A 144,179-nucleotide genomic window follows, 5' to 3' on the forward strand; every position below is an offset into this window, starting at 1 on the left:
TTACCAAGGACTAATTTAAAAGATGGAAGTATTTTGGAGATCAGAAAATGTATTTTAAGAACTGGACCCTCTAGGACTTCATTGCTTCATTTAAATCTATACCAGGCAAAAGTATTGATCACCATGTGCATTTTTGTATTATTTGTTTAATTTACCACGTGACAACAAAAAATTTGGATGCCTAAATTATATAAGCGTTAAATTAAGAGGAATCTGTATTTTCTAAAAAAGAAATTATGGTTGATCTAGAATTTTTTACAGAAAAAAAACATCTTGAATGTAAGTAAATATTTACTCTAGAAATGCAGTTTGAATATTTGCATATATCCGCTCTTATTATAGTGGAGATGTCATTTCTTTGAAAGTTCACGTTTTCTGTCTTGTCAACTGTTGAACCACTTTTTTTTTACACCAATTCATCAAAGCATTTTTGACAGAAATTTTTTTGTGCAACTCAAAGTTGTCGTTTTCATGCCAGTTTTACGCAGCTCTACCAAAATAGATAAAGGTGAAGTGAAATTGGAGGGGCAACCGGGGCAACAGTTTGTCATATACACTACGAACTGTGGCATACCTAACGCCAGAAATCCGACTCCAGTCCTTGACTGGAGTAAGATTTGTAACACGGCGCATGATGTGGTACGCCACTTGTCAGACATTGCTAATTCATTACGAGGCAAATGCTTCTTATCAAATCAAGAGCGGCTGACTCCATCATGACCATTCATCAAGACCAACGTGAACACGTTCAGTGTTGCGGAATCTGATCCTGAGTATTATTTCATGAGATCAGCAGCTAATGACCAAGTCTTCTATTTTTGATGATATACATATTAAACCGCATGATTTTTCTCAAGCGCAAAAAAAGGTCAGATTTTCTTCAGTGGTCTGGATCTGATTTTCATCAGTATTTAGTCAGTGTTTCAGTTGTGGCCATCAGTGATTTTCTTGCTTGAAAAAAAAAAAAAAATTGCAAAGCTTCTCTAATCCTTTACAATATTAAAAATGGACAGCACACGGATTTCACACTGATGACAATGTGTGCTGTCAGTGATTTTTCACTGATCCATAGTCTTGTATGGGTCATTTTTTCAATGTTCAGTGAAAAACTACAGTCTCTTCTGCAGTGAGAGAAGTAGGAAGAGAAATTAGTCAGCACGTGACCCTATTTTCATGGTATGACCGCTGAAACTGGAAAGCAGAGACAAATCCTAACAGTGAGTGCATTGACATGTCACAGTATTTAGATTTGGCATGCTCCAGTACTTAACCTTATAATTAATGCGTTAAACATAATTACAAATGTAGCAACCCTTAAGTTGACAGGCAGCAAAATACTTTATTAACATGACTATTTATCACGTTCTGACAAGCTACGGATTGTTAAATGAGTACAGGATCAGAACTAATAACAGTACAGGAATATATCACCAGAACTGCCAACAGTACAGAAATACATAACCAGAATCACCATCAGTACAGAAATAAATCACCAGAGCCATTTCATAAATATATCATCAGAACCACTATTAGTATTAGAGATGAGCGGTGTTCGACTAGAACTGTTCGAAAATCTCAAATTCGAGCTGTTTTTGGCGGTGTTTGAGTCGTTCGACGAACGCGAACGATTTGCAAAAAATTCGGCTGTTCGAGGTTATGTTCGATAACTGTTCATGCACCAAAAGCATAACTGGATTTTTTCACATCATGCAGGGATTGTCTGCCACTCACTGTAATGGCACAGCCATGGTGGTTGTGGCATTACAGTGGTTGCCCAAATCGATGGGAACAGTGCTCACAGTGAAACATGGAAAGCTGGCAAATCAGCAGCGGCATACACCGGTACCCGACAATTTAGAACAGAAAGAATAGAGCATCACGCATAGATTAGATAGATAGAAATATGTCAGTCACATATATAAGAAGTACAGTGACAGTGTTGGCTACTGTACTTGTCATTTAGTGTTAAAGGATTTATTAAAAAAAAAATAATAGTGTTTTCATGCACTGTCTCTTTAAAAAAGCCGGCCGGCAATTCAGCATCGGTACTCGACAATTTAGAATAGAAAGAATAGAGCATCACACATAGATTAGATACAAAGAAACATGTCAGTCACATATATAAGAAGAACAGTGATAGTGTTGATTACTGTACTTGTCATTTAGTGTTAAAATAAAGGATTTATTAAAAAAAAATTGGCGTGGGGTTCCCCGTAATTTTAGTCTCTAGCGGAGGTTAAGCAGACGGCTGGGGCAGATGTTTGAAGCCTGGGAAGGTAGTAGCCTTTACTAGCTATTAAAATGGGGGACCCCCCAAAAAATGACTTGGGGTTCCCCCTATTTTAATAGCTAGCAAAGGCTAGGCAGACAGCTGAGGGCTGATAATAATAGCCCAGGAAGGGTGCCATGAATATTGGCACCCTCCCAGGCTAGAAACACCAGCCGTCAGCCGCCCCAGAAATGGCGCATCTATAGGATGCGCCAATTCTGGCACTTAGCCTCGCTCTTCCCACTGCCCTGTAGCAGTGGCAGTGGGGTAATAGGGCTGGGGTTGATGTCAGCTTATAATGCCAGCTGACATCAAGCCCCGGTTAGTAATGGAGAGGCGTCTATAAGACACCCCCATTACTAACCCCATAGTCAAAGTTAAAAAAAAACACAAACACCCAGAATAAAGTCCTTTAATTGAAATAAACACACAATTCTGTATTGTTCTAAATTAAACCATACTTACCATCACGCCCATTCCAGCTGAAGCCAATGTCTTCTGCAATAAAATAAAATAATAAACCATCATCATCCTTACCTTTCCATGGTTCACACGATGGCTCCAGCTCTGCTACATTCACATGACAGGCTGGATCGCAGCTGAAAGCTGTAATCCAGCTTGCCATGCCGCAGACTCTGAGAAGCGCAGGCATGCTTGCGCTCCTCAGTGTCTGGCTGTGATGACAAAAAGATGAGCCGAGGTAAAGTCCAATGAACTCAGCTCACCTCATGCACTTCACTGACAGCGTGGGAAAATTCTCCTGCGCTTGCAGTGAGCGTGAAACAATTCTCCTGCTGATGCGCTGAGCGCTGAGAATTTTACCACGGGGTCAGTGACGTGCATGAGGTGAGCTCATGTTCAATGAACTCAGCTCACCTCATGCACGTCACTGACAGCGTGGGAGAATTCTCCTGCGCTCAGAGCTTGAGCAGGAGAATTCTCCCACGCTGGGATGGCATTGAGATGACAGGCTGGATCGCAGCTTAACGCTGCCATCCAGCTTGTCATCCTTCAGAGACACTGCCGAGCGCAAGCATGCCTGCGCTCTGCATTGTCTATGAAGGATGGTATGCTGGATTGCAGCGCTCAGCTGCTGTCCAGCTTGTCATCTCAATGCCATCCCAAAATGGGAGAATTCTCCTGCTGAAGCACTGAGCGCAGGAGAATTTTCCCACGCTGTCAGTGACGTGCATGAGGTGAGCTGAGTTCATCGGACATGACCTCAGCTCATCTGGATGCCGTCACAGCCAGACACTGCAGAGCAGAGTCACAACATATTTATGGGCTGCATCATTATTAACCCCTCCACGTGAGGGGTTAATAAAGATGCAGTCCCTAAATTATTATTTTTATTTTTATTGTTTTTTATTAATTTTTCCCCAAAATTTTGACGTGCCCCCAACCACCAGCTGCCTATTTATACCTGGCCGGACACAACAATATAGGGAAGCCCTTTTTTTTTAATTATTTCATGAATTTCATGAAATAATTAAAAAAAAAAATATGTGGGGCTTCGCCCTATTTTTGTGTCCAGCCAGGTACATCTAGGCAGTTGGGGGCTGGAATCTGCAGCGCAGGGAGGCCCAAGCTTTCTGGGCCCCCCCCCATGCAAATTGCAGTCCGCAGCCACCCAAGAAAATGGCGTGTTCATAGAAGCGCCATCTTCTGGCGCTGTACCCAACTCATCCAGGGCCCTCGTGCGGTGGCTAACTGGGTAATAAAGGGGTTAGGGCCAGCTTGGCATTATCAGCTGGCCCTAAGCCCGAAACTCATGGGGTCCCGCCAATATTAGACATGACCGCCATGGATTTCTAGTAAAGTATTTAAAAAAACACAACACCCAGAATAAAGTCCTTTAATTGAAATAAACACACAATTTTTTAATGTTCTAAATTAAACCATACTTACTATCACGCCCATTTCAGCTGAAGCCAATGTCTTCTGCAATAAAAGTAAAATAATAAAGCAACCTCATCCTTACCTTTCCATGGTTCCCAGGACGGCTCAAGCTCTTCTACATTCACATGACAGGCTGGATCGCAGCAGAAAGGTGCCATCCAGCTTGCCTTGCCGCAGACACTGAGAAGCGCAGGCATGCTTTCGCTAATCAGTGTCGGGCTGTGACGGCATCCAGATGAGCTGAGATCATGTCCAATGAACTCTGCTCACCTCATGCACGTCATTGACAGCCTTGGAGAATTCTCCTGCGCTTGCAGTGTGTTTATTTCAATTAAAGGACTTTATTCTGGGTGTTTTTTTTTTTTTTTTTAACTTTGACTATGGGGTTAGTAATGGGGGTGTCTTATAGACGCCTCTCCATTACTAACCTGGGCTTGATGTCAGCTGGCATTATAAGCTGACATCAACCCCAGCCCTATTACCCCACTGCCACCTCTACATGGCAGTGGGAAGAGCGAGGCTAAGTGCCAGAATTGGCGCATCCTATGGATGCGCCTTTTCTGGGGCGGCTGACGGCTCGTGTTTCTAGCCTTGGAGGGGGGCCAATATTCATGGCACCCTTCCTGGGCTATTAATATCAGCCCCCAGCTGTCTGCCTAGCCTTTGCTAGCTATTAAAATAGGGGGACCCCACGTCATTTTTTTCGGGGTCCCCCATTTTAATAGCTAGTAAAGGCTAGGTATTCAGCTGGGGGCTGATATTAGTAGCCTGGGAAGCTCCGTGGGTATTACCCCCTTCCGAGACTTCAAACATCTGCCCCAGCCGTCTGCTTAACCTCCGCTAGAGACTAAAATTACGGGGAACCCCACGCCAATTTTTTTTTTAATAAATCCTTTATGTTAATGCTAAATGACAAGTACAGTAATAAACACTGTCACTGTACTTATTATATATGTGACTGACATGTTTCTATGTATCTAATCTATGTGTGATGCTCTATTCTTTCTATTCTAAATTGTCGGGTACAGATGCTGAATTGCCGGCTGGCTTTTTTTAAAGAGACGGTGCATGAAAACACTATTTTTTTTTAATAAATCCTTTAACACTAAATGACAAGTACAGTAAGCATCCTGTCACTGTACTTCTTATATATGTGACTAAATTGTCGGTACGGGTGTAGCCGCTGCTGAATTGCCGGCCGGCTTTTTTTAAAGAGAGTGTCTTCTGAGCAGTTTGTAAGCTTTTGGACACCTTTGAAGGTCTTTTCTATGTGTTTTCTATGTGTTTCTATGTGTTTTTGTTTGCCTGCCATTGGTTTTAACGGTGTTCGACGGTGTTCGAAGGTGTTCGACGAACAGTTCCACGAACATCCCGGTGTTCGATGAACCGAACCGGACCTGAACACTGCGGGGGTGGCTTAACACTAATTAGTATATGAATACATCATCACAACCACCATTAGTACATAAATATAGCACCAAGCTTAGTACAGCAATCAATTTTAATGTCAATCTACAATTATATCGCATGAACCTACAACTCCCGGTATGTTCTTAACAATGGTATGGAGATACTGGGAGTTGCTAACAGCCATCATCAGACTGTGGACCATGCAAGAATTACAGCACTGATGAGACAGTTATTTTTACAAATAAACATTTACATCCAGGTACCGTATAGATAACTTCTCTCATTGGAGCCGTCTTCTTCATCTTGTCCAGATGGCATGATTACTTTTCACATCAACAGTTTGTCTCTGCAGATATCCATCTTCTTCTGTCTTCTGTATCACTTCCTGACACAGTTCACTTAAAAATAACAGAGTCATTGCAATGCTTCCGAATAAAAATATCTGATCTATACTGTGATCCTGATTAGTAATTGCTTCTCGCTTTGCTCCCTGCACAAAATATAACCTTTACACTGTCCCTCTCATGGTTAATGGCCTACACACCATCCTCTCCTTCACACTGTCCCCTTACACTGTGTCCCCCCTATACTGCCCAGTCCCTATACTGTGCCCCCTCCTCACACTTCCAACTCTGCATACTGTTCCCCATTCTGGACCATCCCCATCCTGCCCCCCAGTCCCTATATTGTGCCCACACACACTTTTCTACTCCCATACTGTTTCCTCACACATCCCCCCCACTGACCCCTCACACATTCCCCCTACCTATACTGTTTCCTTACACATCCTCCCTCCCCATACTGTCTCCTCGCACATTCTTTCCCCTGCTCATACTATCTCCTTTCACATTCTCCCAGACTACCCATAGTGTCTCCTCACACATTCTCCCCTTGCCCATACTGTTTCTCACACATATCTACTGCCCATACTGTCTCTTCACACATTCTCCCCTGCCCATACTGTCTCCTTGCACATCCTCACTTCCCCCATACATATTTACCGTTTTTACCATAATGCCACAACATTTCAGAGATAAACATATATGGTTAAAATTATGCAGCCATGGTCTGATGTGTGTTGCCCATGGATCAGGCAGAATGTATCAGCTGTCAGGTTCTCTCTAAATACTTTTTTTTACAGTAATGTACATGTATAATAGTCACTTTTGTGACATATGAATTCATAACTAAAGAAAAGAACAGTTTTTCCAAATGTTTGCATTATTTTTATCTTCTATATGATTGATATCTTCCAGCAGAGGCTCTTATCATTTTTTATTACATAGTTTAAGCATTTTCTTTTTTTCTTTGTGTTTAATCTTCATCAATTTCTTTTGTATTCAGTTAAACCTATATATAAAATAGCCCATTTTATTTCAGACAAAACTACTATAATAAGTAAAATAATAAATAAAATATGATTACTTCCATTAACCAATAATAGCTCATTGGCAGTACCCTCCTGAGACTAAGCGTCTATTCTATGATAAATAGTTTTACCTACTGAACACAAAGTACACTCTCTTGAAAACCTAAGCTGTAATTTGTGACACAAATCTCCAATATTTAAGAGGAAATCTCTCTTTCCATTTATGTTTGAGAAGCTGAAATATCATACCAATCAATAACAGTCTATGTGATGCCCTGCAGTTTGCTATTTTTCAGCATTTTGTGCCACATAGACATTGGAGAAAGCTAATTCAAGGCTGTATAGTTCAAATAGGGAAATTGTTTTAGAAAACTACACTGTCAAATTACCACTCCAAGCAGAAAACTAATAGTAATGCACTTAGGTAACAGAAAAAAAACCCTCCCTGTCTCTGCAACAAGATTTTGTTTTTGTGCTGAAACTTTTTGAATTGTGATGATATACAAAAGCAATCAATATGATTACAGTAAAGCTCCATTTTTATAAAACTTCTGTATATTCTTTTCTGCATAGAGTGTGAAAAGAGAAAAAATCTCAAGAACAATGGCTTCCAAGAGGGAGGATTTTTTGAATTTTTTAAATTAAAAACGATATGGAACTGCCTGTCTTATTACGACCAGTTAAGCCAAGAAGACCATGAGTGAACAGTTCTTCTTCTTCTTTTTTTCTTCTTCTTTTTCTCCTTCTTCATCTTCTTCTTCATCTCCTCCTTCTTCACCTACTCCCTCTTATTCTTCTCGTTCTTCTACTCCTTCTTCTTCTACTCTCTTCTCCTTTTTCTTCTTCTACTTCTTCTCCTTCTTCTCCTCCTTCTACTTCTTCTTCTTCCTCATAGCAATAGAATTGCAAAAGCTGCCACACTAATAGCATGTGATTTTTAAGAAATATATAAAGTAAATTATATAAAGTAAAATTACTGTATCGAACATAGCTACAGTATTTGCTCCAAATTTATTTAACTCATACTCCAATTTGATACAATTCAAGAAACTTGTGTCATTTTTACCATCACTTAAGTGCATGCATGTTTGCAATCCTATTGATAATTTTTCCATTATTACATCTAGAAGCAAACACTTAGAATTACGTACAACAAACTATTCAAATATTCACCTCTTTATTGACATTATTGAGATGCAGTGAGTTGTGATAAGAGAAAAAGTGTTTTTTCCCTATTCCTCTACATGTCCTTTCCAAGTAATGCAGTTTATGACCCTCATGCCCATAAGACAAAAATCGTCCAAAAAGATTGATCTCAACCAAAACAAATGATTGTTGGCTGGATCGGTGAAGTGAATGATTGCTTTGACCAATGGCAGACTGACAAACAATTATTCAAGAGATTGAACTGGCCTGTTGGATTTTTTTCAGCAAATGATAAGCACTAGCAGTATTATCAGTCAAAAAATTCCAACATAGACAATGCATTTGAAAATGGTTTCTTTCCGCCATGAAATGGCCATTCATTTGCCTATATGTACACAGGCTATAGACAAGAGTGACATTTCTTTACTCTGGAAACTCATCTAACCTCTTTAACTCCAGCTGAGTATAGCACATTATGCTCAAAAATTCATAAGACCAAGACCAGTGATTGTGTATCAGAGATACAGAATAGAGATAAGCAGATTGATCCACAGAGGATCGACTGTGAATAGAATTTCCTGAATTGTGCTTTGAGCTGCCGAGCTTCTACATAATGCCCTGCAGCTATGACATCTGTTGGTGCTGTTTGTCCTGACTCAAAGTCAGATTGTGGGATCACTAGTGAGGCCAGATTGTGGGACTTGGCCATCACAGCCACGCGCGCTCGGAGAAAAGAAATGCACGTTAGTGCAACCATGACCAGGTTTCTTAAACCATTTTTCAGACAAATATAGTTTCCACTGGAAATTCACATCAGCTGCCCCCTTCTCACAATCCTTTTATGAGATTTTTTTTAGCTATTATGTCTTTCTCAGTATACTACCCATTATACACAGTTTTCTCAAAACATTGCATATGGGACAGGAAAATATTAGACCAAATATGAAACCTTTAGAAAAATATTAAACAAAATATAAGACTAGTTAATACTAAAAAATTATAGAATATAGAAGGAAATATTAACCATTCTATATCACATCATATGGCCTATCCCAGTCTATAGAGTGGATTGTCAGACCTTGTATGGTTATTGGAAAAATATGATTGCCTTCACTGGGCTCTGTCACTGTCATTTCTTTTCTCTCTACATCCCATCAATGGACAGCAGTGTTAGGAGCTTCAAAGGACTTAGCTTCTCCTGCTTCTTTGCAATCTCTAGGATTAGAGATAAACTGGTCCCGGAGGGGCACAACCAGGCACAAGTTTGGTAGGTTGTACAGCAGTCATTTCATTAAGTTGACTATGACCATTATATCTCATATTATATAGAATTAAATTGTATAGAATCTCTCTCTTTTTCAATATTTATGTGCCACAAATTTAATTTTGTGGGAAAATTTGGTAAAAATGGCAAATTCAAATTTCAAAAGGATCCGCCAAACTCTAATACTGAATAAAGTGTATGAGCACAGTTAAAAAAATGCATAAGGAGGCTGAAAAATCAGAGGCTGGAAAACAATCTAAAGCTACCAGCAATTTGCAGGATCCCAATGTGGGTTCTCATTAGTGTTGAGCCACCCCCGTAGTGTTCGAGTTCAGTTCGGTTCGTCGAACACCCGTATGTTCGCCGAACTGTTCGTCGAACTGTTCGTCGTACACAGTCGAACACCGTTAAAACCAATGGCAGGCAAACAAAACACATAGAAACACATAGAAAACACCTTCAAAGGTGTCCAAAAGCTGACAAACTGCTCAGAAGACACAACTAACACATGAAAAAGTGACAAGTACATATAGTCATGCGAAAAGAAAAGAGGTGGAGGAGTAAAAGGAGGGGGAGACACAGATATAGGCATGTCATGCCCTTCTAAAACCAAAAAAGTGCGAAACCGACACGGCCAGTCCGTTCCTGCCCGCAAGACATCGGTGTCACCGGCTTTGTGCCAGAGCCGTGGTGAACCCTGACGGCCTGCCCCCCTCTCCCAATACTGGTGCCTGTCCGCTGGTGGGTCGAGCGAGCCCCCCTGTGGTGGAGGCAGGTCTAATTATTTTAATTTAAATTGTCTCTCTAATTTGAATGAATACACTTTAAATCCTTTTACAAGGATCTATTTCGGGCAAGTCTCAAGCCAGCAGCCGCATAATTCCAGCTCCAGTAGCATCCACTAAAGCTGCTGCAGTTAAAAAGCTTTTATAAGGATCGAGCTCGGCGGTCCACCGCAAGGCGTCCTACCGCCAGTCCCAGCCCCTATGCCTCGTGGTGCCTCCCGATGCTCTTCATTGAGTGTCCCGGGGGCCCGAACCATTTCCTTTGAAAAAATTAAGTGTCCAAAGTACAGGTGGTGTAGCTTGCTTAACAGCTGGGATAATCCGCTGACTAGCAGACACTGTTACTAGGCACAAAGTATTTCCTGGGCTAGATGCAGTTAAAAATTTGTAATTAGATACTCTCGTTGGATGCTGAGAAAGCATTCCATGGAGTCTCCTGGCATGCCATATATTATTCTCTTAAAAAGCTTGGGGTAGGGGTCTAGGGGACCCTTTTATTGGCAAAATCACGGCCCTGTATTGCAATACGTCACCTAGGCTGATGATAAATGGAACATTTTCATCACCTTTCATAATCACTAATGGGACAAGGCAGGGACGTCCTCTGTCCCCTCTCTTATACATCCTAGTGACGGAGCACCTGCTCTCATCAATTCGCCATAACCCCAATATTAGGTGGATTGAGGTGGGAGGCACTGAGTACAAGTGCTCTGCTTTTGTTGATGATGTTCTAGTATATATCACTCAATCAGATATATTTCCACCCTGCTGTTATGGCTGAAATAGATCACTTTGTTGCATGGTCAAATTTTAAAATCAATGCAGCGAAGTCTGAGGCCCTCGATCTCTCCCTCCCCAAATCCATACAGGATTCCATCCAGTCCAACTTTCCCTTTGCCTGGCCCTCACAGGGTATCAAATACTTATGAATTCGTATTCATAGAGACCTCTCCCGTCTATGTTATCTTAATTTTGGGCCCTTTATTGAACAACTCCATACAGACCACGGTTGGCAAGTTAGAACTGTAAGATTCACTACATGAACCACTGGTGTTTTGTGGAAAAGCACATGTACACTGTGTTCCAAATTATTATGCAAAAAGTGTTTAGGAGTGATAAGGTAAGAATGTTTGTCAGTTAAACTCATTGATGGTGATGTGTGTCAGGGCTCTTTATATCACTGTAAGCAATTGCAGACACCTGTGCTAATTAGTTTGGCAGGTGTGTCCAATGAAAGGCAAGACTACTTAAGAAGGCTGTCCCACATTATTAAGCCGCCTATATTTTCTGCCAAAATGGGAAAGAAAAAGGATGTGTCGGCTGCTGAGAAGCAACAAATTGTGGAGTGTTTAGGTCAAGGCATGACTACAATCAACATTGCCAAGACACTTCATCCTGATCATCGCACAATCAAGAAGTATGTAGCTGATTCACAGTAAACACGTGTGCATGCTGATAAGGGAAAATTGAGGACTCTTTCCTACAGGCAATTACGTCAGGTTAAAACAGCAGCGGCAAAAAAGCCTAGTCATAGCAGCAGACAAGTTTTTGAAACTGCTGGTGCCTCCAATGTCCCCCGAACAACAAGATGCAGAGTCCTTCAGAGGTTTGCAGCAGTGCGTAAGCCATCCTGTCGACCTCCTCTATCCACTGCACTCAAGCAGAAACGGCTCCAGAGGGCCAAACAATACATGAAGACTGACTTCAAAACTTTTGTTCACCGATGAGTGCCATGCAACGCTCGATGGTCCAGATGGATGGAGTGGAGGATGGCTGGTTGATGGATACTCCACGCAAACACGGCTACACCACCAACAAGGAGGAGGTGGAGTAATGTTTTGGGCTGGAATCATGGGGAGAGAGATTGTCGGCCCCTTTAGGATCCCTGAAGGGGTAAAGATGAACTCCATTATGTGTGTGGAGTTTCTCAAACAGCACTTCCTGCCATGGTTCAAGAAGAAGAACCGTGTATTCCGCAGCAAGATCATTTTCATGCATGATAATGCACCGTCTCATGCTGCACATAAAACATCTGCATCTCTGGTTGATATGGGCATAAAAGGGGACAAACTTATGGTGTGACCCCCATGCTCCCCTGACCTCAACCCCATTGATAACCTCTGGAGCATCATCAAAAGGAGTGTCTATGATGGCGGGAGGCAGTTCACATCTAAGCAACAGCTCTGGGAGGGTATTCTGTCCTCATGCAAAACAATTGAAGCAGAAACCATCCAAAACCTGACAAATTCAATGGACGAGAGAGTTCAGAAGCTCCTTTCGAACAAGGGGTCCTATGTGCAAAGGTAACATCACCTAGAATAAAGTTTTGAGTTGAAAACTGTTTGATTTCAGTTTCTAATAACCTGCTAATGATTATAATTTCAAAAATGACAATTTTTTTGTTCTTTATTAAAATGAAAACGTTGATCGAAGAGTGTGGGGGATCTAAGAGTGTGGCAACCCAGTAGTCAGGATTACTTCGAATTCTGACAATCTGAGGGTCATGTTGCAGGTAGTGCAGCAAGAAGGCACTCATGTGTCTTGCGCATCTAGGAGCCCCAAAATTATTTTCTGGGCTAGATGCAGCTAAAAAATATTATTAATTTGAAAGCTGGTGGAGATTAGTATATATGGCCTAATAGAATCAGTACTACACAATTCTTCAAGGCCCAAATTATTTTCCAGCCAAGATACAGATAAACATGATTAGTAATTTTAAATCTGGTGGAGTTTAGTATAGATGGCCTAATAGAATCAGTACTGCACACTGCTACAAGGCCAAAATTATTTTCCAGCAAAGATACAGTTAAACATGATTAGTAATTTGAAAGCTTAAAACGGTTGGTAAGGTGATTTTAACAAATCATCAAGCTTTTACTCTCCCCAGGATGACACAGGGGTAGAAAAGTCATTTCAGATCCATGATTTGTTCATCTTTATGAACGTGAGTCTGTCTACATTATCAGTGGAGAGCCGCGTGCGCTTATCTGTCAGCACACCACCAGCAGCGCTAAACGCACGTTCGGACAGAACGCTGGCTGCGGGCCATGACAAGATCTCCAAGGCGTAATCCAGATTTATCCAGATTGGAAGCCAATAAAGAGCAAGGGTCTAGTGACACAGTCATGGCTGCAATGTTTACTTGGAGATACTCCTGTACCATCGTCTCTAGGCGTTGACTATGTGTCAGACTTCTTGTCTGCTGTGGCCTTGCAAAGGATGGGCTAAAAAAGTGGTGAAATGGTTTCTGTTACGTTTTGAGAGCTGAACACTCGACGGTCCCACGGTTGGCAAGTTGGAACTGTGAAATTCACTACGTGCACCACTAGTGTTTTGGGGTAAAGTACATGTAAGATTCTGCAACAGTCTCTGCTGATACTCCTTCATGCGTGCATCTATTTCTATGGCAGGAATAATTTCTGCAAATCTACTTTTGTACCGGGGATCTAACAGTGTGGCAACCCAGTAGTCAGGATTATTTCTAATTCTCACAATTCGAGGGTCATGTTGCAGGTAGTGCAGAAAGAAGGCACTCATGTGTCTTGCGCATCAAGGAGCACCAAGTCCCTGTTGTGTTGGTGGCGAGGTAACAATCATGCTTTCTTCCTCTGCCCTCTCCCCCCAACCTCGCACAACAGAAATGTGATCAAGGTCTCCCTCATCTGATGAGTCTTCCATCAGTTCGTCCTCCACTTCTTCCTGGGCTCCTGCACCTTCCTCATTAGTTTGGCTGCAACCATGTACCCTGGTAAAACCATCTCCCCCACCCTCACATGCCTGCCGCCTTGGTGCTGCCGACCGTCTGGACCTTGCAGATGTTAGCCCTTCCACATACAACTCCTCCTCCTCTACTTCCTCCACCTCCTCTTGTGCCACCACCTGACTCCGAATTCTGTTTAACATGTGCACCAGCATGTAAATCACCGGAATAGTCATGCTGATAATGGCATCGTCAGCACTAAACATCTTCGTCACCATTTCAAAACTGTGCAGAAGGGTGCATAGGTCCCTGATCTGAGACCACTCCTCCAGCGTGATTTGCGCCACCTCTGGATCTCGTTGGTCCAGGCTATACATCAGAACGTATTGCACCAGGGCTTGTCGGTGCTGCCACAGTCGCTGCAACATGTGCAGAGTTGAATTCCACCGGGTAGGCACATCGCATTTTAGCCGGTGAAGTGGCAGGCCCAACGACTTCTGTAGAGATGTAAGTCGCTGAGCTGCGGGATGCGAACGGCGAAAGTGAGCACACAGCGACCGTGCCCTCTGCAGAAGCCCATCTAGTTCGGGATAGTGGGCTAAAAATTGCTGGACAACCAGGTTCAACACGTGAGCCATACAAGGCACATGTGTGACATTGCCCCGGCGAAGGGCCGCACCAAGGTTTGCAGCATTGTCGCACACGGCCTTCCCTGGTTTCAGGTCCAGTGGAGACAACCATTCATGAAACTGGTACTCCAGAGCTGACCACAACTCCTCAGCTGTGTGACTCACATTTCCCAGACATTTCAAAGAAAAAACCGCCTGATTACGTTGAGCCCTGCTGCCAGCATAGTAAGGAGGTGTGCAGGATCCCTTCTGCGCAGTTAGAAAGCTTGTAACATGACCAGACAGGCTTTGGGTGCAGGTGGAGGACTGATAGGAGGTTGAGGAGGCAGTAGCAGTGGAGGAACTTTGAGATAAAGAGGATTGACGCACAACTCGTGGGGACGGCAAGACTTGGACAGCAGCCCCTTGTCCTGCTGTCACCATAGTAACCCAGTACCCAGTCAGCGACATGTAACGCCCCTGTCCATGCCTACTCGTCCAAGTGTCTGTGGTGAAATGCACCCTGTCACACAGAGAGTTTCTCAAAGAAGCGGTGATGTTGTGTGCGACATGCTGGTGGAGCGCAGGCACACCTCTCTTTTAGAAGTAGTGCCAACTGGTCATCTGGTACTGGCGCACTGTGACACACATAAGGTCTCGAAAATCCTCTGTGTCCACCAGGTAGAAAGGAAGAATTTCTGTAGCCAAGAGCTTGCAGATGGTGAAATTCAACCTCTTAGCTTTCTCATGGCTAGGATGAAATGATCCTTTACTTGTCCACATCTGAGGGACCGAGGGCTGGCTGTTGTGCTTAGACGGGGTTGAGAAGGGTGTCCCCGGCAAACTGCCGGTCTGTGAGGAAAATGCAGGCGGACATGTTAGGTTGCCTTGATCCAAAGGTGGTGCTATCGATGTCGGACAGCGCTCAACACCAGCTGGTGTTTCCACTTCCAAAGAAAATGATGACCTGCCAATCACGCTGGCTGTTGCGGGTAAAGAGGTGGCAGGTCTGCGTCCCAAAACAGGTGTGACTGCTGTCCCCCAAGTCACAGAGGATGAAGAGGCCGCGGATGCACAAGATGTGGCAGACGGTGGTTGGCCCGGCCGGCTAGGCCGCATTGTAGCACAGTGAGCTTCCCACTGCAACTTATGCTTCATATCCATGTGCCGGTTCATGCATGAAGTATTCAAACTATGTATTTTTTGGCCTCTACTTAGCTTTTGCTGACACATGTTACAGATAACACAAATTGGGTCATTTTTATCGATCTGAAAAAATGCCCAGGCTATGCAAGGCTTAGCACCCATGCGACCTGAAGAGCCACCACGACTTGTGGTCAGAGGAAGGGTTGTGTTTGAGGATGCAGTTGTTGACGTGCTTCCAGTTCTACGTCTCTGTCCAGGAAGGCGCAACCTGACCTCGTCGTCACTAGCATCCTCCTCCACCTCCTCTGCTGACCTCATCTCTTGTCTGACTGTGGGTTGACAGTAAGTGGGATCTCCAACCTCGTCATCATCACCCTGTGTGTTATCATACCCGTCGTCCTCAGAGCCAACTTCTTCCTGCCCTGACAAAAAACTAAAGTTGTCGCTCCAATCAGGTATTTGAGTCTCATTATCATCTTCCTCATTGTGTCCACCAACAGGAGTTACAGTTTGGGAACGAGGTTCTACATTATGGTCACAACCTTCTGCGTCTGGTCCTGGATCCGACTCATAAAGATTCTGGGCATCAGTGCAGATCATTTCCTCGTCTGGATTCACAGAAGCTCTGGAGCCGACCTCTGATTCCCAGGCTATAGTATGAGAAAACAGCTATGCAGACTCAACCATCTGTTCTACACCATACTCAGACGGGCAGCTGGAGTCTTGGGAGCTGTGAGGAAGCAAGTGAGATTGGGGTGACACCTCTGAGGACTGGAGTATTTGTGATGTTGAAGTTGAGGTGGAGGAGAGCCCACTTAAAGGAGCACTTGATATCCGTTGAAGCACCTGCTGTTTTTGTGCCTCATCTGGAATTTGTAGCGATTGGCGTGGCCGTAAGAAAGGGATCTTATCACATTGTCCGCAAAAAGAAGTAGACATCTTAGTTTGGCTGGAAGATGGTCTTTCTTCTGCAGATGTTAATGTTGCTTTAACACCTACCCAACGTACACAACCTTTTTTTCCCTTACGAACACGCCTATTTCCCTTTCCACCAGCAGCATGCCTTTTTCCACTGATTTTGGTGGTTAACTAATTCACAACTCTGGAGTCGTTTGCACAAAAAACAATGGATGGGAACCGAGCAGAGCTGAGTGGCCAAACTGTGGTATTAGCCCAAAAGTATTGGCTGGGTTAGATGGAGATAAAAATTATATTGAAATTGCAACCTGGTGGAGGTTTGTATAGATGGACTAATAGAACATGTCCCACACACTGCTACAAGCCAAAATATTTTTTCAGAGCTAGATGCAGAAAAAAATTATTTTGTATTTGCAACCTGATGGAGGTTAGCATAGATGGACTAATAGAAAAAGTACCACACACTGCTACAAGCCGAAATATTTTTTCAGAGCTAGATGCAGATAAAAATTATTTTGAATTTGCAACATGCTGGAGGTTAGTATAGATGGACTAATAGAACAAGTCCCACAATCTGCTACAAGCCGAAATATTTTTTCAGAGCTAGATGCAGAATAAAATTATATTGAATTTGCAACCTGATGGAGGTTAGTATAGATGGACTAATAGAACAAGTCCCACACACTGCTACAAGCCGAAATATTTTTTCAGAGCTACATGCAGATAAAAATTATTTTGAATTTGCAACATGCTGGAGGTTAGTATAGATGGACTAATAGAACAAGTCCCACACACTGCTACAAGCCGAAATATTTTTTCAGAGCTAGATGCAGAATAAAATTATATTGAATTTGCAACCTGATGGAGGTTAGTATAGATGGACTAATAGAACAAGTCCCACACACTGCTACAAGCCGAAATATTTTTTCAGAGCTAGATGCAGAAAAAAATTATATTGAATTTGCAACCTGATGGAGGTTAGTATAGATGGACTAATAGAACAAGTCCAACTAACTGCTACAAGCCGAAATATTTTTTCAGAGCTAGATGCAGAAAAAAATTATATTGAATTTGCAACCTGATGGAGGTTAGGATAGATGGACTAATAGAACAAGTCCCACACACTGCTTCAAGCCGAAATATTTTTTCAGAGTTACATGCATATAAAAGTTATTTTGAATTTGCAACCTGCTGGAGGTTAGTATACATTGACTAATAGAAAAAGTCTCACACACTGCTACAAGCCGAAATATTTATTCAGAGCTAGATGCAAAAAAAAATTATATTGAATTTGCAACCTGATGGAGGTCAGTATAGATGGACTAATAGAACAAGTCCCACACACTGCTACAAGCCAAAATATTTTTTCAGAGCTAGATATAGAAAAAAATTATATTAAATTTGCAACCTGATGGAGGTTAGTATAGATGGACTAATAGAACAAGTTCCACACACTGCTACAAGCCCAAATATTTTTTAGAGCTAGTTGCAGATAAAAATTATTTTGAATTTGCAACCTGTTGGAGGTTAGTATAGATGGACTAAAAGAACAAGTCCCACACACTGCTACAAGCCGAAATATTTTTTCAGAGCTAGATGCAGAAAAAAATAATATTGAATTTGCAACCTGATGGAGGTTATTATAGATGGACTAATAGAACAAGTCCCACACACTGCTACTAGCCGAAATATTTTTTCAAAGCTAGATGCAGATAAAAATTAGATTGAATTTGCAACCTGATGGAGGTTAGTATAGATGGACTAATAGAACAAGTCCCACACACTGCTACCAGCCGAAATATTTTTTCAGAGCTAGATGCAGAAAAATATTATTTTGAATTTGCAACCTGATGGAGGTTAGTATAGATGGTCTAATAGAACAAGTCCCACATACTGGTACAAGCCGAAGCCCAAATATTTTTTCAGAGCTAGATGCAGATAAAAATTATTTTGAATTTGCAACCTGGTGGAGGTTAGTATAGATGGACTAATAGAATGATGCTATGCCCAAAAGGTTTTACTTCACTAGGTGCAGTAAAAAAAATTGTATTCTAGACACAGGTGATGTAGCTTGCAGCACAGATAGGCTTCTCCACTGACTAACACACACTGCAAGAGGACAAAGAGGATTTGCTTTGCTAGATTTAGCCAAATGCTGTGAAAAAAAACTTGCACAGCACTGGCACAGACTTGCCTGGCAAAAAGTGATAGGAACTGATGTAACCTAGCCCTGAAAAGGACTGCAATTACAATTAGTCTTTACTCTAAACCTATCTATTTAAGAGCACAGACCTGCCTGATAAAAGTCGTAGGAAATGATGTAACCTAGTCCTTAAAAGGACTGCAATCAAAACTATTTCCTACTCCCAAGCTATCTGTTGATTTGTGCGAAAATTGGCTTCAAATTAACAAAGTATAGTGCACACAGCAGCAGCGGTGCCGACTAACACGCAGCTGCAGCAGTGAGAAAATGGTGGCGACGGGGAGCCTGGCTGGGTCTTATAGGGCAAGGACATGTGACATACACTGCCAATGACACATGCCCTTGCTTGTGTGTTTAAAAGCAGTTCGCTCCGTGTGTGCGCTGCTGATAGGCTGACAGATTGCACCTCCCCACTGTAAATGCGGGAAAGAGAAAAAAAAATGGAGATCTTCATTATTTCTGCAGAGATCCATCCCCTGCCCCTCCCCCCGCCCCGCTGTACACTCAAACTGCATATTAACATTAATTTTCAGCATTACTGAGAAAAAATCCAGTTATGATTTTGGTGCACGAACAGTTATCGAACATAAACTCGAACAGCCAAATTTTTTTAAAATCATTCGGGTTCGCCGAACGGCTCGAACACTGCCCAAAACAGCTCGAATTTGAGATTGGCGAGCAGTTCGAGTCGAACACCGCTCATCTCTAGTTCTCATTCATTGTCCTGAGATAAAATAGGAAGATATCCTCATAAGAAGACAACAAACCAAACATCCCTAAAGAGGATTTTGAAATTGAGAATACACAACACTGGTAAATATGCACCATAAGAATCCATTTAATACTCTAGTGTGGTGAGTAGTGTTGAGCATTCCGATACTGAAATATCGGGTATCGGCCGATATTCGCGGTATCGGAATTCCGATACTTAATTCCGATACTTTTGCAATATCGTATACCGGAATCGGAAGTTCCCATAATGCAATGAGCCATTTTCATTTTATTTAGCCAATGAGGATCCTAAGAAGTGTGGGCACATCCTGTTAGGCATGTAGGCATCTTAACTAATGGCATGGCTGTGATTGGCTGCTGAAATGATGTCATGATGCACTATAAAAGCCGCCGCCGCCATTTTGAGCTCACTCTGCTGTGAATTCAGTTAGGGATAGGATGCTGTTGTTCTGAGGGACAGTTTTAGCTACTTATTTGGTCTATTCTGCTTTACCCAAGCTACTTTATAAATTGCTGTGCCTTGCAGTGCTAGTGCACAGTTCTCTGTGCTGTTCACTGCTTTCTGCAAGGTCTCTGTGTGTGATTGCAGCTCACCCTTTAGTGTGTGCTTCAGCCACGTCTGGTTATAGTGCACTCAGTGTGTGTCACTGCCTCATACATTGTCCTTTTTTGCCAATTCATAATTTTTCCTGATATCTCCTATTAGTGTGGTGGTTCCATCCGTATTCAGCTAAATTGGTTCCAAACACACTATATAGGAGTAGATAGAGAATTTTTTTTGGTCTTGCAGCGCTAGTGCACAGTGCTCTGCATCTGTACTGTTCACCGCTGTCTGCAAGGTCTGGTGTGTGAGTGCAGCTCACCCTGTAGTGTGTGCTTCAACCACGTCTGGTTGTAGTGCACTCAGTGTGTGTCACAGCCTCATTCATTGTCCTTTTTTGCCAATTCATAATTTTTCCTGATATCTCCTATTAGTGTGGTGGTTCCATCCGTATTCAGCTAAATTGGTTCCAAACACACTATATAGGAGTAGATAGAGAATTTTTTTTGGTCTTGCAGCTCTAGTGCACAGTGCTCTGCATCTGTACTGTTCACCGCTGTCTGCAAGGTCTGGTGTGTGAGTGCAGCTCACCCTGTAGTGTGTGCTTCAACCACGTCTGGTTGTAGTGCACTCAGTGTGTGTCACTGCCTCATACATTGTCCTTTTTTGCCAATTCATAATTTTTCCTGATTTCTCCTATTAGTGTGGTGGTTCCATCCGTATTCAGCTAAATTGGTTCCAAACACACTATATAGGAGTAGTTAGAGGAGCCTTTCTGCAGCATTGGGCCCTGCAGCCCCAGCCAGATTAGTATTAGACTATTTTTTGCAGCCTCATCTATTGCATTGTAGGTTACTTTCCTACATTGTAATAGCTACAAAAAGTTTGTGATACTATCGTTATTACATCTTTAGGCACATCCAGTGTCTTTTTGTGACAAAAAAAGCCTAAATAAAGTTCACCAAACACTCCACTTTACAGTTGTGTAGGCCACATTAGCTCATATTAAAGTCTAGTCCACACTTTATAAAATTAGTGTTTCTTATACCTGATAGCAGCTGTTCAGGAATAAGCACACTAAGCCCTTAGTACTTTTCTGCCTATCTTTATCAGTCTACCAAGATGAAGAAGGCAGGGAGTAAGGCATGTGGTCGTGGGCGTGGGCGTGGGCTTGGAGTTTCTGCAGGGAGAGGACGTGAGGATTCTGTGCCTGCAGGGAGAGGACGTGGGGATTCTGTGCCTGCTGCGGGCACCAGTGACTCAGCATCCCCCAGTTTTACCAGGGAACAGTCCTTTATGTGCAGCTTTGTAGGAGCTAGCCGTACCCCACTGCTGCGGGAGGACCAAATTGAAGCCGTTGTCGGATGGATGGCAGCTAACGCATCGACTTCAATTAGTTCCAGATCCTCTCAGGTCCTGAGCACTGAAGAGCATCCATCTGTTTCTTCACCACCTGCCAAATTGCCCAGGCAGTCAGAGAGCCCTGGACAGGAGCCATCTCTACTTCTGTTCTCTGAATCTCTTGGCTTGGAAAGAGGGAGCCAGCCAAGCAGAATTCAAGAATTTGAAGAAGAGGTAGTATGCAGTGATGCGCAACCGTTTTGTCTCTCTGAATCTGAAGAGGCGGGTGGGCCAGTGCCTATGGTCAGCAGCACACCTCAGTACGCATCTGATGATGAGACTCAGGTGCCACTTTCTGGTGCGTACTGTGCTGTCGAGACTACCCAGGAGAAGCAGTTCTTTGAAGAGGGTGGTGTAGATGATGAGGTCCTTGACCCATCATGGCGTGAGGGACAGGAAGGTGGTGGGAGCAGCTCTGAGGAAGAGATTCCCCGAACAGCCCAAAAAGGAGGGGAGGGAGGGGGCAGACTTGGTTGCCTGTAGCCTCCACTTTGGCACCCATTAGGAGCATGGCTCTTCCAAAATCCAAAGCGGGCGCTCCCAAGACTTGCAGTGCCTGGTCCTTTTTTGACACAGTTGCAGATGACATTAGCTTTGTCAAATGCAAGCTGTGTAATCAGAAGGTGAAAAGAGGGAAAAGTGTCAGCAACCTCAATACCACAAATATGTGGAAACATGTGCGGACCAAGCACGTGGTGGAGTTACAAAAACACACTGAAGACCTAGGCCAACCTACAGCGCCACCTACCACCTCTTCAGCTCGTGTTGTAGCCTCTTCCTCCAGTTGACACACAGCTGGTTCGGCTTCCTCACAGGATCGCCATGGAAGAATCTCTGGCACTGTTGTACAGAGACACAGTGTAATTCCACCCACAACACCACTTTCCCAGTCATCCTCACACTCCCAGGCCAGTCTACAGCCATCGTTAGCACAGGCATGGGAGAAAAGGCGCCCATACTCGGCAAACCACCCCCGAGCACAGGCTCTGAATGCTGGCATTGCTAAACTACTGGCCCTTGAAATGCTATCATTCAGGCTGGTGGAGACTGACACATTCCGTAACTTTATGGCATTGGCAGTCCCACAATACAACGTGCCCAGCCAATTTTATTTCAGCAGGCAAGCCGTCCCTGCCCTGCAACATCATGTGGAGGGAAAAATTAAACATGCGCTACAAAACGCCGTCAGTAGCAAGGTCGACCTGACCACCGATGCGTGGACCAGTAAGCATGGACAGGGACGATACCTTTCCCTCACTGCCCATTGGGTAAATGTTGTGGAGCCGAGTACAGATCTTGAGAGTGGCGCTGTACGTGTTCTGCCAACTCCAAGGATTGCAGGAATCCAGTCTGTACACATTGACTCCTCCTCATACTCCAGTTCCTCTGAATCAGCGCTGCAGGAGCCGTCACGGTCTACCTCCACATCGACCCGTGAACGGTTACCCGTTATGGTGACCAATATGAGCACAGCCGTGGCCAAACGTCAACAGGCCGTATTAAAATTAATTTCTTTGGGGAATCGAAGCGCAGGAGCTCTGGAATGCCATCAAGCAGCAGAGCGACGTGTGGTTTGTGCCAGCGAATCTCCAGCCAGGCATGGTAGTGTGTGACAATGGCCGAAATCTGGTGGCAGCTCTGGGCCTAGGCAACCTCACTCACATCCCATGTCTGGCACATGTGCTCAACTTGGTCGTGCAGAGTTTTTTGAGGGACTATCCGGATCTTGATGCACTGCTTCACAAGGTCCGCATAGAGTGCGCTCACTTGCGGCGTTCCAGCAATGCAAGATCACGCATTGCAGCTCTGCAGCGCCGATTACGTCTTCCGGAACATCGCATCATATGTGACCTACCCACCAGGTGGAATTCAACGTTACATATGTTGGAGAGGTTGTGTGAGCAGCAGGCAGCAGTAATGGAGTACCAGCTGCAGCAGGCGCAAAGAAGTCGCAGTGCGCGCCGTTCACACTTCACCACCACTGAGTGGGCCTCTATGAAGGACATTTTCCACGTTTTGTGTGCCTTCGATTATTCCACGCGGATGGCGAGTGCAGATGATGCACTAGTCAGCATGACTATCCCCCTTATCTGCCTGCTTGAAAAAACACTGCAAGCACTAAGGGACGAGGTTTTGGAAGAAGTGGAGGATGAGGAGTCACAAATGCCATCTGCTTCTCTACAGTCTGCGCAACGTGGTTCCTCACAAAGGCCTAGGCAGGGGACACTTTGTGAGGAGGATGAGAAGGAGTCAATGGATGAGGAAGACATCTGTCCAGAGGAGGGAGGTACACAATGCTCTAGTAGTTAGTATCTAGAGCGAGGGTGGGGTGATGCAGAGCAGGCAGAGATCACACCTCAAGCAGGGGACAGCGTTTCTTGGCCAGTTGGCAGTCTGCAGCACATGGTTGATTTCATGCTGCAGTGCCTGAGAAACGACCGCCGCATCGCCCACATTCTCAACACGGCTGATTATTGGGTGTCCACCCTCCTAGATCCTCGCTACCGGGACAACTTACAAAGCCTCATAACACCGTTGAACCGGGAGCGTAAAATGTGGGAGTACCAAGACGCACTGGTGCATTCCATCATGTTCTCCATTCCAATCGAGAGCAGTGCTGCTAGTGCTTTACAAAGCAGCTCAGTGCGTCGAGGCAGTGGAGGAAGCTCTGCACAAAGAGGGAGCAGAAGCAGTGCCTCAGCAAAAGGCAAGACCAGTATGGCCGAAATGTGGCAAAGTTTTGTGTCCCCGCCCCCACAAATGTCTACACCATCACAGACGGCTCCAGTCAGCAGGAGGCAACGTTTCCGTCAGATGGTGACAGACTACATGTTTTGCCCTCTTAGTGTACTCCCAGACGGCTCTTCTCCCTTCAAGTTTTGGGTCTGTAAGCTAGATACATGGCCAGAGCTAAGTCAGTATGCATTGGAGGTGCTAGCTTGCCCTGCTGCTAGTGTATTATCGGAACGCGTCTTTAGTGCCACAGGTGGTGTACTAACAGACCGTCGCATGCGACTATCCTCCGATAACGTTGACCGGCTTACTTTTCTCAAAATGAGCAAGGCCTGGATCTCTCATGAATTTGCCAGTCCTCTTCCAGAATAAATAATTGTTGGCAAAAATATCCAGGTCTCCTGTTCTGTTCATGTTTCTACCACCTGAACTGTAATCCCTGAGCTCCAACACCGCCAGTTGGCGCTCGGAAGTGCCGTCTGCACAGTCAACACTTGCTGCCGTGTCATTGGGGTTCAGTAACGTCAGCTGTTCCCCGGCTGTGCGGACGGCAATTTCTCCTGCTCTGTCCACATTCTCACTACTACTGATTTTAAAGTTGCTCCAATTACACCTCTGGCTCCTCTGTTTTCAGTATTATCCCTGAGCTCCAACACCGCCAGTTGGCGCTCGGAAGTGCCGTCTGCACAGTCAACACTTGCTGCCGTGTCATTGGGGTTCAGTAACATCAGCTGTTCCCCTGCTGTGCGGACGGCAATTTCTCCTGCTCTGTCCACATCCACTGTACTAATGATTTAAAACTTCCTCCAAATACACCTCTGGCTCCTCTGTTTTCAGTATTATCCCTGAGCTCCAACACCGCCAGTTGGCGCTCGGAAGTGCCGTCTGCACAGTCAACACTTGCTGCCGTGTGATTGGGGTTCAGTAAAGTCAGCTGTTCCCCTGCTGTGCGGACGGCAATTTCTCCTGCTCTGTCCACATTCTCACTACTACAGATTTTAAAGTTGCTCCAATTACACCTCTGGCTCCTCTGTTTTCAGTATTATCCCTGAGCTCCAACACCGCCAGTTGGCGCTCGGAAGTGCCGTCTTCACAGTTAACACTTGCTGCCGTGTCATTGGGGTTCAGTAACATCAGCTGTTCCCCTGCTGTGCGGACGGCAATTTCTCCTGCTCTGTCCACATTCTCACTACTACAGATTTTAAAGTTGCTCCAATTACACCTCTGGCTCCTCTGTTTTCAGTATTATCCCTGAGCTCCAACACTGCCAGTTGGCGCACGGAAGTGCCGTCTGCACAGTCAACACTTGCTGCCGTGTCATTGGGGTTCAGTAACGTCAGCTGTTCCCCTGCTGTGCAGACGGCAATTTCTCCTGCTCTGTCAACATTCTCACTACTACAGATTTTAAAGTTGCTCCAATTACACCTCTGGCACCTCTGTTTTCAGTATTATCCCTGAGCTCCAACACCGCCAGTTGGCGCTCGGAAGTGCCGTCTGCACAGTCAACACTTGCTGCCGTGTTATTGGGGTTCGGTAACGTCAGCTGTTCCCCTGCTGTGCGGACGGCATTTTCTCCTGCTTTGTCCACATCCACTGTACTACTGATTTAAAACCTCCTCCAAATACACCTCTGGCTCCTCTGTTTTTAGTATTTACCCTGGGCTCCAATACCGCTAGTTGCTGCTCAGAAGTGCCGTCTGCACAGTCAACGCTTGCTCCAGTGTTATTGTGGTTCAGTAACGTCAGCTGTTCCCCTGCTGTGTGTCCGGCAAATTCTCCTGCTTTGTCCACATCCACTGTACTACTGATTTAAAACTTGCTCCAATTACACCTCTGGCTCCACTCTGTTTTTAGTATTTACCCTGGGTTCCAGCACCGCCAGCTGGTTCTCGGTAGTTCCATTTGCTCTTGTACCTTCTACTACCCATCCGGGTTCCAGTACCGTCAGCTAGTTCTTGGCAGTGCCTTTGGATTAGGTGCCTCCTTCTCGGTATCCAAGTTCCACCAACATCTGCTGGTTCTTGGTAGTGCTTTCTGGCACAGGTACCTCCTGCTTAGTAACCGAGTTCCAGTACCGTCAGCTGGTCTTCGGCAGTTCCATTGGCTCTTGTACCTTCTGCTACCAATCCGGGTTCCAGTACCGTCAGCTGGTCCTCGGTAGTTCAATTTGCTCTTATACCTTCTACTACCCATCCGGGTTCCAGTACCGTCAGCTGGTTCTCGGCAGTGACTTTGGCAAGGGTACTCCCTCCTGCCCAGCCTGGTTCCAGCACGCCAGCTGTTTCCGGGTAGTGTCAACGTCACTTTGCCTCCAATGCGTTGTCCTGTCGTGTTGCGGTCGGGTTAGCCGACTCTATGGTGCCTTCAGTTTAGGTGACTCCTATGTGGGCTGCGGGATCTGGCAATGAAGGCTGGTTCCATAGTGCCAATAGGACAAGCACCCCCTGTAGGATTGTGGGTTTTGGTAACTGCGGCCGGCTCGCGGCCTTGAACTTTTTTTTACATGGGTACCTTCTGCTGCCCATCCGGGTTCCAGTACCGTCAGCTGGTTCTCGGCAGTGCCTTTGGATTAGGTGCCTCCTTCTCGGTATCCAAGTTCCACCAACGTCTGCTGGTCCTTGGTAGTGCTTTCTGGCACAGGTACCTCCTGCTTAGTAACCAAGTTCCAGTACCGTCAGCTGGTCTTCGGCAGTTCCATTGGCTCTTGTACCTTCTACTACCCATCCGGGTTCCAGTACCGTCAGCTGGTTCTCGGCAGTGTCTTTGGCACGGGTACTCCCTCCTGCCCAGCCTGGTTCCAGCACGCCAGCTGTTTCCGGGTAGTGTCAACGTCACTTTGCCTCCAATGCGTTGTCCTGTCGTGTTGCGGTCGGGTTAGCCGACTCTATGGTGCCTGCAGTTTAGGTGACTCCTATGTGGGCTGCGGGATCTGGCAATGAAGGCTGGTTCCATAGTGCCTATAGGACAAGCACCCCCTGTAGGACTGTGGGTTTTGGTAACTGCGGCCGGCTCGCGGCCTTGAACTTTTTTTTACATGGGTACCTTCTGCTACCCATCCGGGTTCCAGTACCGTCAGCTGGTTCTCGGCAGTGCCTTTGGATTAGGTGCCTCCTTCTCGGTTTCCAAGTTCCACCAACGTCTGCTGGTCCTTGGTAGTGCTTTCTGGCACAGGTACTTCCTGCTTAGTAATCGAGTTCCAGTACCATCAGCTGGTCTTCGGCAGTTCCATTGGCTCTTGTACCTTCTGCTACCAATCCGGGTTCCAGTACCGTCAGCTGGTCCTCGGTAGTTCCATTTGCTCTTGTACCTTCTACTACACATTCGGGTTCCAGTACCGTCAGCTGGTTCTCGGCAGTGACTTTGGCACGGGTACTCCCTCCTGCCCAGCCTGGTTCCAGCACGCCAGCTGTTTCCGGGTAGTGTCAACGTCACTTTGCCTCCAATGCGTTGTCCTGTCGTGTTGCGGTCGGATTAGCCGACTCTATGGTGCCTGCAGTTTAGGTGACTCCTATGTGGGCTGTGGGATCAGGCAATGAAGGCTGGTTCCATAGTGCCAATAGGACAAGCACCCCCTGTAGGACTGTGGGTTTTGGTAACTGCGGCCGGCTCGCGGCCTTGAACTTTTTTTACATGGGTACCTTCTGCTACCCATCCGGGTTCCAGTACCGTCAGCTGGTTCTCGGCAGTGCCTTTGGATTAGGTGCCTCCTTCTCGGTATCCAAGTTCCACCAATGTCTGCTGGTCCTTGGTAGTGCTTTCTGGCACAGGTACCTCCTGCTTAGTAACCGAGTTCCAGTACCGTCAGCTGGTCTTCGGCAGTTCCATTGGCTCTTGTACCTTCTGCTACCCATCCGGGTTCCAGTACCGTCAGCTGGTTCTCAGTAGTTCCTCAGCTTTCTTGTACCTTCTGCTACATTTCCAAGTTCAAGCTTTTTGAAATAGTTCTTGGTAATCACTCTGGATCTCCCTGACGAGGACCCTGAAGACGAGGACCCTGAAGACCAACCCTAAGAAGACGAGGACCCCGAAGACAACGACCCTGAAGACGAGGACCCTGAAGACCACCCCGAAGAAGACGAGGACCCTGAAGACCACCCCGAAGAAGACGAGGACACCGAAGACGAGGACCCAGAAGACCAACCCGAAGAAGACGAGGACCCCGAAGACGAGCACCCCCGAAGACGACGACCCTGAAGACCACCCCGAAGAAGACCAAGAAGATGACCCTGAAGAAGTTGACCAAGAGGACAAAGAAGAGAAGACAGGCACCAAGATACAGAAGAACAAGAGACAGAAAACCAAGAAGCAGAAATACAAGAAGCTGCAGAACAAAAAGCGGAAGAACATTAAGCATAAGACTAAAAATCAGAGCAAAAGATAATATCTAAATTATAAGCAGAAGATGACTAAGCAGTGTATGGGGGTGAGTCCGTTCCTCCTCGTGGTGCCCCTGGAAAAGACCTGCTGCTGCAGGCCAAACTGAACGCGGACAAATCCTGTTGTAAATCTTTTGTGACGGGCAGAACGAAAGGTGTAATGTCCAACCTTTTATAGATAACAACTACAGGAATGCCTGTCACAAATAAGAATATGATGAAGAAGAAGAATATGAAGAAGATGAAGAAGTAGAATATGAAGAATGTAAAAAAAAAGAATAATACGAAGAAGGTGAAGAAGAAGAAGATGAAGAAGGTGAAGAAGAAGAGGATGAAAAAGATGCTGAGGATGATGAAGGAGAAAGTGTGGGAGAAGTAAAAAAGAAGGTGAAGAGCATGGAAGTAGTGAAACATAAATATCTGACAAAATATAAAAATACTTAACATAGTCAATATTTCTCAGAACGTCTTAAAAAAAATATTAATTCCTGCTATTCCATTTGATTGGGCTAAACCTCTATGCCTTTATTGTCTCCTCCACCTCCCCCAATACATTCTACATTATTCTTTGTTGTTTTCCTTCATGAAGAATTAACCTACAAGGAAAGAAAGGGTTTATTTTCATTCCGATATTTCTGTCCCATTGGTTTCCGGTATCGGAATCGTCGATATCCGATACTTTTTCGGTATCGGTCCGATCCAATCCGATCCGATATTTCCCGATATCGGAAGGTATCGCTCAACACTAGTGGTGAGGAAATGGAATTTTTTTTTCATATGCCTCTTTATATCTTTTTTAACCAGCCCTGAACCACGCATAAACCATTAACATCTGGGTGGTCCATACTTTATTCTGCACTGACAGTGGTGGTATGGCCGGTGATTATAGGATATTTGTATTTTTCTTTGGGAAATGTTGCATTTAAGAAGAGGTTGTTCAAGTAGCGAACGACTCCGTTAATTTGTTAAAATGTACCCCAATTGTCTGTAAAGATATTATAGGGGCCACAGTGTGATAAATATATGAAAAAATATATATATATAAAAATAAAATATATGTAAAAATAAAACCAAAAAGAAAGACACCACCAGTTCAAAATGCTGTTTCTAGTCCCACCCCCATCAAAAAAATTATAACCACTATATAAAAGTAATTTTCACTGTAAAGAGCTGACAATTAAAAATCTTTTTTAGCAGTCCTTTATGGGTGTAAAGATAAAAAAGTGTTAAAATAGAAATGTATTTTCTTTTTTTTTACATAGTTGCCCAATATCAGCAAGAAAAATAAGGAACTGGTTCAAAGTTGTAAAAATCAGATACAATTTTACAGATAATTACTCAACTTTTTCTTTGTGCAAGTTGCAATACTTCTTCTGAGTGAATTTTACATTTAGATTTTATCCTTGGAACAAATTAAAATTTTGCACACAGGTATAAATTAGTTTCACACACATGTTTTATCAGCGCCCCAGGATATGCAGATTGTGTAGCTCTTTTACATTTGGCATCTAACGCATTTTATGCCCTCATCATAATCATCCTGTCAGCCAGTTATGTGCAGAACATAACAAAATGTTGTGTATTCAAACCTTATACAGGTATAACTCTTGGTAACTTTTGCATTTATTAAATATCAGTGTGAACATTAAAGAATAAAGTCAATATACTGTATAATAGACTGGATTTTGATACTCGAGTATTCAGCCTCTGTGTCATGGTTGGACTGTTCGTGGAAGCCCGGCAGCTGATAGTAAAGCTACCACGGACAGGCTTAGCGCAAGCCACTCTGTTTACCAGATCCTGGGTGTTGCCCTGTCTCTCATTCTTTAACCCCTTTACAGAAACCTGGACTTAAAAACGAATCTCTGGGCTGGGGCCACAGAGTCAGCTGCTGGTCGGTATAGCAGGCTGGCAGAAAGAAGGGTCATCACGCGGCGTCGATAACAAGAGGTCAGGTCACAGACAAAATCTGAAAGATAGCAGGTGGTCAAAATATAAGCTGAGGTCAGTGAACTGGATAAATCAGGAAACTACAATATGGAACAGTTCACAGCAGCTGATGCTTTGAAGAACCGGGGATTACTTACAGCCCCTACTAGTCCAGCGCTCACTCTCCACAGCTCCCCTCAGTCTTTGCTTAGAGGATTCAGGTCCCATCTTTAACATATGACAGCGGCAGCCAATCACTCTGCATAGTAGTCTTGAACCACCTAAGTCACTGATGAGCTTAGTGATTGGCTGCAGTGGTTATATGATGTATATAGATAATTAGTTACTGCTGCAGCCCTGTAAATACTTACCACAGTGGAGTAGCAGAGAGGCAGCTCTGGAGTAGTAGGAGCTTATTGTGATTTTTTTTAAAAAATGGACAATACCTTTAAAGGGGCTGTCCATTCTAAAGCTACACTCTATGTGACTGCAGACTTTTGAATCCTCACATCGCGCACACTGCCACATTTTGGCTATACTGTTTCTGGAATCGCTCAATACTCTTGCATTGAGCGAGACCAAGAACATCTCGTTGGAATGTGGCTGGGAAAATGCATATCTCACATTTGCGGTCACATGATTGCCTCTCCCAGCCCGGCACCGGAGAAGCCTCAAAGGGTGCAATGCGAGGATCCACAAGTCTGCAGTCACATATAATGACTATAGACTTGTAGCTTTAGACCAGCCAACCCTCTTTAAGTATTGAGATTTTTCTTGTCTAGCTGTGGGCTGCCATAATTACATGTAAGGGCTTGTTCACACAACACATTTTTTTCAGTGCATTTTTGCTTTTACAGTACCAGCAAAGTAAAAAAGATTTCTCAATTCTTACTCACATGCTGCTTAAATAGCTATTTCTTTTAATTTGCAGCATGTCAAATCTTTCAGTGTTTTTGCAATGTGTTTTACCTATTCAAATAAATGGGAAAAAAAACGCAAGTAAAAATCCAGCAAAAACTTGCACAAAAGTGCAGCAAAAATGCAGCATATTTTATGCAGCATTTTTCCTGCCAACACAAGAAAATATGCTGCGAATACTAAATGCATGCACATACCCAAAGCATTGGGTAAATCTTATTACTTACCTGCTATTTGGGCAATACTCTAATCACTATCTTCAGTTTTCCTACATGGTATGATGGTAATCTGATTTACTCAGGATGTTGCCCAATACTTTACACTGCTGCACAGTGCACAACATATATCTCCATGAAGTCGGTCTATGGAAATTTCTAATTTCAATAGAAGAACAATTCAATATTAAGGGATTTGTCCAGTCTAAAATTACAAGTCTGTAGTCACTCTATGTGCTGTTAGGATTCTCTAGAGTCAGCGACTGGAATGATGGTCATGTGACCGCAAGTATCTGATTTGCATACTCTCTCCTACATTCCGACTAGACTGTGACTGTTTCTTGCCTTGTGTAATACACTTGCATTGAGCATGCCGGAAACAGTCTAGTTGAAGTGAGCCTGGGAGTATGCAAATCACATAATATACCCATAGATTCCTGACAAAGGCCAAAAGAGTGTCTTCTTCATCTCCACTGGGCTGGCACATGTTGTAATAACTTTTTTGATGCTGTGAACTGTACATTATTATTTATTATTATAGTGCCATTTATTCCATGGCGCTTTACATGTGAAAAAGGGGGTATACATAGAAAAAAACAATTACAATAATCTTAACAAAACGAGTCAGCGACTGGTACAGGAGGAGCGAGGACCCTGTCCGCGAGGCCTCACAATCTACAAGAGATGGGTGAGGATACAGTAGGTGAGGGTAGAGGAGGTCATGCAGTAATGTGCTGGAGTGGTGGTTACTGCAGGTTGCAGGCTTGTCGGAAGAGGTAGGTCTTCAGGCTTCTTTTGAAGGCTTCCACGGTAGGTGAGAGTCTGATGTGTTGGGATAGAGAGTTCCAGAGAAGGGGGGATGCACGGGAGAAATCTTGTATGTGATTGTGAGAGGAGGAGATAAGAGGGGAGTAGAGAAGGAGATCTTGTGAGGATCGAAGGTTTCTTGCAGGTAGGTACCAAGAGGTACATTTGCATCCTTCACTTGCGGTAAGAAATCATACTTTATTTAAAAGTTCAGTTCGTGTACCAGAACTGTACCCGAACTTGAACCATAATCCCATTGAAAACAATGGGGACCCGAACTTTTCAGCTGGAAAAATTCTCTCTCTCAAACAGACTTCCCCCGGAATGCTGAACTTTGAAACGGACATCGGGGAGAAGTCCGTTTTTGGCGTTTAGCACTGGACATTAACTGTCCAGTATGAACCCCAAACTTTTAAGTTCAGGTTCGCTCATCCCTAATCCTGATATATAATTCTACAGTATATAAAAGACCGTAACTTTAATACCTGTAGATCACTTTGATTTTACGGCATTTTTCCTGCTGTCACTGTAAAGAAAAAAACTGTAATTAAGTCGTCTTCAGTTCAGTCAACTTCAAAATAAAACTTGAAAAAGTAGAACGGGGGTGTGAATTTTTTTACAAGTGCTATTCTGTATAATTATCTTCCTCTATTAACCTCTCTTGCTCACAAATTCATTCTCCTCCGCTAAAAAAAAAAGAATTAATCATTGAGAATTCTGTTGTGTTCGATACACAAAAACTAATGCTGCGCTCTAATCCTTATTGTATTGCCGCTAATAATGCAAAAACCCAAGAACATGTGGCAGCGGTGTGTGCATTGCTAGTGTATACAAGAGCACATTAACTATTCACTGGAGAGTGTCCTACTCCAATACTGAGCTAAAACACTGAGCGTCGAGCAGCAAAGCAATGAGCACATGAATCTATTGTCCTGAAATCCGGGAGCCAGACATGAAGGATGTGACTTACAAGCTATAATAGGCCATATTCCTTACAAAGCACAGCGGGATTATTTTAGCCATCCACTCATGGAAAATATTAACATTCAGCACCTGATCCTCAGGTCAAAAACAATTAATCAGTGTAGTAGTATTTGCCGGCTCGAACGCAGGGAGCAGGATGAAGTAGTAGATAAAATTGCTTTACAAAGTTTGTTTTGGGAGATTTAAAGTTAGCGGTGTTAATTGACATCATTACAGTCCAATTGTCAGATTTATTAGCTTCTGTCTGTGAAAAACAGAGAGGGAGAAAAACGAGAAGGGTGACAAGATCTACAGTAAGTACGTGATCTGCTTCTCCGATGTTCTTCTGCCTTTCATCAATTTTCCAGCAGGGGGAGCAAAAGCACAGCATATCTCAAAGAAATAAGTTTCCGACTTTTACTTTCAATAACTTTCTGTCACTTTGCTGTTCTTTTGTGTCTGGGAAAAGAAAAAAAAAAGCGAAGTCCTTAAGCCGTTAACAGGAACCAACAGCAAATTCTGATAAACACTTTGCGGCGTTCATAAAACAAATCTTGACATTTCATTTGTTTGAATTTTACATGTATTGATTATTGCATACTAACAGTATCTTTTCGGATGAAACAACAGCAGAAGTAAAAAGAATTGTATGTCTCATATGCAGCAAATGTTACTTGGAATACAATATCAGTTTATGAAGACCAATATTAAGATAAAGGTCATTAAGAAGTACTGATAGACGATGGCTTAGTAGCTGCAGAGAAAATACAAGAATGTATGGACAGGAGTTTGTGTTAGGGAGCGTGCACATGACTGATTTCCTTGGACAAGTGCCATCCATAGTTTTCACAGCTATCACTCATAACTAGAGATGAACGAACCTTTAAAGGTTCCATTCGTTTCAGATCGGCGAACTTCCCAATGTTCGCCGAACAATTCGTCTAACAGTTCATTGAACATATTCAAATCTCATTGGATTCAATGGAAGGCAGAACCAAACGCATTCACACCTTCAAAGGGGCCCAAAAGCTGCTAAAACAGCTCAAATTAGGAGCAGACAATCGATTGACCCACATCAATCAATTGACCCACAGTACACATTTTGTAATGGCACAGCAGCAGTCAGCCATGGGCCATACATGAGGTATGAGGGTCTGGGACAGCATTTACAGGTTTGAATTTAACTTCAAATTAACACGAGGTGGGTGAGGGATCGTTGTGGGCCTCCTGTGCTGGGGACCTTATACCAGATGCAACAGTTCGAGCCGCTTTTCTGATCAACAACACTCAGGTGGCACAAACATTAGTTTCATAGAGTATTATTGGTAAAAAAATTTAAGGATAGTAACACAGGTAGTTGAGTGAAAGTATGTGGAGGCCTGCTGGTCTGGGAGCCCTACTGCTACAGGCAACACACATGACGGAGACCCAACCACGAATCTCCACATTTTCAAAAATTAGGGGCAGACACCACCAAAGTGGCATGAATTTCACTAGAGTAGAAATAGTATAATGGGGCACTGACACACCTTCCACTACAGCCAACCCACCAGATGGAGACCAAACTACAAGTCTCCACATTTCCAAAAATTAGGGGCAGACACCACCAAAGTGGAATCAATTTCACAAGAGTAGAAAAAGTATAATGGGGTCTGACACCACTGCCACTACAGCCAACCAAGTACAGTGGTGGCCAAAAGTATTGGCACCCCTGCAATTCTGTCAGATAATACTCAGTTTCTTCCTGAAAATCATTGCAATCACAAATTCTTTGGTATAATTATCTTCATTTAATTTGTCTTCAATGAAAAAACACAAAAAGAATTGTCCTATAGCCAAACTGGATACAATTACACACCAAACCTAAAAAAGGGGGTGGACAAAAGTATTGGCACTGTTTGAAAAATCGTGTGATGCTTCTCTAATTCGTGTAATTAACAGCACCTATAACTGACCTGTGGCACCTAACAGGTGTTGGCAATAACTAAATCACACTTGCAGCCAGTTAACATGGATTAAAGTTGACTCAACCTCTGTCCTGTGTCCTTGTGTGTACCACACTGAGCTTGGAGAAAAGAAAGAAGACCAAAGAACTGTCTGAGAACTTGAGAAACCAAATTGTGAGGAAGCATGAGCAATCTCAAGGCTACAAGTCCATCTCCAAAGATCTGAATGTTTCTGTGTCTTCCATGCGCAGTGTCATCAAGAAGTTTAAAGCCATGTCTCTGTGGCTAACCTCCCTATATGTGGACGGAAAAGAAAAATTGACGAGGGATTTCAACGCAAGATTGTGCGGATGGTAGATAAAGAACCTCGACTAACATCCAAACAAGTTCAAGCTGCCCTGCAGACCAAGGGTACAACAGTGTCAACCCGTACTATCCGTCGGCATCTGAATGAAAAGGGAGTGTATAGTAGGATACCCAGGAAGACCCCACTTCTTACCCCGAGACATAAAAAAGCCAAGCTGGGGTTTGCCAAAACTTACCTGAGAAAGCCTAAAACGTTTTGGAAGAATGTTCTCTGGTCAGATGAGACAAAAGTAGAGCTTTTTGGGAAAAAGCATCAACATAGAATGTACAGGAAAAAAAAGAGGCATTCAAAGAAAAGAACACGGTCCCTACAGTCATACATGACGGAGGTTCCCTGATGTTTGGGGTGCTTTGCTGCCTCTGGCACTGGACTGCTTGACCGTGTGCATGGCATTATGATGTCTGAAGACTACCAACAAATATTGCAGCATAATGTAGGGCCCAGTGTGAGAAAGCTGGGTCTCCCTCAGAGGCCATGGGTCTTCCAGCAGGACAATGACCCAAAACACACTTCCAAAAGCACTATAAAATGGTTTGAGAGAAAGCACTGGATACTTCTAAGGTGGCCAGCAATGAGTCCAGACTAGTGTTGAGCCACCCCCGTAGTGTTCGAGTTCGGTTCGGTTTTTTGAACACCCGTGTGTTCGCCGAACTGTTCGTCGAACACCTTCGAACACCGTTAAAACCAATGGCAAGCAAACAAAAACACATAGAAACACATAGAAAACACCTTCAAAGGTGTCCAAAAGCTGACAAACTGCTCAGAAGACTTAACTAACACATGGAAAAGTGACAAGTACATATAGTCATGCGAAAAGAAAAGAGGTGGAGGAGTAAAAGGAGGGGGAGACACAGAAATAGGCATGTAATGCCCTTCTAAAATCCAAAAAGTGAGAAGCCGACACGGCCAGTCCGTTCCTGCCCGTGCCACCTCCGTGTCGCCGGGTTTGTGCCAGAGCCGCGGTGGACCCTGACGGCCAGCCCCCCTCTCCCAATACTGGTGCCTGGCCGCTGGTGGGTCGAGCGAGCCCCCCTGTGGTGGAGGCAGCTCTAAGCTTTTTAGTTTAAATTGTCTCTCTAATTTAAATGAATACACTTTAAATCCTTTTACAAGGATCTATTGGAGGGCAACTCTCATGCTAGCAACCGTGTAATTCCAGCTCCAGTAGCATCCACTAAAGCTGCTGCAGTTAAAAAGCTTTTATAAGGATCGAGCTCGGCTGTCCACCGCAAGGCATCCTACCGCCAGTCCCAGCCCCTATGCCTTAGGGTGCCTCCTGGTGCTCTTCACTGAGTATCCCGTGGTCCCGAAGCATTTCCTTTGAAAAAATTAAGTGTCCAAACTACAGGTGGTGTAGCTTGCTTAACAGCCGGGATAATCCGCTGACTAGCAGACACTGCTACTAGGCACAAAGTATTTCCTGGGCTAGATGCAGTTAAAAATTTGTAATTAGATACTCTCATTGGATGCTGAGAAAGCAATCCATAGAGTCTCCTGGCACGCCATATATTATTCTCTTAAAAAGCTTGGGGTAGGGTTCTAGGGGACCCTTTTATAGCCAAAATCACGGCCCTGTATCGCAATACGCCACCTAGGCTGAAGATAAATGGAACTGTAGCACCCTGATGGCTCGGTTGCTACAGAGGTATTGCACCTCACCCAGAGGTGTGATATATCACTCTCAAGTAAGGATGGAGTGTGGATCAGGACCCGACACCTGCATGCATTACACCACATTGCCGTGGGGCAGGACGACCAATATGCCCTTGAGATGGGCACGACAGTCCCTGTCCCTGGCTGGAGTGGGAGGAGGGAACACTGAGGAAGGGGAACCCTGTAGTGCAGGAGCAGGGAGGAAGCAGTTCCTGGGTGCATTGAGAAGGGAGTATAAAAGGTGGGCACCATCTTAGTTCAGTGCAGAGAAGTCTGAGCAGAAGTGACAGGGAGCAGGGGCTCTGCATGAGCTCTGCTCCGGAGGCGGGCCTAGTAACAGAGGCCCAGGCCTGGAAGAGGGAGAAGGAAGGAAGAGGAGCGGAGAAGGCTCCAGGAACGAGGAACGAAGGGATCCCAGGGGTGCGGACGGGCAAGTCGCCACCGCACGCCCGAATCCACCGGCGTGGAGGGGTCAGGCCAAAGGGGGAGACCAGTCCCCGAAACTAGTGGAGGCAGGAAATGACCCTCAGCTAGAAACCGGAGGCTGTGACATTTTATGTGGCGTAGCCCCTCGCTACACCCGCTAGGAAGGCACCACATAGGATCAGGGAAACTGGCGCCAAGTTTACCAAGAGGAGGCCCGAGGCAGCCAGACAGAAGGGTTGGTAAGAAAGGCCAGACAAAGGACACACAAAGGGGGTCCTGTGAAGCGCTCCAAAGTAATCTGGGAGTTTTCTGAGCCCCTCAAATGGTGAGCACAGTACGACGTGGGCAGCCGTTACCTGTAGAAGTGGTCTGGATAATAAGAACTGTGAGTAAAGGCCCTGGACTGCATCACTGACTCCGTGTCATTACTGCTGCTGCCCTGCACCATCACCCCCATCCTCCGCATACACTGCCCTGAGGCTATACTCCTCCCTTAGGTAGTTATGCTACGCTCTGCTGCACCCACAACGCCAGCCTCAGCGGTCTGCCCTGCAGCGGCGGTTCACTCTGACCGCAATCCACGGGTGGCGTAGTCGGACGTTTAAACATCAAAACCACATAAATAGTTCCGCCACTGGTTTGACCGCCCTGAGCCACGGAACTGGGTCGCCGCCACGGAGACTACAACCACCAGCATCCACCAAAAAGGGTCCGCCTCCGGGTGTCCCAAGGCCCAGGGGGCGCGTCAGAACATTTTCATCACCTTTCATAATCAGCAATGGGACAAGGCAGGGATCTCCTCTGTCCCCTCTCTTATACATCCTAGTGATGGAGCACCTGCTCTCATCAATTCGCCATAATCCCAATATTAGGTGGATTGAGGCGGGAGGCACCGAGTACAAGTGCTCTCTATTTGCTGATGATGTCCTAGTATATATCACTCAATCACATATATCCATCCCTGCTGTTATGGCTGAAATAGATCACTTTGTTACATGGTCAAATTTTAAAATCAATGCAGCGAAGTCTGAGGCACTCGATGTCTCCCTCCCCAAATCCATATAGGATTCCGTCCAGTCCAACTTCCCCTTTGCCTGGCCCTCACAGGGTATCAAATACTTAGGAATTCCTATTCATAGAGACCTCTCCGTCTATGTTATCTTAATTTTGGGCCCTTTATTGAACAACTCCATACAGACCACGGTTGGCAAGTTAGAACTGTAAGATTCACTACGTGAACCACTGGTGTTTTGTGGAAAAGCACATGTACACTGTGTTCCAAATTATTATGCAATAAGTGTTTAGGAGTGATAAGGGAAGAATTTGTTTGCTTGTCAGTAGTGTTGAGCCACCCCATAGTGTTCGGGTTCGGTTCGGTTCGTCGAACACCGGGATGTTCGAGGAACTGTTCGTCTAACTGTTCGTCGAACAACTTAGAACACCGTCGAACACCGTTAAAACCAATGGCAGGCAAACAAAAACACATAGAAACACATAGAAAACACCTTCAAAGGTGTCCAAAAGCTGACAAACTGCTCAGAAGACACTCTCTTTAAAAAAGCCGGCCGGCAAATTCAGCAGCGGCATACACCGGTAACCGACAATTTAGACAAGAAGGAATAGAGCATCACACCTAGATTAGATAGATAGAAACATGTCACTCACACATATAAGAAGCACAGTGACAGTGTTGGTTACTGTACTTGTCATTTAGTGTAAAGGATTTATTTAAAAAAATATTAGTGTTTTCATGCACCGTCTCTTTAAAAAAGCCGGCCGGCAATTCAGCAGCTGTACCCGACAATTTAGAACAGAAAGAGTAGAGCTTCACACATAGATTAAATAGATAGAAACATGTCAGTCACATATATAATAAGTACAGTGACAGTGTTGCTTACTGTACTTGTCATTTAGTGTAAAGGATTTATTTAAAAAAATAATAGTGTTTTCATGCACCGTCTCTTTAAAAAAGCCAGCCGGCAATTCAGCATCTGTACCCGACAATTTAGAACAGAAAGATAGAGCTTCACACATAGATTAGATAGATAGAAACATGTCAGTCACATATATAAGAAGTACAGTGATAGTGTTGGTTACTGTACTTGTCATTTAGTGTTAAAATAAAGGATTTATTAAAAAAAAAATTGGCGTGGGGTTCCTCGTAATTTTAGTCTCTAGCGGAGGTTAAGCAGACGGCTGGGGCAGATGTTTGAAGCCTGGGAAGGGGGTAATACCCACCGAGCTTCCCAGGTTACTAATATCAGCCCCCAGCTGAATACCTAGCCTTTACTAGCTATTAAAATGGGGGACCCCCCCCAAAAAAATGACGTGGGGTCCCTCCTATTTTAAAAGCTAGCAAAGGCTAGGCAGACAGCTGTGGGCTGATATTAATAGCTCAGGAAGGGTGCCATGAATATTGGCCCCCTCCCAGGCTAGAAACACCAGCCGTCAGCCGCCCCAGAAATGGCGCATCCATAGGATGCGCCAATTCTGGCACTTAGCCTCGCTCTTCCCACTGCCCTGTAGCGGTGGCAGTGGTGTAATAGGGCTGGGGTTGATGTCAGCTTATAATGCCAGCTGACATCAAGCCCAGGTTAGTAATGGAGAGGCGTCTATAAGACACCCCCATTACTAACCCCATAGTGAAAGTTAAAAAAAACACAAACACCAAGAATAAAATCCTTTAATTGAAATAAACACACAATTCTTTATTGTTCTAAATTAAACCATACTTACCGTCACGCCCATTCCAGCTGAAGCCAACGATCTCCTGCAATAAAAATAAAATAATAAAGCAACATCATCCTTACCTTTCGATAGTTCCCAGGATAGCTCCAGCTCTGCTACATCGAGATGACAGGCTGGACCGCAGCAGAACGCTGCCATCCAGCTTGTCAACCCGCAGACACTGAGAAGAACAGGCTTGCTTGCGCTCCTCAGTGTCTCTCTGTGACGGCATCCAGATGAGCCGAGTTCATGTCCAATGAACTCGGCTCACCTCATGCACGTCACTGACAGCGTGGGAAAATTCTCACGCTGAAGCGCTGAGTGCAGGAGAATTCTCCCACGCTGTCAGTGACGTGCATGAGGTGAGCTCATGTCCAATGAACTCAGCTCACCTCATGCACGTCACTGACAGCGTGGGAAAATTCTCCTGCACTCAGCGCTTCAGCGTGAGAATTCTCCCACGCTGAAGCGCTGAGTGCAGGAGAATTTTCCCATGCTGTCAGTGACGTGCATGAGGTGAGCCGATTTCATTGGACATTAACTCGGCTCATCTGGATGCCGTCACAAAGAGACACTGTGGAGCGCAAGCAAGCCTGCGCTTCTCAGTGTCTGCGGGATGACAGCCTGGATGGCAGCATTCTGCTGCGGTCCAGCCTGTCAACTCGATGTAGCAGAGCTGAAGCTGTCATGGGAACCATGGAAAGGTAAGGATGATGTTGCTTTATTATTTTTCTTTTATTTCAGGAGATCGTTGGCTCCAGCTGGAATGGGCGTGATGGTAAGTATGGTTTAATTTAGAACAATAAAGAATTGTGTGTTTATTTCAATTAAAGGACTTTTTTCTGGGAGTTGTGTTTTTTTTAAATACTTTACTAGAAATTCATGGTGGTCATGTCTAATATTGGCGTGACCCCATGAATTTCGGGCGTAGGGCCAGCTGATAATGCCAAGCTGGCCCTAACCCCTTTATTACCCAGTGAGCCTCCGCATCAGGGCCCTGGATGAGTTGGGTACAGCGCCAGAAGATGGCAGGTTTGTCCAATGAAAGGCAAAATTAGTTTGGCAGGTGTGTCCAATGAAAGTCAAGACTACTTAAGAAGGCTGTCCCACATTATTAAGCAGCCTACATTTTCTGCCAAAATGGGAAAGAAAAAGGATGTGTCGGCTGCTGAGAAGCAACAAATTGTGGAGTGTTTAGGTCAAGGCATGACTACAATCAACATTGTGCGATGATCAGGATGAAGTGTCTTGGCAATCAAGAAGTATGTAGCTGATTCACAGTACACACGTGTGCGTGCTGATAAGGGCAAATTGAGGACTCTTTCCTACAGGCAATTACGTCAGGTTAAAAGAGCAGTGGCAAAAAAGCCTTGTCATAGCAGCAGACAAGTTTTTGAAGCTGCTGGTGCCTCCAACGTCCACCGAACAACAAGATGCAGGGTCCTTCAGAGGTTTGCAGCCATCCTGTCGACCTCCTCTATCCACTGCACACAAGCAGAAACGGCTCCAGTGGGCCAAACATTACATGAAGACTGATTTCAAAACTGTTTTGTTCATGGATTAGTGCCGTGCAACGCTCGATGGTCCAGATGGATGGAGTGGAGGATGGCTGGTTGATGGACACCCCACGCAAACACGGCTACAGCGCCAACAAGGAGGAGGTGGAGTAATGTTTTGGGCTGGAATCATGGGGAGAGAGATTGTCGGCCCCTTTAGGATCCCTGAAGGGGTAAAGATGAACTCCATAATGTATGTGGAGTTTCTCAAACAGCACTTCCTGCCATGGTTCAAGAAGAAGAACCGTGTATTCCACAGCAAGATCATTTTCATGCATGATAATGCTCCTTCTCATGCTGCACATAACACATCTGCATCTCTGGCTGATGTGGGCATAAAATGGGACAAACTTATGGTGTGACCCCCATGCTCCCCTGACCTCTACCCCATTCAGAACCTCTGAAGCATCATCAAAAGGAGTGCCTATGATGGCGGGAGGCAGTTCACATCTAAGCAACAGCTCTGGGAGGGTATTCTGTCCTCATGCAAAACAATTGAAGCAGAAACCATCCAAAACCTGACAAATTCAATGGACGAGAAAGTTCAGAAGCTCCTTTCGAACAAGGGGTCCTATGTGCAAATGTAACATCACCTAGAATAAAGTTTTGAGTTGAAAACTGTTTGATTTCAGTTTCTAATATCCTGCTAATGCTTATAATTTCAAAAATGACCATTTTTTTGGTCTTTATTAAAATGAAAAGGTTGATCGAAGAGTGTGGGGGATCTAAGAGTGTGGCAACCCAGTAGTCAGGATTACTTCGAATTCTGACAATCTGAGGGTCATGTTGCAGGTAGTGCAGCAAGAAGGCACTTATGTGTCTTGCGCATCTCGGAGCCCCAAAATTATTTTCAGGGCTAGATGCAGCTAATAATTATTATTAATTTTAAATCTGGTGGAGCTTAGTATAGATAGCCTAATAGAATCAGTACTGCACACTGCTACAAAGCCCAAATTATTTTCCAGCTAAGATACAGATAAACATGATTAGCAATTTTAAATCTGGTGGAGCTTAGTATAGATGGCCTAATAGAATCAGTGCTGCACACTGCTGCAAAGCCCAAATTATCTTCCAGCCAAGATACAAATAAACATGATTAGTAATTTTAAATCTTGTGGAGCTTAGTATAGATGGCCTAATAGAATCAGTACTGCACACTGCTACAAAGCCCAAATTATTTTCCAGCCAAGATACAGATAAACATGATTAGTAATTTTAAATCTGGTGGAGCTTAGTATAGATGGCCTAATAGAATCAGTACTGCACACTGCTACAAAGCCCAAATTATTTTCCAGCCAAGATACAGATAAACATGATTTGTAATTTGAAAGTTTAAAATGGTTGGTGAGGTGATTTTAACCAATCATCAAGCTTTTACTCTCCCCAGGATGACACAGGGGTAGAAAAGTCGTTTCGAATCCATGATTTGTTCATCTTTATGAACGTGAGTCTGTCTACATTATCAGTGGAGAGCCGCGTGCGCTTATCTGTCAGCACACCACCAGCAGCGCTGAACACACGTTCAGACAGAACGCTGGCTGCGGGGCATGATAAGATCTCCAAGGCATAAGTGGCTAGCTCCAGCCATTTATCCAGATTGGAAGCCCAAAAAGAGCAAGGGTCCAGTGACACAGTAATGGCTTCAATGTTTACTTGGAGATACTCCTGTACTATCGTCTCTATGCGTTGACTATGTGTCAGACTTCTCGTCTCCTGTGGCCTTGCAAAGGAGTGATGAAATGATTCCGAAAAATTGATGTTACCAGCAGATACTGTATTTCTGTTACGGTTTGAGTGCTGAACACTCGACTGTCCCACGGTTGGCAAGTTGGAACTGTGAGATTCACTACGTGCACCACTGATGTTTTGTGGAAAAGCACAAGTAAGATTCTGCAACAGTCTCTGCTGATACTCCTGCATGCGTGCATCCCTTTCTATGGCAGGAAAAATTTCTGCAAATTTACTTTTGTACCGGGGATCTAACAGTGTGGCAACCCAGTAGTCAGGATTATTTCTAATTCTCACAATTCGAGGGTCATGTTGCAGGTAGTGCAGCAAGAAGGCACTCATGTGTGTTGCGCATCCAGGAGCACCAAGTCCCTGTTGTGTTGGTGGCGAGGTAACAATCATGCTTCCTTCCTCTGTCCTCTCCACCCAACCTCGCACAACAGAAATGTGATCAAGGTCTCCCTCATCTGATGAGTCTTCCATCAGTTCGTCCTCCACTTCTTCCTGGGCTCCTGCACCTTCCTCACTAGTTTGGCTGCTACCATGCGCCCTGGTAAAACCATCTTCCCCACCCTCACATGCCTGCCGCCTTGGTGCTGCCGACCGTCTGGACCTTGCAGATGTTAGCCCTTCCGCATACAACTCCTCCTCCTCTACTTCCTCCACCTCCTCTTGTGCCACCACCTGACTCCGAATTCTGTTTAACATGTGCTCCAGCAAGTAAATCACCGGAATAGTCATGCTGATAATGGCATCGTCAGCATTAAACATCTTCGTCGCCATTTCAAAACTGTGCAGAAGGGTGCATAGGTCCCTGATCTGAGACCACTCCTCCAGCGTGATTTGCCCCACCTCTGGATCTCGTTGGCCCAGGCTATACGTCAGAACGTATTTCACCAGGGCTTGTCGGTGCTGCCACAGTCGCTGCAACATGTGCAGAGTTGAATTCCACCGGGTAGGCACATCGCATTTTAACCTGTGAAGTGGCAGGCCCTACGACTTCTGTAGAGATGTAAGTCGCTGAGCTGCGGGATGCGAACGGTGGAAGTGAGCACACAGCGACCGTGCCCTCTGCAGAAGGCCATCTAGTCCGGGATAGTGGGCTAAAAATTGCTGGACAACCAGGTTCAACACGTGAGCCATACAAGGCACGTGTGTGACATTGCCCCGGCGAAGGGCCGCACCAAGGTTTGCAGCATTGTCGCACACGGCCTTCCCTGGTTTCAGGTCCAGTGGAGACAACCATTCATGAAATTGGTTCTCCAGAGCTGACCACAACTCCTCAGCTGTGTGACTCACATTTCCCAGACATTTCAAAGTAAAAACCGCCTGATGACGTTGAGCCCTATGGCCAGCATAGTAAGGAGGTGTGCAGGATCCCTTCTGCGCAGTTAGAAAGCTTGTGGCATGAGCAGACAGGCTTTGGGTGCAGGTGGAGGACCGAGAAGAGGTTGAGGAGGCTGAAGCAGTGGAGGAACTTTGATATAAAGAGGATTGACGCACAACTCGTGGGGACGGCAAGACTTGGACAGCAGCCCCTTGTCCTGCAGTCACCATAGTTACCCAGTGCCCAGTCAGCGACATGTAAAGCCCCTGTCCATGCCTACTCGTCCAAGTGTCTGTGGTGAAATGCACCCTGTCACACACAGAGTTTCTCAAAGAAGCGGTGATGTTGTGTGCGATATGCTGGTGGAGCGCAGGCACACCTTTCTTTGAGAAGTAGTGCCGACTGGGCATCAGGTACTGGGGCACTGCGACGGACATAAGGTCTCAAAAATCCTCTGTGTCCACCAGGCGGAAAGGCAGCATTTCTGTAGCCAAGAGCTTGCAGATGATGAAGTTCAACCTCTTAACTTTCTCATGGCTAGGAGGAAATGGTCTTTTACTTGTCCACATCTGAGGGACCGAGGGCTGGCTGTTGTGCTTAGACAGGGTTGATAAGGGTGTCCCCGGCAAACTGCCGGTCTGTGAAGAAGATGCAGGCGGACATGTTAGGTTGCCTTAATCCAAAGGTGGTGCTATCGATGTCGGACAGCGCTCAACACCAGCTGGTGTTACCACCTCCAAAGAAAATGATGACCTGCCAATCACGCTGGCTGTTGCGGGTAAAGAGGTGACAGGTCTGCGCTCCAAAACAGGTGTGACTGCTGTCCCCCCTGTCACATAGGATGAATAGGCCGTGGAAGCACAAGATGTGGCAGACGGTGGTTGGCCCGGCCGGCTAGGCCGCATTGTAGCACAGTGAGCTTCCCACTGCAACTTATGCTTCATGTCCATGTGCCGGTTCATGCATGAAGTACTCAAACTATGTATTTTTTGGCCTCTACTTAGCTTTTGCTGACAAATGTTACAGATAACTCGAGTTGGGTCATCTTTATCGATCTGAAAAAATGCCCAGGCTATGCAAGGCTTAGCACGCATGCGACCTTAAGAGCCACCACGACTTGTGGTGAGAGGCAGAGTTGTGTTTGAGGATGCAGTTGTTGACGTGCTTCCAGTACTATGTCTCTGTCCAGGATGGCGCAACCTGACCTCGTCGTCACTAGCATTCTCCTCCACCTCCTCTGCTGACCTCATCTCTTGGCTGACTGTGGGTTGACAGTAAGTGAGATCTCCAACCTCATCATCATCACCCTGTGTGTTATCACACCCGTCGTCCTCAGAGCCAACCTGTTCCTGCCCTGACAAAAAACTAAAGTTGTCGCTCCAATCAGGTATTTGAGTCTAATCATCGTCTTCCTCATTGTCTCCACCAACAGGAGTTACAGTTTGGGAATGAGAGTCTACATTATGGTCAGAACCTTCTGCGTCTGGTCCTGGATCCGACTCATAAAGATTCTGGGCATCAGTGCAGAGCATTTCCTCGTCTGGATTCACAGAAGCGCTGGAGCCAACCTCTGATTCCAAGGCTATAGTATGAGTAAACAGCTCTGCAGACACAACCATCTGTTCTGCCTCATACTCAGACTGGCAGCTGGAGATTTGGGAGCTGTGAGGAAGCAAGTGCGATTGGGGTGACACCTCTGAGGACTGGAGTATTTGTGATGTTGAAGTTGATGTGGAGGAGAGCCCACTTAAAGGTGCACTTGTTTGGCGTGGCCGTAAGAAAGGGATCTTATCACATTGTCGGCTAAAAGTAGTAGACATTTTAGTTTGGCAGGAAGATGGTCTTTCTTCTGCAGATGTTACTGTTGCTTTAACACTTACCCCACGGACACAACCTTTTTTCCCCTTCCCAACACGCCTATTCACCTTTCCACCAGCAGCAGGCCTTTTTCCACTCATTTTGGTGGTTAACTAACTCACAACTCTGGAGTTGTTTGCACAAAAAAACAATGGATGGGAACCGAGCAGAGCTGAGTGGCCAAACTGTGGTATTAGGCCAAAACTACTGGCTGGGTTAGAAGCAGAAAAAAATTATATTCAATTTGCAATCTGATGGAGGTCAGTATAGATGGACTAATAGATCAAGTCCCACACACTGCTAGAAGCCCAAATATTTTTTCAGAGCTAGATGCAGAAAAAAATTATTTTTAATTTGCAACCTGATGGAAGTCAGTATAGATGGACTAATAGACCAAGTCCCACACACTGCTAGAAGGCCAAATATTTTTCAGAGCTAGATGCAGAAAAAAATTATATTCAATTTGCAACCTGATGGAGGTCAGTATAGATGGACTAATAGAACAAGTCCCACACACTGCTAGAAGCAAAAATATTTTTTCAGAGCTAGATGCAGAAAAAAATTATTTTTAATTTGCTACCTGATGGAGGTCAGTATAGATGGACTAATAGACCAAGTCACACACACTGCTAGAAGCCCAAATATTTTTTCAGAGCTAGATGCAGAAAAAAATTATATTGAATTTGCAACCTGATGGAGGTCAGTGTAGATGGACTAATAGACCAAGTCCCACACACTGCTAGAAGCCCAAATATTTTTTCAGAGCTAGATGTAGAAAAAAATTATATTCAATTTGCAACCGGATAGAGGTCAGTATAGATGGACTATTAGACCAAGTCCCACACACTGCTAGAAGCCCAAATATTTTTTCAGAGCTAGATGCAGAAAAAAATTATCTTTAATTTGCTACCTGATGGAGGTCAGTATAGATGGACTAATAGACCAAGTCCCACACATTACTAGAAGCCCAAATATTTTTTCAGAGCTAGATGCAGAAAAAAAATATATTCAATTTGCCACCTGATGGAGGTCAGCATAGATGGACTAATAGGCCAAGTCCCACACACTGCTAGAAGCCCAAATATTTTTTCAGAGCTAGATGCAGATAAAAATTATTTTTAATTTGCAACCTGATGGAGGTCAGTATAGATGGACTAATAGAACAAGTCCCACACACTGCTAGAAGCCCAAATATTTTTTCAGAGCTAGATGCAGAAAAAAATTATATTAAATTTGCAAGCTGATGGAGGTCAGTATAGATGGACTAACAGAACAAGTCCCACACACTGCTAGAAGCCCAAATATTTTTTCAGAGCTTTATGCAGAAAAAAATTATATTCAATTTGCAACCTGATGGAGGTCAGTATAGATGGACTAATAGACCAAGTCCCACACACTGTTAGAAGCCCAAATATTTTTTCAGAGCTAGATGTAGAAAAAAATTATATTCAATTTGCAACCGGATAGAGGTCAGTATAGATGGACTATTAGACCAAGTCACACACACTGCTAGAAGGCCAAATATTTTTTCAGAGCTAGATGCAGAAAAAAATTATCTTTAATTTGCTACCTGATGGAGGTCAGTATAGATGGACTAATAGACCAAGTCCCACACATTGCTAGAAGCCCAAATATTTTTTCAGAGCTAGATGCAGAAAAAAATTATATTCAATTTGCCACCTGATGGAGGTCAGCATAGATGGACTAATAGGCCAAGTCCCACACACTGCTAGAAGCCCAAATATTTTTTCAGAGCTAGATGCAGATAAAAATTATTTTTAATTTGCCACCTGATGGAGGTCAGTATAGATGGACTAATAGAACAAGTCCCACACACTGCTAGAAGCCCAAATATTTTTTCAGAGCTAGATGCAGAAAAAAATTATATTAAATTTGCAAGCTGATGGAGGTCAGTATAGATGGACTAACAGAACAAGACCCACACACTGCTAGAAGCCCAAATATTTTTTCAGAGCTTTATGCAGAAAAAAATTATATTCAATTTGCAACCTGATGGAGGTCAGTATAGATGGACTAATAGACCAAGTCCCACACACTGTTAGAAGCCCAAATATTTTTTCAGAGCTAGATGAAGATTAAAAATATTTTTAATTTGCAACCTGATGGAGGTCAATATAGATGGACTAATAGACCAAGTCCCACACACTGCTAGAAGCCCAAATATTTTTTCAGAGCTAGATGCAAAAAAAAAGTATATTCAATTTCCAACCTGATGGAGGTCAGTATAGATGGACTAATAGAACAAGTCCCGCACACTGCTTGAAGCCCAAATATTTTTTCAGAGCTAGATGCAGAAAAAAATTATATTCAATTTGCAACCTGATGGAGGTCAGTATAGATGGACTAATAGAACAAGTCCCACACACTGCTAGAAGCCGAAATATTTTTTCAGAGCTAGATGCAGAAAAAAATTGTATTCAATTTGCAACCTGGTGGAGGTCAGTATAGATGGACTAATAGAACAAGTCCCAGACACTGCTAGAAGCCCAAATATTTTTTCAGAGCTAGATGCAGAAAAAAATTATATTCAATTTGCAACCTGATGGAGGTCAGTATAGATGGACTAATAGAATGATGCTATGCCCAAAAGGTTTTTACTGCACTAGGTGCAGTAAAAAAATTGGTATTCTATACACAGGTGGTGTAGCTTGCAACACAGATAGGCTACTCCACTGACTAACACACTCTGCAATAGGCTAAAAAGGATTAGCTTTGCTAGATTTAGCCAAATGCTGTGAAAAAAACTTGCACAGCACTGGCACAGAACTGCCTGTGAAAAACTGATAGGAACTGATGTAACTTAGTCCTGAAAAGGACTGCAATTACAATTAGTCTTTACTCCCAACCTATCTATTTAAGAGCACAGACCTGTCTGATAAAAGTTGTAGGAAATGCTGTAACCTAGTCCTTAAAAGGACTGCAATCTCAACTTTTCCCTACTCCCAAGCTATTTGTAGATTTGTGCGAAAATTGGCTTGAAATTAACAAGGTATAGCGCACACAGCAACAGCGGTGCCGTCTAACACACAGCTGCAGCAGTGAGAAAATTGTGGCGACGGGGAAAATGGCTGGGTCTGATAGGGCAAGGACATGTGACATACACTGCCAATGACACATGTCCTTGCTTGTGTGAAAAAAAGCACTTTTCTCCGTGTGTGCGCTGCTGATAGGCAGACAGATTGCACCTCCCCACTGTAAATGCGGGAAAGAGAAAAAAAAATGGAGATCTTCATTATTCCTGCAGAGATCCATCCCCTGCCCCTCCCCCCGCCCCGCTGTACGCGCAAACTGTGTATTAACATTAATTTTCATCATTACTGAGAAAAAATCCAGGTATGATTTTGGTGCACGAACAGTTATCGAACATAACCTCGAACAGCCAAATTTTTTTCAAATCGTTCGTGTTCGCCGAACGGCTCGAACACCCCCCAAAACAGCTCGAATTTGAGATTGGCGAACAGTTTGAGTCGAACAACGCTCATCTCTAGTCCTGACCTGAATCCCATAGAACACCTGTGGAGAGATCTCAAAATGGCAGTTTGGAGAAGGCACCCTTCAAATATCAGGGACCTGGAGCAGTTTGCCAAAGAAGAATGGTCTACAATTCCAGCAGAGCATTGTAAGAAACTCATTGATGGTTACTGGAAGCGGTTGTTCGCAGTTATTTTGGCTAAAGGTTGTGCGACCAAGTATTAGGCTGAGGGTGCCAATACTTTTGTCTGGCCCATGTTTGGAGTTTTGTGTGAAATGATCAATGATTTGATTTTTGCTTCATTCTCTTTTGTGTTTTTTCCTTGCAAGCAAATTAAATGAAGATAATAATACCAAAGAATTTGTGATTGCCATAATTTTCAGGAAGAAACGGAGTATTATCTGACAGAATTGCAGGGGTGCCAATACTTTTGGCCACCACTGTATATAGCGACCCAATCAGGAGTTTCCATGTTCCCAAAAATTAGGGGCAGACACAACCAAACTAGCATCAATTTCACTAGAGTAGAAATATCATAATGGGGACCGACACCTCTTCCACTACAGCCAACCCAGCAGATGGAGACCCAACCACGAGTCTCCACATTTTCAAAAATCAAGGCGCAGACACCACCAAAGTGGCATCAATATCACTAGAGTAGAAATAGTATAGTGGGGACCGAAAACTCTTCCACTACAGCCAACCCAGCAGATGGAGACCCAATCAGGAGTCTCCACATTTAAAAATATTAGGGGCAGACACCACCAAAGTGGCTTCAATTTCGCTACAGTAGAAATAGTATAATGGGACACTGACACCCCTTCCACTACAGCCAACCCACCAGATGGAGACCCAACCACAAGTCTCCACATTTCCAAAAATTAGGGGCAGTCACCAAAGTGGAATCAATTACCCTAGAGTACAAATGGCATAATAGGGACCGACACCTCTTCCACTACAGACAAACCCAGCAGATGTGGACCCAATCAGAGGTCTCCATATTTAAAAAAAAATAGATGCAGACATCACCAAAGTGTCATCAATTTCATTACAGTATAAAGGGGTACTGACACCCGTTCCACTACAGCCAACCCAGTAGATGGAGACAAAACTACGAGTCTCCACATTTTCAAAAATCAGGGGCAGACACCACCAAAGTGGCATCAATTTCACTACAGAAGAAATAGTGTAATGGGGACCGACACAACTTAAACTACAGCCAACCCAGCAGATGGAGACCTAATCAGGAGTGTCCACATTTCCAAAAATTAGGGGCAGACACCAGCAAAGTGTATAATGGGGCATTGACACCATGTCCACTACAGCCAACTCAGCAGATGGAGACCCAATCAGGAGCCTCCATATTTCCAAAAATTATTGTTAACATCAGCAGCAGCAAGCACAGAAACCACGACAAAGATATCACAGACTGCAATAACGCGAGATCAATGCAGCACACTAAAAATTACACCAACGCCTAGTCTCAACAGTCTGTAATTGGGGTGCAAAAGTCCTTAGAGATTCATGACTTATTCATCTTTATGAAACTTAGGTGGTCTACATTTTCAGGGGACAACCGGACGCGCTCATCCGTCAGGACACCACCAGCAGCGCTGAAGACACGTTCTGAGAGGATGATGGCTGCAGGGCATGATAAAACCTCCAAGGCGTAACAAGCGAGCTCAGGCCACTCTTCCATTCTTGAAGACCAAAATGTAAAAGGGTCCAAACCCTCCCTGGTGGTATTGATATTGAGCTCGAGATACTTCTGCACCATTTTCTCCAGTCGTTCACCACGTGTCAGACTTGTACTCTGTTGTGTTGATGCACAATATGGTTTAAAAAAATTGTCAAAGGAGCATTGCCAAAACGCGCGTCGGGGTTGGCACGCACGTGGACAGTCATTTCAGGCAATTGCTATGGAGGCAATAGCTTCCTCTTGGGATTGATCATAGTCGCTTTACACTCTCTATGAGGTCTCAAGAAATAATATATATATATTGGATATTCGCGACACCAATGTTACCCCATGAAGTTATACATACCATGTTTATTATATCTTATATGTAGCCTTCCATCCCACTGTGCGTGCCATTTTAATTCATTGTGAGTCTCTCACGTATTTATTTTCACCCCCATTTTTGTACCTTTTCATAATAATTGTACTAATAAAATTTATGCTATTTACTACGACAATTGTGACGGTATCATCAATCCTGAGCTTTGCTCTTTTCCCCCCTTGTATATTTTATATGATGATCCTATTATCTAACAGTCCTTATGGGCAGCCTCTCTAAGATGTAATCTTATATGCACACAAGGTCGCCATGTTAATATTGCCCAAATGTGTCAGGTTTTTCCCTCTACACTGGCTGACACAGTCAGAAAAGGTTCCCTGTGCAAGAACGATATATGGTCCCTTACCAGTCAAATAGCAGTGGCGTACCGCCAATGGTGGCAGACCTGGATGCCTATACAGTTGAAAGCATTGATGACAGTGGAAGCCATCCGATTCCTCCTCCATCATTCTCCTACGGGCTCTGAGATCTGACTTTCAGCGCAGTGGGCACAATGATATCACTTCATTGTCCCTGCTATGCTTAGCAGTCAAGACAAAGCTTTAGAGTGCTTGCTGCAGAGACCAGAGCAGCAAGGGAGCGAGGAGGAGAGGGAAGTATTGCATTTATTTAAATCAGTGAGTATATTGAGGGGGCCATAATACTGTATGAAGGACTATAGGGCCCATTATACTGTATGGGTGACTATAGGGAGTGCTTTATATTATATGGAGGACTATGGACTGCATATTATATGAAGACTATGGGGTGTGAATTATACTATATGAAGGACTGTGGGGGTGCAATATACTACAGTGGGGAAAATAAGTATTTGATACACTGCCAATTTTACAAGTTTTCCCACCTACAATGAATCAAGAGGTCTGTAATTTTTATCTTAGGTACACTTCAACTGTGAGAGACAGAATCTTAAAAAAAAAAAACAGAAAATCATTTTATGATTTTTACCTAATTCATTTACATTTTATTGTGATACGCCCCCAGGGCCGTGTGGTACTCGGCAGCCGGGCCTCTGGATGCCGGTGGGGGATATCACGGTGGCTGACCCGGTCCGTGGCCCAAGGCGGCCACCCAAAAGGGTAATTATTTATAGGGGATTTGGAAAGTTCGTGACGCCACCTGTGGATTGCGGCTAAAGGGGGCCGCCACTGCGGAGCAGTCCTCTGAGGCAGATGGTAGGGCAGCTTGTGATGGAACGGCTCCCCACAGGTGGAGCGGGCCTCAGGGCAGCGTGGGGTAATGAATGCAGCATTGGTCGACCTGGGACTTGTAGTCCTCCAGGTATCCGGTGGTCCCTACTGGGTGTAAAGGATCCCTGTAGGTGCAGACCTGGTGTCCAGTGTATACTACGGGGTGAGCCTGGTAAGCTCCTCTGCCCTTTCACCTCCTTTCCTCCTTGCCGTCGGTCACACTCAGGGCCCTCACTACGGCAGCAGCAGACGTGCTGCGTCTTCGCTGGTCTCAGTGCCAGCACATTCACTTCTCACTACTCACTCAACTAACTGAGCTGCCTGGCTCCACCCTCCCTATATATATCCCTAACGGGCTCCCTCTGCTGGTCTGAGGTGGTAGGGTGGAGGTGTGTGAATGTAATGAGAGCCTCTTGTGGAGAAGACCATCCATGCACCCTACTGGGTTCTGTGGCACCTGTGCATAGCAGGGCACCACATTTGCATGAAAAAAGTATTTGATACAATAGAAAAATAGAACTTAATATCTGATACAGAAACCTTTGTTTGCAATTTGTTTGCAATTACAGAGGCCAGACGTTTCCTGTAGTTCTTGAGTAAGTTTGCACACTGCAGCAGGGATTTTGGCACACTCCTCCATACACTCCTCCATACAGATCTTCTCCAGATCTTTCAGGTTTTGGGGCTGTCGCTGGGCAACAATGAGTTTCAGCTCCCCCTGAAGATTTTCTTTTGAATTCAGGTCTGGAGACTGGGTAGACCACTCCAGGACTTTGAAATGCTTCTTACAGAGCCACTCCAAAGTTTCCCTGACTGTGTGTTTTGGGTCATTGTCATGCTGGAAGACCCAGCCACAACCCATCTTAAATGTTCTTACTGAGCGAAGGAGGTTGTTTGCCAAAATCTCACAATAAATGAACCCATCCATACTCCCTTAAATATTGTGCAGTCATCCTGTCCCCTTTGCAGAAAAGCACCCCAAAGTACGAAGTCCCCCCTCCCCCGCTTCACAGTTGAGATGGTGTTCTTGGGGTTGTACTCATCCTTCTTCTTCCTCCAAACATGACGAGTGGAGTTAACACCAAAAAGTTTTATTTTGGTCTCATCTTACCACATGATCTTCTCCCATGCCTCCTCTTGATCATCCAGATGATCATTGGCAAACTTCAAACTGGTCTCGTCATGTGCTGGTGTGAGCAGGGGGACCTTGCGTGCCCTACAAGTTTTTAATCTATGATGATGTAGTGTGTTATTAACGGTAATGTTTGAGACTGTGGTCGCAGCTCTCTTCAGGTCATTGACCAGGTCCTCCCGTGTAGTTGTGGGCTGATTCCTGACCGTTGTCACAATCATCCTAACCCCACGAGGTGAGATCTTGCATGGAGCCCCAGACTGAGGAAGATTGACAGTCATCTTGTGTTTCTTGCATTTTCTAATAATTGTGCCAACAGTTGTTGCCTTCTCACCAAGCTACTTGCCTATTGTCCTGTAGTCCATCCCAACATTGTGCAGGTCTACAATTTTGTTCATAGTGTCTTTAGACAGCTCTTTGGTCTTGGCCATGGTGGAGAGCTTGGAGTGTGATTGATTGAGTGTGTGGACAGGTGTATTTTATACAGGTAACGAGTACAAACAGGTGCAATTAATACAGGTAATGAGTGCAGAGTAGGAGGGCTTCTTAAAGAAAAACTAACAGGTCTGTGAGAGATAAAATTCTTGCTGGGTGGTAGGTGATCAAATACTCATTTCATGCAATAAAATGAAATTTAATTATTTAAACATCATACAATGTGTTTTTCTGTTTTTTATTTTTAGATTCTGTCTCTCATAGTTGAAGTGTACCTACGATATAAGTTACAGACCTCTCCATTCTTTGTAGTCGGGAAAACTTGCAAAATCGGCAGTGTATCAAATACTTATTTTCCCCGTTGCATATGGAGGACTATGGAGAGTGTATTAAACTATATGGAGGACTTTGTGGGACCCATTATATTAGGGAGGACAACGGGGGTGCATTCTTCTATATGGAAGGCAATGTGAGGCTCATTATTCTATATGAAGGACTATGTGGGGCCCATTATACTTGTAACTTACCTGGCGGCGTCCTTGCATAGTGGTCCATCTCCCACTGTGCAGGAGCGCACACTTGGTCTCCAGTCCAGAGTGTCTCTCTGGCTTCCCTCCATGCTGTCTGTCTGCTTCTGTTTCTGCTGCTTAAGGGCGGCGCCCGATCACTTCCTGCTTTTTGTACCTGCTGCAGGCACACCCCTTGTGCGTCCTCAGCCTATTGCTGTCTGTCACCTGGTATTTAACCCAGCTTAACCCTGCCTGAGCATTGTGTTTCATTCAATGTGCTCTTTCTCTCTGAATGTGCCAGGACCCTTCTGTGTTTGCTTCCGTGCCTTTCCTGGAGGCTGTATTTTCAGGCCTGTCTGAACTCGCTCCTAGCCTGTTCCTCCCGCCTTCTAGGGGCTGCATACCTAGACCTGCTCCTGTATCTTGCTACTGTGTCTGTTCTTGTCTGTATACTTTTCAAGCTTGTTTCCTGTGTTTCTCTATGTCCGTACCTTTCTTTTTTCTGCAGAGTCTGAACTCGTAACTAACTCCTGCTCGTTGTCACTGTACTTCCGTTTGTGAGTTTGTGGTCCACTCGCTACTTCACTGTAAGCACCCTGTGGGTATCTGGTTCTGCCTTTCCCTTCCTGCCTGTTCCGTGTGAACAGAGCCCTGTCCCCCCTGCTCTGCCTTGCTCACCGCTCCGGCGGTTCTAGCCTGCTGTGCCTTGCTCACCGCTCCAGCGGTTCTAGCCTGCTCTGCCTTGCTCACCACTCCGGCGGTTCAAGCCTGCTCTGCCTTGCTCACCGCTCTGGCGGTTCTAGCCTGCTCTGCCTTGCTCACCACTCCGGCGGTTCTAGCCTGCCCTGCCTTGCTCACTGCTCCGGAGGTTCTAGCCTGCTCTGCCTTTGCTCACCGCTCCGGCGGTTCAGGCCTCCTCTCACCCTTTGCTCACTGCTCCAGCAGTCTTTCTCCGCTCTGACCCTTTGCTCACTGCTCCAGCAGTCTTTCTCCGCTCTGACCCTTTGCTCACTGATCCGGCAGTCTTTCTCCGCTCTGACCCTTTGCTCACTGCTTCGGCAGTCTTGCTCCACTCTGACCCATTGCTCACTGCTCCGGCAGTCTTGCTCCGCTCTGACCCTTTGCTCACTGCTCCGGCAGTATTGCTCCGCTCCGATCCTTTGCTCACTGCTCTGGCAGTCTCGTTCCGCTCTGACCCTTTGCTCACTGCTCTGGCAGTCTCGCTCCGCTCTGACCCTTTGCTCACTGCTCCAGCAGTCTCGCTCTGCTCTGACCTTTTGCTCACTGCTTCGGCAGTCTCGCTCTGCTCTGACTACTCTTGCTCACCGATCCAGGTGGCCTCGTCCTGCTCTACTCTTGCTCACCGCTCCAGGCGGCCTCGTCCTGCTCAACTCTTGCTCACCGCTCCAGGCGGCCTCGTCCTGCTCTACTCTCGCTCTCCGCTCCAGGCAGCCTCGTCCTGCTCTTGCTCTCGCTCACCGCTCTAGGCGGTCTCGTCTTGCCCTGATCTCGCTCACCACTCTGGGCGGCCTTACTCTGCTGTGTTTGTCCGCCACATCTGTGGTTCTGTTCCTGAGTCCCAGTGTGTACTGGGTCCTATCCCGCCTGTGTTCCTACCTGCTAGTGCCTCCCTGTCTGCACTCTAGCCGTGCTTGCCTGTACCCTCCTGCCTGCATACCCGCCTGCCTGCATACCAGTCGTGCCTGCCTATACCCACCAGTCTGTGTGCCAGCCTAACCAGACTGTTCCTGTATTCCCCTGTGTGGGTCAACAGCCGTGTCCGGGGTCTGTCCTGGAGTAGCACCTGGTCCCTCTGCTCGGTTCCTCCTTGGTGCACTGGCGTCGTATGCCGTCGTGCGACCCTTGTCGGATCGGGTGAATACCTAGTTATGCCCCTCCAGGCATTCACTCTCCGGCACGGTCCAGTGGAATCACACGCACACGCCGCTCAGCCCGGGCGTGTGCATTACAGCATTCTCCGGCCATGGTTCCCGTTGAGCCCCACGGCCTTCGCTCTCTGAGACGTTTTCCAGCGAATACGTGCATTAAAAATAAATAAAAAAAATAAATTTATTTTTTTTTCTTTAGCTGAGTTCCAGACGAATTACGCACCCGTCCAGATTGATCTTTCTGCACTCGTTCCTGCGGATCCGCCACGGTACTATGGGGATCCAAGACAGAGTCGTGCATATGTGGAGCAATGCATGCTACACTTCAAGTTCTACCCTCTTTGTTTTCCCACCGATCGGGCTAAGGTGGGATTCATGATGTCTTACCTAGCGGGTGATGCCTTGAAATGGATCACCCCCCTATGGGACGCACAGGATCCTATCGTCCTGGACATAATGACCTTCCTGGTGGCCTTTCTAATGGTCTTCGATTATCCTAACCCGGAGGCTCCTGCTGAAGCTTCACTTCCCAATATCCCGGAACAGCCCCGATGGGTAATGTGTGTGGGTAGTGCACTAGTCCTCCTGCCCGAAGAGACTACTGCCCATCCAGAATCCACACAGGTTGACTACGCTCTTCGGAATACTTCTCCCAACCTCAAGAGGCAGTCCAGACGTGCTAGGCGTAGAGGCAAGCCGTCACGCCTGGGTCTGTCCTCCCTAAGACCTCCTGATCCCAACCTTGAAGTCCCTGCTGAAGCTTCATTTCCCTGTATCGCAGAGCAGCCCCTATGGGTAATATGCGTGGGTAGCGCACCTGTTCTCCTGCCCGAAGAGACTTCTGCCCACCTAGAATCCACTGGGATACCACCTGATGACAAATGGAGAGAGACTTCCCTACACCCGGTACCCGATACTTCGTCCGCTCCATCCTGTGGGCCTGACAATGGGTACCTCAAAGCGGTAGTTAACCCCGAGTCTCTACACCCCTCCGACCAGGCGGAGGACCTCCAGTTGTCTCCAGAACCCTTTGGGGTGCTACCTGATAGCGAATGGACAGAGACTCTCCTATACTCGATACCTGATACCTCGCCCGCTTCTTCCAGTGAGTCCGACCTAGTGCACTCCGAAGCAGAGGTTATCCCCGAGTCTCTACACCCCTCCGACCAGGTGGAGAACCTCCAGTTGTCTCCTGAACCCTTCGGGGTGATACCTGATAGCGAATGGACAGAGACTCTCCTATACTCGGTACCTGATACCTCGCCCGCTTCTTCCAGTGAGTCCGACCTAGTGTACTCCGAAGCAGAGGTTACCCCCGAGTCTCTGCATTCTTCCGACCCGGCGGAGGTCCCCCAGTTGTTTCCTGAATCCTCCGGGGTACCACCTGATAACAAAGAGACAGTGACTTTTCTACACCTTGTACCTGATACCTCGTCCATTTTATCCTGTGAGCTTGACAAGATGTAAACCGAAGCAGATGTTACCCCCGAGTCTCTGCTCCCCTCCAACCCGGCGGAGGGCTTCTATTTGTCTCCTGAACCCTCTGGGGTGCTACCTGATAATAAGTGGAGAGAGACTTCCTTGTGTGCTGTTCCTGGTACTCCACCCGTTTCGTCTGTTGCTGAGGATGGCTGGATAGGAGATAGCATCCTAGCTACCCAGAGGAGACCAGTTTTTCCGGTGGACAGTGGAAGTGTTCTCCTTGAAGTGAAGGATTGGCCCTCGAATTCCCTGCGGAACATTCTGGCAGGCCTGAAGAAGAGGGGGCGTAAGGGGGGGGGGGGTACTGTAACATACCTGGTGGCGTCCTTGCATAGTGGTCCATCTCCCACTGTGCAGGAGCGCGCACTTGGTCTCCAGTCCAGAGTGTCTCTCTGGCTTCCCTCCATGCTGTCTGTTTGCTTCTGTTTCTGCTGCTTAAGGACGGCGCCCGATCACTTCCTGCTTTTTGTACCTGCTGCAGGCACACCCCTTGTGCGTCCTCAGCCTATTGCTGTCTGTCACCTGGTATTTAACCCAGCTGCTCCAATGTATCCCTGCCTGAGCATTGTGATTCATTCAGTGTGCTCTTTCACTCTGAATGTGCCAGGACCCCTTCTGTGTTTGCTTGCCTGCCCTTCCTGGAGGCTGTATTTCCAGGCCTGTCTGAACTCGCTCCTAGCCTGTTCCTCCCGCCTTCTAGGGGCTGCATACCTAGACCCGCTCCTGTATCTTGCTACTGTGTCTGTTCTTGTCTGTATACTTTTCTAGCTTGTTTCCTGTGTTTCTCTATGACCGTACCTTTCCTTTTTCTGCAGAGTCTGAACTCGTACCTAACTCCTGCTCGTTGTCACTGTACTTCCGTTTGTGAGTTTGTGGTCCACTAGCTACTTCACTGTAAGAATCCTGTGGGTATCTGGTTCTGCCTTTCCCTTCCTGCCTGTTCCGTGTGTACAGAGCCCTGTCCCCCCTGCTCTGCCTTGCTCACTGCTCCGGTGGTTCTAGCCTGCTCTGCCTTGCTCACCGCTCCGGCGGTTCTAGCCTGCTCTGCCTTGCTCACCGCTTCAGTGGTTCTAGCCTGCTCTGCCTTGCTCACCGCTCCGGCGGTTCTAGCCTGCTCTGAATTGCTCACCGCTCCGGTGGTTCTTGCCTGCTCTGCCTTGCTCACCGCTCCGGCGGTTCTAGCCTGCTCTGCCTTTGCTCACCACTCCGGCGGTTCTGGCCTGCTCTGACTCTTTGCTCACTGCTCCGGCAGGCTTGATCCGCTCTGACCCTTTGCTCACTGCTCCGGCAGTCTTGCTCCGCTCTGACCCTTTGCTCACTGCTCTGGCAGGCTCGCTCCGCTCTGACCCTTTGCTCACTGCTCCGGCAGTCTCGCTCCGCTCTGACCCTTTGCTCACTGCTCCGGCAATCTCGCTCTGCTCTGACCCTTTGCTCACTGCTCTGGCAGTCTCCCTCTGCTCTGACTACTCTTGCTCGCCGCTCCAGGCGGCCTCGTCCTGCTCTACTCTTGCTCACCGCTCCAGGCGGCCTCGTCCTGCTCTACTCTCGCTCTCCGCTCCAGACGGCCTCGTCCTGCTCTACTCTCGCTCACCACTCAGGCGGTCTCGTCTTGCCCTGCTCTCGCTCACCACTCTGGGCGGCCTTACTCTGCTGTGTTTGTCCGCCACATCTGTGGTTCTGTTCCTGAGTCCCAGTGTGTACTGGGTCCTATCCCGTCTGTATTCCTACCTGCTAGTGCCTCCCTTTCTGCACTCTAGCCATGCTTGCCTGTACCCCCCTGCCTGCATACCCGCCTGCCTGCATACCAGTCGTGCCTGCCTATACCCACCAGTCTGTGTGCCAGCCTAACCAGTCTGTTCCTGTATTCCCCTGTGTGGGTTAACAGCCGTGTCCGGGGTCTGTCCTGGAGTAGCACCTGGTCCCTCTGCTCGGTTCCTCCTTGGTGCACTGGAGTCGTATGCCATCGTGCGACCCTGGTCGGATCGGGTGAATACCTAGTTACGCCCCTCCAGGCATTCACTCTCCGGCATGGTCCAGTGGAATCACACGCACACGCCGCTCAGCCCGGGCGTGTGCATTACAATACTATTTGGATGAGCTATGTGGGGGTCATTATAATATTTTGAGGGATATGTGGGGGCCATTATAATATTTGTAGAGATATGGGGGAGCCTTTATACAGTATGCAAGCAATTTTACAAGGTTTGTGTGGGGTCCATCATACTATGCTGTCTGGAGGGCCATGTGGGGTCAATAATACTGTTTGGAGGGCTAGTGGGGAACATTATATAGTGTGGAGAGGTGTGGGGTCCATTATACTGTATTGGGCTCCCAAAGCTTTGCTGGTTGAGTTGAGGGGGGTACAGAAGGGTTATCATACAACACGTGTGAAGGGTACTGTGGAGGAATTCGCTGTGGGAGTATCATGTAGTGTTTATGGGGCACTTTTGCTGTCATCATACTGTGACCCTGACAAATATTATTTTTTTGGGGGGTGAAAGGGTGGGACAAATTAGAACTTCTGCTATGAGGCACAATAATGTCTGTGTACTCATTATAATGCACTAGCTTTGGAAGTGGTAGTGGCCCCCTCACCTCTTTGGCACCAAGCAACTTCACAGGTTGCACCAATGATATGTCGACTAGAGATGAGCGTTGTTCTACTCAAACTGTTCGCCAATCTCAAATTCGAGCTGTTTTGGGCGGTGTTCGAGCCGTTCGGCGAACACGAACAATTTGAGAAAAATTCGGCTGTTCGAGGTTATGTTCGATAACTGTTCGTGCACCAAAATCATAACTGGATTTTTTCTCAGTAATGATGAAAATTAATGTTAATACGCAGTTTGAGTGTACAGCGGGGTGGGGGGAGGGGCAGGGGATGGATCTCTGCAGGAACAATGAAGATCTCCATTTTTTTTTCTCTTTCCCGCATTTGCAGTGGGGAGGTGCAATCTGTCAGCCTATCAGCAGCGCACACATGGAGCGAAGTGCTTTTTTTCACACAAGCAAGGGCATGTGTCATTGGCAGTGTATGTCACATGTCCTTGCCCTATAAGACCAAGCCATTTTCCCCGTCGCCACCATCTTCTCACTGCTGCAGCTGCGTGTTAGACGGCACCGCTGTTGCTGTGTGCGCTATACCTTGTTAATTTCAAGCCAATTTTCGCACAAATCTACAGATAGCTTGGGAGTAGGGAATAGTTGTGATTGCAGTCCTTTTAAGGACTAGGTTACAGCATTTCCTACGACTTTTATCAGGCAGGTCTGTGCTCTTAAATAGATAGATTGTGGGAGTAAAGACTAATTGTAATTGGAGTCCTTTTCAGGACTAGGTTACATCAGTTCCTATCAGTTTTTGCCAGGCAGGTCTGTGCCAGTGCTGTGCAAGTTTTTTTCACAGCATTTGGCTGAATCTAGCAAAGCTAATACTTTTTGACCTATTGCAGAGTGTGTTAGTCAGTGGAGTAGCCTATCTGTGTTGCAAGATATACCTGTGTATAGAATACCAATTTTTTTACTGCACCTAGTAAAGTAAAATCTTTTGGGCATAGCATCATTCAATTAGTCCATCTATACTGACCTCCATCAGGTTGCAAATTGAATATAATTTTTTTCTGCATCTAGCTCTGAAAAAATATTGGGCTTCTAGCTGTGTGTGGGACTTGTTCTATTAATCCATCTATACAGACCTCCATCAGGTTGCAAACTGAATATATTTTTTTCTGCATCTACCTCTGAAATAATATTGGGCTTCTAGCTGTGTGTGGGACTTGTTCTATTAATCCATCTATACAGACCTCCATCAGGTTGCAAACTGAATATATTTTTTTCTGCATCTACCTCTGAAAAAATATTGGGCTTCTAGCTGTGTGTGGGACTTGTTCTATTAATCCATCTATACAGACCGCCATCAGGTTGCAAACTGAATATATTTTTTTCTGCATCTACCTCTGAAAAAATATTGGGCTTCTAGCTGTGTGTGGGACTTGTTGTATTAGTCCATCTATACTGACCTCCATCAGGTTGCAAATTGAATATAATATTTTTCTGCATCTAGCTCTGAAAAAATGTTTGGCCTTCTAGCAGTGTGTGGGACTTGTTCTATTAGTCCATCTATACTGACCTCCATCAGGTTGCAAACTGAATATATTTTTTTCTGCATCTACCTCTGAAAAAATATTGGGCTTCTAGCTGTGTGTGGGACTTGTTCTATTAATCCATCTATACAGACCTCCATCAGGTTGCAAACTGAATATATTTTTTTCTGCATCTACCTCTGAAAAAATATTGGGCTTCTAGCTGTGTGTGGGACTTGTTCTATTAATCCATCTATACAGACCTCCATCAGGTTGCAAACTGAATATATTTTTTTCTGCATCTACCTCTGAAAAAATATTGGGCTTCTAGCTGTGTGTGGGACTTGTTCTATTAATCCATCTATACAGACCTCCATCAGGTTGCAAACTGAATATAATTTTTTTCTGCATCTACCTCTGAAAAAATATTTGGGCTTCTAGCTGTGTGTGGGACTTGTTCTATTAGTCCATCTATACTGACCTCCATAAGGTTGCAAACTGAATATAATTTTTTTCTGCATCTACCTCTGAAAAAATATTTGGCCTTCTAGCTGTGTGTGGGACTTGTTCTATTAGTCCATCTATACTGACCTCCATCAGGTTGCAAATTGAATATAATATTTTTCTGCATCTAGCTCTGAAAAAATGTTTGGCCTTCTAGCAGTGTGTGGGACTTGTTCTATTAGTCCATCTATACTGACCTCCATCAGGTTGCAAACTGAATATAATTTTTTTCTGCATCTACCTCTGAAAAAATATTTGGGCTTCTAGCTGTGTGTGGGACTTGTTCTATTAGTCCATCTATACTGACCTCCATAAGGTTGCAAACTGAATATAATTTTTTTCTGCATCTAGCACTGAAAAAATATTTGGCCTTCTAGCAGTGTGTGGGACTTGTTCTATTAGTCATCTATACTGACCTCCATCAGGTTGCAAATTCAAAATAATTTTTTGTCTGCATCTACCTCTGAAAAAATATTTGGCCTTCTAGCAGTGTGTGGGACTTGTTCTATTAGTCCATCTATACTGACCTCCATCAGGTTGCAAACTGAATATAATTTTTTTCTGCGTCTAACTCTGAAAAAATATTTGGCCTTCTAGCAGTGTGTGGGTCTCATTGTATTAGGCCATCTATACCAAGCTCCACCAGATTTTCAATTAATAATAATTTTTCGCTGCATCTAGCCCTGAAAATATTTTTTCTTCCCAATAGTGGTAGCAATAGAAATATGGGGCGTGCTCCTGGCTTACAAAAATATACGCTTCATAACAAAAAACACCAGCTTAGCGCACTGCATTAATAAGATGGCATCATCTTCTCTCCCAGTGCTAGGCCTACTACCCAGGCTAGCATTCCTGTGCCTAAAACACAATGTGTGGGTCCGCGCTAGCCACTATGCTGAGGGGTCTAAAGCTGCTGCTAACGCTTTATAACAATTCAATTGGCAGATTTTCACAGAGCTCTTCCACAATGCCCACCCATCGGGACAACAGTTGCCCACCATCCCTATGGGATCTAGTGGCGAATAGTTGATGCCATTAATCAGAGCGTCAGTTGCCCCGTCGACGTGGCAAGCATACGGTAAGGCATGGGAAGAGTGGACACGACTAGTAGCAGGCAGACGGGTTGACCAATGTGAACAAGCCAGATCACAAGTCACCATAGAATTTCTCCACCAGCTAATGATGAGGGGCATATTAGGGGCGTTAGCTCAGCGGTGTCTGACCGGAGTAGCATTTCACTTCCAACTACTGAATTGGGGAGATGTGACAAAGATTCATCATCAGACAATCCATAAAAGGGTGGAAAAGGGGTCAGCCAAGTCAGGAGTGTAGACGTCCCGTCCCGTGTCACTAAAACTGATTTCTCACATCATATCCCTAACACCATTAACATGACACTCACAATTTGAAGCAACACTACTGTCTACTGCATTTGTGATCGCCTTCTTCGGGGCGCTATGCATAAGCAAATTAGTCCCTCAATCCAAAATTAGCACCAGTGGAGGCTTATTACACCAGGACGTAGTCATAGGCAATAATGCAATACGTCTACGCATACACAAATCGAAAATGGTTCCAGCGGGCAGGGGCACTTGGGTACTTCTACAACCCACAAACGGTACACTGAGTCGGGTAACAATAGTAAAACCATATCTAACCATCAGATCACATAGTAATTTGTTCCTATCACACATTGATGGGACGCCATTATCAAGATACCAGTTCCAAACTATATTTAATAAATGCATAACATTGGCAGGGAACCACCCCAAAGATTACGGGACACACTCATTCCGCATAGGCGCGGCCACAGAAGCAGCAAGAGCAGGACTGTCAGAAACGGAAGTTCAGAGGATAGAGAGATGGTGATCCACGTGTTTGGCAAGATACATAAGACCGGACTTTTTATCCTAACGTGGTTTGTTTCTTTTACAGGTGACGCTAAGCCAACAGTGTGGGTGATAGGCCACTCGTATATATATTGGGCAGATTAAAGGGCGAAAGTCCGCCCAGGCGGGAGGAAATTAGAGTTTCATAACACATATTTCAACTGGAGAGGTATTAGAGGCCTGCTATGGCCACAGGTACTAATGGATGTAATCAAGGTAGGGACAGAGGGAAGATGTCTGGTCATCTTAGTTATACAGGCCGGGGGAAACAACCTAGGTCATCACAAGAGCGCATAACTAATGGCAATAATGAAACTAGACACTGAGCGCTTCAGAGAATTTTTCACAAAATTAGCTATAGTATGGTCAGAGATTGTGCCGATAGCGGTATGGCAAGGTGCGCGAGACATCACGGCCATCGAACGGACAAGGCGGGTAATAAATATTCGGATGGCAAAATTTAGAAGAGACAGAGGCGGTGTAGTGGTACGACACCGACAACTGGAAGGAGATAAAGCAGGCCTCATACGGCCCGACGGTGTTCACTTAATGGATATTGGACTGGACATATTCCTGTCAGGACTCCAGGACGGAGTGGAACAAGCGTTAAGAGTGATGCGTGGGGGTCAGAGTCCTGCATACGAGTACGCAGGATCCTCCGTGGCCTGGAAATAGAAAGGACATGTTGGAGAGTTACACTTGTTGGCCAAGTTGCCGGAGTGGAGACCTAGGGCATGCTGCAACAAGCTGAATTATTTTACAAATAAAATGTCTTTCTAATGGAATGAGTATAAAGAGTTAATAAAGCTGTGACTGATCCTCACCCATCCAGTTGTAAGAGTTACATTATTGTATTGTCAAGGAAAGGGGGGCGGTAGGGGGGCTGAGCGTCTGTGTTTGGTTGGGGGTCCCCACAGTCTGCCTAGGCTAGATGCATTTAAAAATTCTTATTAGATACACAGGCGGTGCAGCTTGCTTCGCAGCTGGGCTACTACGCCCAAAGTATTGCCTAGGCTAGATGCAGTTAAAAATTCTACGCTGACTAGCAGACACTGAAGATTTGGAGCAGACCTCTGAGTAAACAGCTCTTCAGACTCAATCATCTGTGTTACCCCAAGCCATAGTGTATGTAGCTTCTTACAGTTAAAAGGGGGGGGAGCGACCCAACCCACCTGGAATTGACGATGCCAACATCACGTAAAACACAGCAAGGGGACTCCAAAAAGAGTTTCCATTTTTTCCCAAAATTGTGGCACAGACACCACTTAACCCTAGAACGCATACCTGGGGCCTCGCAGTCCCGCCCTGTTAATTGTTTTCTATTTTCTGCAAGATTACTTTAGTTAGAATTTTGAAACTCTAGGTATTCTTCATGTATATAGTTGTTTGTCATTTGAGTTTGAGTTATTCAATGTTATTTGCACACGGGCCTAAAAGGCCCCAGGTATATGAAAGTGTAGATTTTTATGGTCATGCGTTCTAGGGTTAAGTGGCATCAATTGCCCCACAGTTGCTTAAAATGGTTGGTGAGGTGATATTACCAAATCCTCAAGCTTTTAGCCTCCCAAGGATAACACAGGATTAGAAAAGTCCTTGCGAATCCATGATTTGTTCATCTTTATGAACGTGAGTCTGTCTACATTCTCAGTGGACAGCCGCGTGCGCTTATCTGTCAGCACACCATCAGCAGCGCTGAACACACGTTCAGAGAGAACACTGGCTGCAGGGCATGACAAGATCTCCAAGGCGTGAGTGGCGAGCTCCGGCCATTTTTCCAGATTGGAATACCAAAATGAGCAAGGGTCCAGTGACACAGTCATGGCTTCGATGTTCACTTGGAGATACTCCTGCACCATCCTCTCTAGGCATTGACTATGTGTCAGACTTCTTGTCTCCTGTGGCCTTGCAAAGGATGGTCTAAAAAGTGGTGAAACGATTTCACAAAATTGCTGTTACCAGCAGATACTGTGTTACTGTTACGGTTTGAGTGATGAAGACTCGACAGTCCCGCGGTTGGCAAGTTAGAACTGTGAGATTCACTTCGTGCACCACTGGTGTTTTGTGGAAAAGCACATGTAAGATTCTGCAACAGCGTCTGCAGATACTCCTGCATGCGTCAATCCCTTTTTATGGCAGGAATTATTTCGGTAAATTTACTTTTGTACCGGGGATCTAAGAGTGTGGCAACCCAGTAGTCGAGATTACTTCGAATTCTGCAATCTGAGGGTCATGTTGCAGGTAGTGCAGCAAGAAGGCACTCATGTGTCTTGCGCATCCAGGAGGACCAAGTCCTTGTTGTGTTAGTAGCGAGGTAAGAATCATGCTTCTTTCCTCTGCCCTCTCCCCCCAACCTCGCACAACAGAAATGTGATCAAGGTCTCCCTCATCTGATGAGTCTTCCATGCCCATCGCCAGTTCATCCTCCACTTCTTCCTCGGCTCCTGCACCTTCCTCAACAGTTTGGCTGCTACCATGCGCCCTGTTTAATCCCTCTCCCCCACCCTCCCATGCCTGCCTCCTTGGTGCTGCCAACCGTCTGGACCTTGGAGATGTTATCCCTTCCGCATACGACTCCTCCTCTACTTCCTCCACCTCCTCTTGTCCGACCACCTGACTCTGAATTCTGTTTAATGTGTGCTCCAGCATGTAAGTCACCGGAATAGTTATGCTGATAATGGCATCGTCGTCAGCACTAAACATCTTCGTCGCCATTTCAAAACTGTGCAGAAAGGTGTGTGGCGCCCCTGAGGGTGCAGTCACCACAGAGTTACTGCATCTCACCCAGAGGTGTGGTATCTCACCCTCAGGTAAGGAAGGCGTATGGCTCGGGACCCTAACACCTGCATCCAACACATACCCGCAGTGGGGTTAGGGCGAGATTGCTCCTAAGGGAGAGCACAGTCCCAGGTCCCTAGCTGGTGGGAGGATCCTATGTAGTGGGTGCTTAGGGGAGCAGCTTAGGGGAGCACATGACAGGGAGAGTATAAATAGGAAGCCATCTTAGAAAGAGCAAGCCAGTCAGAGGAGGAAAAGTGACAGGAGCAGAGGCTCGGCATGAGCTCTGCTCCGGAGGCGGGCCTAGCCTGGGAGGCCCAGGACTGAAGGAGAGAAGAGAGGAGTGGGAGCAGGAAGGCTCCAGGAACCGAAGGGACCCTAGGGCTACGGGCCGTGCAGAAGGCCACCTGTACTCCCGCTGCTACCAGGAGGTAGAGGGGTCAGGCCAGATAAGGGGAACCGGTCCCTCAACTAGAGGAGAAACAGCAAGGCTCAACTAGAAACCGGAGGCTGCAGCATTTCATGTACTGCAGGCAAAAGTCCACACCAGTCTCACTAAGAAGGTAGCCACATAGGACCCAGGGGACGGAACACAAGTCACCCGCCAAGGCCCGAGGATACCGGATAGAAGTGTCACTGGGTGTGAGGTGCAGGGAGAAGGCCAGAGAAAGGACACACAGAAGGGGGTCCTGCTAAGTACTCCGGAGCTATCTGGGGGTGGACTGAGCCCCTCACTGAGTACGCACAGCACGACGGGTGAGATAGCTCTGGTACCTGTAATCTGGACTGCAACAACTGTGAGTAAAGATCTTGGGACTGCATCACACGGACTCTGTGTTCATTACTGACTCCCTGCACTACAACCACCATCATCCACCCACACTGCCCTGAAGCTACACTCTTCCTGTGGTGAGTAATAATACCATTGCAGCAAAACCACCAGCTTCAGAGGACTGTTCCGCAGCCGCGGCCCCTTTGGCCGCACTCCACAGGTGGTGTAGTCGGACATTATAAAATCCATATATACAAATTACCGTTGGATTGACCGCCCTGGGTCACGGACCGGGTCACCGCCACAGTAACTACAACCCCCAGCGTCTACCGGCCCGGCTCCGGGTACCCCACGGCCCAGGGGGCGCGTCAACTTCATAGTTCCCTGATCTGAGACCACTCCTGCTGTGTGATTTGCCCCACCTCTGGATCTCGTTGGCCCAGGCTATACGTCAGAAACTATTGCACCAGGGCTTGTCGGTGCTGCCACAGTCGCTGCAACATGTGCAGAGTTGAATTCCACCGTGTCGGCACATCGCATTTCAGCCGGTGAACTGGCAGGCCCAACGACTTCTGTAGAGATGTAAGTCGTTGAGCTGCGGGATGCGAACGGCGGAAGTGAGCACACAGCGACCGTGCCCTCTGCAGAAGGCCATCTAGTCCGGGATAGTGGGCTAAAAATTTATGGACAACCAGGTTCAACACGTGAGCCATACAAGGCACGTGTGTAACATTGCCCCGGCGAAGGGCCGCACCCAGGTTTGCAGCATTGTCGCACATGGCCTTCCCTGGTTGCAGGTCCAGTGGAGACAACCATTCATGAAACTGGGTCTCCAGAGCTGACCACAAGTCCTCAGCTGTGTGACTCACATTTCCCAGACATTTCAAAGTAAACACTGATGCCGTTGAGCCCTGCTGCCAGCATAGTAAGGAGGTGCGCAGTTAGAAAGCAGGTGGCATTACCAGACAGGCTTTGGGTGCAGGTGGAGGACCGAGAGGAGGTTGAGGAGGCAGAAGCAGTGGAGGAACTTCTAGATAAAGAGGATTGACGTACAACTCGCGAGGACGGCAAGACTTGGACAGCAGCCCCTTGTCCTGCTGTCACCATAGTTACCCAGTGCCCTGTCAGCGACATGTAACGCCCCTGTCCATGCCTACTCGTCCAAGTGTCTGTGGTGAAATGCACCCTGTCACACACAGAGTTTCTCAAAGAAGCGGTGATGTTGTGTGCGACAGGCACACCTTTCTTTGAGAAGTAGTGCCGACTGGGCATCTGGTACTGGGGCACTGCGACGGACATAAGGTCTCAAAAATCCACTGTGTCCTCCAGGCGGAAAGGCAGCATTTCTGTAGCCAACAGCTTGCAGATGGTGAAATTCAACCTCTTAGCTTTCTCATGGCTAGGAGGAAATGGTCTTTTACTTGTCCACATCTGAGGGACCGAGGGCTGGCTGTTGTGCTTTGACGGGGTTGAGTAGGGTGTCCCTGGCAAACTGCCAGTCTGTGAGGAAGATGCAGGCGGACATGTTAGGTTGCCTTGATCCAAAGGTGGTGCTCTCGATGTCAGAGAGCTCTCAACACCAGCAGGTGTTTCCACTTCCCAATGAACTGACGACCTGCCAATCACACTGGCTGTTGCAGGTAAAGAGGTGGCAGGTCTGCGTCCAAAAACATGTGTGACTGCTGTCCCCCCAGTCACAGAGGATGAAGAGGCCGCGGATGCACAAGATGGGGCAGACGGTGGTTGGCCCAGCCTGCTTGGCCGCATTGTAGCACAGTGAGCTTCCCACTGCAACTTATGCTTCTTATCCATGTGACGGTACATGCATGAAGTACTCAAACTATGGATTTTTTGGCCTCTACTTAGCTTTTGGTGACAAATATTACAGATAACACGAGTTGGGTCATCCTTATCGATCTGAATAAATGCCCAGGCTATGCAAGGCTTAGAGCCCATGCGACCTGAAGAGCCACTACGACTTGTGGTCAGAGGCGGAGTTGTGGTTGAGGATGCAGTTGTTGACGTGCTTCCAGTACTCCATCTCTGTCCAGGAAGGCGCAACCTAACCTCGTCGTCAATAGCATCTGTGACGCCCCGCTGCGCTTGGTATCACAGATCCTAGAAAAGTGTATTGATGGAATCCTCCACAAGAGGCCCCCATAAACATTCACACATCTCCACCTTCCACCTCAGACCAGCAGAGGGAGCCCGTTAGGGATATAAATAGGGAAGGTGGAGCTAGGCAGTTCAGTTCCTCTGAAGAGTTCCTGCAGTAGAGAAGCCTAAGAGAGGTCAGTCTGCAGTGGAGCTCAGTCTAGTCTAGAGAACTCAGTTAATAGTTCAGCAGTGGAGCACGAGGCTCCTGCTAGCTAGATTCAGGGAGCCCAGATAGAGCTTAAGTTGTGCCGGCATCATAAGATCGGTGAAGCGCGGCAAGCTGCTGTTAGTGTGTATAGCCTATTGAGGGCCCGAGTAGGCCGAAGGCGAGTGGCGAGTTAGTACATAAGGGGCAGAGGAGCTTAACCAGCTCAACCCGAAGCATTTACCGGACACCGGATCCGAGCTTACCGGGATCTCTATGACCCAGTAAGGCATAACCGGAATCCCTGGAGAACTACAAGTCCCAGGATCGCTAAGGTGCTGATACGTAACAGAGCCAGGAGACGCTTAGGCCCCGCATACTGGGAGAGTGAACTTCAAGAGAAGGCCCTACCACAAGGTCAGCCAGCGCAGGACAGAGACAAAGTTAGGCCTAGCTCCAGGCAGGTCAGAAACTTACGCGCATAGGCTAGAAACAGGAGGCCCTACACCCGCTCATTGGGGAGGATCCTGATATGCACCCTTCACCCTACAGTGCTCCAGGATGTGCCTGAATTTCCTCCAGTAAAAGGTACTGAAGTGACTACCGTGTCCGTTTCCGTTCTTGCTCTGACCCAGCTGGGTCTCGCCTGTCCTGCATTCCCCCTGCATACGCTGCCCTGAGACCTAGCTCCACCTGTGGGGAGCTATACCATCGAGCTGCCTTATCACGGGCCTCAGTGGACTGCTGCAGCGCTGGTGCTTCTCACCAGATACCACAGGTGGTGTCACAAACTCTTATAAAATTAACAATTATCCCCCCTTTTAAAGAGTGACCCCAGGGTACGGGCCAGGGAGCCGACCACCGCGACATCCCAAAGGCAAGGCAAAGGCCCGGGTGACCTCATCGACTGGCTGACTGTGGGTTGACAGTAAGTGGGATCTCCAACCTTGTCATCATCACCCTGTGTGTTATCACACCCGTCGTACTCAAAGCCAACCTCTTCCTGCCCTGACCGAAAAGTCAAGTTGTCGCTTCAATCAGGTATTTGAGTCTCATCATCGTCTTCATCATTGTCTCCACCAACAGGAGTTACAGTTTGGGAACGAGGGTCTACATTATGCTCAGAACCTTCTTCATCTGGTCCTGGATCCGACTTATAAAGATTCTTGGCATCAGTGCAGATCATTTCCTCGTCTGGATTAACAGAAGCTCTGGAGCAGACCTCCGTTTCCCAGGCTATAGTATGAGTAAACAGCTGTGCAGACTCAACCATCTGTGTTACCCCATACTCAGACTGGCAGCTGGAGACTTGGGAGCTGTGAGGAAGCAAGTGCGATTGGGGTGACACCTCTGAGGACTGGAGTATTTGTGATGTTGAAGTTGAGGTGGAGGAGAGCCCACTTGAAGGAGCACTTGATATCCGCTGAAGCACCTGCTGGTTTTGTGCCTCATCTGGAATTTGTAGCGATGGGCGTGTCCGTAACAAAGGGATCGTATCACATTGTCCACGAAAAGAAGTCGACATGTTAGTTTGGCTGGAAGATGGTCTTTCTTCTGCAGATGTTACCCCCCCCCACCGCAGGGGGCTCGACCCACCAGCAGACAGGCACCAGTATTAGGAGAGGGGGGCTGGCCGTCAGGGTCCACCGCGGCTCTGGCACAAACCCGGCGACACGGAGGTGGCACGGGCAGGAACGGACTGGCCGTGTCTGCTTCTCACTTTTTGGATTTTAGAAGGGCAAGACATGCCTATATCTGCGTCTCCCCCTCCTTTTACTCCTCCACCTCTTTTATTTTCGCATGACTATATGTACTTGTCACTTTTCCATGTGTTAGTTATGTCTTCTGAGCAGTTTGTCAGCTTTTGGACACCTTTGATGGTGTTTTCTATGTGTTTCTATGTGTTTTTGTTTGCCTGCCATTGGTTTTAACGGTGTTCAAAGGTGTTCGACGAACAGTTCGACGAACAGTTCGGCGAACACACGGGTGTTCGACGAACCGAACCGAACTCGAACACTACGGGGGTGGCTCAACACTAATGTCGACCCCTTGTTTTTCAAATATTTTATGGTTGATGGTGGATTTGTTACAGATTGGAGTCCTAGAGTTTTAAAATATGAATTAGATCCTGTCAAAATGCTAAAACAAACAAAATGTGGTATATTTATTTATGGCTATACGTCAGTTTTCTGTATTGATGGACCTCTTCAGCTTTTTAAACAATGAATAATGATTGCACAGATTATTTGCAGTCAGATTCACCTTTGATTAAAGAAAACTGCAGTTACAGTACATAATTAATGAAATGAAACAATATACTCAAAATGTTCATTTTGTTCTGTGAGCACACAAAAAAGCAGCTATCACTCTGCCTATTGCATAGTGATTCATTAATGCGATCATTCTCCTAAGCCATCTATATGGACATACAGGTCATGTAGCGTTGAATAAAATGATACCTTGATATCTGTAATCTGATGTTTTATTCCAGAGAAATCCACGTTAGGGGTTACACTTATATACTGTACCAGGAAGGTGCAAGATATCTTAATGCAAAAAAGTGTAACTTGGCACTTAACTGACGTATTCACTGCCTTGTTCTGTGTTATAGGACTATTCTCAAGAATCAGGGCAAGGTGACCCTAAATTGGGACGGTACCTATACTGCCTATATTAAAAACCTTACTGTATATCAAAGTTGAAGCAATGCATATAAAAGGGTAGACAAATAGGACCGGGTCCCAACTCCAGACCACCTAGGCCCGTGGTAAGCTACATATATACCAGTCAGCTCAACAAAGGGGATGCCACACCCTTAAATTGCACAGAATGCAAACAAGACAAAAAACCAGGCAATGTGAACTGAGGTCTAATTTAGGGTCACCTTGCCGCTGGTGGGACGGCTTGTATACTTTTTTTGATCAAAAATAGTTCACTAAGTACCCTATATTTATTATGCAACTTTGCTTTACATTTATATATAATGATGGTAGGGTATGAGATATATTTTTGTCTTTTGTCTTTTGTAGGTTTTGTTTCTTTTTTGCTAGTGTGAACATGCTCCTATTTCTTGCATGTCTACCATCTTAGACCTCAGTTCACATTGCCTGGTTTTTTGTCTTGTTTGCATTCTGTGCAATTTAAGGGTGTGGCATCCCCTTTGTTGAGCTGACTGGTATATATGTAGCTTACCACGGGCCTGGGTGGTCTGGAGTTGGGACCCGGTCCTATTTGTCTACCCTTTTATATGCATTGCTTCAACTTTGATATACAGTAAGGTTTTTAATATAGGCAGTATAGGTACCGTCCCAATTTAGGGTCACCTTGCCGCTGGTGGGACGGCTTGTATACTTTTTTTGATCAAAAATAGTTCACTAAGTACCCTATATTTATTATGCAACTTTGCTTTACATTTATATATAATGATGGTAGGGTATGAGATATATTTTTGTCTTTTGTCTTTTGTAGGTTTTGTTTCTTTTTTGCTAGTGTGAACATGCTCCTATTTCTTGCATGTCTACCATCTTAGACCTCAGTTCACATTGCCTGGTTTTTTGTCTTGTTTGCATTCTGTGCAATTTAAGGGTGTGGCATCCCCTTTGTTGAGCTGACTGGTATATATGTAGCTTACCACGGGCCTGGGTGGTCTGGAGTTGGGACCCGGTCCTATTTGTCTACCCTTTTATATGCATTGCTTCAACTTTGATATACAGTAAGGTTTTTAATATAGGCAGTATAGGTACCGTCCCAATTTAGGGTCACCTTGCCGCTGGTGGGACGGCTTGTATACTTTTTTTGATCAAAAATAGTTCACTAAGTACCCTATATTTATTATGCAACTTTGCTTTACATTTATATATAATGATGGTAGGGTATGAGATATATTTTTGTCTTTTGTCTTTTGTAGGTTTTGTTTCTTTTTTGCTAGTGTGAACATGCTCCTATTTCTTGCATGTCTACCATCTTAGACCTCAGTTCACATTGCCTGGTTTTTTGTCTTGTTTGCATTCTGTGCAATTTAAGGGTGTGGCATCCCCTTTGTTGAGCTGACTGGTATATATGTAGCTTACCACGGGCCTGGGTGGTCTGGAGTTGGGACCCGGTCCTATTTGTCTACCCTTTTATATGCATTGCTTCAACTTTGATATACAGTAAGGTTTTTAATATAGGCAGTATAGGTACCGTCCCAATTTAGGGTCACCTTGCCGCTGGTGGGACGGCTTGTATACTTTTTTTGATCAAAAATAGTTCACTAAGTACCCTATATTTATTATGCAACTTTGCTTTACATTTATATATAATGATGGTAGGGTATGAGATATATTTTTGTCTTTTGTCTTTTGTAGGTTTTGTTTCTTTTTTGCTAGTGTGAACATGCTCCTATTTCTTGCATGTCTACCATCTTAGACCTCAGTTCACATTGCCTGGTTTTTTGTCTTGTTTGCATTCTGTGCAATTTAAGGGTGTGGCATCCCCTTTGTTGAGCTGACTGGTATATATGTAGCTTACCACGGGCCTGGGTGGTCTGGAGTTGGGACCCGGTCCTATTTGTCTACCCTTTTATATGCATTGCTTCAACTTTGATATACAGTAAGGTTTTTAATATAGGCAGTATAGGTACCGTCCCAATTTAGGGTCACCTTGCCGCTGGTGGGACGGCTTGTATACTTTTTTTGATCAAAAATAGTTCACTAAGTACCCTATATTTATTATGCAACTTTGCTTTACATTTATATATAATGATGGTAGGGTATGAGATATATTTTTGTCTTTTGTCTTTTGTAGGTTTTGTTTCTTTTTTGCTAGTGTGAACATGCTCCTATTTCTTGCATGTCTGCCATCTTAGACCTCAGTTCACATTGCCTGGTTTTTTGTCTTGTTTGCATTCTGTGCAATTTAAGGGTGTGGCATCCCCTTTGTTGAGCTGACTGGTATATATGTAGCTTACCACGGGCCTGGGTGGTCTGGAGTTGGGACCCGGTCCTATTTGTCTACCCTTTTATATGCATTGCTTCAACTTTGATATACAGTAAGGTTTTTAATATAGGCAGTATAGGTACCGTCCCAATTTAGGGTCACCTTGCCGCTGGTGGGACGGCTTGTATACTTTTTTTGATCAAAAATAGTTCACTAAGTACCCTATATTTATTATGCAACTTTGCTTTACATTTATATATAATGATGGTAGGGTATGAGATATATTTTTGTCTTTTGTCTTTTGTAGGTTTTGTTTCTTTTTTGCTAGTGTGAACATGCTCCTATTTCTTGCATGTCTACCATCTTAGACCTCAGTTCACATTGCCTGGTTTTTTATATTCTGCAATGTCTGCGCCGGAACCAATCACCTACCTGTCGTCTCTGTACTTCAGTTTGTGAGTGTATCCACTCGCTACTTCATTGTAAGTACCTTGTGTGTATCTGGCTCTGTTTGTCCCGTTTCCTTGTCGTTGTATCTCTCCTCTGTGTACTTTTTATTCTCCTGTGCTTTCCTTACCCTGTCTGTCCATTGTGAACGGAGCCTTGTCTTGCATGACAGCACTTGCGTTATTCTTTCTTATCCACACCTGCGGTTCCGCTCTGCTCCTGTTGGCACCTGCGGATCTGCTCTACTCCTGTCCGCACCTGCGGTTCCGCTCTGCTCCTGTCCGCACTTGTGGTTCCGCTTCGATTCTGTCCGCACCTGCAGTTCCGCTCCACTCCTATCTACACCTGTGGTTCCGCTCCGCTCCTGTCCCTACCTGTGGTTCGGCTCCTGTATCCCAGTCTGTACTGGGTCCTATCCAGCCTGTCTACCTGTCTATCTGTATACCAGCCATGCCCACCAGTACCTGACTTCCTGTATACCAGTCATGCCCGCCAGCCTACCTGCATATCAGCTGGTCCTACCGCACCTGCCAGTGCTTATCTACACACCAGCTGATCCTGCCAGTACCTGCATACCTCAGTGTGGGTCAGCAGCCGTGTGACCAAGGTCTGGCCTGGTGTAGCACCTAGTCCACCTCACTCGTCCCTCCTCGGATCATGGAGTCGTTAAGCTGCCGTACATCCGAGGTCAGATCTGGCGAGGCCCATAGTCACGCCCCTCCAGGCACTCCTTGATCTGTGGCCCAGTGGGACAACAATCCACGCTCACTCCAGACAGTCTAGGCGTGAGCGTAACAGTTTGCTCCGGCCAGGGTTCCCGTTGAGCCCCACGGTCCTTCGCTCTTGGAGACATTTGAATCTTTGTCTGACAAATATACATGACAAGTACATTTTTTTTACCAGAGCTGAAGTCCAGGCGATTTTTGCACGAGCCCAAATGGCGCTATCTGCACTTGTCCCCCGAATCCACCACAATACCATGGGGATCTAAAACAAATCTGTGCATTCGTGGAACAGTGCATGCTGCATTTCAAATTGTATGCTAATTATTTTCCCACTGATCAGGTTAAAGTGGCATTCCTAATGCCTTGAATTGGATTACCCCCTATGGGAAGCAAGGGATCTCATCATCTCAGACCTGGAGGCCTTCCTGATGGCCTTTCTAATGGTCTTTGATGACCCTAACCCTGTGTCTTACACAAATACTTCCCTTCCCAATTTCCAGGAGCAGTCCATATGAGTGATATGCGAAGGAGGACCATCTGTTACCCAGCCTGAAGAGGCAGCTACCCACGCAGAATCCACGAAGGATGACAGTGTACGGCAGACAAAGCAGAATACTTCCCTTCTCAATTCCAAGAGGAAGTCCAGACGAGCGAGGTGTAGAGGAAAATCGTCACGTCATGTCCTGTCCTCCCAAACACCTCCTATTTCCCAGCCTGTAGAGGCAGCTACCCGCACAGAATCCATGAAGGTTGACCGTGTTTGTCAGGCAATGCAGAAGCCGTAACTCAGTTACAAAATAGGATTGCGGTATTACTGCGGTTGTATGGAACACCCTGACGGTCTTTGTTCTGCAAAGTTTGGAGAGTTCCAAAGCCTTGTTCCATTAGGAGAGGCTGCTCTTGGCATTAGTGATCCTGCTCCACAGATGACAGTGACTGTCTCCATGGCAAGTGGTGGCCTTGGTTTAATGGAAAGTTTAGTGGACAAAAGAGGTAGTCTTCTTGAAGAGAAGTCTTGGGAGTCCATGGGGAAGAGTCGGCCTCCAACTTCTCTTCAGAAAATCCTCACAGGCTTGAAAGAGAAGGGACGTAAAGGGGGGAGGTACTGTAACATTCCTGGTGGCATACTGGCATGGCTTCCCATCCCCCACCATGCAAGGCCGCCAACCTACTCACCAGTCCAGGCTGCACACTGTGTTCCTCTGATTGCTGTGTGCTTGTGTGTTGTCTGCATGCTTAGGGTGGCAGCGCCAGCATCTCCTGATTCTTAAAGGAACAGTGCACGCACTCCTAATGTGTCCTCAAGCCCCTCCAGGTAGTCCTCGGCCAATGGCCCACCGTGCAAGTCAATGAGTCCATGAAAAAAATTGGAGCACACTCGGATGACATCTGAATGCAGTCCAATTTTCATGGACACAATAGAGAAAGTGAATTTTTTTTCCATCTTCTCCTCATCTGAGAAAATTGGTTCACAGTGTGATCAGACTCTGATCAAACTGTGATCAGAGTGTAATCAGAGTGTGATTAGTATAATTGACCCAATTCTTTTGGATCAGTGAAAACACATTGATGTAATCCTAGCCTTACATTGTGTGATGCCGTATGTGCGGTGGTATTTGCCTTTCTATTTCTTTTGTTAGACTTAGTAGTACAAATAAGTATCTAAATTTTTTAAAAACATTTAAAGAAAACAATAATAAGACTCTTTGTTACATTTATTATTATCTTTGTGTTATACAACTGAGTGTTTTGAAATTCATAAGAAAATTGTAACCATCCAAATTGCAGTTTAATCTAATCAACGACTGGTTACTGCAGCTTATACCATGCAATGTGTGCTATTAGCACCATGTTATTAAGTAAGTCTTAATGTAAACAAGTAAAGATGACATCCATCTCATAATGAGCTTACGCACAGTGAAAGAAGTTCAGCTTTAAACATTGTACTTTTTTTTTTTTCGGAGAACACATTATGGGCTGAGTATGGTACATTGTAAGTATTCGTCATCCTACCCAGATTGGAGCACTAATAACAGGAAAAGAAAGATGTTTGAAGACCTGCTATTAAGTTGTCATGGTTCTGTAGATAATAACATCTCCTTACCATCCATGTGTTAATTGTGTCAGAATTTCAACTGAACAGGATCTAAGTATTCCTTTTAATTCCTTCCAATTATTTCTATTTCCTGACATTTTTGTATGTATATCCCTGCATCTGTATAACCATGCAGGCTCAATTACCAACAAGTGACAGTATCAAGACAACTTATCTATAAATGTCCAGCGAATAAACGAACTTCTTGTCCCTGGTGTTTCCCATTAAATACATAGTCGGTGTATGGTTTTATGTTTGTACATTAGCAAACTGAAGAATATTGTAGACCGACACATTTATATAAAATGTCAGTAGTTAAGGATTACATCCAGCTTGGAAAAATACTGGAAAATAACTGGTTTTATACTTCATGCAGCTTTCTAGCCAGGCCATTAGCAGTCTATAACATGCATTGATATGTAGTATACTGATGAAAAATGTTCTCTGACTGTTAACTGGAATGATGTTAATAAAAAATATGTTAGGAGTCTTTGGACCTTACTATGTGCATTTTTGGGAAGTCTTTCCTATATATTTAATTATCAAATAAAATATATTAAAGGGGTTGTCCACTACTTTTACATTGATGCCCTATCCGTAGCATAGGGCATCAATATATGATCGGCCGGGGTACCGCTGATCAGATGATATTGGTGCCGGCGATGGCGGCCGCCAGCCGTAAGTCCTCACCTGCGGGGCTCCGCCGTCAAGTGGTAGTGGCCACCCCGGTGTACTGCAGATCTGCCTCTCATTCAACAGCTAATCGGCGGGGGTGCCGCATGCGGGACCCCGGCCGATCATACATTGATGTCCTAACCTATGGATAGGGCATGAATATAAAGGAAGTGGACAACTTCTTTAAGTAGATTACATTTTGAGTAAATGGGATCCCCAAAATCAGTTACCAACTGAATGAGAAAGTGAAACAGTTACAGTGGGTACGGAAAGTATTCAGACCCATTTAAATTTTTCACTCTTTGTTTCATTGCAGCCATTTGGTACATTCTAAAAAGTTCATTTTTTTCTCAATAATAGTGTTTTCATGCACCGTCTCTTTAAAAAAAGCCGGCCGGCAATACAGCAGCGGTACCCGACAATTTATAACAGAAAGAATAGAGCATCACACATAGATTAGATAGATAGAAACATGACAGTCACACATATAAGAAGTACAGTGATAGTGTTGATTACTGTACTTGTCATTTAGTGTTAAAATAAAGGATTTATTTAAAAAAAAATTGGCGTCGGGTTCCCCTTAATTATAGGCTCTAGCGGAGGTTAAGCAGACGGCTGGGGCAGATGTTTGAAGTCTGGGAAGGGGGTAATACCCACGGAGCATCCCAGGCTACTAATATCATCCCCCAGCTGAATACCTAGCCTTTACTAGCTATTAAAATGGGGGACCCCAAAAAAAAAAATGACGTGGGGTCCCCCCTATTTTAATAGCTAGCAAAGGCTAGGCAGACAGCTGGGGGCTGATATTAATAGCCCAGGAAGGGTGCCATGAATATTGGCCCCCTCCCAGTCTAGAAACACCAGCCATCAGCCGCCCCAATTCTGGCACTTAGCCTCGCTCTTCCCACTGCCCTGTAGCGTGGCAGGGGGTAATAGGGCTGGGGTTGATGTCAGCTTATAATGCCAGCTGACATCAAGCCCAGGTTAGTAATGGAGAGGCGTCTATAAGACACCCCCATTACTAACCCCATAGTCAAAGTTAAAAAAAAAACACACAAAAACCCAGAATAAAGTCCTTTAATTGAAATAAACACACAATTCTTTATTGTTCTAAATTAAACCATACTTACCATCACGCCAATTCCAGCTGAAGCCAATGATCTTCTGCAATAAAAGTAAAATAATAAACCAACATCATCCTTACCTTTCCATGGTTCCCAGGACGGCTCCAGCTCTGCTACATTCACATGACAGGCTGGATCGCAGCCGAAAGCTGCCATCCAGCATGCCATGCCGCAGACACTGAGAAGCGCAGGCATGCTTGCGCTCCTCAGTGTCTGGCTGTGACGGCATAAAGATAAGCCGAGGTCATGTCCAATGAATTCAGCTCACCTCATGCACGTCACTGACAGCGTGGGAAAATTCTCCTGCGTTCAGCGCTTGAGCAGGAGAATTCTCCCATGCTGGGGTGGCATTGAGATGACAGGCTGGATCTCAGCTGAACACTGCCATCCAGCTTGTCATCCTTCAGAGACACTGCAGAGCGCAAGCATGCCTGCATTTCTCAGTGTCTGCGGCATGGCAAGCTAGATGGCAGCTTTCGGCTGCGATCCAGCCTGTTATGTGTATGTAGCAGAGCTGGGGCCGTCGTGGGAACCATGGAAAGGTAAGGATGAAGTTGGTTTATTAATTTACTTTTATTGCAGAAGACATTAGCTGCAGCTGGAATGGGGGTGATGGTAAGTATTGTTTAATTAAGAACATTAAAAAATTGTGTGTTTATTTCAATTAAAGGACTTTGTTCCGGGTGTTGTGTTTTTTTACTGGGTACATCTCCTCTGTTGTGTGTAAGCTTTTATGGTTAACGGAGCACACCTTTATTATTAAATTATTGTACAGATGCACACAAAAACTATGCGGCCAGTATATGAATATATACATTCTCTGCGACTAATGAAAACATGAACTTCAATATTACTTTAAATATTAAAAACCTAAGGTACTTAGTGTTTTTATATAAAAGCCATCCAACCACGTCAAGGTGTACCTAAATATGAATGGACAATATCATATGACTTACAATTTATACTACCCCTTCATATGCCTAACCGGGCAGATAGGACATTATAATATGGAACATAGTTTCTGTAGTGATTATAAGTAGAGATGAGCGGTGTTCGACTAGAACTGTTCGCCAATCTCAAATTCGAGCTGTTTTGGGCGGTGTTCGAGTTGTTCGACGAACCCGAACGATTTGCAAAAAATTCGGCTGTTCGAGGTTATGTTCGATAACTGTTCGTGCACCAAAAGCGTGTCCTGCATGTCTGGCGCTATTTAGAGCACCAATCATGCAGGGATTGTCTGCCACTCACTGTAATGCCACAGCCATGGTGGTTGTGGCATTACAGTGATTGCCCAAATCGATGGGAACAGTGCCAACAGTGAAACATGAAAAGCCGGCAATTCAGCAGCGGCATACACCTGTACCCGACAATTTAGAACCGAAAGAATAGAGCTTCACACATAGATTAGACAGATATAAACATGTCAGCCACATATATACGAAGTACAGTGAAAGTGCTGCTTACTGTACTTGTCATTTAGCGTAAAGGATTTATCAAAAAAAATAATAGTGTTTTCATGCACCGTCTCTTTAAAAAAGCCGGCCGGCAATTCAGCAGCGGTACCCGACAATTTATAACAGACAGAATAGAGCTTCACACATAGATTAGATAGATAGAAACATGTCAGTCACATATATATGAAGTACAGTGATAGTGTTTGTTACTGTACTTGTCATTTAGTATTAAAATAAAGGATTTATTATTAAAAAAATTGGCGTGGGGTTCCCCTTAATTTTAGGCTCTAGCGGAGGTTAAGCAGACGGCTGGGGCAGATGTTTGAAGCCTGGGAAGGGGGTAATACCCACGGAGCTTCCCAGGCTACTAATATCAGCCCCCAGCTGAATACATAGCCTTTACTAGCTATTAAAATGGGGGACCCCCCAAAAAAAATGATGTGGGGTCCCCCCTAATTTAATAGCTAGCAAAGGCTAGGCAGACAGCTGGGGGCTGATATTAATATCCCAGGAAGGGAGCCAAGAATATTGGCCCCCTCCCAGGCTAGAAACACCAGCCGTCAGCCACCCCAGAAATGGCGCATTCATAGGATGCGCCAATTCTGGCACTTAGCCTCGCTCTTCCACGCTGCCCTGGTGCGGTGGCAGGGGGTAATAGGGTTGGGGTTGATGTCAGCTTATAATGCCAGCTGACATCAAGCCCAGGTTAGTAATGGAGAGGCGTCTATAAGACACCCCCATTACTAACCCCATAGTCAAAGTTAAAAAAAACACAAACACCCAGAATAAAGTCCTTTAATTGAAATAAAGACACAATCCTTTATTGTTCTAAATTAAACCATACTTACCGTCACGCCCATTCCAGCTGAAGCCAACGATCTCCTGCAATAAAAGAAAAATAATAAAGCAACCTCATCCTTACCTTTCCATGGTTCCCACGACAGCTTCAGCTCTGCTACATCGAGATGACAGGCTGGACCGCAGCAGAACGCTGCCATCCAGCCTCTCATCCCGCAGACACTGAGAAGCGCAGGCTTGCTTGCGCTGCTCAGCGTCTCTCTGTGACGACATCCAGATGAGCCGAGTTCATGTCCAATGAACTCGGCTCACCTCATGCACGTCACTGACAGCGTGGGAAAATTCTCACGCTGAAGCGGTGAGTGCAGGAGAATTCTCCCACGCTGTCAGTGACGTGCATAAGGTGAGCTCATGTCCAATGAACTCAGCTCACCTCCTGCACGTCACTGACAGCGTGGGAGAATTCTCCTGCACTCAGCGCTTCAGCGTGAGAATTCTCCCACGCTGAAGCGCTGAGTGCAGGAGAATTTTCCCACGCTGTCAGTGACGTGCATAAGGTGAGCTCATGTCCAATGAACTCAGCTCACCTCCTGCACGTCACTGACAGTGTGGGAGAATTCTCCTGCACTCAGTTCTTCAGTGTGAGAATTCTCCCACGCTGAAGCGCTGAGTGCAGGAGAATTTTCCCACGCTGTCAATGACGTGCATGAGGTGAGCCGAGTTCATTGGACATTAACTCGGCTCATCTGGATGCCCTCACAGAGAGACACTGTGGAGCGCAAGCAAGCCTGCGCTTCTCAGTGTCTGCGGGATGACAGGCTGGATGGCAGCGTTCTGCTGCGGTCCAGCCTGTCATCTCGATGTAGCAGAGCTGAAGCTGTCATGGGAACCATGGAAAGGTAAGGATGATGTTGCTTTATTATTTTTCTTTTATTTCAGGAGATCGTTGGCTTCAGCTGGAATGGGCGTGATGGTAAGTATGGTTTAATTTAGAACAATAAAGAATTGTGTGTTTATTTCAATTAAAGGACTTTTTTCTGGGTGTTGTGTTTTTTTTAAATACTTTACTAGAAATTCATGGTGGTCATGTCTAATATTGGCGTGACCCCATGAATTTCGGGCTTAGGGCCAGCTGATAATGCCAAGCTGGCCCTAACCCCTTTATTACCCAGTGAGCCACCGCATCAGGGCCCTGGATGAGTTGGGTACAGCGCCAGAAGATGGCGCTTCTATGAACGCGCCATTTTCCGGGGTGGCTGCGGACTGCAATTTGCTGCGGGGGTGGCCCAGAAAGCTTGGGCCTCCCTGCGCTGCGGATTCCAGCCCCCAGCTGCCTAGTTGTACCTGGCTGGACACAAAAACAGGGCGAAGCCCCACGTCAATTTTCTTTAAATTATTTCATGAAATAATTAAGAAAAAAAGGGCTTCCCTATATTGTTGTGTCCGGCCAGGTACAAATAGGCAGCTGGTGGTTGGGGGCAGCCCGTTCCTGCCTGCTGTACCTGGCTGGACACAAATATAGTGCGAAGCCCCACGTCAATTTTTTTTAAGTTATTTCATGAATTTCCTGAAATAATTTAAAAAAATTGAAGTGGGGCTTCGCACTATATTTGTGTCCAGCCAGGTACAGCAGGCAGGAACGGGCTGCCCCCATCCACCAGCTGCCTATTTGTACCTGGCCGGACACAACAATATAGGGAAGCCCTTTTTTTCTTAATTATTTCATGAATTTCATGAAATAATTAAAAAAAATTGAAGTGGGGCTTCGCACTATATTTGTGTCCAGCCAGGTACAGCAGGCAGGAACGGGCTGCCCCCAACCACCAGCTGCCTATTTGTACCTGGCCGGACACAACAATATAGGGAAGGCCTTTTTTTCTTAATTATTTCATGAATTTCATGAAATAATTAAAAAAAATTAAAGTGGGGCTTCGCACTATATTTGTGTCCAGCCAGGTACAGCAGGCAGGAACGGGCTGCCCCCAACCACCAGCTGCCTATTTGTACCTGGCCGGACACAACAATATAGGGAAGGCCTTTTTTTCTTAATTATTTCATGAATTTCATGAAATAATTAAAAAAAAAGTACGTGGGGCTTCGCCCTATTTTTGTGTCCAGCCAGGTACAACTAGGCAGCTGGGGGCTGGAATCTGCAGCGCAGGGAGGCCCAAGCTTTCTGGGCCCCCCCCCCGCTACAAATTGCAGTCCGCAGCCACCCCGGAAAATGGCGCGTTCATAGAGGCGCCATCTTCTGGCGCTGTACCCAACTCATCCAGGGCCCTGGTGCGGTGGCTCACTGGGTAATAAAGGGGTTAGGGCCAGCTTGGTATTATCAGCTGGCCCCAAGCCCAAAATTCATGGGGTCACGCCAGTATTAGACATGACCGCCATGAATTTCTAGTAAAGTATTTAAAAAAAACACAACACCCAGAATAAAGTCCTTTAATTGAAATAAAGACACAATTCTTTATTGTTCTAAATTAAACCATACTTATCATCACACCCATTCCAGCTGAAGCCAACGATCTCCTGCAATAAAAGAAAAATAATAAACCAACCTCGTCCTTACCTTTCCATGGTTCCCACGACAGCTTCAGCTCTGCTACATCGAGATGACTGGCTGGACCGCAGCAGAACGCTGCCATCCAGTCTGTCATCCCGCAGACACTGAGAAGCGCAGGCATGCTTGCGCTCCTCACTGTCTCGCTGTGACGGCATCCAGATGAGCCGAGGTCATGTCCAATGAACTCGGCTCACCTCATGCACGTCACTGACAGCGTGGGAAAATTCTCCTGCAATCAGCGCTTCAGCGTGAGAATTTTCCCACGCTGTCAGTGACGTGCATGAGGTGAGCCGAGTTCATTGGACATGAACTCGGCTCATCTGGATGTCGTCACAGAGAGACGCTGAGCAGCGCAAGCAAGCCTGCGCTTCTCAGTGTCTGCGGGATGACAGGCTGGATGGCAGCGTTCTGCTGCGGTCCAGCCTGTCATCTCGATGTAACAGAGCTGAAGCTGTCGTGGGAACCATGGAAAGGTAAGGATGAGGTTGCTTTATTATTTTTCTTTTATTGCAGGAGATCGTTGGCTTCAGCTGGAATGGGCGTGATGGTAAGTATGGTTTAATTTAGAACAATAAAGGATTGTGTCTTTATTTCAATTAAAGGACTTTATACTGGGTGTTTGTGTTTTTTTTAACTTTGACTATGGGGTTAGTAATGGGGGTGTCTTATAGACGCCTCTCCATTACTAACCTGGGCTTGATGTCAGCTGGCATTATAAGCTGACATCAACCCCAACCCTATTACCCCCTGCCACCGCACCAGGGCAGCGTGGAAGAGAGAGGCTAAGTGCCAGAATTGGCGCATCCTATGAATGCGCCATTTCTGGGGCGGCTGACGGCTGGTGTTTCTAGCCTGGGAGGGGGCCAATATTCATGGCTCCCTTCCTGGGCTATTAATATCAGCCCCCAGCTGTCTGCCTAGCCTTTGCTAGCTATTAAATTAGGGGGGACCCCACGTCATTTTTTTGGGGGGGGTCCCCCATTTTAATAGCTAGTAAAGGCTATGTATTCAGCTGGGGGCTGATATTAGTAGCCTGGGAAGCTCCGTGGGTATTACCCCCTTCCCAGGCTTCAAACATCTGCCCCAGCCGTCTGCTTAACCTCCGCTAGAGCCTAAAATTAAGGGGAACCCTACGCCAATTTTTTTAATAATAAATCCTTTATTTTAATACTAAATGACAAGTACAGTAACCAACACTATCACTGTACTTCATATATATGTGACTGACATGTTTCTATCTATCTAATCTATGTGTGATGCTCTATCTTTCTGTTCTAAATTGTCGGGTACCGCTGCTGAATTGCCGGCCGGCTTTTTTAAAGAGACAGTGCATGAAAACACTATTATTTTTTTAAATAAATCCTTTACACTAAATGACAAGTACAGTAAGCAACACTATCACTGTACTTATTATATATGTGACTGACATGTTTCTATCTATCTAATCTATGTGTGAAGCTCTATTCTTTCTGTTATAAATTGTCGGGTACAGATGCTGAATTGCCGGCCGGCTTTTTTAAAGAGACGGTGCATGAAAACACTAATATTTTTTTTAATAAATCCTTTACACTAAATGACAAGTGCAGTAACCAACACTGTCACAGTACTTCATATATATGTGACTGACATGTTTCTATCTATCTAATCTATGTGTGATGCTCTATTCCTTCTTGTCTAAATTGTCGGGTACCGGTGTATGCCGCTGCTGAATTTGCCGGCCGGCTTTTTTAAAGAGAGTGTCTTCTGAGCAGTTTGTCAGCTTTTGGACACCTTTGCAGGTGTTTTCTATGTGTTTCTATGTGTTTTTGTTTGCCTGCCATTGGTTTTAACGGTGTTCGACGGTGTTCTAAGGTGTTCGACGAACAGTTCGACGAACAGTTCCTCGAACATCCCGTTGTTCGACGAACCGAACCGAACCCGAACACTACGGGGGTGGCTCAACACTAATTATAAGTCAGTGATGCTGAATCGACGGAGCTTTACTACAGAGGGGATGTCATTAGTGGATTTGAGAGCTTACCACATTTACCGTATTTTTCGGACTATAAGAAGCACTTTTTTCCTCCAAAGTTTTGGAGGAAAATGGGGGGTGCGTCTTATAGTCCGAATGTTGGGGGGGGTATATATATATATGTGGGGTGTGGGGGGAGCGTAGCGGTGGAAGAGCTGGGCACTGAATATTAATGCTCCTTAATAGCAGCACACAGTGTATCAGCAGTGCGGCTCCTGCTGCTGCCGGAATCGCCTGTGCCCGCTGTTAAAGGGCATAAATATTCACGCCCATGGGAGTGGAGAGGGTGAATATTCATTCCCTTTAATAAGCGGGCACACGCGATAGCCCAGCAGCAGCAAGAGCCGCAGGGTGGCTACACTGTGTGCCGGCTATTAAGCAGCATGAAGTCACTGCTCCCCGCACACACAGTCGCAGCGTGGGGAGCAGTGACTTACGGCAGCTGATCTCTCTATGTGAGCCACCCATGGCAGTGACGTCATGCACGGCTCACATGGAGAGATCAGTGCGAGCAGACAGGATGCATCGCTGGAGGAGAAGAAAGGTGAGTAGGAGTGTTTATTTTTTTATGTGCAGCCTGATCTGGATGAGGGGGCCATATATACCAGGGTAAGGATGAGGGGGCCATACATACCAGGGTAAGGATGAGGGGGCCATACATACCAGGGTAAGGATGAGGGGACTATTCATAACAGGATAAAGATGAGGGGGCCATAAATACCAGGATATCTCTGAGGGGGGAATATATAACAGGATAAAAATGAGGGGGCCATACATACAAGGATTAGAATGAGGGGCCATACATACCAGGAAAAGGATGAGGGGTGCCATGCATACCAGGATAGGGATTAGGGGTGCCATGTATACCAGGATAGGAATTAGGGGTGTCATGCATACCAGCACAAGGATTGGGGGTGCCATGCATACCAGGATAGGGATTAGGGGTGCCATGCATACCAGGACAGGGATGAGGGTTGCTTTGCATACGAGGACAGGGATGAGGGGTGCCATGCATATCAGGACAGGGATGAGGGGTGCCATGCATATCTGGATAGGGATGAGGGGTGCCTTGCACACCAGGATGGGGATTGCTGTGCCATGCATACCAGGATGGGGATTGCTGTGCCATGCATACCAGGATAGAGATTAGGGGTGCCATGCATACCAGGATAGGGATTAGGGGTGGCATGCATACCAGGACAGGGATGAGGGGTGCCATGCATGTCAGGATTGGGATGAGGGGTGCCATGAATACCAGGATGGGGATTGCTGTGCCATGCATACCAGGATCGGGATTGCTGTGCCATGCATACCAGGATAGAGATTAGGGGTGCCATGCATACCAGGATAGGGATGAGGGGTACCATGCATACCAGGATAGGGAAGAGGGGTGCCATGCATACCAGGACAGGGATGATGGGTGCCATGCATACCAGGACAGGGATGAGGGGTGCCATGCATACCAGGATAGGGATGAGGGGTGCCATGCATACCAGGATAAGGATGAGGGGTGCCATGCATACCAGGATGGAGGGATGCCAGGCATACCAGGATGGGGATTAGGACCACGTATAAAAGGAAGGGGGGGCATATATACCAGGATAGGGGATATTGTATGAAGTGGGGGATATTACCCCTATACCAGGGTTAGTAGAAGACCCCCTCCCAATTAAAAGTGCATCATGAACACATTTTTTGCTTAAATTTATTTATTTATTTTCCTCCTCTTAAACCTAGGTGCGTCTTATGGTCCGGTGCATCTTATAGTCAGAAAAATACAGTAATCGCCGAAAAGGTGGCCATAGAGGACCAAGGGGACAAAGAGGACGTCACCCGACAAGGCCAGAGGCCACTGTCTTGCGACACTGAGTGTGAGGCGCAGGGCAGGAGGGTGAGAGCCAGCGCAGGGAGACGACCTGGAGAGGTACACAGAACGGGGTCCCGTCCAAGTGCTGCTGAGATACCTGAGAGTGTGCTGCATCACTTCCCCGGAGGACATAGGACAATGTGGTCGGTTACACACCGGTAACTGTAACTTTGAGAACTTAAGAACTGTGAGTAAAACCTGAAGACTGCACCCCACTGAGTCCTTGTCTAATTACTGCGTCATCTGCCCTGCACTACCTGCACAGACATCTACCTCATAAAATCACCATATACTGCCCTGGAGCTAAGCACTGCCCGTTGAGAGCTGAAGCAACTGTGCTGCATCACCATCAGCTCCAGTGGATCTGCACCGCAGCGGTGGCCCCATATAAATGCATACCACGGGTGGTGTCACGAACATTATTCCCAAAAACTTAATTCCCCTTTTCTTTAATTATTTGACCACCAGGGGCTACGGACCGTGTCACTGCCACCGTGACTACCCCGATACAGGACCGGCCTGGCTACCGAGTACCCCACGGCCCCAGGGGGCACATCAGGAACACAGTCTATTGCACACTGAGACACCCCCCATCTGATGCGCTTGTATTGGAGGCTTGATGAAAGAGAGATGGGCATGTTCCAGTGGTAAGCTCTCAAATCCACTACTAACATCCCCTCTGTAGTAAAGCTCCGTCGATTCAGCATCACTGACTTATAATCACTACAGAAACTATATTCCATATTATAATGTCCTATCTGCCCGGTTAGGCATATGAAGGGGTAGTATAAATTGTAAGTGATATGATATTGTCCATCCATATTTAGGTTCACCTTGATGTGGTTGGATGGCTTTTGTCTCTTTAATAAAAAAACACTAAGTACCTTAGGTTTCTAATATTTAAAGTAATATTGAAGTTCATGTTTTCATTAGTCGCAGAGTATGTATATATTCATATACTGGCCGCATAGTTTTTGTGTGCATCTGTACATTAATTTAATAATAAAGGTGTGCTCCATTAACCATAAAAGTTTACACACAACAGAGGAGACTTACCCAGTCACTGTGGAGATGGAAAACGACTTTGTAGTACAAACTGCTTCCGCTGATCTGTGATGGCCCAGGTACTGACCACCGCTGTACAAGGTATAATAATGCGCTAGATGTCAGATCTGCAGTGAATTATGGGGAAGCCTGTGCTGCAATGTAAAATGACATAAATTACATTTTCCTGCTCTCTGAAGCTTCAGCAGTGTGGGAAATGGTGCTGAGCAAGTTTTTAATTTTTCTGAAAACCGCAAATCAAATCTCAAAATGTTCGACTTTGCGTGAAACTGCAAATTTTCAGAGATTCGACTCACAATGGATCCTCAGTCTATCAATCTGCTCATCTCTAATTAGTAGTTTTAAGTATCGCAATGTGAGTTTTAAAGCCTCACCTAAACATACTCATGTATTTGCAAAAAAAAAAGTTTGTAAATACATTAACTGTGCTCCATTGTGTGTTTGAACTGCTTTTTCATGAAATTGGTGTGACATTCATACAGTAAAAAGGCGTAAAGTAGGTCTACCGCAAGTTCTCAAAAACTGTGAAAGATGCTAAAATTTACCTGGAAAGAAATGCCAATGTAACTATATCAAAGCGAGCTGGAAACATTATCAAGCCATAGTTGATGTACGGCTAAATTTGGCAGACTGAGTAAAGTAAAAAAACAGAATTAAAATGGACTTTTCCTAACAGGTTGCAGTTTCATCCTGTCATCAGAAGAGACAGCCAGAGAAAAATTGACAAGGTGTTAAGTTACTCTTTCTCATCTTAGAAGGGAAAAGACGACGGTAATACGATAGTTTTGTTCATTTTGTAAAAGTCACCTGCAGTTTTGTTCCTCAGTTCCCTTATGTTAATGTCCTTAAATTATAGAAATATAGGCAAAATTATGTACAAAAAACTGGCATCAAAAATGTTTTGTTCATTTTTCCCACACAAACACTTTTTTTACATTAAGCTCAACATTCATCTTTGTAGACAGAAATGTAACTAAAACATCAAATCTACAGACTAGCGAATTCATATTTCAGATGCATTCGAGCCTTCCATGTGAACAACAGTAAAAATTAGATAAAAAAGGGTTGATCTATAACAATATTTTATATAATTCCCACCATAAAATGAAATTTCAATTAACACATTCAAGAGAGGTTGGGCTCATTCTCTATGCAGGATTACAATGACACTGTTGGCAGGGTCCTCTGTCAAATCTGAATATAGGGGTCAAGTTTTTGTAATGTATGGGGACAGCATAGTCTTATTTTCTGGAATTTGCATCCTCTTTGCAGTGTTCAATATACTTTTTTATCCTTGCTCTTATCCTAAAATTTATATTTTTTGTTTAGTCTTATTTATGGGCCAACAGGGACAGTAATACGAGAAATTAGAGGGTGAAATAGTATAGATGTAGATCTCAGAATAAAGAAATTGTTAAAAAAGGGGGGTAACACTTGAGATGTACACAGGAAATAGCCAAATTCTTACAGCATGATAGCAGTGACAAATGGTAGAAAATATAGCAGCAGTTGCTTAAGTGATAATTGTAACTGACTATAGTGTGTCAAACATTATCCCTTTAATCATACAAGGTGGATCTGACCTGCAGTCATGGTTGTCTTTTCTTCAAAAACTGTTGTTAAATCTTTTTTACCCATTTTATCCCCTTAAGGATGAGCCACTTTGTACATTAATAACCGTGACTCATTTTTAAAATCTGATCAGCGTCACTTTATGTGATAACAACTCTGGAACTCTTCATCGTATCCCAGTGATTCTGAGAATGTTTTTTCGTGACACATTGTACTTCATGTTAGTGGTAAATTTTGCAATTTTCAAACTATGAATTTTTATGCCCCTAAATCAGAAAGTTATACCACACAAAATAGTTAATAAATAACATTTCATATATGTCAACTTTACATCTGCATTATTTTTGGAACATACTTTTTTTGTTAAGCAGTTAGAAGGGTTAAAAATTTATCAGCAAGAGACCTGTGAGATTGCTCAGGCAGAAAGCCTGTTAGACCATGCCTATGGCTGAGTCTCACAGGCCACCACTCCTTGTCACACCAGGAGGTCATTGTTTGACATCTGGGTACCATTGGCTCCCTGTGATTTCATTGCGGGGCTACCAATAGGGGTGATAGAGGAAGCCTTTGGATATTGATTGTGGCATCTAGAGGGTTAATAAGTCGGGGTGGTGCGAGCACATATCCTGGCTGTTACCACAGGAGCTTGGTTGTCAGCTGAGCCGAGCTCCCGGCTGGGATCTTGCGGTGAAATATCGATGTTTCGGCACTCCCCAATGATCAAAGTTAGATTGACTGACTGATGATAGTTATTGGTCTGTGGTGACTGCTGAAATTGGTCCCCACATCTTTACCTGTGCCAGTCAACTGTCAGTGAAAACACACAGTGACAGCTCAAGTACAAGATGGGTTTGGCACATCATGATGCAGGAACTGACATCCACTCATGAAGCACTATGCCTCTCATTTGTCGTTACGTGGTTAGTATCATTTTTAAGTCTAAACAATTGTTGAGGCCTTATTTAACTATTGAACAATATTGGTGTCACTGGGTTACCGCAACGGGGTGGAGCCTGAAGACCGCAGCGTCTGATGGCTCCTATTCCGGCTCTGAGAAGAAGCACTTCTCCTTCATTTTCAAACATGTTTTATTTCTTCTAGCAGAACAGGGCTTAAACCACCATGTTGGAAATCCCTGTGCTCACAGCTAAGCTCGTTTAGCCACTCCTTTTCCCTTTATATCTGGACTCTGATACAAATCCTTGTTAGATCTAGCATTTGCTGCATGGCTAACGGAGGGAAAGGAGTTCTAATGAGGAGGAGTGTTTGAGGAATTATTAGTGACTGTTGTTTGTTTTGTATGCTTGGTAATTCCTTATCCTTCTCCATTTTGATTGATTCCCCTACCTTTACACTCCAGCAGGTGATTTCCTCTGTTATATGTGAGTGAATATTTTGTGTGCCAGGAGTTTTCGGTTAACTCCTGTCTGTGTAGCCCTGTTTGTCAGATTGGTGTACTATGGTGCACAGTAGCGCCCCCTTCCCTGGGTGGGGGAGGTGAACAGACGGAAGGCTAAATCAGGAGTTAGGGCGAGGGCGGAGGCCACGGCATCCTTACCTTCAGAGGTGTCCTGGGTAATAGGGCAAGCTAGGGTGCCCCTAGTGTTAGAGACAGGGTAGGAGCCCCTGTTACCTGGTCACCTGACAGCTGTGTCGTGACAATTGATTGGAGTTGTCCCTCTCAAATGCAAAGGAATTATGTGCTTTACTGTATGTACAGATGGAATTCTTGGAGATGGTCAAAAAGGGAAGACCACTTCTTGACATACTCCTTCTTTGAAGAGTTTTTAATCCTTGAAGGGTTTTTTGAAGCAGCTTTAAAAAATGTTCTAAGATTTTTTTTCACAATCTTTTTTTGCAACTTTTTAATTGGGTGATGCCTAGTTTGACATCACTTCCATCCATCAGGAGCCATTTGAAAAAAGTGACATGAATGTACTTTTTTTCCCACAAAAAAATACTCAAAACATTAAACGTATGAACAGCAAAGTGGCTTTACAATAAAACGTAATTGGAAGAGTCGATCAAGTATATTTAAGAGATTTTTCAAGTGTTTTTTGTAGTCTGTATGTTACTTTATGTTAAGCTTTGTTTACACATTATTAGGTAAATCAGAGCAAAAATATTAGCAGTCCCAGATAAATCATATGATAGATGTCAACGGACTATAATTGGGTCTGTTGGATTTTTATTGTGGTGTCCATAATTTTACCAAACAGAATAATACAACGTAATGCTCTTTTTTGTTCACCATTCCTGGTGGAATCTGCAACACAGGCTGCTAATATAATTGAACACACTGACCTAAACATTTGTGATTAAGATTTCATGTTAGTATTGGGATTTTATTTTCATGGATATCACTAAAGCATTGTTAGATATTAATAACTGATCCTTAGGATAGGTCATCAATAGAAATTAGCTAATTTTTTGAAATTCATTCTCAACCATAGGACCATAAGAGCTTACACTTTACAGTAGGGTAGATGTTGCTGATAACTATAATTAGAGCTTACACTCTACAAGAGAGAGGACCCCACTGATCATAAGAGCTTATACAGTTATATGAAAAAGTTTGGGCACCCCTATTAATCTTAAGCTTAATGTTTTATAAAAATTGGTGTTTTTGCAACAGCTATTTCAGTTTAATATATGTAATAACTGTTGGACACAGTAATCTTTCTGCCTTGAAATTAGGTTTATTGTACTAACAGAAAATGTGCAATCTTCATTCAAACAAAATTTGACAGGTGCATAAGTATGGGCACCTCACCAGAAAAGTGACATTAATATTTAGTAGATCCTCCTTTTGCAAAAATAACAGCCTCTAGTCGCTTCCTGTAGTTTTAATGAGTTCCTGGATCCTGGATGAAGGTATTTTTGACCATTCCTCTTTACAAAACAATTCCAGTTCAGTTAAGTTTGATGGTCGCCGAGCATGGACAGCCCTCTTCAAATGATCCCACAGATGTTCAATGATATTCAGGTCTGGGGACTGGGATGGCCATTCCAGAACATTGTAATTGCTCTTCTGCATGAATGCCTGAGTAGATTTGGAGCGGTGTTTTGGATCATTGTCTTGGTGAAAGATCCATCCCCTGCGTAACTTCAACTTTATCACTGATTCTTGAACATTATTGTCAAGAATCTGCTGATACTGAGTGGAATCCATGCGTCCCTCAACTTTAACAAGATTCCCGGTGCCGGCATTGGCCACACAGCCCCAAAGCATGATGGAACCTCCACCAAATTTTACTGTGGGTAACAAGTGTTTTTCTTGGAATGCTGTGGTTTTTTGCCGCCATGCATAACGCCTTTTTGTATGACCAAACAACTCAATCTTGGATTCATCAGTCCACAGGACCTTCTTCCAAAAAGAAATTGGCTTCTCCAAATGTGCTTTTGCATACCTCAGCCGACTCTGTTTGTGGCATGCTTGCAGAAACGGCTTCTTTCGCATCACTCTCCCATACAGCTTCTCCCTGTGCAAAGTGCGTTGTATAGTTGACCAATGCACAGTGACACCATCTGCAGCAAGTCGATGCTGCAGCTCTCTGAAGGTGGTCTGAGGATTGTCCTTGACTGATCTCACCATTCTTCTTCTCTGCCTTTCTGATGTTTTTCTTGGCCTGCCACTTCTGGCCTTAGCAAGAACTGTCCCTGTGTTCTTCCATTTCCTTACTATGTTCCTCACAGTGGAAACTGACAGGTTAAATCTCTGAGACAGCTTTTTGTATCCTTCCCCTGAACAACTATGTTGAATAATCTTTGTTTTCAGATCATTTGACAGTTGTTTTGAGGAGCCCATGATGCCACTCTTCAGAGGAGATTCAAACAGGAGAACAACTTGCAAGTGGCCACTTTAAGTAGCTTTTCTCATGATTGCATACACCTGGCTATGAAGTTCAAAGCTCAATGAGGTTACAAAATCAAAAAAGTGCTTTAGTAAGTCAGTAAAAAGTAGGTAGGGGTATTTAAAACAAGAAAATGATAAGGGTGCCCATACTTATGCACCTGTCAAATTTAGTTTGAATGCAGATTGCACATTTTCTGTTAGTACAATAAACCTCATTTCAAGGCAGAAACATTACTGTGTCCAACAGTTATTACATATATCAAACTGAAATAGCTGTTGCAAAAACACCAATTTTTATAAAACATTAAGCTTAAGATTAATAGGGGTGCCCAAACTTTTTCATATAACTGTATGTGTGATAGGCAAAGGACCCCACTGACCATAAGAGCTTACACTCTACAGGAAAGAGGACCACACTGGCCAAAAATGCTTACACTCTGGATTTGGAAAACAACTATGCCGTACACACTGTGTTCCACTGGGAACCTCTGATCTGTGATGTCCCAGGTACTGACCACCACTATACAAGGTATGGTAGTCCATAACATGTCATAGCTGCAGGGCATTAAGGTGAAGCCCACGCTGCTATTCAAAATTGTGTTTGCCCGCTCTCTGAAGCAATGTGGGAAATGGTGCTGGGCAAGTTCTTTTTTTCTGAGAACTGCAAATCGAAGCTCAAAAAGTTTGAATTCACATGAAACCAAAAATTTCAAGAAATTCATCTCGAACTCGATCCCCCGCCAATCAATACCCTCATCTCTGGTAACAAATATTAACTTGATGGGGGTCCAGAATTTAGCACCCCTATCGATTAGCTGTTTGCAGTGCCAGTGGCTGGATATGAAAAGTATATGGAGTTTAAATAACCCAGTTCAGCAGTGTCCATTCTCAGGTGATGCAGATCTACTCCTATTAAAATAAATGGGAACTGGCCTACAGAGCTCAAAATCTCATATTGATGACCTATCCTGGTATTGAAAAATATCTTTAATTACTTTTCATTTTAAATTAAGTTTATAAAATGTGGTTTGCGTCCTACTATACAATATGGATTGACACACAAGTTTTAACTTTTTTTTAAGGAAATATTCAAGTTTGCCTTATGCAAAACTGATAATCACAGACTACATTAATAATTGCTAATCTGCAGTTCTCACCAGAGGTTTCTTCTTTTAATATTTGACGATTTTATGATGAATACTTGCATTCATCTTTGTCGAAGGCTCCATATGTATGAAGTCTCACGCACATGGCTGTATTACATTTTGGAATATGGGATTTATCAGACAGTTGGAGGGAAGAAATCACTGAGACTGAAGAGAAACATCAATGTTCATCTCACATTTACATAAATACCTGATCCACAAGTGGTCTGGAATAATGTTCTATGGACTAGTCAAAGGAATATGGAATAGACGAGTAAATTTAAATTCCTCAGCAGCACTGCAGATATAAATTATAGGAAGTGCTTGGTTGTTACTGTTGTTTCTAAAAATAATGCAAAAGGATAGAAATATGTGAACATATACTTTTTCACTTAGAAATTCACTTTAATGACTATTTTTAACATATATTTTCAGAAATGTAAACAAAAATGATACAGGAGATCTGCCTCAGTCTGAGCAATAAAACATCAACAACATCAAAACACAATTAGCTTTTTTTAAAAAAAATCATGTATTAGCATTGTTTTCAAGCTAGATAACTGACAATAAGGGCTCATTCAGAAGTCAAGGATTTTTTATTTGATGCAAAACAAAATATTTGGAGTTTCATCATTGTTTTTCATTAGAGGTTCATCAGAGTTTGGTCAGTGTGTTAGTTTTTATCATCAGAGTTTCCGCAGTTTTTCTCAATTGAAAAAAAAAAGCGACAACAAATGTTTCTCAAGCTTATCAAACAGTCTATGAAAACTGAAAAGCACGTGGATGGTATCCAAGTGGTGTCCTAATTTTTCACGGATAAAGTTGCGGATAGCACTTGTATGTGAAAAGCTGGCGTGTGAACAAGCCCTAACTGTATGACTAAGCTGCAAGGGTACAAATTGTTAGACATGCTAAAACTAGTGTCAAAAGTGGTAACCAAGAGAGGTGGCAAGCAGTGATTGTCTGCACAGCGCTGCATTGGGTTTGATATACAGACTGTGCCAGAGAGAAAAAGATGCTGCTGAAGAGATTGCCAGCAGACAGTGACAACTGCAAGTGAAGTGTCACAAGTTTGATCCAGTACTTGGATCAATATCAGACAAGTTTCTGTGTTTTTCTGCAAAACACTCAGTGTAGGGAAAAAATTGCATATGTAAGCTACCTCATAAACTATGATAGGTGCGAATTCTAGCCATTAAACTCTGAATAGCACTCTTACAAGAAAATCTGATGTCTGAATCTGATCTATCTGATGTTCCTAAAGGAACTGATACATGGTAAGGCCTCATTCAGACATTAGTTTTTTTGATGTATGAGAAAAATGGACCGAGTTTCATCAGTGATTTTTATCAGTTTCATCATATTTTCATCACAGTGTCATTAGTGTCATCAGAGTTTGGTCAGATTTTCATCAGTTTTTTTCATTAATGAGAAAAAAAAGTTTCTCCACTCCTATCAGTTAGTGAAAAACAGACAGCACATGAATGGCATTAAAGTGTTGTCTGATTTTTTTTCATGGACCTTTAGACTTTCAGTGCCGCATTTGACACTCGTATCAATATCGAAAAGGTCTCTGTGATTTTGCATGGACCATACAGTCCACAAAACATCACAGGCATATGAAAATCCATATGTACTCTACGAGATGCTTAAGTATAAGCGCTATCTGCGAAAAAAAATGGATAGCACTCACATGTAAAGTACTGACGAGGTAACGAACCCTAACTGTATGAGCAGGCTGCAAGAGTATACAAATTGTTAGACATGCTTAAACAGGACACTGGTGTCAAGAGGGGTTTCCAAGAGTGAGGATAAACAGTAATTGTTTGCGCTGTTCTGCATTGCTATGGATACACAGACTGTGCCAGAATAAATGAGTGTTAGAACCCTCCTGTTAGTTTTTTTCTATTTTGTGGTCACATGACCTGCTGCCTATTTATTCCAGCTCCGCCCTTCTGGCTTTGCTGGACTTCAGTGTTACTTTGACTCTTATCTAGCCAGGTGCTTTGTACCTATCTCTATAGTTTCCTTGTCCTTGGACCTCTAAGTATTTTTGTCTGTTTGTCTTTTTGCTCCGCTACAACTTCTGCTAGGAGGTGTCCAATTTTGTCCCAGTCCTTAGTACTTTTAGGGACCCCTCAGTTATATCTATAGGTCTGCGTTCAGACTAGCTGAGGACGAAGGCGGGTCTGTTCACAAGGAACAGGTTGCCCGCTGCATAGTAGGGAATCAGCTTAGTCCTATTGTAGGGACAGTTTTCCTAACTTTCCTTAGTTCTTGTAGCAGATCATAACAGTAAGTCCAGCCCAAAATTTAAAAAAAAAAATCCTAAGGAACGAGATCCGGAGATCAGCATGGTGTCTGTTCAGGAATTGGCTCAACGCCTACAGGGATTGTCTCTTGAGGTGGCCGAGCTCCAGCAACACGTGAATAGCTGTCCTGGAGCGCATTTTTTTGAACCGAAGGTAGGACTGCTTGATCTTTTTTATGGTAAACAACAAGATTTTTTTTCCTTTAAAAATGCTTGTTTATTATATTTTCATTTGAGACCCAGGTCCTCTGGGAATGAATCACAGCGCATTGGGTTTATTATGTCACTTTTGCGCAAGGAACCACAGGGATGGGCCTCTTCTCTCCAACCTAATGATCTGTGTTTTAGATCAGTGGAAGATTTTTTTTCTGCTATGGGGTTGTTGTATGACGATCCTGATCGAGTTTCTTCTGCTGAGACACAACTGAGACGTTTAAAGCAGGGGTCAGGTGATGTTGAAAATGATTGTACACACTTCAGAAGGTGGTTTTCTGAAGTGAGATGGAATGATTCGGCGTTAAAATGTTTGTTTCTTGCTGGTCTAAGTGAAAGGGTTAAGGATCTGCTGATTGCTTTCCCTGCACCTGGAAACTTGCAAGAAGCCATGCAATTAGCTATACGGGTGGACAGGAGACTGCTTGCCAGGGTTAATGAGGAGAAAACTCCTGCTATGGCAGCTCCTAGTCATCAGAGGGTCTGCTCGGACGACAGAGAACCGATGGAGATTGGGGCGATGCCACTCCGCTCTCAGGAAAAAGATCGCAGGTTTTCCAAGGGATTGTGTTTTTATTGTGGTAAATCTGACCATTTTGTTAAGAACTGTGAGCTTCTGTTAAACAAAGAAAAAAAAAAGGACAGTAACGCCCTTATTGCTTGTTTAAACTCTAAGGGAGTATTTCTTTCAGGGAGTACCTCATTTGCAGGAGGAGTTGATTAAATTTCAGGTTTTTGTGGATTGTGGTTCTACACTGAATGTGATTGATAAGGGATTTTTGGAGAAACTTAAATTGGAACCTAAACCTTTGTCATCTCCTATTTCTGTGGTTGCTGTTGATAACACTCCTTTGAAATGTGTTACTCACAGGGTTTTTGAATTTCCCCTCACTATTAATGGTATTCACCAAGAGAATTTATATTTAGTGGTATTAAATAATTTACCTACTCCAGTAGTGTTAGGTTTGCCTTGGTTAAAACTGCACAATCCTTTACTGGACTGGTCTACTAATGAGATTAAATCTTGGAGTCCTAAGTGTTATGATAAATGTTGTAACGGTCGCATTGCTGCTGTGGAATGTGGGGAATTACCTGTACCTATTCAGGATTTTTGGAAGTTTTTTTCAGAGGAAGAGTCGCAAATTCTACCTCCTCATAGGGACTATGATTGCACCATTGAGTTTGTTCCTGGAGCTACTCTTCCCAAGAGTCGCTTATTTAATCTTACTATCCCTGAAAGAAAAGCCTTGGAGGAATACATACAGACGAGCTTGGCTGCGGGTCATAATAGACCTTCTAAGTCACCTGTGGTTGTTGGATTTTTTTTTGTAAAGAAAAAAGATGGCAGTTTACGTTCATGTCTAGACTTTTGCGAAATTAATAAAATTACCGTACGCAATTCCTACCTGCTGCCGTTAATTCCTGACTTTTTTAACCAGTTAGTGGTGGCCAATTGGTTCTCTAAAATTGATCTCCGGGGGGCATACAATTTGTTGCGAATGAAGGAGGGTGATGAATGGAAGACTGCTTTTAACACTCCGGTGGGTCATTTTGAGAATCTGGTTATGCCTTTTGGTCTTACCAATGCACCAGCGTTTTTTCAGGACCTTATTAATGACATCCTGAGACCTTTGATTGGTAAGAATGTGGTGGTGTATTTGGATGACATTTTGATTTATTCGCCGGATCTGGAGTCTCCTTGGCAGAGAGTATGTGAAGTTTTGCAGTTATTGAGTGATAATTCACTTTGTTCTAAGCTGGAGAAATGTGAGTTCGCTGTGCAGAGAATTAGATTATTTGGGCTACATTATCTCCAGCGAGGGCTTTGAGATGGACCCTGTGAAGGTTCAGGCTGTGCAGGAATGTCCTAGGCCTATTGGTTTAAAATCGATACAGAGATTTTTGGGTTTCCCCAATTATTACAGAAAATTCATTAAGAATTTTTCTATAATTGTTAAGCCACTGACCGATCTCACCAGGAAAGGTGCGAATACGGTCCAGTGGACTACTGAGGCCATTGAAGCTTTTGTGTATCTCAAAGAGAGGTTCAGTTTTGCCCCCATCCTTATACAGCCTGATGAGACCAAGCCTTTTCTGGTCGAGGTTGATGCTTCTTCGGTGGGGGTCGGTGCGGTTTTGTCTCAGGAGAACAAGGATGGGCTTCATCCCTGTGCTTTTTTTTTGAAAAAATTTTCTGAAACCGAACTTAATTACGATGTTGGTAATCGGGAATTGCTGGCTATCAAACTCGCATTTGAACATTGGCGTCATTTCTTGGAAGGTGCTAAATTTCCCATTCAGGTTTTCACTGATCATAAGAATCAGATCTATCTATATGCTGCCAAGCGCTTGAATGCCCGTCAGGCTAGGTGGGCACTTTTTTTTTCGCGGTTTAATTTTTCTGTTACTTACCTTCCGGGTACTAAGAATGTTAAAGCTGATGCTTTATCTCTCAGCTTTTCTCCCATGGTTGGTACCGAGGAGGAGGAGAGCATTTTACAGGAAGGAGTTGTGATAGCAGCATTGGACTCCATTTTGGAAGATGGGAATCTGAAAGCCCAGCAGGATGCCCCATCTAACACTCCCCATGGGAGGTTGATAATACCTAGAACCTTTAGGAGAGAGTTGTTTGTGGAGTATCATGAGTCTCGGTTGGCAGGTCATCCAGGAATTTCTGAGACTAAGAGACTGGTAGGTCGCAGTTTTTGGTGGCCTAGATGGCAGAAGGAAATAATTAAATGGGTGCGTCAATGTACAGTGTGTGCTAGATCAAAGGCTTCACATGCTCCTGCTGCGGGGTTGCTTTGCCCTCTGGAGGTTCCTAGTGCCCCTTGGACGCATCTTGCAATGGATTTTATCACTGACCTTACTGTGTCCGAGGGTTTAACTGTCATCTGGGTGGTCGTGGACTGTTTTAGCAAGATGTGTCACTTGGTTCCTTTCATTAAACTACCCTGCGCTAAGACACTCGCTAAGGCTTTTGTCAAGGAAATTGTCAGACTCCATGGCGTTCCCACTGACATTGTTTCTGATAGGGGACCTCAGTTTGTGGCTCATTTTTGCCGTGCCTTTTGTGACAGGTTGGGAGTCCATTTGTCATTTTCATCTGGGTATCATCCTGAGTCTAATGGACAGACAGAAAGAAAGAACCAGGAATTTGAGCAGTTTTTGCGCTGTTTTGTGGCAGACAATCAAGAGGTGGGGTCTGAGTTTCTGCCACTTGCTGAATTTGCTCTTAACAACCATAAATCCTCTTCTGCTGGGTGTTCTCCGTTTTTTTGTTGTACTGGGAGTCATCCGTCGTTTGGTTCGTTCTCCAAATTGGTGTCGGCTGTGCCGGAGGAGGAGAATTTTTCCGGTGATTTGGAGAGAGCTTGGACTGATGTACGCTGTAACCTTCAAGAGGCTAACAAAAAGTCTAAGAAGTATTTTAACAGGAAACGTCAAGAGGTTTTGTTTATGGTTGGTGACATGGTTTGGTTGTCCTCAAAGAATCTGCGGTTGCGGATTCCTTCTAAGAAATTGGGTCCGAAGTTTGTGGGACCATTTAAGGTGCTTCAGGTGGTGAACCAGTCTGCTGTTAGGTTGGAGGTTCCCTCCTCCTGGAAGATTAATCCGGTGTTTCATGTTTCCTTGGTGAAAAAAGCTGATGTATTGGATAGGGATGCTACTGTCACAGTTCCTCCGGTGGTGGAAGACGGTGAATATGAAGATTCTCGCATCCTGAATTCCAGAAGGCATAGAGGGAGATTGCAGTATCTCGTCACTTGGAAAGGTTTCGGTCCTGAGGATAACTCCTAGGTTGGGGCGGATGATGTCTCTGCCCCTAGACTTGTCAGAGCATTTCACAGGAGGTTTCCTGATAGGCCCGGGCCTGGAGGATCCGGAGGATCCTCATAGAAGAGGGGGTACTGTTAGAACCCTCCTGCTGCCTATTTATTCCAGCTCCGCCCTTCTGGCTTTGCTGGACTTCAGTGTTACTTTGACTCTTATCTAGCCAGGTGCTTTGTACCTATCTTTATAGTTTGCTTGGTCCTTGGACCTCTAAGTATTTTTGTCTGTTTGGCATTTTGCTCCGCTACAACTTCTGCTAGGAGGTGTCCAATTTTGTCCCAGTCCTTAGTAATTTTAGGGACCCCTCCCTTATATCTATAGGTCTGCGTTCAGACTAGCTGAGGACGAAGGCGGGTCTGTTCACAAGGAACAGGTTGCCCGCTGCATCGTAGGGAATCAGCTAAGTCCTATTGTAGGGACAGTTTTCCTAACTTTCCTTAGTTTTTGTAGCAGATCATAACAATGAGATGCTGCTGAAAAGATTGCCAGCAGACAGGGAAAACTTCCAGTGAAGTGTCACAAGTGTCAGCCTACTATTGTATATACAGTTGAAACCAGAAGTTTACATACACCATATAAAAACACACATGTTTTTCTCAATATCTGACATGAAATTAGAATAAACCTTTCCCGTTTTGGGTCAATTAGGATTACCATAATTTTTAATATTTGCCTAATGCCAGAATAATGAGAGAGAGAATGTTTTCAGGCATTTTTTATTACTTACGGAAAAGTCAAAAGTATACATACACTAAGATTACTATGCCTTTAAACAAGTCTGAACTGCCCATATGATGATGCATGTGTTTGGAAGCTTCTGATAGTTTTTTTTGGCAACATCTGAGTTAATTAGAGACACAACTGTGGATGTATTTTAATGCACACCTGAAACACACTGCTTCTTTGTGTAGCATCATGGGAAAGTCTAACGAAGCCAGTCAAGATATCAGGAAGAGAATTGTGGACTTGCACAAGTCTGGCTCATCCTTGGGTACAATTTCAAGATACCTGAAGGTGCCTCGTTTATCTGTACAAACAATTATACGCAAGTACAAACAATGTGAGAATGTCCAGCCATCATACCGCTCAGGAAGGAGACGGGTTCTGTGTCCCAGAGCTGAACTAGCTTTGGTCCGACAGGTGCATGTCAACCAAAGGACAAAAGCAAAAGACCTTGTGAAGATGATGACGGAAGCTGGTAAGATTGTATCAATATGCCCAGTGAAACGTGTACTGTATCAACATGGGCTGAAAGGCCCCTTTGCCAGGAAGAAGCCATTACTCCAAAAGAAACATAAAAAAGCCAGATTAATGTTTGCAAATGAACACAGGAACAAAGACCTTAATTTTTGGAGACATGTTCTGTGGTCTGCTGAATCTAAAATTTAACTTTTTGGGCATAATGACTATCATTACATTTCAAGGAAAAAATAAGAAGCTTGGCAGCCTAAAAATGCCATTCCAACTGTGAAACACAGGGGTGGCAGCATCATGTTATGGGGTTGTTTTGCTGCAGGAGGGACTGGTGCACTTCACAAAATAGATGGCATCATGAGGAAAGAAGATTATGTGGCAATACTGAAGCAACATCTCAAGACATCAGCCAGGTAATTAAAGCTCGGATGAAAATGGGTCTTCCAAATGGACAATAACCTGAGGCATACTGCCAAAATGGTAACAAAGTTGCTTAAGGATATCAAAGTCAATGTTTTGGAGTGGCCATCACAAAGTCTTGATCTCAATCCTATTGATAATTTATGGGCAAAGCTGAAAAGGCAGGTGCGAGCAAGGCGACTTACAAACTGGATCAGTTACACCAGTTTTGTCAGGAGGAATGGGCCCAAATTCCAACCAACTAGTGTGAGAAGCTTGTGGAAGGATATCCCAAATGTTTGACCCAAAGTTTAAGGTCAATGGTACCAAATACTAATGGAATGTATGTAAACTTTTGACTTTGAGGTAAGTAATAAAATGCCTCAAAACATTTTCTCTCTCTCATTATTCTGGAATTTGGCAAATATTAAAAATTATGGTAATCTTAATTGACCTAAAATGGGAAAGGATTATTCTGATTTCATGTCAGATATTGAGAAAAACATGCATATAGTGTTTGTATATAGTGTATGTAAACTTCTAGCTTCAACTGTACCATACTATTCAACCAAAGCTGTTTGTCTTTGTAAGATTGCTTAAGCCATCAAGCTCGTTGCTTCATGTAAGACTTTGAAACTATCAAGCTTGTTGCTACCCTGTGAGCAAATTATTCCTCCTGGTCTCACTCAGTGGGGAACAACTCTAACACAGAGGGCAGCTACATCCATTACAACATTTTAAGATGTCCACTTTTAGATAGTGATGGCCAACCCCTAGGACAGGTCATCAAAATCAGATTGCTGGGGGTCCTACACCCCAAACCTCCCCTAAATAGATGATTGCAGTGCTGGGGGCAGCAGAATGTATTCAGTGTACCTTGTTGGTACAGCACAGCTCTTTACACTGTGTAGAGGCTGCTCCTGGGTGCTGACGCTTGGCTTTGATAGTAGTTAATGGGAGCAATAATGCAGTACCCAAGATCCGATATTCAAAAAATGTGGTTTATGTTATGCCATAGAAGATGGATTGACAGCAAAGTTTTGACTTTTTTTGAGGAAACATTTAAAACTCCTAATCACAGACTATATCAATAATTGCTTATCCTCATCTCTCACTGGAGGGTTCTTTGTTACATACTGTATATGAGGATTCTGTGGTGACTATCTTTGTTCATGTCCCCCAATGTATAGTCTCACGCACATGGCTGTATTACATTTTGGAATATGAGATTTATCAGACAGTTGGAAGGAAGAAAACATTGAGATTGAAGAGAATCATCAATGCTCATTTCACATTTATATAAACACCTGATCCACAAGTGGTCTGGAATAATGTTCTGTAGACTAGTCAAAGGAATATGGAATAGACGAGCAAATTTAAATTCCTCGGCAGCGATTCAGAAATAAATTACAGGAAATTCTTGGTTGTTACTGTTGCTACTACAAATAATGCAAAGTAAGAAATCAGAGCTTGGACTTATTCACTAAACTATACACATATATATCTATATCTAATATTGCAAGCTGTTTAACATATATTTTTGTAGAGTTAAAAAAAATCTGGATATTTGTAATAAATCAATAAATTGTCAACATTTGCTTTTTAAAAATCTTTTGTATTACAATTGTTTTTATGCAATTATATAAGAGAGCCAATAAGCCACCTTGGCAAAACAAACTCTACTATGGCACTGTCTAATCGATTGCCAATAAATACATTACTGACAATAAGGCTAGAGCTACACGGCGACTTTTTCCTTGACACATGTTGTATGACCAAGGTTCACTCAGTGCCGCAGCTACAACACATCACAATAAAAGAAATGGGTACTGAAATTATAACAATCAAGTTGCAAGAAGTCCAAACTAGTTGGACTTTTTGCGTGTTGCTTGTTCCAGTACCCTTGGGGTCGCAATACTACTCCTTTCCGTTGCATAGCACTGCGATTTGGTAGTTGCATCAAACAAACCTTTGTTGCACAACAGATGTAGCCCTAGTGAATGCTTTGGAATGCACAGCATGACATCGTAGGTTTAAGTCCCTTTGTGGAACTAAAAATATATAGTATATATATATATTTGAGTGCAATTAAATTCTATTTGAATAGTACAAAAATACTTATCCACCAAAATGCGTATTTACTTTTGTAATTTTCTTCCGCTAGCTGCCATATTTCTGAACCAAAAAGGTCCATCAAAGGGTCTAAAAAAAAATACTTATAGCCATCAGTCCCTTTGCTCCACACCGTCACTCATCTGGTCCTCATCACAACTTCTGATCACCGCCGTGAGTGCCAAAATTCCCGAGCCTCTGCCGCTAGATCTGGACTTTCCGCTCTGATGTACCCAGGACAATTCTGCGCATACGTGTGTAAGGTCACGGGTGAACTAAGACTTTCCATGAGTGCTGGGAGTCCCAAGGCCCTTGGTTAAACTTAAAGATTAATAATTATTAATTATAATTACATGATAGGTAAGCAGATTACAGAGTTATAAAAAAATGGTCATTGTATTACAGCGTTGCATATTTACAGTATTTGAAAACATTTCCACAATTTCTCCTTTTGGGTGGAGATGATATTTTTTGGACATAGTGATAGAGGATTATAATACAACATGCAGCACTGACAGACACAGTGGGCATAAATAACAGAGATTAAAAAATGAACTTTACTCGTGTTCCGAGCAGAAGAAGAGAATGCTGGTATAATAGGAAAACTATCATGTAGGTATTTTGTGATGTATAAACTTTCAAGAAATTCAAGTGATTGTGGAAATACAAAGTCTATTATGTTCTGAGTCAGACAAAAAAGGATATTTTCTGAAAATGTCTTAAGAATCTGAAAACTCAGTAACCAAGAACATATATTCTTGTATTTATTGTACAAAATCAAGACATCAGAGTCAAAATGACCTTGTGGTGGAAATATGCTGCCGCATTCATTGTGAGAGTGCTGCGTACAGTAGCTGGCTCTTGATTTCGGTTGAGCCGATGGCTGCTGCTATTAGTGGTAGTAATTGTACTTTCAATATGATTCAGAATGTACTAATGAACTATGCAAACATTTATAATGGTGATATGTGGCCCTAAGGTATAATTAAGTAGGAACTGATTAACATTAATAAAATGGCCTCATGCATATTTAAGTGCACTTGAACCCACAATTATGATTAATTAACTGTTAAGTTATTTTTAGTGAAGTGCATTAAGAAAACACAAGAAGTGGATTGATGAATGGCCTTGATATGTGTTTATGGAGTTAAGTGCATGTGTACTTTGTTCATTAGAAGCTGTGTGGAAACCGCCTACCACCATCTCGCCCGTTGATATATGCTCTTAAAAATTGCTGATTTGTTTATATGACGTTAATGTGTTTTACCCTGTATAATTCAGCTATTTTCCTGTTCCCTATTGGCATTTCCAATGGTTTCCAGGTCATTTGTAACATGCAACTGGGAGGATGGGTCCCAGCACCACATTTTTGTATCTTGTTGAATGGGTGCTTTTGTGAAGAGGGACTCACCTGTCGTCAAGATGGCTCGTTAAACAAAATTAGGTGTAATTTTTGCAGAGTTACATGTGACATTACATGCAGGAAACAGAAAATATTTTCAGCTTACCCATGTGTCTAAGTGCATTCAGTCTTTAGAGCACGGAAAAACATCCCTGTCAGATGTGAGCAGCACCTTGAAGATTGAAAGGAAGATCCACCTCCTGCAAGGTAAAATTAAAAATATCTCTTTATTAGAAAAATCCATTAAAATATGGGCAATTGTTCAGACCAATTCATTTAGTCAAAGTGGATAAAAAACTGAGCTCGTCCCTCAATAGTCAATGTCAAAATCATTGATATTGCTTCCCATTTAGTGCAATATGCTAAATACTAGTGGCCATTGAATTGTACTTGGACGAGCAGGTTGGATCGGAACAGTCAGGAGTCCCAGTAGATAGAGAAGTAAGTCTAATTACAGTTGAATCATAAGGCCCAAAGATTGAAAAAAATGAGAGCGAGACAAAACTAAAAATTAGAGATAGACCACAGAATTAAACCAAGTGAACCAGAGATAAGCTGCAAACATGCCTTGTGACTAACAACCAGGCAATCCTTGCATGTGTTGCAGCTGTCTAACAGCCATGACACATGCAGCTGCGGCAGCTCAAACATAGATTTCGAGCACACCGAAAATTCTCAGGGAGCAATCGAGAGTGCTCGATTTAAGGGTTAAACAAGCACGCTCACTCATCACTAATGAATATATATGTATATATATATATATATATATATATATATATATATATATACACTGTGTGCAGAATTATTATGCAAGTTGTATTTTAGAGGAATATTTTTATTATTGATCAACAAATATGTTCTCAATCAACCCAAAAGACTCATAAATATCCAAGCTTAATATCTTTGGAAGTTGGAGTGGGTTTTTTTTAGATTTGGCTATCTTAGGAGGATTTCTGTTTATGCAGGTAACTATTACTGTGCAGAATTATTAGACAACTTAATAAAAAACAAATATAATCCCATCTCACTTGTTTATTTTCACCAGGTAAATCAATATCAGTGCACAAAATTTAGAATAAACATTTCAGACATGCAAAAAACAAAAACCCAAAAAATTAGTGATCAATATAGCCACCTTTCTGAACAAGGGGACCATGTCATTATTTTTTCTTCTTTTAGACCTTTACTGGTCAGCCACACTGTGGAGTAGTTGGATGTGTGGCACCCCAGAGGGTCTGGTTGCCACAGTGGTTTGCCTCCATTAAAAGAGGTAATGCCATGTCTGGAGGCAAGCAGGGCTTTCCTCGTCAGGAACACAATACATGCAACACTTCCTGGCTTCAGGCCAGCAAGGGGAGTCCCTCCCCTTGGCAACTGGTATCTGGGGGTGGGGTTAGTTTAGTCAGTGTCGAGGAGTCGAGTTTAGGACATTGAAGAGAGAGGAGCTAGGGACTGGAGCTGGAGATAGCTCATCCTAGCTGGAGCAAACAGAGAACCGGACACCCGAGGCTGTGGGGGATTCCAGACCCAGCAGCAGATACCGTAGGGCAGGAGATTGCAGGTCTCCTGGCCCCATCAGATGCCCAGAGGCTCAGCAGCACCGAGGGACCAATACCGCTACAGAGGAGCGAGGCATCCACAAGGCCCGAGCTGCCAGCCATCCGGGTGAGCACAGCACGTTGGGCTACATCACAGCACGTGGGCTACATCACAGCTACAAGCAGAATAGCCAAAAAAGTATAGTGAGAACGGCAGGCCTACAACTCCACCTGGCCAGGAGGACTCTATGCTTGCTCCCAGACTCTTATCTCTAGCCAGTACTCCAGTCCAGGCCTGTCTAATTGCTACCAGTAAAGACCCTGGGACTGCACTACATGGACTCTGTGGTTATTTCTGCACCGCGACACCCTGCACAACCACCATCATCCGCACACACTGCCCTGAAGCTAACTCTTCCTGTGGGGAGTTATACCACCCTTGCTGCTATACCACCGGCTTCAGAGGACTGTTTCGCAGCGGCGGTCTCTATTAACCGCACTCCACAGGTGGCGTAGTCGGACATTATATAGCCTATATACAGCTACTACCCTTGGATTGACCACCTGGGTCACGGACCGGGTCAACGCCATGGTGACTACAACCCCCAGCATCTACAGGCCCAGGGGGCGCATCAGATGCATGTGATGGAGCATTGTCCTGCATGAAAATCATGTTTTTCTTGAACGATACAGACTTCTTCCTGTTCCACTGCTTGAAGAGGCATGCTATTCCATCTGGTTTGCATTTAGTTGGACCATCATTTATTTTTCAACAGGACAATGACCCCAAACACACCTCCAGGCTGTGTAAGGACCATTTGACCAAGAAGGAACTCCTTCAAGATTGTTGGAAGACCATTTCCGGTGACTACCTCTTGAAGCTCATCAAGAGAATGCCAAGAGTGTGCAAAGCAGTCATCAAAGCAAAAGGTGGATACTTTGAAGAACCTAGAATATAAGACATAATCTCAGTTGTTTCACACTTTTTTGTTAAGTATATAATTCCACATGTGTTAATTCATAGTTTTGATGCCTTCAGTGTGAATGTACAATTTTCATAGTCATGAAAATACAGAAAAATCTTTAAATGAGAAGGTGTGTCCAAACTTTTTGTCTGTACTGTATATGTATAAAATAAATCATAACTTAGTGTTGGCTCTATGACACAAAGAGTACTACTCAGCAGACTCTACTGACTTGTCATTACTCGGGTTCCACTGAAACTTCTGTCCTTTTGACAGAGAATCTAGCAGGGTTTATGGCAACAATTTTTCCATTAAAAATGCCTGAATGTTCAATGCAGACTCTGTACAAAGCCTCCTTTGCAAATGTGAACAGTCTTCATGTTATTGACCATATCCCAGAACTTACAGAAATTTATAGACATCATAAAGTAATGTGATAAACACCATTTCTCAATATTACATAGTAGAAGAGTCTTACTCATGGAAGATAAGGTGAGCGCAATCCCTGGGATGCACAATCACATTACAATTAAAGTGTTCCTAACGAAAGACTTGCACATTTTCTGCAGCTCTTCTTGGTATATTAGTTTTTAATTGATTCAGCACTCATGGTATCATCAATATACCAGACTGGATTTCATTTTAGCTCAAACATGGATATCAAATACTTTAGCAGCACAGTGGTTAATACCCCAAATCATTTTAACAAGTTTCTGCATATCTAAATATTTTGTGATTTTAGTTTCGGTCAGGTTATTTTATAGAACTTTCTTTATTGTTTCATAACTAAATTAGATTTGCTATTTTCTTTGCAGTAATAATTAAACCTTTTTCAGGTCTTTGGACAATATTCACCAGTTATAAGGGGATTAGAAAAAAGGGAACAATTTGGGGGTGGATTTTATATTTAGAATATGCTTGCCTATGTTTGGAACCTATTTGGACTCCTTTATCAATAGTGTCATAATAAAATCAGAATAAAATCACATTACAAAGGGAAAATGCTTTATTTAGTTTGGCATTAATTGTTTCAAATTTATCAAATTAGTGCATGCTGTCAGTGGTGTAACTAGAGTTCGATGGCTCCCTGTGCAAAATATGGACTTGGGCCCCCCTCCATGTTGGTCAGATGTATGGACCATTGTAGCATTCTAAGTCCTATATAGACATATGTATTCTCTTGCCCGACCCCTTTCATTATGTAGTAATGTCCACCATCCTTTACTATTGTCCCCCACCCTGGTATATATGTCCCCTATTCTGGGCCCCTTCTTGGTATATCTAACCCCCTTCTTGGTATATATGTTCCTCATCCTGGTATATATGCCCCCCTGCCTGGTATATGTCTCCGATCCTGGTATATATGTCCCCATCCTGGTTTATATGTTCCCCACACTCATTCTATGACTCCCATTCCAGACCCATCCTGGTATATGTGTCCACCATCCTTGTATATATGTTCTCCGTTCTACATAAAATAGAAAAAAAAATCTCACCCTCCTCCGCTCCCTCGATGTGTAGCGTCCTCTTCATCGATTTCTTCTGAGCCTGTGCAGAAGGGGGCCCACCATCCCCAGCAAATACTTCAGCTGGAAGTGCGTTTAAGGAAGCAACATTCAGCTGAAGTTGCAGCTCAGAGAGTTTCAGGCTCCCTATGTTGCAATACACGTTGCCAGCCAATCAGTGGCCAACAGATGCTAGGATTGGTGGACCCCCATCCCACATGGGCTCTCTGCAACCGGGATCGTAACCCCCCTGCATGCTGCATGCTGCATAATACTATTGGTTTGACTACATCAGACTCTAGTGCTAATTGTATCAGCACATAATATATTTGGTGCTACTGCTGTGTACTGTCTAAATATACCCATTTGTTTTCTGCTGTACATGTTAAAGAAGAATAAAAATGGCATGCACAAATATGTCACTTTTTTTCCCTTGTGACATTTTGTAACACCCAATATGCCATTTTCTGAGGTATCTCATTCAGTCCTATGGTATATGAACAGATGCGCTTCCAGTAGAGCTAACTGAAGCCAGTAGGGATGAGCGAACCCGAACTTTAAAGTTCGGGGTTCGAACCAGACATTTAGTGTCCGGTACCGAACCCCGAACACTGACTTTTTACCAGAAGTCCAATTTACTGTTCGGGTTCGAATGTCTGATAAAGTTTGCTGAAAAATCAAGTCAAGTCTGTGATTGCCTGTGATTGGCCAGCGCACCGAATGACCGGGCCTGTATAAAAGCCATATCATGGATGCCGCTGCCATTTGACTCTTCTTAGTGTAGGGACAGGATGCTGATAGAGTGAGGGACAGTATTAGGATTTGGGTGTGCTCAGTTTGCAAAAAAGCCTCTAACTGTGTACTCTGCAACTGTGTGTGTGGGAGTAGGGTGCCACTGCCTAATGAATTTTGACTACTCTGCCCCTGTGTCTGTGTGAGTAGAGATGCTAACCAATTTTTCATACTCTGTACATTTGTCTGTGCGAGTAGTGTTGCTAACAAATTTTTTATACTCTGCACTCATGTATGTGAGAGTAGTGCTGCTAATAAATTTTTAATACTCTGTACCCGTGTCTCGGCGAATAGTGTTGTTGACCAATTTTTAATGCTCTACACCCGTGCCTGTGCGAGTAGTGTGCCTAAAAAACACTTGAAAAATGAGTGGAGCATCAAATAGGGTACGTGAACATGGTGGTGCTTGTGTAGCTGCTGCTGGTTATTTTGGTGTAGCTGCTAGAGGGAGAGAACGTGGTTTTTCTGTGCCTGCTATTTCACCAAATGAATCACTCTCCTCTGGTGCACGCAAGTGACAGGACGCTCTACGAGGATCAAACAGCAGCCAGAAAAGTGGTTGGATGTGTGATCACAGACAGGCGCATCCGCCTGTCCGCAGTCAACATGGGGAAGCTAACATTCATTAAAATGAGCAAAGTGTGGATCCCACAGGACTTGTCCATACTTTTGGCTGACTAGACAATTATACCAGCCTCAACGAGCCAGTATTTAACTTTGCCTTTTGTTTAATTTGGGTGTCCCCTAAATAGAAAACCTCCTTCTCAGCCTTTTCCACCTACACTGCCACGTCCACCTCCATCTTCTCCACCTTCTCCTCCATTTGGACCTCTGCTCCCTATTTCTAGATTGTTATTTTGTTTTGTTAATTCTATGTTCTTTTAAGTCAATTCCCTAAAAAAATGAAAAAAACAAACATACAAACAAACAAGAAACAACTAAAAAAGACAAAAAAACATAAAGTGTCGGATTCCTCCTCTTCTGCATCTTCCACCTAAACCACCATGTACACCTCCACCTCTTCCTCCTACTCCACATCTTCATCCACTTGGGTCTCTGCCTCCTGATTAAGAATATTATTTTTTATTTCTGCTTTGCTTAGCATATGGATAGGATGCAGCTGGAGGGAGGGATTGTATTAGGTTTTGTGTGTGCACAGTTTTCCAAAAATTGTGCACTCTGCACCTGATTCTGTGATAGTTCTGTGTGTAAAAACTATTTTTTTCTACTGTAATGCAATCATGTCTGTGATAGTACTGTGCGTAACAACAAATGTTTCTACTTTTATGCTCCCATGTCTGTGATAGTACTGTGCGGAAAAGCAATTTTTTTCTAATCTGCAACCATGTCTGTGGGAGTAATGAGCATAAAAGCACATCTTTCTAGTTTTATGCACCTATTTCTGTGACATTACTGTGCATAAAAACCAAATTTATAATATGCATCCGTGTCTGTGTGAGTACTTTGTCTTAAAAACACATAAAAAAATGAGCAGAGCATCAAAGAGGGGGTGTGGACATTGCTGTGGTGCTGCTGGTGGAGCTTACCCATTATACAGGCTAGTGCAGTGTGACCGTAAGTGTTATGTTCTGCTACCAAAGCTAAGGAAAGAGAGGAGATCTGTCCCTACTATAAGACTCAGCTGAATCCCTACGATGTAACAGGGAACCTGATCCTGCGATCAGACCTGCTAAAGTCCTAATCTAGTCTGTACGAAGACCTATAGATGTGGGGAGGGAATCCCTACAAGTACTAAGGACTGGGAGGAATATGGGACACCTCCTAACAGAAATAGTAGCAGACAGACGAACAAACAAAATAGATAGAACATAGAGGTCCGTAGACCAAGCAAACTAACAGAGTTAGATACAGAGCACAGGCTAGCTAGAAAGTAGATATACAATGAAGTCCAGCAAAGCCAGAAGGGCGGAGCAGGATTAAATAGGCCAACAAAGTCATGTGACCAGCAAAGGAAAAAAAAACCTAACAGCAAGGTTCTAACAGTACCCCCCCTTCTAAGAGGATCCTCCGGATCCCCTAGGACCAGGCTTATCAGGAAATCTCCTGTGAAACGCTCTGATAAGTCTGGACGCGGAAACATCATCTGACCTCACCCAAGAGTTATCCTCGGGTCCGAAACCTTTCCAGGCCACAAGATACTGCAAACTACCTCTATACCGTCTAGAGTCAAGGATGCGAGAAATTTCATATTCCCCGTCCTCCACCACCGGAGGAACAGAGGCAGAGGCGTCACCATCCGACACAACAGCTTTTTTTAACAGAGAGACATGAAAGACCGGATTAATTCTCCAGGAGGTAGGAACCTCCAACCTAACAGCAGATTGGTTGACAACCTGAAGCACCTTAAAGGGCCCTACAAACTTGGGACCCAATTTCTTAGAAGGAATCCTCAACCGCAGATTCCTAGAGGACAACCAAACCATGTCACCAACAGCGAACAAAACCTCCTGTCGTTTCCTATCAAAGTAGTCTTTAGATTTTCTGTTGGCCTCCTGAAGATTACCACGCACATCCGTCCAAACTCTTTCCAAATCACCGGAAAAATTCTCCTCCTCAGGCACGGCAGATCCCAACTTGGAAAACGACCCAAACGACGGATGTCTCCCAGAACAACAAAAAAAAGGCGAACAACCAGCAGAAGAAGATGTATGATTGTTCAGAGCAAATTCGGCAAGTGGCAGAAACTCAGACCACCCCTCTTGATTGTCTGCCACAAAACAACGCAAGAACTGCTCAACATCCTGGTTTTTCCTTTCTGTCTGGCCATTAGATTCAGGATGATATCCGGACGAAAACGACAAATGAATTCCCAACCTGTCACAAAAGGCACGCCAAAAACGAGCCACGAACTGAGGACCCCTATCAGAAACAATGTCAGTAGGAACGCCATGAAGTCTGACAATTTCCTTGACAAAGGCCTTAGCGAGAGTTTTAGCGCAGGGCAGTTTGACGAAGGGAACCAAGTGACACATCTTGCTAAAACGGTCCACGACCACCCAGATGACAGTAGGGGGAAGGTCAGTTATAAAGTCCATAGCCAAATGTGTCCAAGGAGCACTGGGGACCTCCAAAGGACAAAGCAACCCCGCAGCAGGAGTATGTGAGGACTTAGATCTAGCACATATAGTACATTGGCGCACCCACTTAATGACTTCCTTCTGCCATCCAGGCCACCAAAAACTGCGACCCACCAGTCTCTTGGTCTCAGAGATTCCGGGATGACCTGCCAACCGAGATTCGTGACACTCAACAAACAAATCTCTCCTAAAGGTCCCAGGCACAAACAACCTCCCATGAGGAGTGTTAGATGGGGCATTCTCCTGAGCTTTAAGAATCTCATCTTCCAAAACGGAGTCTAAAGCAGCTATCACAACCCCTTCTTGTAAAATGTTTTCCTCTTTCTCAGCACCGACTATGGGAGAAAAACTGCGAGACAAGGCATCCGCCTTAACATTCTTAGTACCAGGGATGTAAGTAACGGAGAAATTAAACCGCGAGAAAAACAGTGCCCACCTAGCCTGACGGGCATTCAGGCGCTTGGCAGCATCAAGATATATCAGATTTTTATGATCCGTAAGAACCTGAACGGGAAATTCCGCACCTTCCAAGAAGTGGCGCCAGTGTTCAAATGCGAGTTTAATAGCCAATAATTCCCGATTACCAATATCGTAATTCAGTTCAGTCTCCGAAAATTTTTTTGAAAAAAAGGCACAGGGATGTAATCCATCCCCGTTATCCTGAGACAATACTGCGCCAACCCCCACAGAGGAAGCATCAACCTCAACCAAAAACGGCCTAGTAACATCAGGCTGCATAAGGATGGGAGCAGAGGTGAACCTCTCCTTGAGATACACAAAAGCTTCAATGGCCTCAGAAGACCACTGAACCGCATCAGCACCTTTCCTGGTGAGATCAGTCAGAGGTTTGACAATACTAGAAAAATTTTTTATGAATTTTCTGTAGTAATTGGCGAAACCCAAAAACCTCTGTATCGATTTCAAACCAATAGGCCTAGGCCATTCCTGCACAGCCTGAACCTTAACCGGATCCATCTCAAAACCTTTGCTGGAGATAATGTAGCCCAAAAAACTAATTCTCTGTACAGCGAACTCACATTTCTCCAGCTTAGCAAAAATCGAATTGTCCATTAATAACTGTAATACCTCACGCACGCTCCGCCAATGAGACTCCAGATCTGGCGAATAAATCAAAATGTCATCCAAATACACAACCACATTTTTACCGATCAAAGGTCTAAGGATGTCATTAATCAGATTCTGAAAAAATGCAGAAGCATTAGTAAGACCAAAAGGCATAACCAGATTCTCAAAATGACCCACAGGAGTGTTAAAAGCAGTCTTCCATTCATCACCCTCCTTCATGCGCAACAGATTGTATGCCCCCTTAAGGTCAATTTTAGAGAACCACTTGGCCCCCAATAACTGGTTAAACAGATCAGGAATCAATGGCAGTGGGTAAGGATTGCGTACCGTAATTTTGTTAATCTCACGAAAATCCAGACAAGGACGTAAACCGCCGTCCTTTTTTTTTACAAAAAAAAATCCAACCGCCACAGGAGACTTAGAGGGCCTAATGTGACCGGCGGCCAAACTTGTCTGTATGTATTCCTCCAAAGCCTTCCTCTCAGGAATAGTAAGGTTAAATAAACGACTTTTAGGAAGAGTCGCTCCAGGGACAAATTCAATAGAACAATCATAGTCTCTATGGGGAGGCAAAACCTGCGATTCCTTCTCAGAAAAAACTCTCCAAAAATCCTGAATAGGAACAGGCAATTCTCCCCTATCCAAAGCTGCAATACGCCCATTACAACACTTGTCATAACATTTATGGCTCCAGGATTTAATTTCACTGGTAGACCAATCCAGTACAGGATTGTGAAATTTTAACCAGGGCAAACCCAATATTACTGGAGAAGGCAAGTTATTCAACACTACCAAATCCAATTTCTCATGGTGAACACCATTAATAGTGAGAGGAAATTCACTGACCTTGAGAGTAATATTCTTCAAAGGGGAGCCATCCACAGAAACCACAGCAATGGGGGATGATAAAGGTTCAGGTTTTAAATTGAGTTTTTCCACGAATCCCCCATCAATTACATTCAGTGTAGACCCGCAATCAACAAACACCCGAAATTCCATTAATTTTTCCTGAGCAATCGTGGAAGCAGCTAAAAATATACCCTTGGAATTTAAACAGGCAATACGGGCGTGACTGACCATTTTTTTTTCTTTCTTCATCCGAAGCTCACAGCCTTTAATCAAATGACCAGATTTTCCGCAATAGAAGCACAAGCCTTCCGAAAAACGACGGTCTTTTTCTTGAGAGCGAGGTGCCACCGATCCAATCTCCATCGGTTCACCACTGTTAGTACACACATTATCATAACCAGAAACTGACATAGCAGAGGATTTGCTCTCATTAACCCTAGCACGCAGTCTTCTATCCACCCGTATAGCTAATTGCATAGCCTGTTGCAAATCCTCAGGTGTAGGATAAGCAATTAGCAGGTCTTTAACCCTTTCACTGAGCCCAGCAAGAAATAGACTTTTCAGAGCAGAATCGTTCCACCCTGTTTGAGTGGACCAACGACGAAAATGTGTACAATATTTTTCCACATTACCCGATCCTTGTTTTAGACGTCTCAACTCAGTCTCAGCTGATGCGACACGGTCAGGATCATCATATAATAGTCCCAAAGCAGAAAAAAAACTATCCACTGATCTGAAGCATGAATCACTAGGTTGCAAAGAAAAGGCCCACTCCTGAGGCTCTTTGCGCAAAAGTGACATTATGAACCCTACGCGCTGGGATTCATCCCCAGAGGACTTAGGTCTCAAACGAAAATACAATAAGCAAGCATTTTTAAATGAAAAAAATTCTCGGTGTTCACCAAAAAATAAATCCGGCAAACATACCTTAGGCTCCAAGAAATGTGCTCCAGGACAGTTACTCACGTGCTGACGGAGCTCGGCCACCTCCAGAGAGAGTCCCTGCAGGCGATGAGCCAAATCCTGAACCGACACCATGATGGAACAGAAAAATCTTTCCTTAGAGAATTTGCAGGCTGGACTTACTGTTATGTTCTGCTACCAAAGCTAAGGAAAGAGAGGAGATCTGTCCCTACTATAAGACTCAGCTGAATCCCTACGATGTAACAGGGAACCTGATCCTGCGATCAGACCTGCTAAAGTCCTAATCTAGTCTGTACGAAGACCTATAGATGTGGGGAGGGAATCCCTACAAGTACTAAGGACTGGGAGGAATATGGGACACCTCCTAACAGAAATAGTAGCAGACAGACGAACAAACAAAATAGATAGAACATAGAGGTCCGTAGACCAAGCAAACTAACAGAGTTAGATACAGAGCACAGGCTAGCTAGAAAGTAGATATACAATGAAGTCCAGCAAAGCCAGAAGGGCGGAGCAGGATTAAATAGGCCAACAAAGTCATGTGACCAGCAAAGGATAAAAAAACCTAACAGCAAGGTTCTAACAGTAAGTGTGTCCGTGATACAACTCTTCCACAGTCCATAACCTGATAGCTTTTTTCCATACATTCACTGACAGATTCATGTCTTTCACGATGATCTGTACTCATAAATTTATCAAAGTAGGCAAAATGAACTCTTTAGTGACCATTCACAGTTTCATCATATCATCCTTGTATACGCGGTAGTCGTGGTACAGGGCCTTATCTTCCAATTTTTTTTAAAATCCAATCAACTTCATAATCATTTTAATTTCGTCCCAAAAGGCCAAGTCAAATTCTGGCTTTTTCCCACCTTGTTGTGTTTCTTGTTGTCTTATATTGGTGTCATCTGCTTGAAATGAATGTTCATTCTGGTCAGATAAATCTCTTCCACAGTCCATAACATGATAGATTTTTTCCATACATTCATTGACAGATTCATGTTTTTACAATGATCTATACTCAGAAATTCATCAAAGCAGGCAAACTTAACTCATTTACTGACCATTCTCATGTGTGGGTGGTAGTGGTGGAAGACTTTTATGTATGCTACTGAAGCTGGAATTACCGTGTCTGCTGGCACCAGATTTGCCCTCAAATAAATGTTAATTAAAGGATTTAAACTACTCATTCCAATTACAGAGCCTCTAAATTGTCATGGATGGCAATTTTGTCTTGCAACATCAACTGCTGAGGAGTGGTTAATTTGCTTGCCTGCTGCCTTCCTTGGATGTGGTACCAATTTATCAAGCTCCCTCTAAGGAATCAATCTCTGACTCTCTGTCCCTGTTGTCATCTCACCATAGAACAGAGCCCTTACGGAATGGGGGTGGTCGGAGGGGGAGCGGCTCGCTGTGCGAGCAGGTTCCGAAGCGGAAGGCGTACAGAAAAAAACCCTTGCACAGGGAGGGTGAGGTGAATGGCCACCATTGGACAACACAGTCAACCTGCCTCATCATCCACTGCGAGAAGGGTGAGGGCATGGTGACCTGCCTCCGCCGCTGGGGGTTCTTTTTTTCATTCTATGTTATTTTAAGTCACTTCCCTATCCACATTTGTTTACAGGGCAATTGTCCTGCTCTTACCCCCTTTTTGCTTTCTTCTGCAGCCCACTAGCCCTTACTATGACAAATTTTCAGACATTTTAAAGTACTGAAGTTCAGGTCGCCATTGACTTATATAAGGTTCAGGTTCAGGGCCAAGTTCTGGTACTGAACCGAACTTTGAACTACAGTTCGGCCAAACCTGATGAACCCAAACATCCACGGGTCCGCTCATCACTAGATGCCAGCTGTTTCCATAAAACATTATCTTGAATGGACTTTACCATGTTTTGTATGGAATGGGCTGATCATCAATGCTGTCATTTGTAGTCATTAACTAAATTGTATATGTTCACAGGCATCAAACACTTCAGCAGCAGAAATTAATCTTATTGATTTAGGTCTAACATGGCACCTGCCAAATGGAACAGGATTCTACTGACAAAACAGATTGATGTTTTCTAAGGTTGCTATTCACTGTTTTCAGGATTCTAATATTTGCAGTAAATAAATGTAAAGAAATAGATGTAATTGAGAGTACTAGGCTAAATTAAAACGGAGAACTGAATTATCAGTGCATTAGCTAAAATCACAGAAACAACTTCATACATTTTGCACTGGAAAATACCGCAGTCACTAGAAATATCCTTAATATTCTCCATTACGAGACAGTTGGACTTTACAGTTTAACTATTAGTAAATGTAAGCCACATGTGTCTGTACACACTACCAATATGGTTTTCTTAATGGAACCATAACAGCTTACATGTAGTATTAGTTGATTATGCTCCTAAAAGGACTGTTCTCTTGTTCGCCCACATTTTTAATGTATATGGAGGTGCTAACATAACCTAGCAGAAAAGATGGCACCAGGAAAAAGGTTTTCTGAATGGCAACTTAGAGGAGAAGGAAGTGTCATCAGTCCACCACTGACATGACAGAGAGCTGTGATTCTGAAATGCTGTGTCACAATGTCAGTAGGTGCATGTATAGGCATGGTAAGAGTTAGCTTAGGTTCACTTAACCGATTTCTCCACACCAGAGAAAAACAGTCCGATTATTCTGAACAAATTTTGATCAGTGACATTAGATTTTCTCAGAGGTGAAGAGAAAAAAAAAGTTTGTCCACCTTCCCCATTATATCAGTCTGTGAAAATTGGACCACACTAAGATGTCATTCGAATGCGGCCCAATTTTTTTTCAAGAACCCATAGACTCGCATTGCCGATTTTGATCCAACAATTAGTTCAAAATCGGAAATGTCTCCAATTTTTTTCAGCAGAATACACTGTCCAAGGTAAAAATCAGATAGAGTGCACAGCTCCATAGCATATCATAGGTACAAGTGCTATCCAATGAAAACAACAGATAGCACTTGTAAGAGAAAATCGGTCGAGTGCATGAGTCCTCAATATGATGCTGATAGCAGTGAAGTTCAGTATAGTTCTCGTGAGAAAGCTAGTGCATGCTAGCAGTGGCACTCATGGATCCAAAGAAACTCTGAGACATCACTGAGTGAAAGCATGAGGTTTTCTAAATTTGAAGATTGATTGTTGTGAGTAGAAGATAGGAGATGTACATTTAAAAATGATTGATAAATTGGGCCTATAGTCTTTAAAAGCAATTTAGCATGCAAGTTTCACCATAATTTTGGTGTAAAACTGCTAGAGATGTAGCAAAATTTTTGCATAGCTCAATTCTGCTAAAAAAAAATTGCAACTTTTTGCATTTTTATGGCCAGCTTCACCATATTTTTGAAAATATAGGCAGAGTTTGAGTGGAACAGGATGTGGCATTACGTCAAACGTATTCATCAAAATTGCCACAAGTCTAGAATAAATTGTGACACTAATGTATGTCAGCCCCGGCAGATGTACTTTTCTGCCAATGGCAGAGAGCAGCTAAGAAATGAGAAAATGTGTTAATATGTGAATGTCAATTATCAAATTTGTTGTATCTAATTACTTATAATATCATTTTATTAAGACTGGCATTCAAAATGCAAGTCTTCATGAATCAGTACCTATATCTAAACTGAGTGTGCAAGCCAGTATTAGAGAAGACCATTGACAAGTTCACTATTGGCTTAAAGAAGCACTCCTCCCATCAAAGTTTTCATCCTCTTAATATATTGCTGTCATCATATTATATAATACCGTGTACTTACAATTTCTCATTTTGCCCTTATACACAGCTAATTCTTCTCTTTTCCATTAGGTCTATGACATCACATGGTCAAAGAAGTGTAGCTCAAACCTTCTAAGCTATATGTAGAAACAGGAGGACTCTTTTCCTTGCTTGAAATATTATTAGAACTACAATTGTACTTCACTGCAAAGTCCCTGGCAGTCCTTCTCTAAACCATCATCAACTCCTAACTCAGCTGCTTCGCTGCTTCTCCTGCTAAGGATTTTGCAGTGATGTAGAATTGTAATGATGACTTGTGCAGGGGAAAAAGACTCCCTGTTTCAGTATAGAACTTAGAAAGATTCAACTAATCTGTTTTTAGTCACATGATGTCATAGACCTAATGGAAAACAGAATGATTAACTGGGTAGAAAGGCAAAATGAGCAATTGTAAGTACACAGTGCTATATAATACGATGACTGCAATATATTAAGAGGATAAATACTTTGATGGGTGGAGTGCTTTTTTAACGGTACTATTTGCCAGTGTACCTGCTCTTTCAAGGTGATACTGGCACTGATATTTCATTGTGACAGAGTTTAACCTGTAAAATGAGATTCACAGCTTTTCTGTCAAGGACAAGTTAAGTGAATTTTCTGTACTTATGCTGTTCCAGTTTAAGTGTGAGCGATAATCTTAATAATATGGTGTACCTGTATCTAGAACCATATCTAGATTAGGGCTTGATGAAGTACAAGTTTGTATGTACATAGGCAATGGTGACTAGAAGTTAATTCCAGTAATATTGGTGACATAGTGTTCACTAGGGCCTATGGAGTTGCTAAACCATTGGAGACACATGACGGATGCAAGTTATGCAAGTAATACCTAGTCACAGTTGGCTTGGTAGAGTTAGCTTTCCAGAGACAAATAGAGGTACAGAAAGTTTGAGCAAAAGTCATAACCATCTTGGGCACAACCTGAGTCTTTGAGGGCTATATGGTTGTTCTACTGTTCCTTCAGACCACAGTAAGACACCACAATCTGCAAAGTAAAATTACTCTGGATGTGCTTATGACTGCTAAGTATTATGTGTCTACTAAACTGACTGTAACTATTGTGGTAAAGCGACAAGCTCGGCTGTAGGTGGAGGTAGACACAGGACACTGTCTCTTTAAATTTCGGGTTAATTTATTCAGCGTCATAAACTACCTGGCAGTCCATAAAGAAAAAACACAGCCCATAAAAGTCGGCTAAGGTGGCAAAACAAAATACAAAACTTGAAGCACAGTCCGAATATCGGCCGAGGTCTGGCCACTCACGATTAAGCACACATGGTTCAGCCCAGCACGTGTGAGCTCCTCTCTGGAGCAGGTTTTCCCCAGGTACTGAACACACCTGAGTGTCAAGGCTGGCTATTTAAAGCCCAGAACACTCTCTGGATTGGAGGTATGGTGTATGGCGTCCCATACTGCACTTCATCATCCCCTAAAAACATTCCCTTGTAAACCTGGGCCGTTAACCCTATCTAATGTGCAGGAGAAACTTTCATGTTTTCACATATCTCCCCTTTGACACATTGCCAGTGACTTTTTCACACTATGAAGACTTTTATTGTGGCTCCCCTGAGAAAGAAGCCCTTTTGACATAGAAACGTGTTGAAAATAAACTACAATCTATTTCTATTCATCTGAATCATACAAATTCTTCACCAGCAGCGCACTCACAATTCTCCCTTTTGATATACTGCATATCGACATTGGTTTTATCCAACCAGTTGAGCAGCAGCAACTGGGATATTGTTATGTAAGGCTATTAAGTGCTATGGGTGCTCAGCATCACAAGGTGAATGAAAAAAAATTCAATATTTGGTTGATGACCTATGTGCACTTTTTGTCAATTCCTAGTCTAATTGCAAAGATTAAAATGCATCTGTGAGAACAAAAGATAAAGCCATTTGTAAGGTTTACATCTCTATTAATATTTCTTTTCCACTAATAAAAATAACAGCCGTGATGCACACTTTTCATACTGGACACATGACAGACTCCACTTATTATAATGGGGTTGGCTTTTCTTAAAGATGTGCAGCATTTTAAAGGAGCAGATAGTGCATTAAGATTTGTCGAAGGAAAAAAATATTACCTAATCCTGCCATCAAAACACTGGATGCCCAAAAGGATAAAATGCATGGTCAGTGTGAACAGAACTTTTAATGATTGAAAATGCTGCAATTTCCTAATGTAGTTACAGTGGGGAAAATAAGTACTGTATTTTTCGGATGATAAGACGCACTCCCCCTACCCAAATTTGGGAGGAAAATGGGGGGTGCATTTTATGTTCCGAACGTAGTGTTTACCGGATAGTTGTGGTGGTGATGGAGCGGGATCGTAGGGCCCTCTGTTCCCTCCCTCAATCAAGAACCAGGCGGCAGCAGAAGAGGTGAAGTGCTGCGGGCCGGTGTCTGGCTGTCCGCAGTGAGGCAGAGTCGCCTGCATGGTTTTCCAGTGGCCTCGGCCATCTTCCTGAAGATGTGATCTACAGAAAATTGGCCACTCAAGCCGGCGCATGCGCAGACTAGGATCGCAGTTCAGGAAGATAGCCGCGGCCACCGGAAAGCCACTCTGCTATGCCGCTCTGCAGCACCGCTCAGAGTCAGACACTCTGTCTCAGCCAGACACTGGGCCCCAGCCAGACACCGGGCCTCAGCCAAATATCGGGCCTTAGCCAGACACCGGCCCCATCCATCTCACCTCTTCTGCTCTAGCCACCGTGTTCCTGAGGGAGGAAGGTAACGGAGGGCCCTGCGATCCTGCTCCACTACCACTGCAACTCCCTGCTGCTTGAGCATCGGCTTCCTGAAGGACCCTGCCTCCTGTAACCCCTGCTTCACTGCCCCCCAGGTAAGATACCGTACATATTCAGACTATAAGACAGACCCCCATCTTGTAAAAAAAAAATTTTTTTTTCCTATTTTCCACCCCAAAATTTGGGGTGCGTCTTATAGTCCGAAAAATACGGTATTTGATACACTACCGATTTTGCAAGTTTTCCCACCTACAAAGAATGGAAAGGTCTGTAATTTTTATTGTAGGTACAGTTCAACTGTGAGAAACAAAATCTAAAAATAAAACCAAAAAATCATGTTGTATAATTTTTACATAATTCAATTGCATTTTATTGCATGAAATAAGTATTTGATCACCTATCAACCAGCAAGAAATCTGGCTCTCACAGACCTGTTAGTTTTTCTTTAAGAAGCCCTCTTACTCTGCAGTCATTACCTGTATATTAATTGAACCTGTTTTAACTTGTTACCTGCATAAAAGACACCTATTCACACACTCAATTGATCACACCCCAACCTCTCCACCATGGCCAAGACCAAAGAGCTGTCTAAGGACACCAGGGACAAAACTGTAGACCTGCGCAATGCTGGGATGGGCTACAGGACAATAGGCAAGCAGCTTGGTGAGAAGGCAACAACTGTTGGTACATTTATTAGAAAAAATAAGAAACACATGATGACTGTCAATCTTCCTCAGTCTGGAGCTCCATGAAAGATCTCACCTTGTAGGGTAAGGATGATTCTATGAAAGGTCAGGAATCAGCCCAGAACATAACAATTTGACAAAAAATATTTGCAGAACCCTAATGAAACAGCAACATCCTTAGTCTGTGACCTCCTGACCAGTGCTCTGAGAACCTCCTCCTAATTTCTGGCATCTCTGGAGTCGCTTCTGATTATTAGGCAAGGTGCAATGTCATCATTGCGGCATAGTGCAATGTCATCCTTGCGGCATGATGCTTTCATGAAGTCGCGTTCAGCTTACTAATCAAATGCTCTGGTTTGGCATCCACAGCTGACATGGCAAATGGACCATCATGAGATCTTGATTATTTTTCCAAATGCATTCAGTGTGGGGAAACATTCCTTAGACAGCCATTCATAATCTCATTGATAGCAGCCAAGGCGTGTAACTGAGGGGATTTCTGTGTGTGGCGCTCATATTGAATATTATATAATTCAAGACGTTTTTAATTTTTTTTTCCATTTCTCATAAATTGAATATCGTTAACATATCTATCCATCCTACGTGACTTTTCCTTCTTGGTGTTGCAATTTTAATGTTTAGGATTGTATACAGTATATGAAAATGGCTTTACGGTATAAGCTTTCTCCTGACATGTTAATGAAGGTAAACCTTTCCAGCATAATATGCATGTTTTTTCCTATGACATAACATACACTAATGGTATTTTATTATAGTTGGTCTTTCTCTTATAGGAATACCCCATTACTCCAGGCAGTGTATAAATCTCCAGTGTTATACCATAGATCAGCCGCACTGTTTTTTTGTGTGAGCTCGGTTCCTTCTGACTTACCAAGGTTGTTAATCATGGTTACCGATCGTGATTAAGTATGTGGCCTGAAGGAGCTACAGGGTTACGGTAAACATAAAATTTACATTCGCAGCCTGCTGAAAGTGAAGGGAGGCTAACATAAATTTTACATCTGTGGCATTTAGATTGATAGTTCTTATTCCAAAGTATTGCTTCAGCTTATATCTTTCCACAATATAGAAAATCCCCCTTGAGAGATCCGGAAAGTTGAGTCTGCAGTCTAAAAGTGATTGGATCCATTGTTTTCCCATCTCAAGCATCTCAAGGCAGTATATTACATTCACTTTTATGAAACGGATGTAATCATGCTGATACATTCAATACTGCAAACACTCCTGAGTATGGGATGCTATTATAAAGGGTTATAACGGGGGCAGACACAGACTGTAGTAAACCACAGTTCAAGAACAGGGAGTGGGCCTAATTCCAATGTAAAATAATAAAATAAAATTAAAGAACATCCATTACCTATTTAAAGAGAATCTGACAGCATAAACCTCACCCCAACCCTACCCAAACTGTTTGTATCACCATGTTACACTATGAAATTCAATGTCATCCATACTTTTATTAATGCAAATAGTTGCTCCCTCACTAAAACCTTGCTGTTATAATTCATAAGCAAATGAGGCTGAAGTGCTCTGTATATGAAAAGCACTTCCCAAGCCTTTGTCTCCTTAGCTCTATTCCCCACCCAGCCCCACCTTCCTCTGCTTAACTCACAGCTCACTTCTTGTGTAGTCAAGCCAGTGAATTATGAATCAAGCAGAGGAAAGTGGGGCTGGACTGAGAGGCTTGGGAAGAGCTTTGACACTCCCAGAGAACTTATGCCTCATCTGGCTATGAATTAACACAGCAAATTTTCAAACAGAGAACAACAGATTGCCTATGACCATATAAACAGTTTGAGGGTATGGGTAGGTGTCTCGTGTTGATTTGGGATAAGTGGATAAGGCAAAATGAAAAATTGTCTGTTCACATGGATTTTTCTGGGAATTTTGAAGCTATTCTCCGCTAATTGAATGTCCCTTAATTTGTTATGGGATATCTCCAGACCCCAGTACATAATAACTAAGTGAATTTATTCAAGTGAAAATGAATAAAAAAAAATAGCATTTTTCAGAATACAGCATTTTGTAAATGCGTTTTGCAAAGATTAAGTAAAAAGGTAGCTAGCATTTTTCTGAACCATAGACGGATGTCAAAAATTTTAAAAGCAAAAAGAATTTATACTCATTACCCATCTGTCCAGCCCCTGTGCTTCTCGCTGCCCGCTGTCTGGTGCTCCCCAGTCACAAGCCACATTTCCTGGTCTGTTCACTCTAGGCCAGGGCTTCCAGCTGTGGCTAGGCTAACTTTTGCTAACCTATCCATCCCCTCTGCTCCTTAGGGTTCTTTCACACGTCTTTCCGCTACTGGAAATATCTGTACGTAGGAACCCGGCCTTATTGTCACCTGTCCGGCCCCGGTTTCCTCTTCTGATTGCTATTGCAAGTTTTTTCAAGCACACGTACCTTCATGTGTCCTGACATCATGACATGTGGCATGACTTTGTGCGTGCATATGCAGAGCCATCCCAGGCCTGATCAAAGCCAAAAGTTACGGCTAGCAAAAAGAGGCCAGGAGATTTACTGCTGGTAGAGGTGGTAAGAAGATGCAAAGTGGACCGGATAAGTGATGCTGAGGAGCAGAGGTGCCTGAGAGGTCAGTGGTAAGAGAAGTATAATTTTTTCAGTATTTAACCTTTTGATAGCTCTTTATCGTTCAGCAAAATGGATGATAGGGCCACCATTTTGCTGAATTTGTACAGAATCAAATAAATAAAATCCCACATTTTGGTAAACGCAGATTTTGTCAATATGCTAGCAGAATGTAATTCCACTGTGCTGTGATTCCCTTTAAAAATATTTAAAGGGTTTTCATCTGTAATTTCTTAAAAAAGGTTACCTAGCTTCCTAATCCATTCTATTTACCTTCCAGCATATTCCGGTGACACCAGGATCCCATGAAGTAATTACATTATTTGGCGGACTATAACACGCACAGGACCATAAGACGCACCCCAAATTTTGGGGAGGAAAGTTTGAAAAAAAATGTTTTCAATAAAATGGGGTTGAGTCTTATTATCCGATTTTATGGTAGCTTACTGGGGGGGACAGCTGCGTTGGAGCGGGGTCACAGGAGGCAGGGTCATTGCTGCAGGAAGCTGGCAGCAATGGCAGGAGTGTGGCGATGCTGTGGGCTAGGAGGTGGGTGTTTGGCAGTATGAGGCTGTGGTGGGCCCCGGGTTTCAGACAATGATGGAGGAGTCCCCGCACTTTCATTGTTTTCTTTGCAGTGCACTTCGGGTATGTGGTCGCCCGAGGCAGCTCATGCGCAGATTGAGATTTCGAGAGATGAGATCTCAGGAGACGAGTTTAGTGACTCTTACATTGAGCAGGGAGTTGGACACGATGACCCTGGAGCTCCCCTCCAACTCTAACATTCTATGATTCTTTGTTCTGTCCATTAAAAAAAACTGACAAGAATTGTGGGATAAAATTTACATGTGAATGAGCCCTTTGGTACCATTCATTTGTTTTAAGAATGTGTTTTATTTTTGTTTTTTTTCGTATAAAACGCAAACTACTAGTGATGGGCGAGCAGTAGTGATGAGCGAGCACTAAAATGCTCGGGTGCTCGATGCTTTGGTCGAGCACATTGGAATACTCTGGTGATTGACCTGAGCATCGAGCCCTATGTAAGTCTATGGGAAACGAGCATTTTTCAGGCGTCACCCCCCGGCGGTCTGCAGAGGGCCTAAAAATTGCCCAAATCGATGGGAACAGTGCTCAAATAACATGGGAACAGCATGGGGAAGACCCCTGGAAGCATTTCTGACTCCCAGGTCACTTCTGTCAACAACATTGTCAGAGGTATTACGCCACTTTTACGGACTCACAATAAAACATACCAAAACTAAACCAAAATGGAATTTCCTGGGAAATATGTTAAGGAACATAATTTCCAGGGTAATGACTTGTATATAAAGCAAAATAAATAACCAAAATTAAAAATGCTCCTCCACACCTTGGGCTATGTTCACATGTAGCGTTTTTGATGCGTTTTTTCACTTTTGCATTGCTTTCAACCGTAACAAATGCATTCACCAGGAAATGTCATTTTAACATTTTACAACCTTATCTGGCCATGTGGTGCGTGAGATATCATCAGACACATCGTGTTTCATTTATGAAGGAGGGACTATGAGAGTCACAAAGCCTATTTTAATAGGACCATCAGGCGGCCTTTACTATTCTTAAAGGGTCAGCAGTCGGCCCTCACTATTCTTAGAGAGCCATCAGCCGGCTATATTTTATTGTTCCCATTACTAAAGAGTGGGTCTCCTATACTGTTATTGCGTATGCAGTGAGTACCAGGGCTGCCCAAAATTTGGACGCACCCCAATACCACTTTGAAAATTTGGATGCCCAATACCCCTTTGAAGAGACTTAGAGGAGGGCCTCCAGAAGACAATGTTCAAATTATTAGGAAGTGGGTCTCCCATTGTGTTTGCTATGCAGTGAATGCAAGGATTGCCAAAAATTTGCAGGCACTCCAATGCCCCTTGGGAGAGATGTAGAGGGCCTCATAAAAAAATATTCCCATCATTAGGAAGTGGGTCCCCCATAGTGTTGGCCTATGCAGTGAATGCAAGGGCTGCAAAACTTGGGAGGCACTCCAATGCCCCTTAGAAGAGACGTGGAGGAGGGCCTCATAAAAAAATGTTCCCATTAGAAAGGAGCGGGCCTCCTATACTTGTAATGCCCATGCACTAAGTGTATGGGCTGACAAACATTTACCCCTGGGGGGTATACATGAACATACTGTATAATTTTTTTTTTTTATAGGCATCATAAACACCCTTTAAAAAAAATTATGTGGGTGTTGCATCACGGACCACGGTCACCTTGGTGATATGGAGGATGAGGAGAAGGAGGAGGACAAGAGCAAATAGCCAAAATCAGGAAGCGTATACCCATGTCTGGGTGTGAAAAAGTGCATGGGAATACACCTCCCAAGAAAAGACACTGGATTGGAGTTTATGTTACGCTGCTATCATTCGGTGGTGTTGAGAAGTCTGGCCCAATCCAGCCCTTGTTCATTTTTATAAGAGTCAGCCTGTCAGCTTTTTCAATTGACATGTGGATGCGCTTATCAGTTATAATTCCACCAGCAGCACTAAAAACCAGCTCTGACAAAACGCTGGCGGCAGGGCAGGCCAGGACCTCCAAGGCATACAGAGCCAGTTCATTCCACGTATCCAGCTTGGATACCCAATAATTATAAGGCACAGAGGAATCACGGAGGACGTTGGTACAGTCGGCAAGGTACTCCCTCAGCATCTTCCCAAACTTTGCACTCCTTGTGATAGTACCCCGCGCCTCAGGGCCTGTGCGATGGGATGGTCCGAGAAAACTCTCCCAGAACTTTGACAGTGTTCCCCTGCCTCTGCTGGATTGAAGTTGTGTCTCTCTCGCCTGTACTCCTTGGTTGTCTAACGAAGTGTGCCCTCTGCCGCCAGCGTTTTCAGATGGGAATTTTTTTAATAGTTCCGCAACAAGGGCCTTCTGGTACAGCCCCATTTTTGTAAACCTGTCCACCTCAGGAATAAGAGATATAAAGTTCTCCTTGAAGCGTGGGTCTAGTAGTGTCACCAACCAGAAATTACTGTCACCCAAAATTTTTAGAACGCGAGGGTCATGGGAAAGGCAGCATAACAAAAACTCAGCCATGCGTGCCAGACTACTAACAGGCAAGACTTCCATGTCCTCACCAAGAGGATGACTGACCATGCTCTCCTCCTCCTCCTCTCTGTCCTCAGGCAATCCATGCTGAACAGACAATATGACAGCTGTTCAGGTAGTAACGTCTATAGCGCATGAAACTAGCTCCTATCCTTTCTCCTCCTCCTCTTCCTCATTGTCACCCAATCCACTTTGGGATGAGATGAGGCTGGGCTTTGTGTAATCACCCTGTATGGTTCCTTGCTCCATCTCATCGTGCTGCGCCTGCAATGCATCCTCTTTGATTGTGAGCAGAGAGCATTTCAGAAGAAAGAGAAGTGGGATGGTGACGCTAATTATGGCGTCATCGCCACTCACCATCTTGGTGGAGTCCTCAATGTTTTGGAGGATGGAACATATGTCTGACATCCATGTCCACTCCTGAGGTCTTATGTATGGAGTCTGAACTGAATACTGATGGCCTTGTTGATACTGGTACTCAACAACTGCCTTCTTCTGCTCACAAATCCTTCCCAACATCTGCAGTGTAGAGTTACAATGCGTGGGAATATCACACATCAGTCTGTGAGCCGAAACCTGCAAACGCTGCTGAAGCACGGCAAGGGCGGCGGAAGTTGTAGGTGACTTTCTAAAATGAGCACACAGGCGGTGTACTTTAGCAAGCAGATCCGGCAGTTCCGGGTAGGATTTGAGAAACCACTGAACCACGAGGTTAAGCACATGGGCCAGGCATGGTATGCGTGTGAGCTCGCCTTGCTTCAGAGCCGCCATTATCACACATGACCATGCCTGGATGTAGGTTCAGCTGTGTGAGCCACAGATCTGTCTGCTCTTTCAGAGCTGTCCACAACTCTTCAGCATTGTGCGGTTTGTCACCTAAGCATATTAGCTTCAGCACAGCCTGTTGCCGCTTGGCCAAGGCAGTGCTGCAGTGCTTCCAGCTTGTGACTGATGTGGTCATTTCGGAGATGGAGGCTGAAGAGGAGTAGGAGGCTGAGGAGGATGAGGTGCAGGAGCTGTAGACCGTGGGGGCAACCCAGATTGACCTAGGGCCCACAATCCTTGGCGTCGGGAGGATGTGTTCCGTCCCAAGGTCCGACTGGGTCCCAGCTTCCACTACGTTAACCCAGTGTGCCGTCAGCGAGATGTACCGTCCATGCCCACAAGCATTTGTCCACGTGTCCGTGTTTAGGTGCACTTTTTCGGTAACTGCGTTGTTAAGGGCACGGCTAATGTTTTGGGACACGTGCTTGTGTAATGCGGGGATGGCACACCGGGAGAAATAGTGGCGGCTGAGGACCGAGTACCGAGGGATGGCCACCATCATCAGGTTGTGGAATGCTTCCGTCTCCACGAGCCTAAAAGGCAACATTTCGAGCGCAAGCAGTTGTGAAATTTAGAATTTAGCAGTGTGGCCTGTGAGGTGTTGGCTGCGTATTTGCCCTTGCTTTCCAAGGACTGGGGTATGGACAACTGAATGCTGCGCTGGGACAAGGACGTGGACGTGCTTCCTGATGCTGCTACTTGAGAGTGTGCAATGACAGGTGCAGGGCAGGAGGCATCATCGCATGCACCATGGACAGGGGATTGGCTTGCATGCACGACAGCGGAAGAAGCAATGGTGCCACTCGCAGACACTGTTCCTGTACCCTAGGGTTTGGCCCACAAAGTCGGGTGCTTTGCTGCCATGTGCCTGATCATGCTGATGGTGGTCAGGCTGGTAGTTTTGCCACCCCTGCTGATGATGGCTTGGCAGGTGGTGCAAATGGCCTTTTTAGGGTTATCGGCAGAGTCTTTTAAAAAGAACCAGACTCGGGAAGACCTCAGAGTTGTACTGACAACTTCCTTCATGTTGTTGCTACTGGGAACGGATGCCTTCCCTCTGTCTGCGGCCACCACACTGCTTCTTCCTGCCTGTTGGGGTGCTCTGCCTCCCTTCCCCTGTGAGCTGCTCTCCTCGCTCTGCATGTCCTCCTGCCAGGTTGGGTCAGTCACTATATCATCCACCTCCTCATCTTCCACTTCTGCACTTTGGTTCTCTTCCTGACTTTCTGGCAATTGTGTCTCATCATCATCCACCTCTTGTGACACTTTCCCACCGTCGCCTTCATGTGACCGTGGCTGCTCAAATATTTGGGCATCACTACACGCGATCTCCTCTTGCCCCACTTCAAATGGACCTGGCGAGAGGCCCGAATCTATAAATGGAAAAGTGAACAGCTGTTCAGAGTGTCCAAGTGTGGGATCAGTTGTCTCCGGGGACTCGGCATGGTGGGAGGAAGGAGGATCAGGGTGAGGAATATGCCATCCAGACTAATGGCTACTGAGACTTGACCGTGTGGAATACAGGGTGGTGGTGGTGGCTAAGTGACTGTAAGCATTATCCGCTATCCAACCAACAACCTTTTGACAATGCTCTGGGTTCAATAGTGGTGTGATGCGGTCGCCTAGGAATTGGGACATGAAGGTCGGGGGAGATGATGTGGGTATTTGTTGTGGCACAATTTCAGCTTGCCCACTGCTGGTCTCGGCCTCTGCATGCACCATCATCATCACATCCAGTTCCCCATCCCTTGCCACGCGCCTTGCCATTTTAAATGGAGGACAATATCACTACACTACAAATGGCTGAATTTGGAGTGAAGTTATATGTAATCTGTGTGATGGAAAAACCACAGTTTTAAATACCTGGCCTGTAGGTAACTATTTTGAACAGGAAACCGGTGTCGAAAACTTTGCTTAGACACTGAAAAAAAATTAGAATGGAGGCCAGAAATGGCATAATTTTCAGAAAACGTATATGTGATCCTTGTGACGGACAAACCACAGTTTTAAATACCTGGCCTCTAGGTAACTATTTTGAACAGCAAACCGGTGTCAAAAACTTTGCTGACACACTGAAAAAATTTGAATGGAGGCCAAAAATGGCAGTATTTTCAGTGAAATTATATGTAATCCGTGTGACGGAGAAACCAGTTTTAAATACCTGGCCTGTAGGTAACTATTTCGAACAGCAAACCCGTGTCAAAAACTTTGCTGACACACTGAAAAAAAATTTGAATGGAGGCCAAAAAATGCAGTATTTTCAGGGCAATTATATGTGATCCATGTGTCGGACAAACCATAGTTTTAAATAGCTGGATTTTTATCGCTGTAATATGGAAAGGACCTGGCTGTATTCTGCAGTACCAACAAGAAAATGACGCAGAACAGCGGTGTGCTCTGGATTTCTTTTTAAGCAAATAATGAGGATTAAGATCCATAAAAAAATATTCCTGGCCCATGAGACCTGGGCCTTTGTCTAGAAATATCTAACAGCAGCAGAAGGCAGAACTGGAATGCACTCTCTTGTGCTATATGCACTGCAGTCTGCTATATACACTGCCTGCCTGCCTATATACACTGCCTGCCAAAATATCTGCAGATAGATTAGTCCTCAGAAGGACTGTTTGTTGAGATGGATATGTGTAATGTACTTGTTTTCTCCCTACACTAACTAATACACAACCAAATCTCCCCCTAGCTCAGCAGCACCTCTCCCTACACTGCCTGATTCTGGAGTGACTGTGATGAGCATGGCGGCGCCAGGTCTGATATAGACCTGATGATGCTGTGCGGCCAGCCAATCACTGTAATGCCCACAACCAACATGGCTGCGGCATTATAGTGAGTGGCAGGCAATCCCTGCATGTTGATTGGTGCTCTAAAGAGGGCCAAACATGCAGGGAGGGGACCAGAGCATCCGCCCGAGCATCTCGCAAGTACTCGGTGAGCTCCGAGCATCTCAAGTACTGAGATGCTCGGGCGAGTTCCGAGTACTTGGGAGTAAGCTCGCTCATCACTACAAACTACCCATCATAGTCTAATGGGCTGTTCACATATCCGTTTGTCTGTTTTTTTGTTTTTTTTGGAGAGCACTTATCCACAATAAACAAATTAAAAAAAACAAGCAAACATTAAGACATGTATGTTTTTATGGATCAAACTTGTCTATTCATGTGAATTGGTATATGAAAAAAGATGGAAAGCACTCAGATGCCATGTGTCATCCAACTGGTATCTGTTTTTGTATATCTTATGGGTAGGAGAAGCTCAGAATTTGGCATTTGTCAGGCAAAGTTCTCAAATGGATCAAAAACAGATAAAAATTTAATCCACCTCAGTTATAAAAAATAGTCAATTTTTTCTCATTTGCAAAGAAAAACAGATGTCTGCATGAGGACTTAAGGTTATAAAACTCACCAGCAAGAATAGAGAACCAACGGGAAGACATCTGAAAATGTATTTCTAAGATTAAACATAGTACTATAAAATCTCATATACTTTCTCTACTCTACCTCATGCTCTTTTTCTCTCCGAGATTCCAGATAATTTTGCAATACTGTGCCAAAACTAAATGCTGAACAAGCAAAAATATTGCTAGAAAACCAAGTTAACAATATATGAATCTTCCTTTTTTCATATTGATCCTCATCTTTTGGTGTGGTTAGAATAAATGTATAATTAACCTTGCATGGATTTTTTTCCAATGGAGGTAAAATTTTGTATATTGTCTTAAATGAAAATAAATGAAAACAAAAATGGTAATATGCAGTAAAATCTCCATAGTAGTAGATGTTACATGCATGTATGTACATGCAAATTTTGACTTTTATTAATCATATAGTAATGGTGCCAATATTGACCAACACCGGAGAGTTGACTGGGTTAAACCCACAAGTTCTTACATGAATTTTTGATGCACGTTTACATTTTATTTTCCTATTGATTTGAATGGGTTCAAGATGCTGAAAAAAGAAAAAACTAAATAGCAGGTGCATGAGATTTCACAAATCTCATTCACTTTTCTTGTACTGTAAAGTGCAGTGATTTTTCTACCCTTGAAAAACAGAAAGAAAATAAGTAGCAAAAACACAGCATGTGAATAACCTTAGACTCGCCTCACAGGTCACCTGTCTGGCCTCTCTGCTGGGCATTACTAACTATCTGGTCCTCAAAGTCGACACTTGTTTTCTCCATTGTAAGCCTATTCTCTGGCCATGACCACCTTGGTCACTGCCAGGGCCGGCTCCAGGTTTTTCTGGGCCCCGGGCGAAAGAGTCTCAGTGGGCCCTTTTAACACATACACGATTCATGATGCACAGATACGGCGGAGAAATAAATATATAAATATATATATATATTTATTTATTTGTTACACATGGCCCAGCCTGCCCCCTCATCCTTCACATACGCAGACATATGCGCGCGCACACACGGTACGCAGACATATGCACACGCGCACACGGTACGCAGACATATGCACGCACACACGGTACGCAGACATGCGCGCGCACACACGGTACGCAGACATATGCACGCACACACACGGTACGCAGACATATGCGTGCGCACACACGGTACGCAGACATATGCGCGCGCGCACACGGTACGCAGACATATGCACGCACACACGGTACGCAGACATATGCGTGCGCACACACGGTACACAGACATATGCGCGCGCACACATGGTACGCAGACATATGCGCGCGCACACACGGTACGCAGACATATGCGCGCGCACACACGGTACGCAGACATATGCGCGCGCACACACACGGTACGCAGACATATGCGCGCGCACACACGGTACGCAGACATATGCGCGCGCACACACGGTACGCAGACAAATGCGCGGCCACACACGGTACGCAGACATATGTACACATACAGACATACACATAGATAAAACAGACAAATATATATACACAGTCATATACACTGACATTCACATACATGCACTCACACAGACCCATTACTAATATTTTTAATATGGGGATTGGGGAAGCCTCACTCACCTGTCCCCGGTCCAGTGTCCTGTCCAGCAGCTCCTCGGGTATGGGGCAGTGCAGGGCCCCCGGCGTGTCACAGACTTCATGGCCCTGGAACATCAGAGGGGCCCACTTGCGGTCGGGTCCGGGCCCCTCCCGCCCATCTGTGCAGGACCTCCGCTCCGACGGTGTTTGATTGCCGGCACTCCCCCAGACATGGCCGCGCGCTGTGCGGCTGTGTCTGCTAGTAATGACGCGGCAGGAGCGACACACAAGCACAATTAAAGGTGAAGTGCCGTCGACCCTGCCGTGTCATTACTAGCAGACACAGCCGGACAGCGCGCGGCCATGTCTGGGGGAAGTGCCGGCAATCAAGCAGCGCCTGCGTCCCTGAACAGGTGCCGACAGTGAGTGGGCGGCTGGGCCCCTCTGATTTTCCAGGGCCCCGGCACTTGCCCGGGTACGCCGGGTGCTGACGCCGGCCCTGGTCACTGCACATCACACGTTATGATGTCACGGATGTGTTATGTGCAGTGACCTCTGAGGCCTGGCTGTCGCAGTATAGAGTGAACAGGCCTATACTACGATGGAAGAAAGAAGAGGCCTTGAAGACAAGACAGTGGGTAGTGAATAACTCTGCCCACCATCTTGTACTCTTCTTTTCTGTGTCGCATCTCCAGGTCTGCTCACTCCTGGCCGGGATCTCCAGCCACAACCAGGCGCAGGGGTCAGTCATGTTTTACGTTCATGATGTCATCATGATGTGCAATGTCCTGATCCCTCAGAGGCCTAGTTGCAGCTTGAAGTCCTGACCTAGAGTGAACAGACCTGGAGATGTGGCTTGTAACTGGGGAGCACCGGACGGCAGGCATCACGCAGAAGAGGGGCTGGACAGGTGGGTAATGAGATGAGTATCATTTTTTTTTGCTTTTAACATTTTTCACATCTTTCTATGGTTGCAAGCAAGACTCATTTCCAAAAAGCAGTATTCTGAAAAATGTTAATTTTTTTTGCATTCTTTTCCACTTGAATAAATTCGCTAATTGGTAATCTTAATGATTTTTTATGGGTTTTCAATGTGACTGTAAAATTGTTGGCTGTCTGTGATTTTTTGATAGCACCATAGTAATATAGAATTGCACTGAACACTTGTCAGAGGCTGATCATCCTACACAAAGTCTCATGTATGTAGTTATTCCTTTCTTCTACATGTAAACTAATTATTTCCATTATCTGCTTATTTGTATCTGTACCAAAGCTTTCCTGACACTGAATACGGTGCACGAAAATATAGCCAGATAGTAACTGCAAGATTGATAAGCGGCTGCAGCACATCCATTACAACAGCAGTGCATTAGCTGATAACTGCTGCCATAGCTCTGTCTTCTTCTAGCCATGAAACAGCTGTGAATTGATTCCCTCCTCCGTCCTGTTCATTGCTACTGACACTGTAAATATTTCTGCTGGTTTATGAAGCGCAAAGAACGTGAATGAAGAATAAAGATATTTAATAACTTCAAAGGTGTCCAGAAATGATGATTGTTTTCTTGCCTTTTTCAATAAGTGGTAAGTTTGTGCTAAAGTATGTTTCACCTCTGAATCAGTTTCTGTCTTATATAATGTACAGAAGGTGCAGAAATCTTGGCTTTCTGCTCTGTTCACACTTAGGGCACATTTAGAAGTCCGTAATTTTTGTCATACGTAAAAACAAAGGCGATTTATTCATCAGTGATTTGACCAGATTTTCATTACCGTTTGGTCACTGTGTCAATTTTTACCATCAGTGTTATGTTGAAGACCGCTTGGTCTATAAAAAGCATGAACATGTGAACAGCCCCAGAGACAATAATGTGTACATATTCTATCCATGAAAAACACTAAGGCCACACCCCCACTATCAGTATTTGGTCCATTTTTTTTTTTTCAGGAGTGGGATCCAAAACTGGAGTGGGTGATAAATGCAGAATTGGTGACTTGTTTCTATTATACCTTTTCTCTGATTATTCCTTACTTGGTTTTGGGTCCCACTCCTGAGAAAAAATACTGACCGAATACTGACCAAATGCTGATAGTGGGGCCGTGGCCTAATTGAACATATACATGACTCTCCGACATCTGAATGAGGCTCGGAACCAATCAATTTCAATGGCTATCTGAGGCTATGTTTACATACTGAGCATTTGGTGAATTTTTGATATTGCAGATTTTCTGTAGTATTTCTGTACCTATTAGGAAAATTAGGTTACTTGTGTTTTTTCATTGTGTTTTTGAGTGCAATTTTATAAATGCGTTTTTGTCTCTTTTTAGTATGTAATATTTTAACTAAAACTTTACTGTGTGGATTACATGTGGTTTTAGCGGAAACGCTTTAAAAACTCATATGTATTTTTTTACATGCAGACTTTCCACATTTGATGCAATTCTTTGGGAAAAAAATATACACATTAAACTCAGCGTACCTGAAAAGAAAAATGAACATGTTTTGGATTTAAAACTGGTCAAACAAAAACAAAGCAATGGGTAAGAGAATGTTATAAATTTTTCTCCCAGCGAATATAAGTAGTATTAAAGACTCACCCAAAACTCATCGTTAGAACTTAATCTGACAGGTAGAGAAGAGAGGATTAAGTGGTTAAAGTGGTTGTCCATTTTAAGAGCTCATTCAGATGTCAGCCTGAGTTTTTTCACCAGTTTCATGAGGTTTATAGGATGGAAAAAAAAGTTTCTCCAGCTTCTCCTATCAAACAGTACATGAAATATGGACAGCACATGGATGGCATCCAAACTCAATCTGATTTTTTCATGGACCCATAGACATAGACCCATAGACTAGCATAGGTATGTTTGAGCCAACACTCATCAACATCAGACAAGTCTCCATGCTTTGAGTAGACCTCTTAGTCCGAGGGAAAAAATAATACATGTGAACTACCCCAAAGACTATAATTGGCTTGAATTCTTTCCGTGAAAAACATGGAAAGCACTTGTATGGGAAAAGCTCATGTCTGAATGAGCCCTAAGAAGTAAACTCCACAGTTGATCTGTGTTACTGCAAAATTGTGCCATTGAGTGATATGCACACTGTCATGATGCCCTTGTTTTCTGCCTATTATGTTGGCGGTCACCTGACCATCCACCCACATGGGTAATACAGGAGAATGATGACAGTGTGCACATTGCGATTCAGTAGTTTTCTGTCACACGCAATTACTGTAGACACCTATTCTCATACTGATCAACCCCCCTTTAAGATGTATTTCAAAAATGTGTTATGCAAATTGAGTCAATGATTTGGGATCCTAGTAACTTATAGTTACCAGCAATCACATTTTTCCCATTACACCTGAGGCAAAAGAATGGGAGACTTATGTAAACCCCACCCAAATGTGGTCTTTCTGGGGTGAATCAGCAGTCCTCCTGGGAGGATCAGGGGCAGAGTTGGGTTAGGACCTAACCCCATAAATGTTGTCATCAGTTGTCAGGCTGTAAAAATTGGCAAGCACTTACAAAATCTGTAACTTGGAAACCCAGCAGAGCATTTCTATAGAATGTTAAAAAAATTAAAAACTCTGTTCTACTGTTAATCAGGTTTTCTACATATGTACAATAGAGGTAAATAGAATATTTATGCCATCGAATATGAAATTTATTCCCTAAATGCGCTGTCAGAAATTATTTCTGAAAGGACAACCTGACATTTCAGTTTACAGGATTTGTTCTATTACATTCTTCCTGATTGCTGTGCTGCATTGTGCTATTGATGATTAACAGTTTGGACCTGTGGTATAGTTGAACACTCTACAATGCTTCAACCAGAGACAACTTTGTTTCTAAAGCAACAAAGTAGGGCAATGGTGCTGACATTTTAGAGCAGCAGTAGCAAGTATATTTGCCTAGAAGACTCACCATGGCTGATAGACTATAGTGGTGGCCAGTAACGTAAGCAAAGAGCAGTAGACTATAAAAGTAAAAATTCCTTTGTTGTTGAAAAAATTAAGAATTTTTTTTAATATGTGGTAAAATGCAAAATTACACTTTGCTATTTTACTTTTTTAAGATGATATAACTCCATAACCCATTACCAACATATAACATATCAGTATGTCATATGCAGGCTCCCGGTCTTAGATGAGGGCTCGCACGCTGAGCCGACATCTTTCCCAGCACAGGATGGCTGATTTAATCAGCCATCATGTGCCTGTAACAGCTATGAGGCAAGTGAAGCTCCGCTCGTGGCTGTAAACTGTTAAATCTAGATGTCACTCTCTGACATTGGCATTTAACATGCGTTGGCAGGGGAACGTGTCATTCCACCTGCCCATCGGTGCACCCATGACATGATCACAGGGCGCCATGGCTTCTTAAGACAACCAAGGGTCTGCTGAAAAGCCCCATGCTTGCGTTTAGCTGGCCTTTATAGTAGATCATAATTTTCTCTATACATAGCAGTACTGATGCACTGCTTTGTCTAGCACAAGCAATGAGCTTCAAGTCCCCTTAAGGGACTATTGAATAAAATAAAAAGTAAAATTTTATTGTTTTTAAAAATATAAAAAAATGAAAACAACAACACAAAAGTTCAGATCACCCCTCTTTTTCCCCTTTAAAAATAAAACAATTAAAAAAGATACACATATTTTGGTTTCACTGTGCCCCCAAAACATAAACACCCCCAAAACATAATGTTTCCACTTCCATGATTGACAGTGGGGATGGTGTTCTTTGGGTCATAGGCAGCATTTCATTTCCTCCAAACACGGCGAGTTGAGTTAATGCCAAAGAGCTCAATTTTTGTCTCATCTGACCACTGCACCTTCTTCCAATAACTCACAGAATCATTCAGGTGCTCATTGGCAAGCTTCAGATGGGCCTGCACATGGGCCTTCATGAGCAGGGGGACCTTGCGAGCATTGCAGGATTTTAAACCTTTAAAGCGTCATGTGTTACCAATGGTTTTCTTGGTGACTGTGGTCCCAGCTGTATTGAGATCATTAACAAGCTCCCCCCGTGTAGTTTTAGGCTGATCTCCCACCTTCCTCATGATCAAGGATACCCCACAGTTGTTTCCTTCTCACTTACGGTTTTGTAGCCCATTCCATCTTTGTGCAGGTCTATGATCTTGTCCCTGACATCCTTAGAAAGCTCTTTGGGCTTGCCCATGTTGTAGAGGTTAGAGTCTGACTAATTAATTGAGTCTATGGACAGGAGTCTTTTATACAGGTGACTATGTAAGACAGCTATCTTTAATGCAGGTAACGAGTTGATTAGGAGCGTCTAACTGGTCGGTAGGAGACAGAACTCATAATGGTTTGAAGGGGATCAAATACTTATTTCTCACTGCAAAATGCAAATAAATTTATTTAATTTATACAATGTGATTTTCTTGATTTTTTTGGGGATATTCTATCTCTCAATGTTAAAAATAACCTACCCTTAAAATTACAGACTGTTCATGTCTTTGTCA

The sequence above is a fragment of the Phyllobates terribilis genome, unplaced genomic scaffold (genome assembly GCF_046119375.1).
Source record: "Phyllobates terribilis strain yellow unplaced genomic scaffold, ASM4611937v1 Scaffold_2__4_contigs__length_985480577, whole genome shotgun sequence".
Classification (NCBI taxonomy): Eukaryota; Metazoa; Chordata; class Amphibia; order Anura; family Dendrobatidae; genus Phyllobates; species Phyllobates terribilis.